The following is a 110826-nucleotide window of genomic DNA, read 5'->3' on the forward strand; positions in this document are numbered from 1 at the left end:
GAAATATCCTCAATTTCTCATCTGTAGACGTTGGCAGGCTATAACCAAAAGTAGGCTACTGCTCCGCATAACAAAGTTTGAATTCACGTTATTTTGAAAATAATAAATTGGTTTGCGGCTGCAGATTTTTTTAAATGGCGGTTGAAATAAAACGCTGCGAGTACTCGACCAATCAGAAATGTTCAGCGCTTGCGCCCCACCCCTAAAGTTCCTGTACTTCGAAAGTACTACCCCCTGAGCAGGGACTTTTTTGGGGGTAAAATAAAGTCCCCAGAACTTATTACAGAATTTAGACCCTGGTTCCTGCGGTGGACACGCACTGAGTTCCTCAAAAGGTTCCTAGTTCCTGGGGAAAGTTCCTGTGGTGGAAACGCGGCTTTAATCTATATCCTGCACCTTTGGCCCTGTTCACACCTGGCATTAAAATGCGTCTTGGGTGATCCGATCACAAGTGGACAGCGCTAACTACAGGTGTGAACGCACCCAAGACGCATTGAGATCCGATCACTCAGACCACATTCGTAGGTGGTCTGGGTCACATATGGCCACATTCTTTTAGCAGTGTGAACACAAATGCGGCCTGTGCCACATTGAAGGACCGCCTAGTCAACTGACATCCTCTGCCTAAGCGGAAGTACGTACTCATTTGCGTGCCAGCAGCGTCATATTAAAGTATGAAACAACAAGAAGCCACACTGAATAAAAAATTATACCATGTCATTCTACAGTCAATATCTGGGACTAAATATTGAATAAATATACAACCTTACCATTGGTTTTACTCGTAGAGTTGTCGCTTTTGAGACTGAGCGGTCATATATTGTCTTGGACAATCCGTTTGTGAAATATACAGGCATTTGTTATGCCTGGGTACCTTCCAAAATAGCTGTGCGTAATACCACACGTGTTGTTTATGGCGTTGTCGCCCTTTTTAGTACAGTCTGGCATGATTGACAATTCATTTATTCAGTAGGTGAGAGTATTAGCTTTCTAAAGAAGTATAACATGTCTAATTTTGCTTTTGGAATAGCGTATCATAGGTCAGTGTAACCGAAAATGTTCTTATCGCATTCACTTATGCATTCACTCTGTGGTACTAGCAGTAAAAGACGCTGCACCTAAAGAAACGTCGTCAAAGATTTTTCGTAATTTCTTGGAAAATACTATTATTATTATGGGCATAGCTAAGATATATGTTTGCTGATAGACCTATCTGATATTGTTTTCTGGAGCAAAACAAGCGGATAGAACTGTATAATTTAGGTTGGTTCTCAAATCGCGAAGCTGGCTTTGTCCACGACGTTTGGAAATTTTGAAAAGCGCATAGAGACATATTACGAGTGCGTCAAACATCTTGAGCGATTTGGTTTGCCTGGAACACGCCAAGGAATAGACCCAGTCTTTTTTTGTTTTGATTTTGCCCACGCGCTAAGGTCTTTGCAAACTTCTTCTTTTAATTTCTGGCAGACTAGGCACAGGTAGTGCATTGCTGCAATAGACTGTATAAAAATATACCGGTTAAAAGCATATATATATATTTTTAACCTCCCGCATTTGATCTTTGCAAACGGAAATGATGTACGTGTTTATTTGCATATTGACCGGGGAAGTGAGATCCGATCACAACTGACATCCGTCTCAACTGAATCTGGACACAATCTGGATATATCCGGATACAAAGTACAGGTGTGAACAGGGCCCTAGAATCTGGGTCGTTCCATTTCAATAAAAAAAAAAAACACTTTATTTACAGTGCTTTTAAAGAAATTAATAGGATCCCCTGGTATGCTCCAGCTATAGACCATTTTCAATTTTGAATTGTGACAAAGCTATTTGCAAAAGTACTCACTAGTATACTAGATAAATATATTTCCCATCTTGTGCATCCCAAACAGTCTGGTTTTGTCAAAGGTTGTGTGGCCTCAGACAATATCAGATGTCACATCATTGGCATTGCTCCAAATTACCCATGCTCTTGTGTCGTATTCTCATTAGATGCAGAGAAGGCTTTCGAATGGTTTGCGCACGCTATGAGAGTCATCCAGGAGCGTCAGAGTTTGTACTGACCACGTCTACTAGACAAGGCTGCCCTCGTTCTCCAGGGCTTTTGGCCTTTTTCCTTGAACCTCTTCCATAAGCAAACAGGCTAAATCAGTCAGTATCTCCAATCATGAATGAATGAATCTTAGCATTCTTATAGCACTTTGCCAGATGCTCAAAGTGCTTTACAGTGATGAGGGGGACCTCACTTCACCCAGCACCAATGTGTAGCACCCACCTCTGTGATGCCTGGCAGCCTTTTTGCACCAGAACACTCACCACATATTAGCTAAAGTGGAGAGGGAGAGAACAATTTCTAGCCAATAAAAAAAGGGGATGATTAGGTGGCTGGTTGAGAGAGTCATGTTTGGAATTTAGCCAGGACATTGGGGATCCCTCTACTCTCTACGATTGTCATGGGGTCTTTAATGACACAGGACCTCGGCTTAATGTCTCATCTGAAAGACGGCATCTCCTTACAGCACAGTATGTCCCTCACTGTACTAGGGCATTGGGGTTTATTCTACCAGAGGAAGATTTCCCCCTGCTAGCCCACCTACACCTCTTCCAGCAGCAACTTAGCTTTTCCAGGTGGTCTCGCATCCAATTACTAACCAAGCCGACACTTGCTTAGCTTCAGCCATTTGGCAGAAGCAGGGTGCATGGTGATATGGCTGCTGGCATCATCAAAGACACATCAAATTTCACTATATGCTGATGATATCTTGCTGTATATCACAGATTTTTTCCAATTCATTGCCTCACCTTTTAACCCCTTAGTGCAAATTCCAAATATGCCTAATCCTTGCCCATTTAGGGGGTACCTTATTTAAAGCTTTGTAACTCCAGTTGGGAGCATCACAGAGACTTGAGAAATGCCTTGAATGAAGCTGGACATTTGTACCATTTACAATACTAACTTAGGTTTCTTTATATTCATAATTTAGGAAGAAATAAAGTGCCAGAAATGCAATTATCTAGGCAAAAAAGCAAAAATGAATTTGCTATTTGAATGTGTCCCTTATGAAGGTTTAAGATGAAACATTGATATCAGATTAAAAAATAATGCAAAAACATTATCACACAATGTAGTACAGTACCTAAATGTGTAATGTTTTCCTGTATGGGGATAGGACGACATTAAAACAATCAATATTCAACCGCGTTTTGGCAATGCATCCGATGCATGAAACAAATCCTACTCGGCTAACGACTTAGCTACCAACGAACGCTTACGTTACAGTGTGAAATATCCTCATTCTAAAATATCACTAACCTATTTAAAGACGCTCAGTTTCAAAAATTACATATATAACCGAAATATTTTGAGCAGTAGCACTTACATATGGACAATGAAATCTTATCTGTGTTCAGTAGAGAGATGGGGACAGAAAAATCAATGCTGACTTTCTCCTCTTCTGACAGTCCAGAAAACAGTATATCAGCTAGGTCTATCAGCAGCGTTCAGAAGTTTTAAAGAATAATCATATTTTCCATGAAATGAGGAAACTCATCGATAAAGTTTCCCCAGGTGCAGTGTCTTTTACTGCTACCAGAGTGAATGTGTAAGGAGGCGATGATGAGAGCAAACTTTAGATTAGCTATAAAACTCTAAAACTCTATTCCAAAAGTAAAATTAGACATGTTATACATCGTTAGAAAGCTTGTTCTGTCACCAATTGGATATATTAATTGTCAATCAAGCCAGATTGTACTACAAAGGGTGACAACACCGTAAACAATACGTGTGGTATTACGCACAGAAAGGGTACCCAGGTGTCACAACGGATTGTCCAAGACAATATATGACCACTCAGTTTCGAAATTGACATCTCTGCATTGAAGTAATGGTAAGGTTGTATATTTATTTCAAATTTAGTCCCAGATATTGACAGTAAAATGACATGGTATAATTTTAGAAAAAATTGATTGTTTCGTTATTCAGTGAGCTACGTTTTCACTGCCAAATTGGCATATCTTAGGGATATTGTTGGGTTTATCTTGTTGCTATGATGGAACACAAATTTTTAGTGGTGAAAGAATATTTTTATAAATACACTGGACAATAGTGTCTGTCGTGGTTGGGGGGTGTAGTTGCAGATGAGACTGCAGGGAGGGGGTGCTTGGTAAATGGACGACCAGCGTGACAATCGTGACTCTTCAATTCAGTTTATTGTCATTATACCATTCCAGTATAACAAAAAGTCTTGTTTGCCAGTCTCTCTGGTAATGTAAAAGTTATATATAAAGAGTTCAAGTTGTCATTGGTAGCATAAGTCATGGGTAGTATTACATAGTCATCATCGAAAGTATTGCACAGTGCCATTAATAATTCCCATTATTGCACAACCCGTGTCCATCGTTAGGCTTAGTAATCAGTGGGTGGGGGTGGGGGTGGGGGTCACTAGCTTTACAGCTTTTGGAAAAAAACTGTTCTTCAGTCTGCTGGTCCGTGACTGTATGGTCCGGTATCTCCTACCAGATGGCAGGGGGTCAAACAGGTGGTGGCTGGGGTGTGATGGGTCCCTGGTGATGCAAGGGGTCTCCTCAGACATCTCTTGTCAAAGATGTCCTGTATGGATGGTAGTGCAGTTCCTGTGATACGCTGGGCTGTTTTTATCACTCGCTGGAGAGCCTTGCGGTCAGCCACAGTGGAGCTGCTATGCCAGACTGTGATGCAGCTGGTCAGTATGCTCTCCACTGTGCATCTGTAAAAGTTAGTGAGGATCTGAGGGTGCATTGGTGAGCCTTTTTGATGAGAGAGGAGATGTGGAGGGACCATGATAAGTCTTGGGTTATGTGGACTCCCAAGAATTTAACACTCTCGACTCTCTCAACAGCAGATCCATAAATGTAGATAGGCGTGTGGTTTGTGTTGTATCTCCTAAAATCCACAATCAACTCCTTTGTTTTTTTGATGTTGAGGCAGAGGTTGTTCTTGGTACACCAGCCTGCTAGGAGCTCCACCTCCTTCCTGTATGCTGCCTTATTGTTGTTATGGATCAAACCCACCACTGTAGTGTCGTCTGCAAATTTAATGATGGAGTTTGTGTTATGCCTGGCGACACAGTCGTGGGTAAACGGGCTGAGGACACAGCCCTGCGGGAGCGCCTGTGTTCAGGATGAGTGTAGTGGAGGTGTGGTCTCCCATCCTTACAGACTGAGGTCTGCCAGTGAGGAAATCCAGGATCCAGTTGCATGTGGAGTTGAGAAACTCCATATTCGGTATAGTCCAAAATCATCTACTAATAAAGCCCAAACAGAGTTTGTGTTTTTTAACTCATAGTTTGGTTGCAGGAGCACTGAAAGTATGGGTTGAAAAATCTCAGGATGCCAGCGTCATGACCACTCGGGGGTTTATGCCAACAAGGTAAAGTAAATCAATTAATTTTGTTTGATTTCTGGTTATTGGGATGGGAGGTATGCCTTCCCGCGAAGTTATTCCTTGGCGGGGTGGCATGCCCCATACCCATACACTGAGAGTTTGGCACATTTCATGGTTCCCTACAGAAATAACCACATTGTCTCAGCCCTTAAAAACATTCATTTGTGTTAGTAAGGACTGTGAATCAAAGAGCCCCCCCCCCCCCCCAGTCTCCATCTGCCCCCCGAATCACAGCAGTCTAGATCTGGGACTGGCTACAATGTATGTGCGTTTGCATGCATGTGTAGGCATACCTCTCATAACCTACATTTATATGCATTACTGTTCACATTTACTCACAACAAACACAGTACAAAAAGAAATGATATCTGTAGAAAAACATGTATTCAACGTACAAAAATGCCAAGTTACTCACACATTGTAAATCATTAACACTTGCAAAATCTAGGCCTTCCATTAAAAGTACTGATATCAAAATTAGGCCAAGTTCCAAGAAACAATATTGGCTATCTTAGCTCACACAAATTAAACATGCCATATTCCAAAGCAATGCTGCTACTCAATTTCCTAAATTATTTAAACTATCTTGACCCTGTGTTTTTAAGTCTTACCATCTCAATGTGCAAATCCAGACCAGATTAAAAAGGCTAGTGTCCAAAGTTTATAACACTGTTCTCTCACAATATCAAGCCTCTTACTCTAATGAATTAATGGGAATGTGACTTTCAGGGCTGTGTCTGAATGGGATTGGAGTCAAATCTGGAATGATATATTTTCATCTTTCAAGAATCTTGCACACCAAGCCATTCATTTCAAATTTTCTCGTAGAACATATTTCATACCTGACCACAGACAAACTAATCTGCAATGATATATGTGATAAGCGAGCGCTTCTGCTGTAGGAAATGCCCCTCATATGTTTTGGTTCTGTGATACTGTGAAACATGAATGGACATTTGTGGCTGAGCTGTTGAGGGAATTTCTCTCTAAATCTTTACCTTTCTGTCCACTTATATACAACGGGTTACCAACAATGACTATATATGGTTACTTTTGTATTTATTGATTTTCATATATCCTCTCAAACACATTTATTATGTTTTTATGCGAACATTCGCTTTCATGTCTTGACATCCGAAGCGACAGAATGCATTCACATTTATATGTATAACTGGCAACAACAGCAGAAAACATGCACACGTTGTAAACAATTTGCTGTTTGATTACTTTCTCGTCGTCAATTCCATATAGGCTAATCGCAAAATGACAAGAATAGAACGAAAACTCGGACTTGCGTGAAAATTTAAATTAGTAGTGGTACAGCCACCGTTTGCTTTCCTTCGAAGTTACTGCTAGCCGAGCAGCGAAGTGTGCCCTCCAGATGCGAACCATGCACCATAAATTAGTCCATAGTCTTCCTGGTCTTTTCGTGGAATTGAAAAATGGCAGTAAAATTGAGTAAAATTACGGCAGTCTGAAAAAGCTAAAGGGACGATTACTAGAATTAACCTGTTATTTTACCCTGACAAAAAGTGCGGAAGGTGATTTCCAGTTTGCTTGTACTGTATCACCAATGTTAATTACGCAGAACTACCGCATACCTCACATAACTGTATCAAACGTTTTGAGTCAATTACAACGGGCTAACAAAGAAAATCCGGAAGAAAATATTCAGCAACCGAATTAATCCGTTTGAATGTTTTGGTAGCCTACGTAATATGCTGTCCCAGCACGAATGCTTAGCATTTTATAAAACGAATACTAAAGCAAGAAAAGAACAGAAGAGCACACATTATAATTCCAAGACGTTGGCAGGCTATAACCAAAACTAGGCTACTGCGCCGCATAACATACAAGTTTGATTTTCATATTTTCAAACATGGCGGGTAATGGCGGAAAATAAATACAAAAAAATGCTGCGAGTACTCGACCAATCAGAAATGTTCAGCGCTGCAAGCTCCACCCAAAAGGTTCCTGTACTTTCGGAAAGTACTACCCCCCGAGCAGGAACCTTTTTGGGGGTAAAATAAAGCCCCAGGAACTAAATTTAGACCCTAGTTTCTCAAAAGGTTCCTAGTTCCGGGGTAAAGTTCCTGCGGTGGAAACGCGGCTTAAGTGACTTTGATAGAGGGTTCATTACGGGGGCATGGATGGCAGGAGCTTCAGTCACAAAGACTGCTCAAGTGGCTAGTGTTTCAATAGGAACAGTAACTAATGTGACATTTGCATTTACAGTTGAGGCCAAAAAGTTTACATACACCTAGACATTCAAACTCAATTTTTCATAACTCCACACAATTCATGTTACCATACATTTCCTGCGTTAAGTCCATTATGGTATCTACTTTATTTCCGTAAGAGGTCATTTCAAAATAGCAGCTAAGAGACAGATTTATTTCAGCTTTTATGTACTATATCAGATTTTCAGTGGGTCAAAAGTTTACATACACTTTGTTAGTATTTGGTGGCATTGCCTTTTAATTGCTTAACAAGAATCAAATGCTTGGGGTAGCCTTCCACAAGCTTCTCACAATACTTTCCTGGAATTTTTGCCCATTCCTCCTGACAGAACTGGTGTGACTCAGTCAGGTTTGTGGACCTCCTTTTCGAGGTATGCTTAGGATCATTGTCCTGCTGGAAGACCCAGTTGCAACCACGTTTTAAATTTCTAGCTGATGTCTTGCAGTGTTGCTTCAGTATTTATAGATAATTCTCCTTCCTCATGATTCCGTCTATTTTCTGAAGTGCACCAGTCCCTTTTCCAGCAAAACACCCCCACGACATAATGCTGCCACCCCCATGCTTCCCTGTTGGGATGGTGTTCCTGGGATTAAAAGCCTCACCCTTTTTCATCCATACATAGCACTAATCATTATGGCCAAAAAGTTCGATTTTTGTTTCATCTGACCAGAGAACCCTCCTCCAAAAGCTTAGGTCTTCATCCTGGTGATCACCTGCAAACTTCATTCATTTTATGCCGGTCTTGGAGTAGGGGCTTCTTCCTTGCACGACAGCCTTTCAGGCCATGGCGATGTAGGGTTCTCTTAATGGTGGATGTAGATACTTTGGTACCTGATGTCTCTAACTCTTTCACCAGTTGCTTTGTTCTTGTCTTGGGGTTCAGTTGAACCTTTCGTCCCTGGGAGTTCACTTTTGCCTGCTGCCTGAATGATGCAGTGTTTGTGTGGTCCCAAGATTTTTATATTTGCATACAGTTGTTTGTACAGATTCTCATGGTGCCTTCATTTGTTTGGAAATTGCTCCTAAGGAGGAACCGCACTTGTGGAGGTCCACAATTTTTGGCTGAGTTGCTTAGATTTTCCCATGGTATCAAGGGCAAAAAGGCAGTGGCTCTAAAAGTAGACCCTTAAATACAGCCACAGGTGCCAATCAACTCCTAATTATGACAATTGGCTTATCAGAAGCTTCTAAAAAGTAATTATATCAATTTCTGGAATCTTCCAGACTGTTTAAAGAGACAGTATACTTAGTGTATGTAAAATTTTGACCCACTTGAATTCTGATATAGTGAATTAAAGCTGAAATAAATCTGTCTGTAATCGATTGTTTTAAAATTACCTCTGATGTCAACAAAGTAGATGCCCTAATTGACTGGCCAAAATAAATGTATGGTAACATGAAATGTGTGGAGTTGTGAAAAACTGAGTTCGAATACCTTTAGCCTTGGTGTATGTAAACTTTTGGCCACAATTGTAGATCTATGAGAAAGACATTAAGGTAAATATCAGTAAATAAGGTCATAAAATTGAGGTTGAAAGTGCACATTCGATGACCATGATGCTCATACATTTCTGTGATATGTAAGGAAAAGCAGAGGAGCAACTCTTCCACAGGTGCCTGAGAATGTCAATGCAGGATGTGATCAGCAGGAACAGTCCACTGCGTAGAGATGGATATTATTGTTGGGTAGCAGTGCATAATACCCTCATTGCAAAGACGAATGCACATTTGAGAGTTCGTGGTGCAAAAACTATAGGAAATGGTCTAAAGAGATGTGGTGAAAAAAAAGTGATATGATCAGATGAGCCATCCTTCACCATATTCTCAAAAAGTGGGCGAGTGCATGCGTGGCGTACACCAAGAGAACGGTATAGGTCTGAATCCTTAACCCCTGCAGTGAGGGGGTCCCTGACTCTGTTATGTAGTGGGGGCATTTTCCAGGCATGGTTTGGGTCCACTTGTCCCCTTAGAGGAAAGGGTCACTGCAAATCAATACAAAGTCATTTTGAGTCATCACCTTTATACTATAGTGAAAAATTTCTATCCTGATGGGAGTGGTGTCTACCAGGATGACAATGCTCTCATCCACAGGGCACGAAGGGTCACTGAATAGTTTGATGAGTGTGAAAATGATGTGAATCATACGCCATGGCCTTCGCAGCCACCAGATCTCAAACCAATTGAACACGTATGGGAGATTTTGGACCGACATGTTAGGCAGCGTTCTCCACCACCATCATCAAAGCACCAAATAAGTAATATCTTTTGGAAGAATGATATTCATCCATCTTTCCAGTAGAGTTCCAGAGATTTGTAGAATGTATGTGAAGGCGCATTGAAACTATTCTGGCGGCTCGCGGCCGCCCAACACCTTACTAAGACACTTTATGTCTGTTTTTTCCTTTAATTTGTCACCTGTCAGTATATATTTAAAAAAAACCTATTTTAAAAAGACAGGACAAAAGTGACATCACATCTTGTGACTACTTGAGTCCAGCAAGCAGTCAGTCAGTTGTCCCCAGCACATTAATCAGTGCTCTTCACTGCACCAAGATCTGCCCTGAGCATCATATTATGCTTTTATATTTGCTTAGTAGACGCTCTTTCTCGGAACAGCATGACCTTTACATGTTGTCCATTTGCACAGCTGGCTATTAACTAAAGAAATTCAGCAGGCTAATGGTAGTGCCTCCCCTGGGCTTTTAACCGGCACGCCCTCTGGTCTGCAACACTACTACTACTGCAACTACTGTCATGCTCAATTTGGCTAAGCTAAAATGCTCCATGGTTGCCATCTGGTGTATCTGCTATTGTAAACTCTCATCCATCTCTGTCTCTTTCTCTGTTTTACTTTCTTTTGCATTACCTTCCCTTGCTGTCTCCTCCTTTGTAATATGTGCCAGGTTGGGTGTTGGTTTCACCCTTGATGTGTTTATTTTGTGTCCTGCGTACGCTGGACAAATTAATTTTGTTGAATTTAGTTTTTGGGCAAGCCAAAGTGGCTTTATGGCTGGTGTGCGTACAAATAAACTGAGGCGTGCTGGGGTTACTGGTCCTGTTGTAATGTTGAGAGTGATGGTTTCTGCACCGCATTTATGAATGATTTGTAGGAGGTTTAAGAATGTTTGGGGCTTGGGAGGGGTTGTTTGTGCAGTTGAGGACAGTCAAAGTCTTGTTTTGAATTATTTATTTTTTTGGTGTTACGTAAAGTGTTTTGTATTTCTCGTGTCATTCATTTTTGTATTAAATTTTTTTTTTTCAAGGTCCTGGTTAGGGATGGGAATTGATAAGATTTTATTGATACCAATTCCATTACCGATTCTGCTTATTGATCCAATTCTTTATCAATTCCTTTATTGATACCCGATACATTTTCTGGGTGTAAAAAGCGTAGGCCTACATACAAGTTTTCAGCGTCAACTTACTTTATTTTCCAGCCTGAAATGCGATCATATTAGTAAATGGCTACACATGTCATCTAACATGCAAGTAAATCTCCCTGGATATGAATGAAATGTTTTTAACAGAAAATAAAATAATTAATGCGATTTTATCCACATAAATAGCTATACAAAAAGGCAAAATAAATGTTGTGGTCACGATCGCCGTCGTAGAAAACTTCAGTTAAATGAATTTGCATAATAAAATTTACCAAGCACAGGCTTACATTTCTTGAACCTCGTTGATATAGTGGTGTAAGCAGACTGTTTAACAATTAGCTATCTTCTAGCGCTAACCAGAGGTACGCTTCTATCAACACACCGCACACAGAACTCATAATATGTTGATATGCACTTATAGCTAGCCACCGCTACAGCATTTTCAGTATTATGGGAGCATGCAGCTGAAATCCTCTATGGAAAGCATCCTCACAGCAATCTTATCTACAATCAGTAGGCAGTTTTTTTTTTTGTCAGTGACATTTCCTTCTGACATCTACAACGGCAGTCGCAACCACAAAATTTATTTTGCCTTTTTTATATAGCTATTTCCATGGATAAAATCGCATTTATTATTATTATTATTATTTATTGGTAAAAGCATTTACTTCATATCCAGGGAGACAGCCAACTACTTGCACGTTGCATTACATGTGTAGCCATTTAGTAATACGATCACATTTCAGGCTAGAAAATAACCCGTTAATCCAGAGAAATTGCTGAGTTGTCTTACATTCTGTTGCAATAAAGATTCTATCAAGGCAGTGTCTGCATAGCAACGGATGCTGTAATGAAATTTTAAGTACGTCACAATGGGTATAACAGCTGTTTTAGAATGTCAGTACATCACCCGGATCATTTTTTCTGCCCAGATCAAATTTGTTGTGACAGCTGCCGTCCAAAAAAAAACACCTGAGACACCTGCATACCTGCGTGCCTGCCTCCCCCAAGGCGTTACATCATTGTTTTGCAATGCGCAGCTGTCGTAAAAACATGCTGGCATCGATAAGCGGAATCGATAAGCTTGGAGGCATACAATTCCCTATGAATAGGACAACTTGGAACCAGTTCTCAACGGGAACCCATCCCTAGTCCTGGTTGTGCGTGGGTGCAGGTGTGCCTGTGTGGGTGCATGTGTGGGTGAGTGTGTGTGTGTGCCCATCCATGGGTATGTGTGTGGTCCAAGTTCTGGGTGATGGGTCCTTTCTGGGTCTTTTTTTGACTTGTTATTGTAACTAGATGTTTCATTAAACCCTTCACGCACATGCCAAATCTTCCCAATCCTTGCCCATTTAGGGGGTACCTCATTTCAAGCTTTATAACTCCAGATGTGAGCATCACAGACACTTTAAAAATGGCTTAAATGAAGCAAGTCATTTGTACCATTTACAATACTAACAATACTTACATTAGTTTATATTGATAATTTAGGAAGAAATAAAGTGCCACAAATGCGTTGTCTAGGCAACACATCAAAAATGTATTTGCTCTTTTTTAGTTTGCAATGAAATACTGAGAGATCCCATATGTAAAACAGGTTAAACTATACATGTCCTGGATCAAAAACTCCTTATCCCACAAGTGCATAAAATCTAAGGGTAGATATGCAGAACTACTAAAGATTTATGAAGTAAAATAGTAAGCAGTGCACCCAGTGTCTCCCAAGTCTATCCAAAATGTCTAAATTATGCATTGCTGTAAATCACAACATAATCATGTATTTCACTACAAATCAAGTGTTTTGACTCAACTCACTTTTGCATAATTTGCAAGTGGGAATTACAAGCTTTTCATCGGTACAGTGGTCTAAAATATCTAGGGGTCCAGAAACATATCCAAAATCTCTCCTAAAATACTTTTTGTCCATTATAAAGCATATAAATGTGCCCCTTATGAAGGTTTAAGATGAAACATTGATATCAGATTTATAAATAATGCAAAAACATTATCACACAATGTGGTACAGTACCTAAATGTTAACTCTCGCATGTTTTTCTGTACTCTACAGTATTTAATGTTTTTTTTGTATGGGGATGGGATGACATTAAAACAATTTTCAACCGTCCACCACATTTTGGAAATGTTCCAGCTCACATCACATCCGGTGCATGAAACTCAAACCCTGCTGAAGCTACCAACGAACGCTTACGTTACAGTGTGAAATATCCTCATTATAAAAAAACCACTAACCTATTTAAAGTCACTCAATTTAAAAAATAATGTATATAACTGAAATAGGTTGAGCAGAAACACATATCAACGCAGAAATCTTATCTGTGCTCAGTAGTGTAGGTACACTCAGTCAGTCTTTGGTGTCCATATAACAATAATGACTCTCTTTAAGCTCATCTGGCACGCATCTGATGACATCATCTGTGCACGCAGCATTCTAGATCCCTGTCACACACCAACGGTGTGAAGATTTTCCCCCCACCAGGTATAAATGTGAGGGATAGCTATCGCTAGCTCTTTTCCTGCATGGTCTCTTCCTGCCCCTTTCACCCACTGTCCTTTGAGTTTTCACATACTGTGGAACTCCTATGGGCCTAACTCGAGTTCTCACAACTCTGTAGAACTAATTCAAAGGCTTGTAGAATGCCTAAGATTGCTGCTGTACAAATAAAGTTGCTGTACGCAGTAACCAGGCTCTTCAGACTTAGCTTGCCTGCTGCGACTAAACGCTGTTTTATACTTCTGCATAGTCTGCATAGTTTGCGCAGTTTGCGTTGTGTGCGGCGCTCACGAACGGACAGATCATTTATACTTGTGCGGCATGTTGTACATGGTGTGCAGGCCACGTAATTAGATTTTATTACTGACCGTTATAGTTCTAAATAAAATACCTTCATTCATATTTCCAAACCTTCTAAATACTGCACCAATGACTACAAAAATGCTCAGCTGGATGTAACTTGTTGCAACGAAGACATTCACCTGACAAAAGCACGTTGCCTAAAGGTTTTGTGAATCAACTGTTATAATGCCAGTGACCTCACGTCGGCAGTCAACCAATCATATTCTTTACGGCATATGCGGGCACTGGTTGCTAACTGCGCGCTTTTAAATTCTTGAGGAGGTACTCGGCCTCAACGCGTGGTCTGCAACCGTTGCACATGCCGCACATTCTGCACATCCCCTACGCAGACCTATTTTTACATGTACTACGCAGAAGTATAAAACAGCCTTAAGCCTAGCCCATCCGGCATGGAAACCAGTGCACACCTAGTGCTGCGCCAGCTAACCACCACAAAGAACCTTTCCGACGATTGACTGGGGGGATGAACAGTATCGCCACTGCTAAAGAACAAGGACTCGGCTTGCGCGCCACACACCTGGAAACCTCCACAATTTCACAACGCCAAGACTGTTCTCTCCAGGACCCCACAGCGACCACCGGAGGCCACTACCTGTGTGAATGAACGGACAGTAAGACTGAGCAAACTTTCCAGGCAAACAGAAGTTTAGCTTAGTCTGTATTGAGTTTAATGTGATATTGTGTGTTTCCATTCTGTCTTTTAAAATAATTTGCGCTGGCAATGTAATAGAACACAACCACACACGTGGTCTTCCTCTCTACCTCTTTCTCCCCGACCAACTTTCCAACCCTAACGACACCACACTCACAATATAGTCAATAGTGAAGAATAACTAGCTTTGTTGCGTGTATCGCTTAAGGCCTGAAGCTACACTTCGCTCTCCGGCACTACCGGGAGCAATACTCCTTTGTAGCTGAGCTAAGTTATTAGTCATGCCAGTAACACTATACATATTGACACTACACATACGCGCCTAATCCGCCATTTGTATGTGGCTATTATTGTAGCAGAATTATTTGCAAATGCGTAATCAGATTTGTGCACAGATCTGTAAATGCGTACATAAATCTGTAAATGCGTAGGCTACTCAGATCTGTAAATGTGTACATAGATCTGTAAATGTCTGTATCATCAGTTACAACGCAGGCAGGCCTCTCAATTGGCTGTCTTTTTACACATGATTTTTGCTACATTTCTGCCGTGGTAGAGATCTGCAAATGCGTGTCGCGATTTGCAAATGTGTGTGCTGTGTGGAGATTTCTAGGTTAACTACGACTCCCATGGTGCACTTCGATATGAAACATCCAATCGCCGAGTTTAATTAAAATTCTGCGTATTTACAAATCTGATTACGTATTTGCAAATAATTCTGCTACAATAATAGCCTCATACGTTTGTCCTTCCCCCTTTCGTCCACAAAGGGAAACTTTCACTCACGTACCCGAACACACACGCACCCCTACCTTCCTGTATCTAGCATAGCCTAGTTTTCCCCATTTAGATTAGTTTGTGTATGCTCTGCTTGTACTTTTGTTTAATAAATAATTTTATTAAGCTTCTGTCTGTTTTGATGTTGCTAGAACATGAGAATCTGCATCAAAATAGCCTATCCAGAAGTATATCCTTCAGGTAATCATAAATCTTTGATATAATTATTTGATCATTAATATTTGTAATATTGATTATTAAGTTCCAAATTTATGGTTGGATAGTCTAGATAACCGTAATTTTATGAGACTGATTTTTAATTGTTATATCGCTTTGCGTGGGAATACAGAAGTATAATCCCAACGTAAGTGGTGCCCCATGTAAGGCTATATTGTCATTTCCCCAACAGTAGATAGAAACAGAGAGAGAGAATCAATGCTGTCGTTCTCTTCTGACTTGGTCCAGAAAATAGTATCAGCTGAGTCTATCATATGCCCTAGCCATGCTCAGAAGTTCTCAAGAATAATAATATTTTCCAAGAAATGACGAAAATCATTAATAACGTTTCGCTGGATGCAGTGTCTTTTACTGCTCCCACAGAGTGAATGCGTAAGGGGGCGATGATGATTCACAACTTTCAGTTACACAGTGCTATAAAATGCTATTCCGAAAATAAAATGAGTTATATTATACATCGCCAGAAAGCTTATTCGGTCACCTACTGGATAGATTAATTCTCAATCAAGCCAGGTTGTACTAAAAATACTGTAAACAACGTGTGGTATTACGCACAGCTATTTTGGAAGGTACCCAGGTGTCACAAATTAATGTATATTTCACAAACGGATTGTTGAAGACAATAAATGACCACAGGACCTTGAATGGAGCATGTGTAAACCAAATGTGAGTATATTTGTTCTATATTTAGTCACAGATATTGATAATAGACTGCCATAATTTTATTCTACTATTATTCATCTTGTTAATTTCTGTGTTCAGTGAGTAGCATTTTTCACATCTGTACTGGGATACCTTCGGCTATTGTTGGCTTTATCTCGTTGCTATGACGAAATACAAATTTTTAGTGGTGAAAGAATGTTTTTCTGAATGCCTAGATAGACACTATTGTCCAGTGGGTGGGAGGTGGGGGGTGTAGGTGCAGATGAGACTGCAGGGAGGGGGTGCTTGTTAAATGGAGGACAGGCGTGACAACGCTGGCACTTAGAAACTCAGCAAAGTTGTTTTCAGCATAGTTGTCCTGAATCGTCTACTAATAAAGCTAGAACACAGTGTTGGTGTTTTCAACTCATAGTTTGGTTGCAGGAGCACTGAAAGTATGAGTTGAACAATCTTATGACGCCGGCACCATGGCCACTAGGGGATTGCGGCAACAAGTTAAAGAACATTAAAAGTCCTTTTTTCGTTCTCTTTTCCTCTCTCTTCCTCTCCTTTTCTCCTAATTAAATTCTCCGATGAGCAAGACTGTATTTGTGTTGTTTATAGAGGAAAGTCCATTTCCTCTATGGTCTCTTCTCCTCCCTCTCATCTCCAGTTACACATAAATGCAATTTGAAGGGTGTGACCTCATTAGCCTCGTCTGTCCATTTATTGCCTCCAGCGATCATCTCTGTCTTTCTTTCTCTGTTTTCCTCTGTCTGTCTTTGTGCCTGCCCATATTCTAACACAAACTGAAACTTCTTCAGATTGCACCAAGGCTTCCCCTGACTCCCTATAAGTAACCTTTCTATTTCTTTATTTGGATTTCCTTTTGAATACTGTTGTAGTTAGAGCTTTGTAAAGATTTACAAAGCTCTGTCTAGTTGTACTTTATTTAGTTGCAATACAAATTGCAATACAAACTTTTTGAAAGAACAGTTTAAGTTACATTACACTTATTTATTAATAATGGGCATCTGTGTCTTGGTTATACTGCATTTCTGTATTCCTGAGAGTAACACTCATGTTTTCCACTTCTGTGAGTTGCTTTGGATTAGAGCGTCTGCTTAATAATTGTAATGCAATGTCTGTCTGTCATTTGTTTTGGTTTCCTTTTTTTGGTTTTTTGGTTCTCTCTTGCCCTGGGTGTCTGTGTCAATAATTTCTGCCCATAAATGTTGTCTTTACTGAGTAAAATATTTGGAGAGTAAAGATACTTCAGGCATTGAGTGAACTGTGTAGATGCTTGAGAGATGTTGCATTTGAGAGAGTAACCTATGTGTATACTGCCATAGTTTCTCAACATAAGTGGAGTGTTCCTGAGCTGTCAGTGTTGTGGGGAAGGCACCCATTATTGGCGCTATTCTCTACCCACCCCTCCCCTCATGAGGTGGCAAGAAGAGGTGAGGACCATGTGCCTGTGGCTCATCGCGACTGACCAGGGCACCCACCGGGTCTGCACTAAGAGTCCTTACTAATGTACACACAGGCAGGGACCGGTGTGAATGCAAGCAAGACTGAAATCCTGCTCTGACCTTTAGTGCAGCTTAATAGGGTAGAGTGGAGTGCATTCTGGGTTCTTGTTTGTGTGAGATTGCATGGGCGCATGCGTGCTGTATGCTAATGAGTCAGATTACAAAAAACAAACTGGTTTGTTCCACTGTGTTAGACAATAGTATAGCGCTTTAGCTGAGTGTGCAAGTACATTCCATTTCATAAGGAATAAGAGTTGATAAGTGAAGCAGGTATGAACTAAACAATAAGGGAAGGGACAGGGTCCCCTGTGTGGCCTCCTAGTTTAGTGACTAGTTATTAAGGTGCATGACGGTCATGCCTCTTCCCTGTGCTGCCATCAGTAGTAGAATGAGCTTCATACAGTGATCAGGACAGCAGAGACACTGGGCATCTTTCTATTCACACTGATCTTTTATCTTTCTATTATCACCTTCCACACCCCTTCCAGTCCCCACCCTCCTCACCCCAACTCAAGCATTGCCACCTTTTTACTGCTGCATCTCTAATGTGCTGTTGTTACAGCACTGTACTCTGATGGGGCGGGGGGGGGGGGGGGGGGGGTGGTGGTGGTCATTTTAAGTTGATAATTATTACAGTGTTGTACAGTGTTGATTATTTTTATTTTATTTTTGATAAGCTGTACTGCTCCTGGCTGTGAGTGCTCCTACCATGGCTTCTCTGCGCCCCGGTTCACGCAAGTACTCTTGTTGACTGCACTAATATTTTCCATGTTGTGAGTCACTTTGGATGAGAGTGTCTGCCAAGTGACAGTGTCATATGTCTCGTCATGTAATGTCATGTAATGCAGTGGAAATGATGAACTCCTGTTGCCCTGTCCAGCCCCTTCCCCCAATCCCTTGCAGCCCCAGAGATATGTGTACAGGAAGAAGGGGGAAGTCATCCTGATAAGGAGATACAGAGATAGAAAACTCTAGGGAAAAGGAGGGGGAAATTGAGATGATTCATGAGAGATAGAGAGATGTAGAGATTGGTAGAGTGGGAATTGTGGTGAGAAGGAGAGAGCTAGGAAGTGAGGGGAGGGACTAGTAATAGAGGTAATGTGTGTGTGAGAGAGAGAGATAGAGAGAGAGGGAAGGAGGGAGAGAATGTGCGTCAACAGGTGAAAAGACAAAACGGCTGTGGAGCACCAACCGTTTCCAAAGTTTTCCTTTAACCGTCTACAGAGGAGTAGGGAGCTACAGACAAAAAAACACCCAGACCAAAAATTTCACATTCACAGGCACACACTCGCACATGCACCAAGAGAGACAGGCAACACGCACACAGTCACTTAGTACAGAGTTCTTGTAAAGATGATTGGTTGTGTTCGAGATTTCTTCACTTACGAAACCACCAAGTCTGTGGTAGTGAAGAGCTCAACCATTGGCATCTTCAACCGCGTCGTTCAGCTGCTTATCATAGCCTACTTTGTGGGGTCAGTACCAAGAGTGTGTGTCTGTGTGTGAGTATGAAAGGCTGTGTGTTTGCGGGTGTGTGTGCGCCTCAGCATGTGCCTGTGTATTTCTGAGAACATCTGTTTGTGTGTGCCAGCATGTGTCCAAGTGTGTGCATATGTGCGTGTCCTTTTTGGCTTTAACTGCATTGCAGTCACCTGTATGTAAAATTGTGTGTGGTAGAGGTTTTTTACTCCTGTATGTAGAATGAGTGCTACAGGTTGTTAGCGCTGTATGTAAAATGAGTGTGTGTGCTGCTGGTTGTTAGCGCTGTATGTAAAATGAATGTGTGTGGTACCGGTTGTTAGCGCTGTATGCAAAATTTATGTGTGTGGTACCAGTTGTTAGCGCTGTATGTAAAATCAGTGTGTGTGGTACCGGTTGTTAGCGCTGTATGCAAAATTTATGTGTGTGCTGCTGGTTGTTAGCGCTGTATGTAAAATGAGTGTGTGTGCTGCTGGTTGTTAGCGCTGTATGTAAAATTAATGTGTGTGGTACCGGTTGTTAGCGCTGTATGCAAAATTTATGTGTGTGGTACCAGTTGTTAGCGCTGTGTGTAAAATGAGTATGTGTGCTACAGGTTGTTAGTGCTGTATGTAAAATGAATGTGTGTGGTACCTGTTATTAGCGCTGTACACAAGATGAAAGTGTCTGGTACTGGTTGTTGGCACTGTATGTAAAAGGAGTGTGTATGGGTACAGGTGGTCAGCCTTGTATATGAATGCAGCACATGTGAAATCAGTGTGAACAGAAAAGTCCATATATTAAAGAATGAACAGAATTGAACTAGAATTGGGAAATTGAATAAAATGAAATCAGCTGTGGAGTTTTTCTCTCTCTTTTCTCTTTGTTCCTTTCACCAGGTGGGTCTTTCTGCATGAGAAGGCCTATCAGGTGCGAGACACGTCCATCGAGTCCACGGTCATCACCAAGGTGAAGGGCTTGGGTCTGTATAACAACAGAGTCATGGATGTAGCGGATTATGTCACCCCTGCTCAGGTCAGCAATGCAACAGTAACTACAAATATTAACACCGCACTGGAGACTAAAGAGGCAAAGTGTTGCTGACAGTGTTGCTGGAGTTTGTTGCTGGTCTGGTGTAATTTATGTTTTTTTCCAGGGTGCCTCTATGTTCTGCATAATCACCAAACTCATCAGCACAGAAGACCAGATTCAGAGCAACTGTGCAGAGGTGAGACACTCTCACAGCCAAGGTTTTATATTTATGATTTTACCCCTCCAATATGGACTGTCCAATTAGTTTATGTTAATGCATACCACAGTACTGTCAATTAGCAAATACATAGACAAGCGTGCACTCTTCTCTGAAAAGTGGGATGTCAGCCTCACATTTTATTGATCATGCAGTCCACAAGTTAATCTCATACAGATATAGGGCTGAGTCGGAGAAGAAGGCTTCATGTGCAGATTATGCAGACAGACTGTTAGGTGCCCAATTCACTACAGGGAGTTTCTGATGCGTTAGAGGGGGTTGCTGGTAGGGATGGGCATTTGGATGATTTTTAGTGCTTTTAGTATCTGGGGAGAGTTTGGATAGAGTATTCGTGTGCGCATTTACTCCAGTGATTATTGCTATTTTGGCAGTTCCATTACTTTCCCCATTTTTACCATTTCCACGATTTCCTCACTTTTCTATGCTTTCTGTGGCTTTTTGGCAGTTTTTGATGGGAACTGTCAACCTTAACATAGCCTACAGTGTTATTTGTAGCCTATGGGCTAGGCCAGTGGCACCAGAACTAGCTTTGAAGTGGGGGGGCAGCACATGGGCAAGTAGCAGTGACGTCATGATTAACAACAAGGTCTCACACTTCGGTGTGGATGAAATTATTAGTAAGCCAATGTGTTGTATTGTGGAAATAACTAAGGGTTTTCGTATTTTGTTTAATTCTAAAAATATTACTAGAGAAAAGCTAATGTTACTGCTGGACATAGTGTTGGTGGGATGAGTCATTTTTATATACAAACAGTCTACATCCCTTGTCTGCACTTTTTCCTGGCTAGCAATCTCAGCAAGCTAGCATGCTACAGTTGAGGCCAAAAGTTTACTTACTGCTAGTGTAAAGATATTCAAACTCAGTTTTTCACAAGTCCGCACATTTTATGTCACCATACATTTATTTTGGCAAGTCAATTAGGGCATCTACTTTGTTCACATCAGGGGTAATTTCAAAACAATCAATTAGAGACAGATTTATTTCAGCTTTAATTCACTATATCAGAATTCCAGTGGGTCAAAGGTTTACATACACCAAGTTGACTGTCTCTTTAAACACTCTGGAAGATTCCATAAATTGATGTAATGACTTTGTAGAAGCTTCTGATTGGCCAATTGTCATAATTAGAAGTTAATTGGCACCTGTGGCTGTATTTAAGGGCCTACCTTTAGAGCCACTGCCTGTTTGCCCTTGATACCTTGTGAAAATCCAAGCAACTCAGCCAAGACCTCAGAAAAAAAATTGTGGACCTCCACAAGTCTGGTTCCTCCTTTCTAAATTGAAGGTACCATGAGCATCTGTACAAATATAAAAATCTTGGGACCACACAGACACTGCATCGTTCAGGAAGGAGGCACAAATGAACTCCCAGGGCTGAACGAACCTTGGTCCGAAAAGTTCAACTGAACCCAAAGACAACAACAAAGGAACTGGAGTTGGAGGCATCAGGTACCAAAGTATCTACATCCACCATTAAGAGAATCCTACATCGCAATGGCCTGAAAGGCTGTTGCGCAAGGAAGAAGTCCCTACTCGAAGACCGGCATAAAAGAGCCAGAATGAAGTTTCACCAGGATCACCAGGATGAAGACCTAGCCTTTTGCAGGAGTGTTCTCTGGTCAGATGAAACAAAAATTGAACTTTTTGGCCATAATGATCAGCGCTATGTATGGAGGAGAAAGGGTGAGGCTTTTAATCCGAAGAACACCATCCAAACTGTGAAGCATGAGGGTGGCAGCATCATGTTGTGGGGGTGTTTTGCTGTGTCCCTTTGACTGGTGCTCTTCAGAAAATAGATGGCATCATGAGGAAGGAGTATTATCTAGAAATACTGAAGCAACACCGCAAGACATTAGCTGGAAAGTTAAAACTTGGTCGCAGCTGGGTCTTCCACCAGAACAATGATCGTAAGCATACCTCCAAAGTTGTAACAAAATGGCTTAAAGACAACAAAGTGAAAGTATTGGAGTGGCCATCACAAAGCCCTGATCTGAATCCCATAGAAAATGTGTGGACTGAATTGAAAAAGCAGGTCTGAGCAAGGAGGCCCTCAAACCTTACCAAGTTACACCAGTTCTGTTAGGAGGAATGGGCAAAAATTCCGGCAAATTATTGTGAGAAGCTTGTGGAAGGCTACGCCAAGCGTTTTTGTTTAAGTTAAGAAATTAAAAGGCAATGCCAGGAAATACTAACAAAGTGTATGTAAACTTTTGACCCACTGAAAATCTGATATTGTACATAAAAACTGAAAGAAATCTGTCTCTTAGCTATTTTGAAATTACCTCTTATGGAACTAAAGTAGATACCCTAATTGACTTGAAATTAAATGTATGGTAACATGAAATGTGTGGAGTTGTGAAAAATTGAGTTTGAATGTCTTTAGCCTAGGCTAGTGTATATAAACGTTTGGCCTCACTTGTAAATGCAGATGTCACTTTAGTTACTGTTCCTATTAAAACACTAGCCAAAATATACCAAAACTTAGTCACTAAAAGACTGTTTACGATTACATACATTTGGATTCCTTGACACACACACGATATAATAGCTGAAAAATACTTCTGGTAAACAAATTCACTTGCATGTAGCCAAAACAGACTTGGCAATGTCTCCCGAAATATTTATTGAACTTTCCCACTGTTCGTTGGAGACAAAGAGATTGTAATTCTGCTTGTTTAACCTGAAATATGTCATTCAACCTCGATGCATCTGCCTAAAAGGTTTGTGATACATTTTACCCCATGTTAGGTTTTTCCCCGCTCTCCCCTACATTAAAGGTGTGCCGTTATCGTTGCTTTTGTGCAATCAAATCCGTGCTTGCTTGGCCCTGAGGTACAATCACACTTGAGTGAGTAGTTTTATACTTTGTTCACACATTTTACAGTAATGCTGTCTGTAACCCTGTGGCCTAGCCAGAAATCAATATTTGTGAGGGCCGTGAAAATATTGGGTGGACTAAGAACCAATGTACATGAGGTCTGAAGCATATGGCAAGCATACAACATAACTACACGCAGGCTTTTGACTGACATGGACATGAAAATTGATCAACAAAATGTAAGCCTACATAAAACCCAAAATATAAAAGATAATTATCTGCTGAACATTTCCATTTATGGCCATGTGAAGCCTAGCCTACTGTCAGCTCACTATTGAACTGTTGAGCTTAGGGAACTAACTTTCTCTTTGCTCAAACCTCCACAACAAGCTGATTTAGCCCAACAAAGTTATCCAGCTAACTAGCGAGGTCCTCACTTCAATGGCTAGCCTTGGTTGTTAGTTTCTGAATTTTGCTTGTAAATTTCTCCTCTGTTGCTAAGTGTTGTTTTTTCAGTTCAATTTACCAGCTCCAGCTGCAAAATGCATAATGTATGTACATACATACAAACACACTCGCACGTTATACTTACTTTCTCCTGATAAACGTGAATGTGCTCATTATGCAAGATTGGGGACAGCAAACACTGGCACACATGCTCGCCACCAACGTGATGACAACCAAAGCCACTTTTCTTACTTGAGTTTATTATTTATCTTATTGTTTCACCACTAGCTGTTTTCCCTTCTCATACCTACACAATGGTGCTCGCGGGCTAAGATTAAACACTTCATTTCATCCAGCTAACACTGCCTATCTGCTGTATTGTTGGTGCATTTTGATATACTTTGATTTGATTTAATCACTCTGCTATCTCCGGTTATTAGACTAGTTATTAAGAGGCAGAATATAGCTTACCTTTGTGCAAATGCAGCTTGCTGTATCTCTCTGCAGTATTGACCTGTACATGTCTAGGCATGAAGTGTCCAAGTTTTATCCACAATAGACACCAGGTTTCTCTTTAGCTATAATGTTGCAGACAACGTTGGAGCTAGATGTGGGAGGAAGTAGTATATAGCAACTGTCTCTCAGCAGGGATTGGTGGACTGGAGTGTTAATCATCCATTTTCAAAAGGTCTATATTTTTGCAGCATATAATCTACAAGGCTGAACTTCAGGACAGTCTCTCAGACCAGCCTTTCCTACAAATGTAAACAACTGAATCATGCTAGCGACCACTCTGCCTTGCCTGCCTGAAACCCACATTGCGTCTGTTGGCGCACGATGAAAGGTGACATTTGAAAACAACCACCAAAAGTGTGTATGTGTGGGGGTTTTTTTAATTGTATCCAACTCGATTAAGTTATGAATACGATAGAAACGGCTAATGACTACTGACATAACAATGTTGATTGAATTATTGTGCTAGGCTAAATATTTTCTGAGTAAATTAGCAAATTCCAAAAACTGTAACTCCTACAATGCGAGGTTCACTGATCATAGAACATTGTGACATCCCATTATCAAAAAGTTGGGGACCCCCCCCCCCCCACCTGGCACCTGTGAAACAAAGTGCAACAATTTTGATTCTACAATGTGCTGGGATCAAGATTCCAGTCCTTGGCAGTTGTTGTAATGAAATGTTTGATGCCCCCTGTCAACAAAGTTGCTGTTGACCTCTCCTTCCCCCGTTACGGTAACGTGTCAGTAACAATATGCTTCAAAAAAAGACTCAATCCTCGCAATGTATTGCCATCCCGCCAAGTTACAGTACTGAGAGTTTGGCACTTTTCAGGGTTTCCTACAGAACCAGACTCTCAGCCTTTAAAAACATTCATTTCTGTACCTTTGACCTCATGTCAACAGACAGAATTCACAGACAACTTCACACGTCCCCAAATAAAGCCCCAAACTTTTTGTATTTTTTGTTTTTTTCCTACCAATTACATCGTCACAAATGCTCCAGGCCCACAAAGAATATGTTTCCCCTTTGAACATTTAGGTACATCAACCAATAAAAACATTAGATACACACAAAATTGACTTATACATAAGTGCACATATTTAAAAGAACAAAACTTTGCAGCCATGATGTCTACTTATCTTGTAGCTCACTGGGTAGCATACTTGCCTACGGAGGTTTTTGGATGAGTGAGAGACTCGGGTTCAAATCCCCCTTTGGACTCAAGTGAACCTCTAACTCATTACACTGGCTTACCTTTGTACCTTCAACATATTGAGACCTTAAATCAATCTGGACTCTTACAAACCGATCCACGCATAGGTTTGCCCCATTAATATGCTGTATGCTTGTACACACAGGGCCAATTTACTTGAAATAGTTTAGGAAACATTGGGTAGCATTACTTTGGAATACAGCTTGTTTAATTTGTGTGAAGTAAGATAGCCAATATTGTTTCTTGTAACTTAGCATAATTTTGATATCAATACTATTATTGGCAGGCCTAGATTTTTATTGTTTGAATTAATGACTTATAGACAGTGCTTTTGTGTGAGTATATTGGCATTTTTGTACGTTGAAAACGTTTTTTTATTCAGATAACGTATCAAAACAAACTTTTAAGCAATAAATGGACACACGGTAGCTCAACCATGTTTTATTATTTTAGAAGGTCTAATGCAATTTGAGCATGATGTGTTTCATGCTCTAGTGAAAGTAACAAAGCGTGCTTTCTTTCCATGATGGACCAAAGTGATTAAATATGCTCTATCAATCGATGCATTTTACTGGTATTTGTACAGCAGCAACTCCCCGCTGATTTTTATCTATTTTTTTCACGCGCCTGTTACTGTTGCCGCAGTTGCGTATGTAATCTTGGTTGTTTCGTGCATGAGTTCTATTAATGTAATGTATTTAAAACAATTTCACTTTTTCAGTTTTTCATGATTTTCAACAACTTTACCGCGACTACTGAATGACTAGCTAATATTTTCTGACAAACATCTAGCCTTAATTCTATTTTTACATTTTGTATGATATATACCACATTGTGGGTGGTGTTAAGAAATGTTTTTATTGTATATAGGCTATACAGTATAGAAGACAATAAAAACTGGAAAACGTATGTAGTGCCCTTGGAAGATGTTTGCCAATTTGATCTGATGTTTGCAATGTATTTTAATTAATTCATTAATTCTTGGATTTGGGTGGATGTTGTTCAGAGAGGCCAGTGTTTTTTTCTGTGCCATTCGTGTGGGGCTAGCTGCAGTTTATCCTATGCAACTGTGTGATTTAGATAATTGGTTCACGTGATAGAAGCTGATAAAACGAGAACTACTTTAGAAAGTTCACGGAGAGTGAAGGTCTAGTTAAACTTTTAGTGAACTCTCTGGCGCCTATTGCTGTGCTGATTAAAAGATATGTTGTCCAATCACGCTGCGTGATGGGGGGTTCGACAAGAGGTCAAGTGGGAACTAGTTAGGGGTTGCAGGAGAAGACTAACTGAAGAGAGAAGCAGATGTGCAGGAGAGATCGTAAAACTGTCTAGTGACATTTAGTTGAATGCACGTTTTGGAATTGATTATCGGTTTTCGCCATCGTCATTGAATTAAGTCGCGGTACGGGATGGGAAGGTGCGGACGTTTTGGTGTAAATTCCAGTTTTTCTTATTTTCTTCTCGACGAAGTGTTTTCTCTACTGTTTCGGGTAGCTAACCTGACGAGTGTGTTTGTGTCGGACCTGCATTCGGATCGCCAGTGACTTGTTTTCCTGTGTGTGTGAGTAAACCTCAACATTATTCTTGTGTGGATTCATATGAGCTCCAACATGCGCGCCAACGTATAAAGACAAACTGTGAACAAAACTGTGAAAGACAAACACGAACAGCCTAAAACCCCGGGTTATTTTCTTTAGTTTGTTATTTTGGTTTCGTGTTCATTTCTTTCATTTAATACTGTGACAGTTAAAGGGGCCATGCAGTATGTATGGGCTGCCTAACTTTGAATGGCGTCAAGTTGATGGCACTTTGGTGTTTTTTTTAATTTTTTTTAAATAAATGCCACTATTGTAGTTAATGATATATTCAGGACTGTGTATAGTGTTATTGCATATTTTTCTCTTGAAATTGATTAAGCCCATTATAATTTGGTGTATTTTGGTATTGTGGTTTTACTCCTTATACATGGAGTCAAATGTTATGCACAAGTAGAGCAACATTTTAGGTTAATAAAGTAACTGGTTCTTTGAGTGTGAGTGCTCAAAGTGGGGGCTCGTGAGTCAAAGTGTTTATGCATGGGAGTCATTGTTCACAAGCAGTAGGCTATAGCTACATACTAACATCTTTAAAGCTACCTGAGGCCTCCCAGTCTCCCAGGTGAGATCCCTAGACATAGAGTAAACTGGTGCATCCCATCACAGCTCCTCCCATGCATTTTAGTGTATTAGTGGAAGTTTCATAGGTTCCAGTATTACCTATGTATATTATGTAAATGAGCATTGTGGTGGGAGGGCTACACGTAGCAATAGAAAGGATTACAAAATTTCTGCAAATCAATAAAAACCTTAAATGTATTGTAGACTGAAAAATCCTTACGTTTTAATGTGATACATTTTTTTTTACTTTAAACACATTTTAACATATTTTCAAAGCAACTCAAGATTGTTTAGAATCATTGACAGGGGTCATCATACAATGTTGTTGATTGGGCTTGTATCCTTTATGAGGCCTACAATGCAGCAAACTGCAACGTTTTAAAGTCACAATACCTGCTGAAATAACTACATTAGGATTTCTGAAGCTAACATCATTACCTATAAAACAACCCACTGCTAAAGCTGCCATGTAAAAGAATGAAACCAAACATGTTAGTTCATGTGAATTTATTTCAAGTAATATTCAAGTATCAAGTAATTTTTTATTTCAAGTTCATTTTTCCCAAGTACTGTATAGTGCTCGAGCAGTCCTCGTCTTTTGAGTACTCAAGATGGGGTTGCTGGTGTGCTAGAAGGGGATGCTGGTGCACTAGAGGGGGTTACTGGTATGCTGGGGGGGTGCTGGTGTGCTTGAAGGGATTGTTGGTGTGCTAGACAGGGGTGATGGTGAGGTAGAGAGGGGAGCTAGGATGCAGAACCTCCTGCTGACTGAATCCTTCTCTCTCGGGAATTATGGGTGGCCCTACGGGGCAGCTGGCCACAGTCAGCACTGAATAGTGCCAGAACACTGGGTCCATCCACACACTGGCAATCATTGCATTTTGGTGTGTAAGTTTGTTTTTGTTTTTATTTTGTTTAGTGGTCCTTCCAATGTCCTTGTGATGAGCTGTAGTATTGTGATATTTGACTTTACAAATGGAAAAATAATGTGCTGCTCCACTGCAGGTCTAGCAGCAAGAGCTTCTAACCCCAAATTTATCCCTGCTGTCCTTGCACAGAGTGAGGTTAAGAAAGCCAAATGTACCAACAACAGCAACTGCACGGAAGGTGCATCCGCACCTAACGGTGAGTCGTGGCACCTAACGGTGAGTTTCTCCTTGCCCATAATAGCATATATTTTCTCACACCTACCCATCGTAGTGTCGTTAATGCACAAGGCAAGCCTCCATCTTCCTTTTGCTTCTGTTCATTTATGAGTGGCTGACGCAAAACTCTATGAATGAAGTTAGCTTATTACATCAGTGCTGTTCCGGTTCATTTGTGGAATGGTGTGTGTCTTGATGCAGCCTCTCTGTCTTTCTCTCTTTCAGTCTCTCACTCCCAGTTTGCTGGTCTGGCATGAAAATTTAATTATTTTATTGGCAAAGCCAAATAAGCACACACAACCAGTAGAATACACAGTGAGCCCCGTATTGTTTGGGACAAAGCCATATTCTTTTCTTGATTTCGCTCAGTACTCCATAATTTTAGATTTTCAATCAAACAACTCATACAGTTGAGGCCAAAAGTTAACATACACCTAGGCTACAGATATTCAAACTCAGTTTTTCACATCTCCGCACATTTCATGTTACCATACATTTCCTTTGGCAAGTCAATTAGGGCATCTACTTTGTTCACATCAGAGGTAATTTTAAAACAATCAATTAGAGACAGATTTATTTCAGCTTTAATTCACTGTCAGAATTCCAGTGGGTCAAAAGTTTACACACACCAAGTTGATTGGCCAATTGATTGGCCAATTGTCACAATTAGGAGTTAATTCTGAGTTAATTGGCACCTGTGGCTGTATTTAAGGGCCAGCCTTTAGAGCCACTGCCTTTTTTCCAAGCAACTCAGCCAAGACCTCAGAAAAAAGATTGTGGACCTCCACAAGTCTGGTTCCTCCTTAGAAGCAATTTCCAAACAACTGAAGGTACCATGAGCATCTGTACAAACAATTGTATGCAAATATAAAAATCTTGGGACCACACAGACACTGCATCATTCAGGAAGGAGGCACAAATGAACTCCCAGGGCTGAACGAACCTTAGTCCGAAAAGTTCAACTGAACCCAAAGACAACAACAAAGGAACTGGTGAAGGAGTTGGAGGCATCAGGTACCAAAGTATCTACATCCACCATTAAGAGAATCTTACATCGCAATGGCCTGAAGGGCTGCTGTGCAAGGAAGAAGCCCGTACTCGAAGACCGGCATAAAAAAGCCAGAATGAAGTTTCCAGGTGATCACCAGGATGAAGACCTAGCCTTTTGTGGGAGTGTTCTCTGGTCAGATGAAACAAAAATTGAACTTTTTGGCCATAATGATCAGCGCTATGTATGGAGGAAAAAGGGTGAGGCTTTTAATCCGAAGAACACCATTCAAACTGTGAAGCATGGGGGTGGCAGCATCATATTGTGGGGGTGTTTTGCTGTGTCCCATTGACTGGTGCACTTCAGAAAATAGATGGCATCATGAGGAAGGAGTATTATCTAGAAATACTGAAGCAACACCTCAAGACATCAGCTAGAAAGTTAAAACTTGGTTGCAATGCAGAACAATGATCCTAACCATACCTCCAAAGTGGTAACAAAATGGCTTGAAGACAACAAAATGAAAGTATTGTAGTGTCCATCACAAAGCCCTGACCTGAATCCCACAGAAAATTTGTGGACTGAACTGAAAGAGCATGTCTGAGAAAGGAGGCCCACAAACCTGACTGAGTTACACCAGTTCTGTCAGGAGGAATGGGCAAACATTCCAGCAAAGTATTGTGAGAAGCTTGTGGAGGGCTACCCCATGCATTTGATTCAAGTTAAGAAATTAAAAGGCAATGCCACCAAATACTAACATGTATGTAAAATACTGAAGTGTATGTAAACTTTTGACACACTGAAAATCTGATATAGTACATAAAAGCTGAAATAAATTTGTCTCTTAGCTATCATTTTGAAATTACCTCTTATGGAAATAAAGTAGATACCCTAACTGACTTAACACAGGAAATGTACAGTAGCATGAAATGTGTGCAGTTGTAAAAAATTGAGTTTGAATGTCTTTAGCCTAGGTGTATGTAAACTTTTGGTCTCAACTGTATGTGGTTAAAGTTTGTTTTCTCAGATTTTATTTAAGGCTATTTTAGTGCATTTTGGGTTCACCATGTAGAAATAACACTTTTTATATATAGCCCTCCCTGTTTCTGGGCATCACAATGTTTGGGACAAATGGCTTCACGGGTGTTTCTGATTATTTCCCATATTTCTGAGCCTCTTAATGACTTCCTTGACTTTCATTGGCACAACTCTGGTCCAAATGTTGACAAACACCAATAACAGATTCCAAAAGGCAATCTAAAGCCTAGAATCAAGAGTATTGAGCTAAATCAAGAAAAATAAATATTGCTTTGTCCCAAACATTATGGCACTCACTGTATCTCCACAAATGGATTATAATTGCATTATAAATAGCCTGCTTGGAACAACATCTCTCTGTCTCAGGTATAATGACTGGCAGATGTGTGGACTTTGACAACTCCTCAAAGACCTGTGAGATTCGAGGCTGGTGTCCTGCTGAGATTGACAGCTTAAAGATGTGAGGCGCTGTCCGTGGTGCTATCTGCGCAATTGCACACACCCTCACCCTGCCAATCATCCACCTGCCAATCATGCCCCCGCAGTCAATCACTGAAACATCTCTCCCATTCTGGACTCAGCCACCTGTAAATCTCTCTCCATCTCTCTCTCTCTCATTCACTCTCCCCCCTTTCTTTTTCCCTCCTTCTCTCTTTCATTCTCTCAGTGAGCCCATGATGGAGGTGGAGAACTTCACCATCTTTATTAAGAACAGCATTCGCTTCCCCCTCTTCAACTTTACCAAGTGAGTCCGACCATGATCATTCCGGCCATGTTGAATCTGACCACAATCATTCCGACCCTGATGAATCTGACCAAGAGCATTCCGACTGTAATAAGTCTGACTGCAATGAGTCAGACCACGATAAGTCTGACTCTGATAAGTCTGTCCCTGACCAGTGACCGCGATGAGGGACCAGGATGAGTCTGACCATGATGGGTTTGATTGTGATGAGTCTGACCATGATGAGTCTGTGCATGATGAGTGATTGAGTCACCCTTACTCATCCTTTATCTTTGTCCTCAATTGCCTTCCTTCCCTTTGGACATGTCTCAGCAGGGTTTCAGCAATCCCTAAAAATTCTTAAAAACTTGTGTATGAGGGTATATGTGAGTGTGCATAAGAGTTTACGTGCTCATATATCTACAGTAAGTTTGTACCATGATTGCAGCATGGTTGAAATTGTCTATAGGGCTCTGAGTGACCACAGGAGTCACTACTGCATCATGCAGGGCATACCCTGATGATTAAATCTCCTCCCCAAGTGATGCTATGACCAATCAAACAGCTCCCAGTGGTTGCGATAGCTCATTGAATGCTACACCTTTGGAACACAGGACATTTCAAAATCTGTGTTTTGTACTATTTCACTTGTATTCTGATAAAAATAACTTTGCCATAAAATGCCTAATTGCAATAATAGCACAATAGATGTTTGTCCTTTATAATTTTATGACACGTAACACAAGCAGGATGAAATAAGCTATAAAATAACACTTTGGCGTTGCGTAGAAAGAAATAGGAAATAGGCGGAAATATGTTTTTGGGCCAGCCTGTGAAAAAGTGGGTTGACTTGGTGGGTTTTTCAGAATACATTTTCCACATGTCTCCAGTGCTCCTTATAGTTATCTTATAACAAACTAACGGCAGTGCAGTCATCATCCTAACTGTTCCAACTCACCTTTGGGTGTTACAAAACATACAGTTACATAAATACATTTTTCTTTTTAACCCCTTAAGTGTAGGGCTCCCTTTTTTAACACAAGCCTGGAAATGACACATCCAAAAAAAATGGTTACTATTCTTGAACCCTTTTGACTGCAGACGTAATCCTGGTGTTTTCTGAAAGGCAACAATTGGAGTTTTTTTTTCAAGGGTCAGAATTACTCAGAATTAGTAACATAAGCTCAAACACAGTGGAGGCGGAAGTTTTTTTTTCTCACTTCAAATATTTTTATTTTAAGTGGATACAGATGTGTGTGGCTGTGTCTGGTGGACTTTGAAACACAATGCAGCCCCAGCCACAACGCTGGACAAATCCTGGTTCAAATTTGATGACAATACCACCAAACATTAGCATTCTGCAATGTTTTCTTCTGAGCTAGGTCTCGGCATGTTTCCAAAAAGGCCATTAAAACCACCTACCTAATATTGTGTAGGTCCCCCTCATGCCGCCAAAACAGCTCTGATCCGTTGAGACATGGACTTCACCTCTGAAGGTGTCCTCGGGTATATTTGGATTTCTGTATATATTTGGATTTACTGTATATTTGTATCTGATATTTTGTATCTACTGTAAATTTGTATCTGTGTTATTTTGTTGTCTTTGATGCTGCAACAGTGCAAATTCCCCCCGGGGATAAATAAAGTACATTACTACTACTACTAATTACATTATTAGTTTTTATTACATAAAAAATTTGAAATGGATTACATTATCGGGAGTTATTACACTATTGGTAGTTTATTACACTATTAGTTGCTACAGGGCTATAAGAAGCTAAGATATTGTTAGAGGGTGAATTATTTCCACATGATTTTAAAAACTCTCGATAGGTCAGAGCTGTTTTGATGGCACGAGGGGGACCTACACAATATTAGGCAGGTGGTTTTAATGTTGTGGCTGATCGGTGTATATCTTAAGAACAACATCGTACAAACATGTTTTCAACGTACAAAAATACCAAGTTACTCACACATAGAAACCACTAAAAGTCATTAACACTTCTAGGCCTGCCATTAAAAGAACTGATATCAAAATTACGCCAAATTACAATAAATGGCTGTACTCCAAAGCAATGCTGCTATCCAATGCTTCCTAAATTATTTCAAGTAACTTTGCCTGGTGTTTTTTCATCTTACCATGTGAACACGTTGTGGCCATTCAAAGTATATGTGTCGTATCTAAGTGTGAAATGGAAATCATTTATACCGGGAATAATCTTGCTGAATAATCTGAGAGAACACAGGGCCAAGTTACTTGAAATAATTTAGGAAGCATTAGGTAGCACCATTTCTTTGGAATACAGCATGTTTAATTTGTGTTAGGTAAGATTGTTAGGCCAATATTGTTTATTGTAACTTGGCGTAATTTTGATAGCAGTACTTTTAATGGCAGGCCTAGGTTTTTCAAGTGGTAATGTCTTATAATGGTTTGTATGTGTGAGTAACTTGGCATTTTTGTACATTGAAAATGTATTTTTCTTAAGATTCTTAATGTATCTTTGTAATGAGAAACTGATAAGACTAATTCACATACATGTAGACTATGAGAATTATGCGTACACATACATACATACATGCAAACATGCATACATCGTAGCCAGTCCCTGATGTAAACTGGTGTGATTGGGTGGCAGAACGAGATTTTGGGGAGGGAAGGTTTATCACATAATTTGTGATGAGTAGCGCAGCGGACCTGGGTGTAAAAATGCAAAGTAACCCTTTAAGAAACGCTTGTGGATGACTGTAATCCTTGTATGAATTTGTACAGTCTGATCAGTATTTACCGTTTAGCAGTGGCACTTTGCTATATACTGTATATATAAAATAAAGGCTATGTCATATGGCACGATGGCGCAATTCAAAATATAACAGGCTGGCACCGTCAGGAACGCAACAGAAATCCCCCTAGTTTATGGCCATCCAACGAGTGTTCATTTACAAAATTCGCAGCTCTTGAGCTGGAAAGTTGTGTACGCTTATGTCCTGCTTCGTTTTCTGTTTTTGTTCTGCGATGCAGTTTTTGTGTTTGTATGGTTTATAAGGCATTTTCATATGCTGAGTTGTATAGGTAGGACTCCTGTGTGCTGTCTTCCTCAGCTAGATCACTGACAACGTGACAATGTGAGAAGCAAAACTTGGTAACAGTTCTGAGAAATTGAAACTTGACATTGGACAATAGCATGCACAGACATATTTCCCAGCAATCTTTGCATATCAGAAAATAATAGTAGTACTAAAGAAATGAACACGAATGATTGAATAGTTAAGACAATATGTTTTCTGCAGAATGCGCATTTAGGTAAAGTTTGATATGATCACAGACTATTGTACAAAGAAAATATACAAACCGTGACTGAGATGAGTGGTCCTTATTGAACGGTATATAAAACAGGTGATTTGAAATGATCATATATGCAGTTGTTCAAGGAATGCATGAAATAGTCTTTAAAAACTGTTGTACAAATGTTGTTTTTTCACATAGACTAGTAGTAGTTATAATTGTGAATGCGTCATGTTTTAAAATGGAATGTTTTAAATGGGCGTTGTTGACACTACAGACGTTGTAATAGTTTGTATGTCGGTAGATAGAGAACAGCGCAAGGTAACATGAATTTAGAAACCTGGTGTTTGCTGATAATAACATTTTCCACAGTAGCCAAGTAAAAAAGTACGCCACAGTGGTAAGCTGTTGTAACTTAGTATGAAAAGCAAGAAATGTGTCATTAAATGCTTATGGCTGCCCATGTGTGAGTTTTGCTATTCAAGATTTTGATATAACTGAAAAAGCAAAAGCAATAGTTTAAAAGCAATAGGAAATGATTAGTTGGCAAATAAGTGTGTATAACAAATTAAAGATTTACATGAGCCTTAGGTTGGATTTTATCCTCTGACTTTGAGATTTCAAGGCAACAACATTACCAGTGAGCCACCAACAAAGTAGCTGTCCAACGCATTCATTTTCTAGGTGAAATATGTAAATTTTGCATGTGCATGTGAAACGTATGCATTGAACATTCCGATAGAATGTGAATGGAAATATTACATAAGGGAATGAAGTTATAAACACATACTTGGGCACGAACGGCTTTGCAATAAGAAGAGGTTGTTTCATGCCATCATGCTCATGGTTTTAAATAAGCCAGGTCAGTAAGCACAACTCTGGTGCGGTTTTATTCCATATGGCCTGGCTATATTCTAGCCGGCTAGAAAACGTTAACATTGAAAGCAAATGTAGCCGGTTAACTGAATGTATAGATGGTATGTCACAATACAGTGTATACGTTTGGTGAAAGACCAGCTAGATTTGGTGCAGAAGAATTATACAGTTGTAAAAGCAATAGTTGAAAAATAATAGACAATCATTAGTGAGCAAATAGCGTGCATAAGAAATGAAAGATTTGGTGAAGGATTCAATCCTGCGGCTCAGCGGTCCAAAGGCCACAACGTTAACAGTGAGCCACCAACTAACTGTACTGAGTTGGAATTTTCTTGGAGAAAAAGATAAGTCCATTTTGCACTTTATTGTGTGGACTTGTGAAGTTGTTTGTGAATTCCGTAAGTTGACATGAGATCAGAAGGTACAGAAATTAATGTTTTTAAGGGCTGAGAGTCTGTGGTCATTGTAGTTATATCTGTTGGAAACTCTAAAAAGCGGCAAACTCTCGGTGCTGTATAGGTATGGGGCAGGCCATCCCAATACATCCCAATTTATTATAAATACGTAGGCTTACTGAATAATAAGTGTACTGAATAATAATACAAATATTTTGAGAATGTATTTAAATGCACGCCGATATAAAATGTAATTAAGTCCTTTGCTGAACTTCTGCAATCTATGCCCTCTGCTGTACATTCCAAGCTGTTTTCACTGCCCTCGGAAATATTTGGACGAGTGATTTTCTCCAAGGCCTCCAAACACGGAGTGTTCTGTCTTGACTTAGCAATTGAAAGATAAATTTGTTGTAAAACAACATTTGTAGGCATAAAGTCTCAGGAATGTTGAGACTAATGCACAACATTTGTAGCATGTACACTGAAAAAGGTATGGTTTGTTTCACAGGAGAAATAATGCATGTCTTTTTATGCAAGCATAATAACCGATACACCGTTAGAAACAAAATTACAAAAATTGTATAAAATGCTTCTCAATCATCACTACTGACAGTGTACCGGGCACAAGTTACACTGTCCATGTTGTGTCGTTGCATGTCCTATGGGCTATATTGAGGGACTGCTTGGCCAGGGCTGGTCAGAGCTTATAGGTGGGCTCGTTTTGCCCTTGAGAATCTATACAAACTGGAGATAACAACATTATTTTGTACACAATATTTTCAGCCTGTATGCTACAGCAAAACAGACGGCAATGATAATTCCTCCTGAGAATTTCTAAGTAAGCAATGGACATTTTATTGAAGTTATGGATTTTGTTTGCTGGAATTCTTGCGGTGACAAGCATATAGACTTTTGTGATTTGTGTTGTCTGGAATACCAAAACGCAAAGGTGAGGGCCCCCAAACTTGTTCTGCCACCCCACATGTTAAAAAATAAGGAACCATGGTCACTAAAACATTGGCATGGAAAAACAGTTTATATAGGTACAACAGTGAGTTTTTCACCACTTTAAAATGGTGTATCATGTGCCCAGATTAATTGAAAATATCACTGACAAACACGCCTGCCACAGGCCACCGAAGTGGCTTTCCTTGGGGCCCTCCAGCACAGAGACACAGGGAGATGATGTTCAAGCAGTCCACATTTATTTACGAGGGTTTGGCAAGATGTTATAGCCAAGTGAGCAGATCTTAAACACTCATGACAGAGAAGCTCCCTTGTGTGGGTGGGGATGGCAGATTTAACCTGTGCGCAGTGATTACCTCACTACACACAGGTGCAGCCACTCCTGTTCCTGGGTCCAATTAGCCTGGCCAATTATCTAATTCTTAACCAATTATCCAATTGGCCAGGTCTAATTAGCTTGACCCAGGGCAGGTGTGGCTGCTTAAACCAGCCATCCCCACACCACAATCACTTAAAAAACTGAATGAGAAAACTGAATGTGAGAAAAGAGCAAAAACCGAGCAAGAGCATGAACCAAGTAAAAACCAGGCCTGAAGCCCCAAAATAGCAAACACATGAGGTAGAAAATTCCCAGTGGGGAGAAAAACCTTCAAACAGAGGCAAGAAAAAACTAGCCCATCTTCCACTGGCTAGCCTGGTGTAAAGTAGAAGTAGAATGGATATAACAGAAATGTAATAAGGGACCAATCACAGCAAATAAAATGGGTTCAATAGGTTACAGGTAATAAACTAACTGGAGTAGTAGAAGTCCAGATTGTATAATTCAGGATAGTGGAGTTTAGAGGGGCATGGTAATACATCTGGAGCTCCAGGCTGCATCAAGGCATGGGCATGAAGCAGGGCTGCATTTGTCCACGGCCAAGGAATGAGGGACAGGGCTGGAGCGATCCTGTGAACTCAGGGCGAGGGAGGGGCAGGAGCCCCAGGGGAAAAGAAACAGAGAAGATGAGGTTAGTCACTATAAAAATTCTCTTTACACAAATGGTAGTCTCTGTGCCAAAAATCCTAGAATAAACACTTGGATAGAAGCTCCATCAAGCTACTTATACAATCCACAGTCACCAGTGAGCAACCTATGATGGCTATGGCTAAGGCAGCCACTACTGACAGTCCTACTGGAACACAAACCTGAGTGCAAATTATGTGGGAACCTTGCCGGGCTAACTCGGACCACAGAATGAATGTATTAGCCCTGCAAGGTTCGAACATAAATGGCTGATAAGCCAACATCTTGTCCTGCTTAATCAATCAAATCAATTTTACAGCAAGACTAAGTGCACAAGGAGAGCACAGGCTTCACATAAACCCAGACCAACAATGCAACACCCCTCCCTGTAAAGTGTGTCCCCCCTCATGACAAGCACAACATATTAGTCCTAATTATGAGGAAAAATAGAATTAGACGGCTGACATGGCCTACACAAGAAAGTTGAGGGATAAACAAGAGGTTAAACAACAAAATTAAACCCATGGATCAATCTATGCAGTTGTAATCAATCCAGACCATGTATATAGCATATAATGCTGGGTTAATGATTCAGCACCTGAAATGAAGCATAAGGCACTTTGGTAAACTGTGTCCAGGACATGTGAAGTAGAGGAAGCATGTATGTAAAGTATGTCTCTATAGTCTAAAATGGGTAAAGAAAATGTAGCTATACTGAGTTTCTGCATGATTTTATTACTAAAACAAGATTTATTCCTGACTAGAAGCCTAAATTTCTTCTAAAATAAGCTCTTTAAAAATAAGCTCAACATCAAGCCTAAAAAAGGGCAGCACAGTGTTTTTTATTGTCAAGGGCTTGTACTGTCATTAATTAGGGCAGAGGCTGCTTTAATTGTACTACGACCAGACCTGAAACCTGGACTGCACATTACTAAGTATAGTGTTGTCATGTAAGAACTGCTTGATCTGAGTATTAACCAGGGATTTCAAAATGTTTGCCAGAATAGGGAGTTTTTAAACGGGGTGGTAACTATTTAGATCAGAGGGATTCTCACTTTTAAACAAGGGGAGCACATAGGGTGCCATCCAATCATTGGGAAGAGTGTGAGTCAAAAGAGACTGATTAAAAATGAAAGAGGATCGGCAATAAGATGTGCAGCTAGCTTCAGAAGCCTAGGGCTCAGGACAGCCTAATGGATCAGGACAGTGATTTTCTAGGATCTATATTCCTTAATGGTTCAAGAACATGAGCAGAAGAAATAGGACTAGAAGCAGTGTGTAGCACAGTGGGTAAGGAACTAGACTTGTAACCGAAAGGTCGCAGGTTCGATTCCCGGGTAAGGACACTGCCGTTGTACCCTTGAGCAAGGTACTTAACCTGCATTGCTTCAGTATATATCCAGCTGTATAAATGGATACAATGTAAAGTGCTATGTAAAAAAGTTGTGTAAGTCGCTCTGGATAAGAGCGTCTGCTAAATTCCTGTAATGTAATAATGTAATGTAAGCAAGTGGCTCAGTTATAACTGAAGGTGGTGAAATTTCAGGCCTAATAATTTCTGATGACCCTGTATTATGATTATTAAAGATGTAAAATGTTTGTTAAAAAGATTGACAATATCATCCTTGTTAGTTATTGGCTGAATATCCAACATGATACAATTGTATATAAAAAATAAATGTTTCTTTTGAATAAAGTGTCTTTAAGTTAAGTATTTGACCCGGGGGTGTGCTACTCTCTCCTCACTCTTTTCCTCTCCCTCTTTCCCTGCAGGGGCACCCTGCTGCCCAGCATCACAGTAGATGAAATAAAGAACTGCAACTTTAACATGAGCAACATCTACTGCCCCATCTTCAGGGTGGGGGACATCCTCAGCTTCGCCCATCAGGATTTCTACAGCATCGCCAACGAGGTGAGGAATTCCCTTTACCTAAACCACCGCCCCCAACTCTGCCCCAAATCCATTCTTATAGCGCTCATCACCTATTTTGATAACCCTCTGGTGAGCGAGAAGTGAAGAACTGCAGTTTGCAGAGCGATGAACACTAAGTATTAAAGGAAGCCTGGGGCAAGAATCATTATTACATGTCTGTAATATTGTTATTATCCAATTCACCGGTGTATTTGTGTACCACTTGTATCAAGATAGAACCTAAATTGGATGTAAATAAATTGCATTTTCTTTGCTAGGTACAGGTGTGACATGCTCATTTATCTCTGATGAATGCACTAGGACCAACAACAGCATATAAATAATAATATAAATTAGAAATAACAATAAAAAATACAAATATAGCTTCAAGCTGTGATACACGCTGTGATACTGTCAATATTATGCCACTATGGCAAAGATCTCATGGCCTAAGGGGTGTATGATGTACCACTCGCACTGCAAGCTTCAGAGGTTTCCATGTGGTTAGGCCAAAACCAGGAACAGAGGAAAATGGCTAAAAGAGCAGGGGGAATCCTAATTCCCAAGGAGAAAGAGTCCTTAGTTTTAAGCCATTATCGAACCATATCCCTCCTGAATGTAGAAGGTAAGATTTTCTTTAGTATAGTGGCACAGAGGCTAGCAAACTATTTAGAAAGGAATAGTTTAATAGATACTACAGTGCAGAAAGCAGGAATCCCAGGTTTTGCAGGGTGCATAGAACACACTAGCATGATATGGCACCAGATTCAGGCAGGCAAGATAGAGAAAAGAGATTTACATGTGGTATTTTTAGATCTGGCAAATGTGTTTGGTTCAGTACCGCCTTATTTGGAGTGCTTTTGATTTCTTTAGAGTGCCAGGGATGATTGTAAACTTGATGAAAGCATACTTCCAAGATATTAGAATGTGTTTTAGTACTACAGATTTTACAACAGCATGGCAGAGACTAGAGATAGGTATTATGGCAGGGTGTACTATTTCCCCACTAGCATTCACAATGGCGATGGAAGTCATTATTAGAGCATCAAAGTGGGTGGTAGGTGGGGAGAGACGGCAGGGCGGGCTGCGCCTCCCACCAATTAGGGCTGATATGGATGACATGACACTGGTGACCATGACAGTGCCTTGTACAAAAAGGTTACTAAAGAAGTTAAATGAGAATCTTAAATGGGCTAGGATGAAGATTAAGCTTAGTAAGTCGAGAAGCATTTCATTGACCAGAGGGAAGGTAATAGAGAGAAAGTTTTACGTAGATAAGGAAGAAATTCCATCTATAAGGGACAAGCCAGTGAAAAGTTTGGGTAGATGGTATAATGGGGAGTTGAATGACAGTGAACAGATAGAACAACTTAGGAAAGACGTTGTAGAGGGGATAGGAAAGATAGAGAAGTCAGGGCTTCCAGGCAAGTTCAAATTATGGTGCTTGCAGTTTGGTTTATTCCCTAAGTTGATGTGGCCATTGTCATTATATGAAGTGCCAATATCAAAGGTGGAAAGGCTTCAGAGGTTGATTAATTTGTATATTAGGAAATGGCTAGGAGTTCCTCTGTGTATTAGTAGTGTGGCATTGTATGGGAAAGGCATTATCCAGCTACCAGTAACTAGTCTAACAGAGGAGTTTAAGTGCACGAAGGTGAGAACAGTGTTGTTGCTATTAGGAAGCAACGATACAGTAGTTAGTAACTTGGTCCCAAATCCAACTAGAGGGAGGAAATGGAACCCAAAACAGGCAGTACAGGAAGCAAAGGCAGCTCTTAGGCATACAGACATTGTAGGTAAGGTGCAACAAGGCTGGGGGGGCTTAGGGCTCAGCTCAGGGAAACCAGTATGGAGCAAAGTAGGTCCCACAGAAAGGAGGAAGCTGGTAGTAGAGCAGGTGCGTCGACAAGAGGAAGTAGTGAGTTGTACAAAGGCTGTGGCCCAGGCTAAGCAGGGACAGTGGATGAACTGGGAAAGTATAGAGAAGAGGAAGCTTAGCTGGAGGGAACTGTGGAGGATGGAGGAATATTGTATAAAATTCCTGATAGGGGCTACTTATGATGTGCTGCCATCACCACAGAACCTAAAACAGTGGGCAGATGGGGACCCGTTGTGTCCACTGTGTTCAAAGATGGCAACTTTGACACATATTCTGTCAGGCTGTAAGACTAGTCTTTCTCAAGGTCGGTATACATGGCGACATAACCAAGTTTTGAAAAGCTTAGCGGCAGGAATTGAAAGTAAAAGAGTACAGGTGAATTCAGGATGTAATCGGGTAGAGAGTGCAGCCATTCTATTTGTCTGTGAGGGAGAGAAATGTAGAGGAGGTAGGTTTTTAGGCAGGCATGAGTCAGGCCACCTAATGGGAGCTAATGTGATTGGGAGATGCAGGGAGATTTAGGAGGAAAACTCGTTGTACCAGGAGAGATAGTTAGCACTAACTTGAGGCCTGACCTAGTGCTATGGTCTGTGAGTCAGCGGATAGTCTATTTCATAGAATTGACAGTGCCCTGGGAGGATTCAGTGGAGGAGGCTTATGAAAGGAAAAGGCTTAGATATGCAGATGTGGCAGCAGAAACTGAACAGCAAGGATGGAAAGCTAGGGGTTGTCCGGTAGAAGTGGGATGCAGAGGGTTTATAGCTCGATCGACTATATCATTATTGGGAGAGTTGGAGATTCGTGGGCAGAGTTTGCGAAAGGCGGCAAATTACATGTCGGCAGAAGCATTGAAAGGAAGTCAGTGGATTTGGTTGAGGAGAAATAATGTCAGCTGGGGGCCAAAGTAAACAAAGGGTAAGAGTATTCCTTTTCTTCTCTGTTTCTGCTTCATGTGTGATATTGTTATCAGGACTAGTTCTGTTTTCGACATAAGGATAGGATAACACAAGGAAGTTCTGCATGTGGGTACCATGGACAATGAGAGCTAGCATGGAGGGGGTGGTTCTGGGACGCTGGAACTAACTGTTGAGCCTTCCCGAGGTGTCGTGGGCCTAACTTGACAAAACACCGGTGAAGGGAGGTGCCCACTTGATAACCCTGGTGATAGGCTGGCTCGCACTGCCTATGTATCTACACGTTGGGTTGTGGTGGCCAATGGGGGGCCATGTGGTAGAGTATGTAGCATCCACATTGTCAATACCTGGAGCTCGCATCAATGGAGTACGGGTCTGTTGAAGTTGGCAATGCTGTTTGGGGCCCGCTATGGGCCATGTAATACATTCGTAATGTATAGTCCCATAGTATTGGGATGGCAGGTATGCCATCCCGCCAAGTTATGCCTTGGCGGGGGCATGCCCCATACCTATACAGCACCGAGAGTTTGGCACTTTTCAGGGTTCCCCACAGAAATAACCACAACAGCCACAGACACTCAGCCCTTAAAAACATTAAATTCTGTACATTCTAACCCCATTTCAACAAACAGATTTCATAAACAACTTCACATGTCCACACAATAAAGCCCCAAACTAAGGGGATTTTGCGTTTTCTCCTTCTTCTTCTTCTTCTCATTCTTATTTTTCCTGCCGCCTATCCCACTAATAACATGTCTCCCCATTGGACATTTTACCGACACCCGCCAAATCTTCACCTACACGACCCAATGAAAAACTTGCATACACACGCAAAATACCCATACCTTTTTACTCGGAAACATTTTCAGTACAAACAGCTAGTCCGCCTGTGGCCTAGTGGGTAAGGTTACAGTCTTGGGAACACAGGGTCCTAGGTTCAAGCCCAGCTAGGAACACCTTTCTTTAAAGGAGTTACCATGGTGATTTTCACACTTTTTGGGTTTTATGTGCTATTTGCACAAGAGGCATTGAAGAAACACAATGAGTAAAGTATTAAATATGTCCGTTCTGTATTTTTGGAGAAATATGGGTTTTAAATTTATTGTCCTATTTTCAACCGGTTGAGAAAGTTGTCAACTTGGTGCGTCACAAACACAGTAACCACTCCCCTTTCCACGCCCCGTAAACCCATGGATAACTCGAGACCCATAGTTTGCGCCGCTGGCTTACAGGCAAGACAATGCAAATATTTGACTAATGTTAGGTTCACTTAAATTAGAGTGCCTTTTAAGGACTATTAGATTATTTCTTGTTATATTCATTTAGCTAGCTAACTAACGTTAGCTAGCTAGGTAGTTTGCTTTCATAAGGCAATGTTATCGATAACGTTAGCTAGCTAGTTTGCTTTTATGAGGACGTTATAGTTGTGCTTTTATCTTAACTTGGCTAGCTAGATAGCAAAAATTATAATTGGATATAAGTCAACGTCCTTACCTTAGCTATCTATCGATACTTCATATACTACTAAGCTAGCTAGCTTGTGAAAAGTCTCCCAAAAAGAGCACGTATCATGGGGGTAGCTATGGTAACGGGGCACGGTCTGTCAATCATAGCTAACTGACAGTTCTCACTACCACGCCCAGACGGTTCGGGTGAACTTTTATAGTGGGAAATTTAGGCTTAGAAAAATACGTTGTAAAGTACATTGAAATGACTGAATAATAAAAAAATTATACACATTTGTTTTGTTGTTGCCTAAAGACAACTGGGAAGTGTCACGTTCAACCACCATGTTACTCCTTTAACCTGCTTTTACCCTCACTAATAATTGTCTACTACTTCTCAATTATTGCTTTTGCACCATATCTACCAGCCATTCCCCGAACGTATACACTGTATTATGACATACCGTCTGCACGTTCAATTGTTAACCGGCTACAATATTGCAAAGCCATATGGATTCAACGGGAGCTCTTCTGCGCTTACTCGCCTGTGTTCTTCTTTAAAACCACGGACAGGTTTGCTAATGATATTTCACGCATTGCACAGCTATGTCATGGTGCTGCCCTAACAAAGTGACAGACTGGTAAACCTCCGGTTGAACGATTGAATCCCGCCTTGTCCTCAGGCAGATAATTTCCTCTTTTACACTAACGTTCTCATACGCTTATATTTGCTTTACCAAAACTCACTCATGGCCACCCATATGCATTTCATGACGGCAAATGTATTTCTTTTATTAAAAAGTTACACCACTTCACTGCTGTGCCATTTCTACTAACTACATTTCTTCACTTGGCTACCATACAAAACCTTCTTATCAGCAAATGCCACGTTTCTACATTCATGTTACCTCGCCCAGGGCCAAGTGACTTGAAAGAACTGAGGAAATATTGGGTAGCATTGCTTTGAAATACATCTTATGTCATTTCGGTCATTTCGGTGAGGCAAGATAGCCTATATTGTTTGTAGTACCGTAACTTGGCCTCATTTTGATATCAATACTTTTGAGTAACTTGGCATTTTTGTATGTTGAAAACGTGTTTTTTATGAAATAAATATTCACAGGCATGTTAGACGTTCTTTTGGCAATGGCATTGGGTTTCTTCATTGAGCACTTTTCCTTAGGGCACAAGTATCTTGTGTTTATTTATTTTTTGAAAAAGGCAACAGTGATTTTTCATGAATTTATTAATTAAAAAATATATATGTATTGGGCCCTTTAGCACCATCATGCCATTCAATTGGGCCAATATTTTAGGGTTCGTCTAGGAGGAGATGACTTTTAAAGTTTTCAACTAATTCAAAACAACAGAAACCTAAAAATGCTGGATATTATGTGTCAGGATGAGGCAGGATTAAAATCTCTACCTCAAAAGGGGAGGGAATTGCAACTGTTAGAATATTGGAAATTAAAATGACAGTTACACCGATCAGCCACAACATTAAAACCACCTGTCTAATATTGTGCAGGTCCCCCTCGTGCCGCTAAAACAGCTCTGACCCGTCGAGAGTTTTTAAAATCATGTGGAAATAATTCACCCTCTAACAATATCTTAGCTTATTATAGCCCTGTAGCAACTAATAGTGTAATAAACTACCAATAGTGTAATAACTCCCAATAATGTAATCCATTTCAAATTTTTTATGTAATAAAAACCAATAATGTAATAAGTAATAGTAGTAGTAGTAGTAGTGTACTTTATTGATCCCTGGGGGGAATTTGCACTGTTGCAACATCAAAGACAACAAAGTAACACAATCAGATACAAATTTACAGTAGATACAAAATATCAGATACAAATTTACAGTAGATACAAAATATCAGATACAAATATACAGTAGATGCAAATATATACAGAAAACCAAATATACCAGAGGACGCCTTCAGAGGTGGAGTCCATGCCTCGAAAGGTCAGAGCTGTTATGGCGGCACGATGGGGACCTACACAATATTAGGTAGGTGGTTTTAATGTTGCGGCTGATCGGTGTATGATGCCGTCAAGTGTCACGGCCAAAATCATGAGTTGCCATAGAGAGGTACTCTCTACTAATAATCAAAGTTTTCAGGTCTCAGAGGAACCAAGGAAAATTAATAATATCATTGTCAAAATGGCGGCTATCCCTAATGTCGGTGACCACTGATGTACGAATATATGTTCCAGCATCAGGTTGAGAATTTATTTGTGGCAGTCAACTCCGTGTGAGTGTTTGGGGCAGGGGGGTTCGGGATTGGTTGCGGAAGGATTGTTTTTACTGTTTACTAAACTGCATTGTTACAATTAAGAGGTTATTAAATTTGGATGTGCAGACAGTTTTGTTTTGGGCATTTTATTTAGTGTTAGGGCAATTTAGTGTAGTTAATTTTATTTCAGATGAAAATTAAATCTGTATGGCACTTTTGCTTCAAGTTGTACTGGCAACAGAGAGAATGAACAGAATGCAAAAGGAATCCAAACTATAACAACTTCTTCAGTAATGGTCTCAGTTACAGACAAACTGTTATGCTATCAGAATGCTTTGGAGGATAATATCGTATACAAGTTCTAATCATAAGTTTAATGGCTTTAAAGTCATTGGTGTCTGATATCCTAAATGACCTCATTTCTAAGCACAATGATTTTCATCAATTTCAATGAAAGAAAGTAGGCCTAACTGTTAACCATGATTGTTACTATATCAGTAATGTGAATGCAAATTATCTGTGGTGCGGTTCCTCCCTCCTTCTCTATCCTTCTTTTTTCAAAAAGGAATTTTTCGATACTCATCTGTCAAAAGTGAAAAGTTAATGTTTTCATTATCTATCTAAGCTGCAATAATGTTAGCTGGGTGAACACTGATGCTTGCTAAATGCTAGCTAACATTAATCCAAATAATGTTGATACGTTGCAGTCTTGGTCAGGGCAGAGGACATGTTCTTTTAAAGAAATGATGCAGTACAACAGATAAATTTTACTGATTTTGAAAAACTTTAAATATTTTGTTACCTGGCACAGATATGGTCACATGACTGTCCTTCTAATTATGTTCGTGTTTAGGCACTGTCCTCCTTGCTCTGCACTGCATGCGCTGGCTGGGAGAGGGAAACTAAATGAGCTCACACAGTGAAACAAGAGTCGGCTGTATGTCACTTTGACATTAAAAAAAAAAAAATAAGGAACAGTAGTAAGGAAATGTATAGTGTGTTGCTTATGGAAATTAACAACTAAATACCAGAAAAACTTTTTGGGCAGGGGTAAATCTACAGTAATTAGACAGGCTGTTGTTTGGAAAACGCTGTATTACAGATAAGGAAATTGAGCAAGTTTTTAATGTCTAAAAGACAACAGTTAATTTTCATGAATTTAAAAAATGTACAGTGTGCTCTATACTGCACCACCATGAGACTCAATTTGGCCAATACGTTTGCCTGGGCTTTAGATGTACAGTAAGTCCCTATATACAGTGCCTTTGGAAAGTATTCAGACCCCTTCACCTTTCCACATCTCGTTACGTTACAGCCTTATTATAAAATGGATTAAATTCATTTTTATTCTCATCAATCTATACACAATACCCCATAACGACAAAGTGAAAACAGGTTTTTAGAAATTTTTACAAATTGATTAAAAATAAAAAACTGAAATATCACATTTACATAAGTATTCAGACCCTTTACTCAGTACTTTGAGGCACCTTTGGCAGCGATTACAGCCTCGAGTTTTCTTGGGTATGACACTACAAGCTTGGCACACCTGTATTTGGGGTATTCCTCCCATTCTTTTCAGCAGATCCTCTCAAGCTCTGTGAGGTTGGATGGTGCACAGCTATTTTCCAGATATGTTTGATCGGGTTCAGGTCCGGGCTCTGGCTGGACTACTCAAGGACATTCACAGACTTGTCCCGAAGCCACTCCTGCATTGCCTTGGCTGTGTGCTTAGGGTCATTGTCCTGTTGGAAGGTGAACATTGGCCCCAGTCTGAGGTCCTGAGTGCTCTGGCAAAGGTTTTCATCAAGGCTCTCTCTGCACTTTGCTCAATCATCTTTCCCTTGATCCTGACTAGTCTCCCAGTTCCTGCCGCTGAAAGCCATCCCCACAGCATGATGCTGCCACCACCATGCTTCACCGTAGGGATGGTATTAGCCAGGTGATGAACATGTGCCTGGTTTCCTCCAGATGTGACGCTTGTCATTGTGGCCAATGAGTTCAATCTTGGTTTCATAAGACCAGAGAATATTGTTTCTCATGGTCTGAGAGTCCATTAGGTGCCTCCTGGAAAACTCCAAGGGGGCTGTCATGTGCCTTTTACTGAGGAGTGGCTTCCATCTGGCCACTCTACCATAAAGGCCTGATTGGTGGAGTGCTGCGGAGATGATTGTCCTTCTGGAAGGTTCTCCCATCTCCACAGAGGAACTCTGGAGCTCTGTCAGAGTGGAAATTGGGTTCTTGGTCACCTCCCTGACTAAGGCCCTTCTCCCCTGATTGCTCAGTTTGGCTGGGCGGCCAGCTCTAGGAAGAGTCCTAGTGGTTCAAAACTTCTTCCACTTAAGAATGATGGAGGTCACTGTTCTTTTGGGACGTTCAATGCTGCAGAATTCTTTTTGTACACTTCCCCAGATCTGTACCTTGCACAATCCTGTCTCGAAGGTCTACGGACAATTCCTTTGACTTCATGGCTTGGTTTTTGCTCTGACAGGCACTGTCAACTGTGGGACCTTATATAGACTGGTGTGTGGCTGTGTGCCTTTCCAAATCTTGTCCAATCAGTTGAATTTACCATAGGTGGACCCCAATCAAGTTGTAGAAACATCTCAAGTAGGATCAATAGGCCTTTATCACACTTCCTATTTCCGGGAGGTTGGAATTCAGTGAAGCAGTGTATCTGTACTTCCGGTTTCGAGAAGCAATGGCCGAATCCTCTCACCGGTGTTATTGCAGCGCACCTGGCTGCTCTAACTCAAAACAGAGTCATCCTTACCTTAGTTTTCACGATTTCCCGAAAGACAAAGAAATGCGGAGCACCTGGGTGAAGTTAATAGGAGGGACGAAGGTCCTTCTTTTAACATAATCTGTGGGAGCACGTTCATATGTGGCATGCACAGCTTACTGACAACTGATAACTTACAACTTAGCCTGCTAAAAAGTTAGTTTTACTGACAGCTGATAACATGAAATGAGTGTCTAATGTTGTGTTATGTGTGCGTCTGAGAGGCCGCCAGGCCACAAATTCTCCAACTGTCAGTGATTTGATGGTATATACTTGCAGATTGGGTCTTGTATGTGTGAACATGGCTTCCATTCTGCCTGGAAAGTAATTTTTTTCAGTGTCCAAGTTTTGTGAAAAATTGGAAATTGGCGGGAAAACGATCCAGACGAGAAATCACATCATAGTGTCCATGGAACAGAGAATCAGAGAAAAATAATTTGTGCAAATCGGACAAAATTGGAGTTATAAGCCGAAATGTGCATCCTTCAGTTATAGCACCCCCAGTGGTTGACATGGTCATTATTTTTGTCTGAGGTGGGGGGCCGAGCCTTCAAATGAGCATGTAAATGTGCCATTGCTATCATGTACGTTTTTTCCAGGCAGTCACTTTTAGCCCAGAATAGTCCAAATGTCTACTTTGCTGTGCTATAGTGGGTTAGACAGCCCAGCACACCCACATTTCTCCACTGGGCTTCCTTTTTTTAGTATATATTTACACATGGGGTCTGGCTACATGTGAGTATATGCGTTCCATGGTGCCCTTCGGATAAATATTTTTACAGTGTCCAAGTTTCAGCAAATAAATAGTGCCACCAACTGGCCGTTTGGTGCATTTTTAATATGCACCATATGACAAAAAGTATGTGGACACCCTTTGGTCTGGGGCTGTTATTCATGGTTTGGGCTAGGCCCTTAGTTCCAGTGAAGGCAAATCTTAATGCAATGACATTCTGCTTGTTTCTGTGGTTCCAATTAGTTGAAACTTCAGTTTTTCTTTCCTGTTTCAGCATGACAATGCCCCTGGGCACACAGCAAGGTCTATATAGAAATGGTTTTGTCAAGATCGATTTCAAAGAACTTGAGTGGCCTGCACACAGAGCCCTGACCTCATCCCCATCCAACATTTTTGGGATCAACTGGAAAGCCTGCTGCGAGCGATCAATTGGAAACTGCGAGCCTGGCCTAATTGCCCAATTAGTGCCCAACCTTACTAATGCTCTTCTGGCTGAATGGAAGCAAATGCCTGCAACAGTAAATGGTAAATGGACTGCATTTATATAGCGCTTTTATCCAAAGCGCTTTACAATTGATGCCTCTCATTCACCAGAGCAGTTAGGGGTTAGGTGTCTTGCTCAGGGACACTTCGACACGCCCAGGGCGGGGATCGAACCAGCAACCCTCCAACTGCCAGACAACCGCTCTTACCTCCTGAGCTAGGTCGCCCCTAGTGCTCCAACATCTAGTATAAAGCTTTCCCAGAAGAGTGGAGGTTGTTATAGCAGCAAAGGGCAGACCAACTCCATATTAATGCCCATAATTTTGGAAGAGCTGTTTGATGTCAGCTTTTGGCCATGTTGTTAGATCTTAATGGCCCGCATCTTTAGCAGTCCAACCAGTTATCACCAGTCCAAATGCACGTAATAAGCCGTTAAGCCAAAACCTGTGAGAATATATGTATATATATATATATATATATATATATCAGTGGCGGCTGGTGACTCAAAAAATTGGGGAGGATAGGAAGAAAACCAACCCACGGCGTCATGTTATTTTACACTAGTTGGCTACTTATCTCTACTTTATTATGTTCAAATTATGTTATTTTCTTATGTTCAAATGTAGCAGTAATCCAACTAGCAACTCTGAAAGAAAACCTCCTCTTAGGTTCGATGGGTTAGTCAGCGATGTAAGAAGAAAGACTAGAAACTATGATTTCTTCTAATACTCTTTTACTTTCTTCTTATCTTTTTATTTCACATAGGCCTATGGGAGGTCTCCAGTACCATAAAGACACACAGAGAGCTCTCCGAATTACGTTTTAGATCCTTTTTTATACAATCAGATCTCCCTCTACCATGATGTATCTTCCCTCTAAAACAACCAATCCCAGCCTAGGTCACACTTATGTTTCACCAGCTAGTTTAACAATAACTGATAACTATTATATAATTTTCAATTTCAATAAATGACAGATATTTCACGCATATACATACACTTTCAGAGGTATGTATATGCGTGACTTGAATAACAAGTATTTGTTCTCATGATTAACAATTGTTTACTCTTCCAGTTCCAATGTACATGCACTTTAAATGCATTCAAAACATGCTGTAATCCAAATGAAATATTCAACTCATATACAAACACACCAGCATGTTCTAACTGAATATGTGTATATTATTACTGTTGCTGTTATTAATGTGATTTTCATTTATTCATTTTAATAGAGTATAATCTATACAATAACAGATATAGCAAAACAGTTCTTTCTAGCTCGGTGTGCCCTTTCTCTTTTCTTGCAACTCAAAGGTCTTCTGCACAAGACTGTTTCCCAACATAAGTTACTTACAAAATTCCAATAAGTAAACGTTTACAATTTTCCTCCTGAAACTGGGATTCAAAGATTCTCTAGATCGTATGCATCAGCCTTTCCATAGTTACAAATTCTTAGACATAACATAGAACACCTGCTGTTCTTCATCGACCTTCACATAATCACATACATTAAATTATATTCTTGATCAATACAATCTTTAATAAGAACTTTTAAAAACATTAAAAGCTTATAGGAGAAGCATACTTCCACACAACCTAATGCAAACTTACTATACAACTAAGGTGAGGTAATGCACACAAAGTTTATCCCCATCTTCCATAAGGAACAAATATCGTATTATCATTTATACAACGGCTTGGCTGAATACTCAATTCTGATTGGTTATTGTTCTCAGGTTGTCCGTCCGTCCGTCCCGATTCTCGTGCACGCGATATCTCAGGAACGCCTTGAGGGAATTTCTTCAAATTTGGCATAAACGTCCACTTGGACTCAAGGATGAACTGATTAGATTTTGGTGGTCAAATGTAGGGTTGGCTCGATTTCCGGTTTTGCCGGTCCAATCCGGAGTATGAGCTTAAACTGGTTTGATTTTATGCGAACCGACTAAACCGGCATTTGTCATTATGAGACGTTCTGGCAAATTAAAAAGTAGCCTACATCTGCAACCTGTGCCGACGGCACTAAATCCAACTTGTTGTTCTATTTCTAAAATCAATGCGCTACAAAATCAGGATTCTAAAGTAGTTTAAACAGCAAAATTATTCTTTCGCTTTTGAACTGTTGTTACATCCCCTCCCCTTTTAAATGTCCAATTTCACAATTGATGGCAACATTGAATCACATTTTTTACTGCTGCTTGCTTACGGTTGCCAACCATCCCGCAAATCTTAATCGTCCCTTATTTGGACAGTAGAATAGGCGTTCCGCATTTAACTCATGGCTACGGGACGCATTTTCATCCGTATGTTTGTGAACGACTGCGTTTATAGTAACTGCTGTTTTCAATACAGTTCAATAGTTAGCTAGCTAGCTAGCCAGGATAACAAGCATGCCGTGAGACCATTCTTACCTAAAATCAATCGTATTGGCTAGGTGACAATAATGTAATAACAAAAATGACCAAATTGGTGCTAATTGTATGGTATAAAATGAGAAGGAACTATTTTCTCTTGATAGAATCTTTGTTTTCATTGAATTAAGGAGGTTTTTGCTTAACAACGGTGCAAATAGAACTACCAGAGAGAACCAGAGTTTTGCTTGACAATGGTAAAATAATATGCCCACACGTATGGAGTGAATTTAGTGCCAAAGATGTTTTTGAAGCTCACTTCCTGGTTTTGTTGAGAGACGTCCACGGTCCACCTGTGCGAAGTCAGAAAATGCAGACATCCCATTTCGTAGTGATTTCATTATGGCGTTCGCTATTTACAGCTACACTGATCGACCATAAAATAATCCTCCTCCTAAGTTTTGTCGGTAGCCAAGTCATTTTTACTTTTTCCTTTAGCCTACTTAACCAAATAATTAGTTGGCAGAAAGCGTAATCAGCTAACGCTTATTTGCTATATTGGGTAGTCCAGTATGCTAAAACAGTTCGCAACTTCGGCTACCAAGCCATTTGACTAGCAAGCTACCTATCTAACCCTATCCGGCAAATATTCAGTTTGTCAAACGTGTTTGACGGCTTGTCAGTCGTGTAGCCTACATTCCGTAAACCTGGGTCATGCTTCACGGATGTGACAAAGCTACTATAATCCCGATTTGGGATAAATTGCAGAATTTTCAGTTTCACGAAGCGAATTAAGAGTCTTAAGCCAGGTTTATGATTTAATTTGTTGGATAACATACAACACACGGTGAAATCACACACACAGAATTTAATGCAATTAACCATTATTGTAAGACTGGCATTTAGAAAGGAACATGTTTTTAGCATTTAAGAGACCGACAAGAGCATTTAAGCCAGTGGTTCTCAGAATCGGTCCTGGGGGCTCCTTGCGTATGTTGACTTTTCTCCATTGGTTTTGATGATCTACAAGAAAAAAACAAATAATTAGAAATTCAATGTACATTATTTTTGTCTTCATGCACCAGGTGGAAAACGTTCTCTACAAATTGCGTTGTCATATTTACACGCCTCCAGATCAGTTATTAAAATACTTGGTAGATTTGTTAATTACCGCTGATAGTGTTAATTTTTATTCGTTTAAAAGTGACTTGCAAATGATCGGTCAGCTAGCGTCACCCAGAAAGTGAATACCACAAACGGCGGTGGGGTAACATGGCTCATTAACTGACTCTGGCGAAAACCTATGGTGATAACTTGCTCGGTTAACAGCAGGTCTACCAGACAGTTATATGAAAATGAGCCTAGTCAAAAATCACCAGTGATTTTGCATTTGTTTGAATCCAAATTGTATTTGTTTGCAAATATAGTTTAATAAATTCCATCTTCTATTGTATACTACTTTTTTCCCTTTCTTTTTTTCACGTACTGGTCCATCTTTCCTGAACATCCCTCTGAATGACCTAGGGAAAGGTGACTTCCGCATTAAAACTTTAACTTATTACTGCAGTCATTAGGAAACAAGTTATGAGTTTTGCCCAATTTTAAAATGTATCTGACCTAACCTTGACATCTCTTCCTGCACTGATCTACTGCCACTAGCTTTCTGCCTGCGTGCACTATCCTGGACAGTTGGTAGAGCTTCCCTGGGCATAATTGGCCCTGCTGCAGGAGGTGGTCTCTGGGTCTCCTCCAGTGTGCGGGCAATAACAGAGACGATCCTCTGACTACTTCTCTCACCTGGGAATTCTGTTTAGAGCATGTTGAAAAAAACTGTAATGGGTAGTTATCTCTAGTGTTCAGAGTAAGAATACATTGTCCATCCACAGAAATAGCTAATCAAAGATGTTTAAAATTGATCTTCATGACAATATTAAACTATATTTGCAAAAAAATGTAATTTGGAATCATACTGCTATAGACAAGACACTCCAAATAAGTAGACGCTAATGTTTAATCATATCCATGCTCCATATTATTTTTAGCTACAAGCAATTAAAAGCCGACTAAGTCAATAACTATTTTAGCTTAATGTATATACAACAATAAGCTTATATATGCTACTTACATAGCAGTTTTCAAAACAAGGTTACAAAGTGCTTTAAGGATGCTTCATGGAAGTATGTTAACGTTAATGTTAAGCTTGTTGTTGTCTGCCTTTCATATCAAATCATAGTTAAAGTAATAATCTCGAAGATTTTCATTAAAATAAATCTCTTAAGTCACTATCTATCGCTGCATTAGGTAACACAATGGTGATTGAGCCTATTTTTATATGAATTTATAGTATTATTATTATCATAATTCATGATTAAAAAACTTGGTGTCTGTGGCGACATTCGCGGGAAAAAATCACAAGCGGCGCACAGTTAGTGATGCATTTTTCATCACCCATCAGTGGTTGGTCCGCCAGAGAGGGTAGGCGGAACTAACGCAACAGGCTAGCTCTTCATCTCACTTGTGTGTGAGCGGCGTACTGTTTTTTTCGGTGTCTGCATACGTTACAATAACAGAGAAAGGGGGGGTTGGGGGAGTTATGGAACCCTAAAAAGTTTTTGTGTAACATGAGAGATCATATTATTTGTTGATGTAGATTTCGTATTACATTTACTGACAATGTAACTTTACTAAATTACATAGCTATTTGCACAGCTAACGCTAGCTACCGGACCATGTCAAGAAAGACAACGTTGCGCACAGTATCCATCTCTCATATCAGGTAACGTTGCGTTAGCTAGCTAGCTAATGTAATTAACACAATCTAATGTCAGCTAACAATTAGAAAAAAATGCTAGCTAACGCTACCGACCGGTACCAACCTCGCAAACCGTCTCTCAAGTGCAATGCTACCTTGTTGCAACGTTGCAGTGTAGCTAAATTAAGGCCAGTTCAGATCAATGATTCGCAACGAGACTTGGTGCAACTTGCAAAATTCCAAGACGTCTGATTGTAAACGTTATAAAACTGCACTTGGCTATTTGGGACAGTCTTTTAAAACCTCAGGGCAGGCAACGGCTCTGCTACTAGCCAGTTCACACCGCTGCAATTTTCTCTGCAACATTCTAAAACCGTTTCGCCTCGTTGCGAATCATTCTGAAATGGCCTTAACGTTACCGTTATTTACATTGCCATCGAGTTCATCAATATATTATAATGATCAGAATAAATCCGGGGTATGTGGAGCAGAGCCGGGTCTGATTTCTGAAGACGTCATGCAGGAGAAAACTAAATAAAAGAATACGGCAGTATGGATTAGCATTGTTATTTTATCACGCGTCCCCATATGTTCCTTCAGCCTTTATGCCCTTTTTGATGAAATCTCCTTTGTTTTTGTTTTATTCTTCTTGTTCTGATTGCTAATTTAACACCCAGCTCAGCTTTATTCTCGAACAGTTTAGCTAGCAAAACCAGAAACACCAGGGGTAACATTTTGCAAGGCAGCTGTTTCAAAAATACCACACAACAATCATTCACGAAAAAGACTGCTTATTGTGCACGAGATACATAATTGCACGAGCTACAGCAAATCCCGCAAATTCTTCTCTGCAGTGTAAAGATGTTCATACCGGGCAAAAGGTGGATAAAGAACGTTTGCAGAAATTGATCATCACTAATTCTACCCCAGGTTTGCTACGGCATTTTAACCCGGCTCGGCAGTGTAAAGACATTTTGAGTTAGCCTAATGTTAGACAACAAATGAGTATGTACATAACGTTACTTTTATAACAACCGTTTTTTATTCAGTAAATAGTAAGTGTTATAGTTGGCTTGCCAACTGACTGACGTCACACAGGCGACACTGGTTGGATCCGGTTGGATCTATGGGAAGTGAGGTCCAAAAACACACCTGCAATTACCGCTTCTCGCCATTGGCACCGCCATAGAGAACGAAACTGAAATCTTCGAGATTAACGTTAGCTAGCATAAAGTTGGTCCTAGACGAGCTGACAATTCTCAACCAACAATTACCCATTGAAAAGTTATCTTTATGCAAGTGACTAATCAAATATGTTTAAGTTTGATCATTATATTCAGTATGAATACATTTTAATTAGATATTAGCTACTCACCTGAGCATCCGCCATGCTTCATCAGCTCCCGTCCTCTCCAAGTATGGGCCGCAAAAGGCTATTCCTTGCTGCTCACTGATTGGTTGTGAGCTCCTCTTCCTCTGATTGGCTGTAGGTACCATAACTCTGATTGGTGCATACACGTGTGTATTTTTTTCCCATCACTACAAGGAAAAATAGTGCCAAAATGATTTGTATTTTTGTGTCTCCACAGCTTGAGATTTTTATTTTGCAATTTGTAGTCATACATTATTTTCCAATAACGGGACAGTCGTGGTTTATTCCTTATATCATATTACAACACAAAGGATGAATATAAAAAAGGGGCCAGGTGAACGAGAGGGAAAGACACATCTAATCACTGCAGGCTCTGAATGGGAATGAACCTCGTGTGTGCGTAATGTGTCACTAGAATTAGCATTTTTGATCATGGTTATCCGTGGAGTTAGTCGTCCAGCAGTCTTGATCCTCACCTTTGCTGCGTAGTCCAAACTGTGGAATGGCTGTGACAACAAATATTCCACAAGATGTTCTTCCCCATCCCACTCCCTGCGTCTGCGTCCATGCCTCATTGTGACCCCCACACTCACGATGCCGTTAATTGCCTCGTTAGCAATAGCAGCACCACTCTCCTCCAAATCCATTCTCGTCGTTAGTTTAACAGTCCTTCAGGGCTGCTACAACAAGCTAACTGTTGCGTTGGCTAACGCAAGTAGCTAGCTACTGCTCGATAAAAAAAGGAAACGTAAATCTGAAAAAAGGAAATTTGGACAACCTTCTCTGCCTCTATGGACCAGCCTCCTCTGAAAAGGCATAAATAAAATGTAATTTTTTTAGTGATGTGTTTTAAAAGTAGTTCGCAATTTGCACGTTATACTAAAATACAGTGGTAGAGAATTGAAGATGAAATTTGGAAATTATCATTGGACCAAAGCGATGTCAATATTGTATTCTGGTTGTTGATTGGTTAGGGAGGACGTCCTCCGTTGGAGCATCATTTTACGTGTTTTGGCCAATAACAGATTAGCATGAAAAAAAATGAAGTACATTAAATTGATAGAAGTGATCTCGCCCTAAGGAGGACAGCAGGGGCCCGTCCTCCTCTGCCCCCCACCACCACTTCACACAGACTGCCCTTTCCCCTCTTGCCTGCCCTGCAGGTGTTGCTGTTGAAGCATTTTAATCAAAATTTCAGTAATGGATTTTTTCCAAAGAAGAGAAAATATTTTATAAATGATACTGAGATTTGGTAATGGTTTATTTCAACGAATTACTCTTTTTTATATTTTAATCTCCCTCTTGCCTCTCAAAAATAGAGGAGGAGCAACCTCCTCTGCCTCTATGGACCAGCCTCCTCTGATATATATATATATTATATATATACATACATACATATACATATGTACAGTTAAGGCCAAAAGTTTACATACACCTTGGCTAAAGACATTCAAAACTCATTTTCACAACTCCACACATTTCATGATACCATACATTTCCTGTGTTAAGTCAATTAGGGTATCTACTTTATTTTTATGAAAGGACGGAGTGTGGCACAGTGGGTAAGGAACTGCGCTTGTAACCGAAAGGTCGCAGGTTCGATTCCCGGGTAAGGACACTGCCGTTGTACCCTTGAGCAAGGTACTTAACCTGCATTGCTTCAGTATATATCCAGCTGTATAAATGGATACAATGTAAAGTGCTATGTAAAAAAGTTGTGTAAGTCGCTCTGGATAAGAGCGTCTGCTAAATGCCTGTAATGTAATGTAATGTAATTTCAAAAGGTAATTTCAAAGTAATTGCTAAGAGACAGATATATTTCTTATTAAATCTGTCTCTTAGCTTTATTGCTTTTATGTCCTATATCAGATTTTCAGTGGGTCAAAAGTTTACATACACTTTGTTAGCATTTGGTGGCATTGTTATTTCATTGCTTGACTTGAATCAAACATTACATCACATTTATTTAGCAGAAGCTTTTATCCAAAGCGACGTACAAAAAGTGCATATTGTGGTCATTGGACAACTACAAAACACAGGTTCAATAAGGTACAATACTAATTTCATACAGCTACTTATAGCCAAGAACACAGTTCAGTTCACGCAGTGAACATTATTTTGACCTAACTTATGCGAAGCCAAACTAGGGAGAAGAACAAGCTACAATATTAGGACAAATACAAATTACAAAAAGTGCTGTAATGGGGTACATGTAACATTAGTGTCATGAAAGGGGGATTTAAAGTGACATGATACTTGGGGTAAACACTTGGGGTAACCTCCCACAAGCTGCTCACAATACTTCGCTGGAATTTTTGCTCATTCCTCCTGACAGAACTGGTGTAACTCAGTCATGTTTGTGGGCCTTGTTGCTTTTTCAGTTCAGTCCACAAATGTTCTATGGGATTCAGGTTAGGGCTTTGTGATGGGCACTTCAATACTTTCAATTTGTTGTCTTTAAGCCATTTTGTTACAACTTTGGAGGTATGCCTAGGATCATTGTCCTGCTGGAAGACCCAGTTGCGACCAAGTTTTAACTTTCTAGATGTCTTGAGGTGTTGCTTCAGTATTTCTAGATAATCCTTCTTCCTCATGGTGCCATCTATTTTATGAAGTGCACCAGTCCCTCCTGCAGCAAAGCACCCCCACAACATGATGCTGGTGTTCTTCGGCTTGCAAGCCTCACCCTTTTTCCTCCAAACATAACGATGTTCATTATGGCTAAACAGTTCAACTTTTGTTTCATCAGACCAGAGGACATTTCTCCAAAAAGTAAGATCTTTGTCCCCATGTGCAGTTGCAAACTCTAGTCTGGCTTTTTTATGGCAATTTTGGAGTAGTGGCTTCTTCCTTGCTGAGCAGCCTTTCAGGCTATGTCGATATAGGACTCGTTTTACTGTGGATATAGATACTTTTGTACCTGTTCCCTCCAGCATTTTCACAAGGTCCTTTGCTGTTGTTCTGGGATTGATTTGCACTTTTCGCACCAAAGCACGTTCATCTCTATGAGACAGAACGCGTCTCCTTCCTGAGTCGTATGATGACTGCATGGTCCCATGGTGTTTATACTTGCGTACTGTTGTTTGTACAGACGAACGTGGTACCTTCAGGTGTATGGAAATTGCTCCCAAGGGTGAACCAGACTTGTGGAGGTCCACAATTTTCTTTCTGAGGTCTTGGCTGATTTCTTTTGATTTTCCCATTATGTCAAGCAAACAGGGACTGAGTTTGAAGGTAGGCCTTAAAATACATCCACAGGTACACCTCCAGTTGACTCAAATAATGACAATTAGCCAATCAGAAGTTTCTAAAGCCATGACATAATTTTCTGGAATTTTCCAAGCTGTTTAAAGGCGCAGTCAACTTAGTGTATATAAACTTCTGACCGACTGGAATTGTGATATAGTGAATTAAAAGTGGAATAATCTGTCTGTAAACAATTGTTGGAAAAATTAATTGTGTCATGCACAAAGTAGATGTCCTAACTGACTTGCCAACACTATAGTTTGCTTACATGAAATCTGTGGAGTGGTTAAAAAAGACTTCAACCTAAGTGTATGTAAACTTACGACTTCAACTGTGTATATATGTGTGTGTGTTTGTGTGTGTGTGTGTGTGTGTGTATAAATCCCACTAATATATAAAACTCACTGACAAATGTTTAGATCTTAATCAGTTATTATTTTTGTATATTTAAAGACATTTAAAACCTTTTTACATAAAACCGTGGTTGTAAAACATTTGTACAACAACATTTTTACGTGCATGTCTTCACCAAGATCGTGTTTACAGTGTGGTATAAAGCATTTTAGTTTTACAAAGGAGTGTTTTTTTAATTACAGTGAAAAGGAGACGTGCTTTTTCGATTCAGGTTCCCAACCTACTGCCAGTATGCAATGATTTGTATCTCTCCAATGAGAGTGATTACACAGCACAGGGAAGTGGCTAATTTTTAAAATAATATTAAAACAAACAGCCGTTATTTTTTGGCAAATTAGTGATTTATATGGTGTTATTTGATCATACTGTAGCATTTAAGACATTATACATTAAAAATAAACAAAATTACCAGATGCATAGACACATTTGAATGCTGGTTAGACTGACCACTCTCCTAAAGTATGCCAGCCGATACCAGCCCAATATTAGCTGGGATTTTCTTTTTCCAAATAAGAATGATATCTCCAAATAACAGAGCTAAAAGTGTTCCTCATGAGATGGTGAGTCACCCTGAAATGCTACACGATGTGACATTAACTACAACTTCTCAATACATAATGAAGGAAACTGTGCTAATGAGGAAAAATTGCACTCTGCTGCCCTCTACTGTCGGAACCCAACAAGTATTTCCAGGGTTCGTACGGTCATGAAAAACCTGGAAAAGTCATTGAAATTTAAAATGCAATTTCCAGGCCCTGGAAAAGTTATGGAAAATAATATTTTTTGAAAAGTTTTGGAAAAGTAATGGAAATATAGCTAAAGTTGCATCAAATATAATTACTAATTAATCCAATCATAAAAATAGTATGTATAGTAATAAAACGTAAATTGGCACGTAACCTTCGCGGTATTTTGGTGGTGTGAGAAGTTAATTCGGTCCGGCTCAGTCTGTTTACAGGCACGCCTCTGCTGATGTAGCAGTTAGTAAACGTAGGCCCTACTGTGCCGACAATATGCCAGGGAAGTGCAGCTTCAATAATATATCAGGGCTCGAAATTAACTTTTTTACTTCAAAAACTTAGGAACACCCACCGAAATGTAAGGAGCACCAACAATATATGCAATAGATTTTTTTATTGATAAAAAACGACAATATAACAGTACGGTTTACAAGTAACAGTTAAACTGTCACGCATAAAATGTGTCGACTCTTCAAGGAATTGCGTGTTATGCATTCAAACGACAAAGCGCTTCTCGTCACATTAATACCGCTAATTAAATCAACCGCCAGTGAACTGCATTGGAGAAATTAGCTGTTCCAACCGGGTCGCTACACAAAACGTCCGCTTCAACTTACGCGTTAGCTCTCTGTGTCGCGTGACAGCGGAGTGCAGCGAAAGGGAGTGATTGAAGGCTAATATTAACCAATTTAAAATCAGCATTAAAGGTAAGAATGTCAAGCTCGTGATTGGTTAGAAGGGTCACCGTCAGCCCACAAGGGACATGCTGAGTGTACTAACTAGCGAATGTACAGAGAAAGAGACGTTCGACTGGAAAAAGAAAAAAAAAAAAGTCGCACCAGAACAATTATTTGCACTCGCACAAATGCTCCCAATTATATTTTGAGGTCGCACAGATTAAATTTCGGGAGCATATGCAATTTCGAGCCCTGTTTGAGACATTGACAAAAATGTTAAACTATTCGAATTAAAATGTGAGAGAACGTATCTAAGTGTGTCTGTCTGGTGTTTATTTGTTTTAGAGAGGCACCATATGTTTCAGATGCAGACCTAATTTTACTTAGTGGTATTTATTTATTTATTGACCTTTCAGCATTATTACAGGTTCATAAAGACAGTTGTCATTAAAAACACTTAATTATTTTGCTGTTACAATAAAACATCAATACTGAGTAGACAAAAAACATTGCAATTTTCTAAGCTGAGATCTAATCTCGTATCCCAAATTTAAATTTAAAATCTGCTGTCATTTAGGAGTCTGCACATATAGGGGATTGGTGATGTCGTGTATCTCTCAGTTCGACATCTTGGGATGGCCAGTTTGTTTGAGTTCCTTGTCTGACGACCTGTGAGCTCCTCCCTGAGGGGGGGTAGCCAGTCACTGAAGTTGGACTTTAGCAGCTTTCTGGCAAAGCCAAGACACAGTTGAGTGCGTCTCTCTGATAGAGTGCACAATCCGAGAGTGCAGAGAGCCTCTGGGTACCCTGAGTACCTGTGGCCAAGTATGATTTTACAAGCCCGTTTCTGCGTGCTTTCCAGCCTTTTAGCCTGGTCTGTAGTCAGGGAACTGTGCCAGACGGGGACTGCATACTCCAGCACCGGGCGTACGTAGCCTGTGTAGATGGAAACCAGTTCTGGGTCTTGGACACCAAATTTCTTCAGGCGACGCAGAGCAAAAAGCTTCCTGTTCGCTGAGGTCAGCATGTGGTCCACCTGACTGTCCGAACGCAAATTACTCTGGATGGTGACCCCCAGGACCTTGACAGTGTCACAGACTTCCAGGATGTTCTGGTCAATGGAGAGAGTCGGCAGGGCGGGTGGATGCCTCATGTGGGTGACATGTAATACTTTACATTTCTTTGGGTTGAGTTTCATTTTGTGCTCCTCTACCCAGATATCAAGACCATTCAGGGTCTGTTGGAGGGTACAGGGTAGTTGGAGCTGTTACAATAAATAATTTTTGTTAATTTTAATAAATCGTGAGATAAAGTCATTTGTTTTGGTCATGGAAATTCAGTTAAAGGTTGTGGAGAAGTCATGGAAAAGTCATTGAAAATCATTGGTGAAAAGGTGTATGAACCCTGTATTTCCCTCTAGCCAGCAGAACCTCTGCCTTGGAAGCAATTCATAAAATGAAAGCATAAACCACTGTAAATGTCCAAAAGACATCAGTTATAATTCATAAAATAATGCATTTTTAAAATTATGCCCTGTAGCACCACCATGTGACTCAATTGGGCCAATACTTTAGGGGTGAACTCCAGCTGTCAGTGCAAATATTGCTGCCAAATTTAATACATTTTTGAGAGTTATTCACATTTTTGTGATAAGCCCTGCCCACAGCCATTTAAATTGGCTTACTGCAGCCAGGTTGTTTTTAGTATTAACTTTATGATAAATTTTTAAAAAGTTTCATAGGTCTCAGCCATGTGGTTAAACCAAAACAGAATACAGAGGAAAATGGGTCATAGCATTTCCGAAATGGTGGTAATCCAAGATGGCAACAACAAAAGAGGTACAGATTTATGTTCCAGGTGAGGAAGTTGATCGGTACAGCAAGTTTTAAAAGTCTAAAAGACAGCAGTGATTTTTCAGGAATTTATGGATTTTTAAAAAACATTGTGCTCTATAGCACCACCATGTGACTCAATTGGGACAATGTTGTAGGGCTGAGCTCAAGCTTAGGAGTGCCAATGTAGCTGGCAAGGTGGTGCAGTGGGTAGCACTGTTGCCTCACAGCAAGAAGGGTTTGAATCCGGTCTGGGCCTTTCTGTGTGCATGTTCTCCTCATGTCTCTGCGTGGGTTTCCTCTGGGTACTCTGGTTTCCTCCCATAGTCCAAAGACATGTAGGTAGGAAAGCACGTAGGAGACTCTAAATTGCCCATAAGTATGAGTGTGTGAGTGAATGGTGTGCGTGCACTGTGATAGATTAGCGGCCTGTCCAGGGTGTAGCTCCAGCACCCCCCGAAACCCTGCCCAGGATAAGCAGGTATAAGCGGGGATTCATGGATAGATAATAATAATAATAATAATAATAATTAGAACACTAAGACAATAGGGTTCCAGCAGCTTCACCGCTTCAACCCATAATAATCAGAACAAAAACAATAGGGACCTGCAGATTTGCTGTTCGGACCCCTAATAAAAATTTAAATCAGAACAAAAACAATAGGGTTCCAGCAGCTTTGCTGTTGTCAGAAATATGGGAAATGTACTGTGGATTCAGCCCAGTTCTGAACCCAGAACCTTCTAAGTGTCTGTTTTTCATACATTTTCAAGCTTTGATCAGAAATACATTACACAAACATAGAAAGGGTGTAGTGAATCTGTGATACCTATCATTTAGTCTGTAGTGTACTTGCTGTCCTGTGGTGATTGAATTTGCATGTCTGTTGACTTGAGTATCTCCTATTCTCTCACTCCCGCCCGCTGTACGACTGTTAATCAATGTGTATAACTGTATTGTATAATATTAAGAGAATGTGTGGCCAGCAGACATAATGGCATCAGAGAAAGATATTTCTTACTAATTGTACAGGTATAACTATTCAATTATTTGATTATTATATATAAAAGTAACTGAACTCTCTCACTGTCTCTTTGTCTCTCTCTTAGGGGGGTGTGATCGGTGTAAAGATTAACTGGGTCTGTGATTTGGACAGATCAGCAGAGGAATGCAAGCCTGCTTTTTCCTTCACCCGCCTGGATGCTGTCTCCCGGAGCAACACAGTGTCAAAAGGGTACAACTTCAGGTACTTAGCACAGCCGAACACCTGATCACTTGCTCAACCTGTAGAATACCTTACCAGTGACTCAATACTCCATTCAGCCAAGAATGACATTCCATCATTTCTCTCAAGTTTGACTGCTGATGTGTTTTATTCGTGGAAAAGGAAAAATAGAGAAAATACAATGCAAAATACACCTGGACTCTCTCTCTCCCTGTCCTCACTCATCCATCTGTCCACAAAAACCAAACTCACCATGGTTCCTGTAGATAAGTGTTTCTGACTCCAAGCAGAAAATCTCTATGCAAGTAACTTATTCCCCCTCTCCCCCTTCTCTCTGAAATTATGTTTTTATTGACACTTTTATGTGTTGCGGAACTGTGACAATAAAGGTGGTTTTAAATTCTCTCTCTCTCTCTCTCTCTCTCTCTCTCTGATTATGTTTTGCTTTTTTTTTATCACCAATTGCATATGTTATCTCCCTGTCTCCGTCTTCCACCTTTCCGTCACACACAGGTTTGCCAAGTACTATAAATCACAGAACGGGACAGAATACCGCACACTCATCAAGGCATTCGGCATCAGATTTGATATAATAGTCTCTGGCACAGTGAGTCTCCACTGCTGATTTTGCTTCTCATTCTTTTACTGTTTAGCATGAAAGTGAGTGCCTGGTTTCTGTTATGTGGACCTTTAAAGAGCATAATTGTGCATGTGCTATACTCTGTGATTATATGCTATACTTGGTCTTCAGCATACCGGAAATGTCAAATGTTTCCATTTTAAATGCAAGAAATGTAGTAGTATGATATAACAGCCAGATGTTGACCCTCACGCTCATTCCATGTTCAGTGTTCCTGAACTACAGGAGCTCTTGGTTAGTAATGGAAGATTTCAAGCGGCAGCTTAGCCAGCTATACCTGTATAGAACTAGGTGGGGGTGGAACATTTCTACCATGCTTTGAAAGATTAGATATTGGGGGGGGGGGGGGGGAATTGTGATTGCACAATTGCTAGTCAGCCAGGATATTAGGTGGGTGTGGGCCACCCTGGCCCCCCATACCTAAGCCAGTGGCTCCGGTGCTGCATTTGCTTTTGGAAAAGCTTGGAATCTAGAATGTTCCAGCTTTCAGGGGAAGGGTTAAGAACCCAGAGTCAACCTTCTGGTTTGTCTATAGTAATATCTGAAGTAATATCTGTGATATTAGACTATATTTTACACACATTCCATAAATGATGTCATCAGATTGTGTGTGTGTGTGTGTGTTAACAGGCACGGAAGTTCAGTGTGATACCAACTCTCATCAATGTTGTGGCTGCCTTCACCACCATTGGAGTGGTAAGGGTTCATACCATTTCATTCAGAACTGAAATGGTCCTAGCTTAAAAAGTTATGTTGAAATGCACATTTTAAGAATCTGAAGCCTTTAAGTGATTGAGATCATTACTTGACATTTTTACAGTGACATTATTTTTTTAAAAAGAGGTAATGAACGCAAATCTGACCAAGATAACAGGTGGAGGTATGAAGACTGACAGACTTCATTGTATATACTGTAGGTAATAGGTTGTAGGTAAAAACATTGTTGGCACCATTATATTTGTTTTGAGATCATGTCATGTCAGTGTGATTATTCCTTTTTCCTACAAACTTTAGTTTAAATTCATAAAAGGATGGACAGGCTACTAGCCACAGTCTGCACTCAGGATTTTATCCCAGACTGATGGACCCATCCATACCCAAAACAAGAACAGTGCCTGAACAGGATGAGCCACTCAGCAGCCCCTGTCTCTTATTTTCCTTTTTAAATTATGTGTAAAATGGTTGGTCTGGTAACAGAGGGGAAAGACACCCAAGACAGCTGACAAAATAGAGAAAAAATCTATTTGAACTCAACACACTTTACAAAAGGAAATAAGGAAATGTGTAGGTCAGGAGCTTTAGTCTGAGGGAGACCGCTGTACAGGGGTTCTGACTTTCATGCTTTTTATCTCTCTTTCAGGGTACGGTCCTTTGTGACATCATCCTTCTCAACTTCCTGAAGGGCGGTGACAAATACAAGGCTATTAAATTCGAAGAGGTGCATGCCAAGCCAGGCTGGCCTAATTGTCTTTTTTCACATTTTAGATTCTGCCAATGAAAAATTATTTCGTTGGTGTTTTTTTTCATTGCTTGAATGTGAATTCTCTGACTTGTGTATGTGAGTGTGTGCACATTTGTGTGTGTTTGTGTGTGCATGTGCCAGTGTTGCCACATTTCATTTTGGCTTTTTCGTCAGAAAAAGACCAAAAGAAGCAGAACAGCAGTTGGGGAAGCAGGGGTAGAGGGGGCTGGGGAGAGCGATTGTGAACCGGGGGCTCAAACGATATCTACACTTGCAAATTACATTTAAAGGGTAATTAAACCCTAGATCACTTTTTTTAGCTGTAAACATTTGTATGTCTACTTTATAATTAAACATTTTAATCCATGCTGTTATTTCTGAAATAATATCATTTGGCAGAAAAATAAATGGTAGAAAACATTTTGGTGCTGCCTTCTAATGTTTGAAAAATGCTTTTTGCATTCTGCACTGGCGGCCCCGCCCCAGTCATGACACTAGAGTATCCGTTTGGAGGTACTAGCACGTCATGTAGATGTCAATCAAAATATCCAGCCGGAAAATTGCTGCCACCCACAAATTTGTCTGTTTACTTTTTAATACAACGGAATACTGCCGAGTAGAGGAACTGATTTTGGCCCAACATTTTTCAAACCAGAGAAACCTGGCTGTCTATTCATAAACTTCCTCATATTCCATTTAAACAGTCCACTAAAATATATTTCTGAAAACATTTGAGGCAAGTAGAAGGCCATGTAATTGCTGAATCTTGGTTCATATATAATATGCAACACCTAGCTTGGTGAGTGGCACAGTGGTCGGTAGCACTATTGCCGCACAGCAAGGTCCATGGTTCGAATCCCAGCCGGGATGTCCAGGGTGTGTTCCTGCTTCTCGCCCAATGCATGCTGGGATAGGCTCCAGCACCTACTTGTGACCCTGACCAGCAATAAGTGGTTATAGATAATGGATGGATGAACACCCAGTTTGGCAGTTTGATCTGAGATTCATGAGCCAGGCACAACTACATTGTACAAATTAATTTGCACCATGAATATGAAAAAAGGGGTCCCTTGTTACACTTTAAAATAAGCAGCCAGAAGAAGCCCAAAGTCACATTTTTTAAGCAGACTTGGCAACTATGGCATGTGCCTTCCTCTTTGCTGTATCTCTGAATTTTCTGTTTCTTATCCCTCTTCCCCTCTCCATCCAGGTCTCAGAGGTTACAGACTCTCTCTCCAACAGCAACGAGCTCTATCAGGGAAGTTCCACCCAGCTGTCAGTCCAGCAGTTAGGGAAACACTCTGAGGACTCAGGGGCTTACTCCATTGGACAGCATGGCTGATAGACAGTAGCTCCCAGCCAATGGGAAAAGTCAGAGCTGCGGAACAGGGTTGGGTGTATCCAATCCCATAAGTTCCTACGATTGCACTCTTTTGCATGGCCATGCCTGCGTTCACAAATAATCAACAGACTAAACTCTCAACCTCTGACCCGTCATCAAAAAATGCTATTCGAAACCTGCCTTTCACTTGGTTTTACTTTCATCTTATGATTGTATTTATTTTATGATCTGTAACTTCTATGTGTATCTGTAAGTGCCACCCTGTTGGGTGTTGCACAAAGAAACACTTCTGAATGAGACACACATTTCTCCCCCCTCTCTACATCTGTGTACATAGTTTATTTTGTTTTTTTCCTCACACTTTGAATTTGGCTGTCAATACTGTGCAGATGATAACATGTAATGGCACTGAGTGAGATGGTCATATGAAATTTGTGCTTTGAACCCAGGGCATGTTAATGTGCCTTGGTGACTAAGAAAGTGTAAATAAACTGCTTCATATCTCAATCTTTCACTCTCTTTGAGTGCTTGTCCGTGTCATGCGTACACATGAGAAAGCAGAGGTGTGCATGTATGCATGTGTGTAAGTGTGTGTGAACGTGTGTCTGTGTCTGTATGAGCAAATGTGTGTGCATGTATGTGGTATTATTGAATAAAGAGGTGGACTATGTCATTCTCTTTCTTCATTAATACTAGAAAGGTCAGAGCTGACACCATTGAGGGTTTTGACTTTAAAATGCGAATTACTCCAACACAGCAAATGACTCCTTCCAAGACTTTTCCTAAATATCTGGACTTAAAATAACTGTGTTGTTAGAATAAAAAACAACTCATTAAAGAAATACAGGCATTTTGTACCATTTTCTCCACAAAACCTTCCTGCCAGGTAATAGGTAAAGCGGTGCTTATACTAAGGTGTGAATGGGTTGCTGTCTCCTCTGGCACGCTCTCAGTAACTGAATGACCGACACATTGATACGAATTGCTGGGTCAAGCGCTTTTGGAAGTAATTTCATATACATATAATCAAACATAATAAATTCACTGCAATCGTTTGATGAAGTTGATTTATTTTTATTATTGACTTCAGCATGGGGATCAATTGTGTGCATTGTAGTCACAGAAATGATGGGTTTATAAACTGGATAGACAACAGGATGCAACATTACTCAAGCGAAAGGGACCAGAGGAAGCTCTGGAATTACTAATAAATGATTTATTCTTGTACCTGACATGTGAGCTGCGTGAAAATTACAAGAAGTCGAAGAGAAGCAGCAGCTGCCAAAACAGCCACGCTAGCAGCATTATCTTGCACACCCATCACTCCTGGGAAGAAAACACAGTGCCAAGTAAGCAAATGCAGTTGGAATAAGGCTAAAGACAACTGCATGAAAAGCAATCAATTTGTGTGCAACCCGTGCTCTCAAAGTCAACCAAAGATGTGTGTTGTTCTCTGTTGAATTGATGAGTAAGAGGAGAGAGACAGTACATATGTAAAAGCTTAAAGGGGAATTGCACTTTATAATGCTTAGGGGCTCATTTTCACACCTACCTGGAGTTTTGTGTGCATCCCAGACGGTTTTTAGGTTGCTTGCACTTACTTCAATATTTAGATTATTTTATTTGTAGATTTTTGATTCCTGTCTCCCCCCCCCAACCAATAGAAGCCCATTCAACATCAAACTCCACGTTAGACTCATTGTAAACACACGTCCCTGCTTCTCATGACTGGTATTGTCCTTCTAATGAATTCGTCGCCCTTCATTTTTCGATTAGTTACTTCATTTTAAATTTCTAACAGCAGAAACAAAGACCTGTTTTTTTTAGCGGAAGTCCACATAGCAGTACGGTTTCCCGTTTTTTCTTCTTCTTTGATTTTGTTTCACACCAAAATCGAGAAGAAGCAAAGCAAAACATTCTGTTAAGGCTCATGCAGATATTGGCAGACTATGTCATACAAGTTCTAGGCATCATTTCGATTGTCACTCTTGCTAACTTCTTTCATGTGTCAGAGATGTAACGTTACAGTCTTGTAGTTTATCGGATGCTCCAAGCCCTATACCTCTGTGTTCAAAACAGGATTTTACGGTAACGTTACTCTCAGCGAGACACATGCATAGACTATCACACATGAACACCAGTCGTCAAAACTAGGATTTCCATTAGCTAACGATAACTGACATTATTACGGTATATAGCCAACACACTTACATTTCCGAGAGAGTCCCGTTTGGACCATCCGGTGTGGAATGTCATTTCCAATTGATCCTTGGCATTCGGAACAAAGTCTCCAAGACTCCGGGGTTGGTGACAGCCGAGAAATCAGAGTGCCCTGTCGCTAGGGTTGCCACCCGTCCCGTATAATACGGGATCGTCCCGTATTGACTCAATACGGGACGCAGTTTGTCCCGTATTTTCGTGCATGTCGTTTCATATATAACACTAGGTCTTCAACGTGCTGAGAATAACATTCAAACCAGTTTTACAAGCGGAGTTGAGAAGTGTAATTTTACTCTGCGCGCTGCTGCGTGACGCCGGGCACCCACCGCACGCGTATCGACCGCGAGCGCACTACGCTCAACTGAAGCGTAGTTGAAGTACTGTTATTACAACGGCAGCGGGCGACATCGTCTCCACCAGATGCGAACGCGTCGCGTACCGGCTGCGAAGCTCGCGCGACACAAGCGAACTGAAGCGTAGTTTTTCGCTTCTGTTCTATTTTTTCGGCTTGTCGCGCGTCATGGTGGCGTGTTTATACACAGAAATATGCTCTAAAATGCTAGGTATACATGCTCTGATTTATATTTCATCCTTATATTACTGGGGGTGTGTCTCTAGTTACCTCCCAGATATTTTATAAGCAGCTAAAAAAATACAAACCTTTTCGTTTTGTAAAAATAAATAATTAAATAAATAATTGGAACCTGGGGAAAAGGCAAACTTAGTTTCGCTGTCTTATTTTGCGGAGGGGGTGGGGTAAATTTGAAAATACACCACAGAAAGACGTAGCCTATTGAATGACGTAGAAGTGAATGCACAGAGCAGCGGTTTGTTAGCTCGAGTGTTGAAAGGTAGTTTTTAACCAACCATTGCTCAGCCTATTTGACTTCTCCGATGTCTTCGTTCGCTGTGCTTTCAAAAAGGGCTTGTTAATAAAAATAAGATAATCCACAGAGCTTTAAAAAAATCAGATTATTTAGTGGTCTTGCCGATGAAAATGCACCTATTTTATAAATGAAGTTGTAAGCAAGCCTTTATTGCACTTGTACTTCAAAGCTTCTGGTGTTCATGGCGTTGTGGTGTTCATATCCATTCAAGATTAAACCGTTACTGTCTTTTTCATGATTAGCTGATTTTACTAAATATGATCATATAAATGTTTTGACGTGAATGACACGACAACACGGGAATTCCCAATGGTTGGTTACAAATTATTTATTATTATTATGATCATTACATATTCTTCATGAAATTGGCACGCTTGTTAACCAAGCAAATAAATTAATACCGTTTGAGATTGATTTTTATGCAGGCTACGTTGCGATTTAAGTTTATGGTAATTCTTGAAAGCGTTTACTTTCTCACGTATTTACGAGTTAACGAAATATTACCAAATTAACAAACTGAAAAAGGTCTCTCACCAAAGTATTCACTTAACCCATAATCAACAGTCGTGAACAAACGTGAAATACACGATGTAAGCCCACTGCAGACTGCGAGAGCTACTAGGAATAAAGAGCTTTAAGCAAGCCTTTGCGCGTCACAAACGGAACCAGTGGAGACACCCTACGCGTCGCGCCGTGCTGCTTCGCCCTGCTGCTTACGCGACGCTTACGCGACGCGTGCGGTGGGTGCCCGGCGTAAGGAGCACGGCGAAGCAGCACGGCGCGGCGCGTAGCGTGTCTCCACTGGTTCCGTTTGTGTCGCGCAAAGGCTTGCTTAAAGCTCTATATTCCTAGTAGCTCTGTAATCACGACTGTTGATTATGGGTAAGTGAATACTTGGTGAGAGACCTTTTTCAGTCTGTTAATATGGTAATATTTTTTAACACATGTAAATACGTGAGAAAGTAAATGTCATGCCCCCGTGTTTCGGTTGTCATGTGGATTTCCTTGTGTTCCTATTATTTCTGTTCCTTGTGCTTTTGTGTTCTTCACCATGTCTTTGCTTTTCCCCACAGGGTGGGCATGACCTTTCCCCATGCACTCCCTAATGACTTCCAGCCTTCAGCCATTTTCTCACTCGTTCAGGTCGCATTCCTCACACCCTCCCTTATTAGTTCTAATTAGTACCAGATTATAAAGTCACGCTTTTTGTTTCGCCCCTTGCCAGATCGTTGATTTGTTGCCTAGCTTCGCACCACGCAATCCGCGCATAACCCAAGCCTAGTTCTATTTTCCGTACCCCGTTTCTCTGCACCTTCTTCGTTTCCCTTTCCTTGCACTGTTCTCTTGGCCACTGAGTTTTGTTTATGCACTTTGTTTCAGTGTTCCCCTGTCTGTCGAACCTACGTGTTTGTCTTCGTCGCGTCTTGTTTCGTGTTCCCTTGTTCCCCCCAGTTTACCTCCCCAGCTCCAACCTCCCAGTCCAGCCCGTCCTTCGGGCGCCTCCCAGTCCCCAGCCCAGCTCCCTGTCACTGAGTCCTGCATTTGGGTCCAGGCCGAGCCCGGCTCCTAACAGTAAACGCTTTAAAGAATTACCATAAGCTTAAATCGCAACGTAGCCTACATAATAATCAATCTCAAACTGCATTAATTTGCTTGGTTAACAAGCGTACCAACTTTGTGAAGAATATGTAATGCTCATAATAATAATAATCCATAATCAACCATTGGGAATTCCGGTGTCTTGTTTTCACGTCGTCAAAAAGATAATAGCGTAACAGTTTAAACTTGAAGGGATATGAACACCACAACGTCATGAACACCGGAAGCTTTGAAGTACAAGTGCATTTAGGTGCATTTTCATCGGCAAGACCACTTTTTGAAAGCACGGCAAACGAAGACATCGGAAAAGTCATATAGGCTGAGCAATGGTTGGTTAAAAACTACCTTCCAACACTCGAGCTAACAAACCGCTGCTCGGTGCATTCACTTCTACATCAAATATAAATCAGAGCATGTATACCTAGCATTTTAGAGCATATTTATGTGTATAAACAGGCCATCGTGACGCGCGACAAGCCGAAAAACTAGAACAGAAGCGAAAAACTACGCTTCAGTTCGCTTGTGTCGCGCGAGCTTCGCAGCCGGTTCGCGACGCGTTCGCATCTGGTGGAGACGACGTCGCCCGCTGCCGTTGTAATAACAGTACTTCAACTACGCTTCAGTTACGCACGTAGTGCGCTCGCGGTCGATACGCGTGCGGTGGATGCCCCGCTTGAGAGTGCACGTTACGTCAGTGTCATCATCGCTGCCTCACTGATTGCCTGTAAGCTGACCAGATTTCTGAAATGAAAACCGGGGACATTTCCAGTTCGGCGGTCAATATATTAAAATATCCAATGTTATTATCTATGAAATAAAAAAGGGGGACAATTCCGGTTTCATTTATTTTGACCATGGTAACTGTTATACTGTAATAAACTATGGTACTGAAAAGACGTTTGTGGTGATGTGGATTCACTTGACAGTCATGCTAGCTTCTGGCTGAGTTTTTCCACAGCAGTTTTCTCTAAAACTAGCGTGAGCAAGTAGTTAGTAGAAGAAGAAGAGTGATATGCTGCTATAGCAAGCAGCCCCCTCTGTTAGCCAAAACAAGCACAACGCGATTGAGACGTCAACCGGTAAGATCTGCTGCCCAGTCTTTCTTGCCACGTAAAATATTATTTCACTTTGCGGTCTGTTTTTAACGCACAGTTTAAAACGGGGACAGCTCCATTCGGGGACAAGCCACCAAAAACGGGGGCTGTCCCTGTAAAAGGGGGGTGGTGTGGTCACCCTATAGGGAAGTGAAGTGGCTCGCTGTTTTTTATATTTTCACGATGTCTGCAAGTGCGCATCTGGTGAAAAAAAAATTTGCACCTTATATCAGCCTGCAAATTAGCCAGCTCTTCTTCTGTGTATTCCGGCTCGAATCGATAGGGAACAACAATCCCATGATCAAAAACAAAATCTCCTTTGTCTTCAGACATTTTCGGTTTCGCTAACTAGTAGTAATACAACACTACTTCTACGACCAACCTAGTTTTATTGTCTGCAGGTACGCCCACATCAGAAGTCGCACAATGATATGCATCCTTGAGTTCGACACTAAACTGCCTCCTGGAATCTACGTCCTTCCCGGGTGCTCACACGGGAATCAAAAAATCTACAAATATCTAAATATTGAAGCAAGCAACCTAAAAACCGTCTGGGATGCACTCCGGGTAGGTGTGAAAATGAGCCCAGAAGTGTTATAAAGTGCAATTCCCCTTTAATCAAAATAGGAAAGGAAGTTGTGATGTCCCTCACTCTCTGTCTGCCAGTGCTTGCTCCCTGTTCTGGTTTTCTCTTGCAGGTGCCTGGTGGGCGGAGTTGGGAGGGCCATCACTGTTAACCTGGAGCACCTGGGCATGGTGCTCTCAGGGCTTAAGAACGCCCCTACTCCAAACAGATCGAGCTCACTCTCTCCCCATGCACATTTGTTTGGTGTTTGTCTTTGGTTTTTCCATCCAACACCTCCGCACTACACCTTACACACATCCACTCACCTACACAACTGATCTTTACAGACACACACCATTGTAACTTTTTTTAATTAATCCTGTTCATTTGTCCTTATTTACAATAAATTGCGTTTTGTTTAATGTTATCCTCGTGTATCCCTCACTTTTGTCCCCCCTCTGAGCCGGGTCATGACAAAGGGAAGAGGGAGAGCGGAATTTGTTATAAAGAAATTACTTTTTTTAAATATTGCACGTTGTGTTTCTTTAACTACTTTCTCCATTTTGTGTTTTACTTGTTTTGCACATTTTAGCGCTTTCCTAAATGTGCCTGTAATATGCCTGAGTGGATTTTCCCTTACCTCTATATAACAAAACCGATATTATTTAGAAATAAAGATGTTGAAATTGCTGCAGCTGCACCCTTGATTTCAATATAATAGTTTTGCTACATAATATTTCATAATCTTTATGAAATTAGGTTGCTGTGGGTGCTGAAATCGATGCTGTAATGCTGGTGGTTTAAGGTAGTAAAAAATGCAGCCTTTGTGGTGTTAACTAAATCTGTTAACATCAGTTCTATCAATTAATCTGTTTACCACGCTATCTGTAGTTCTGTTCTACTGGTTCCATTCCAGTTCTCGTGCTATCAAGGTAATGTTACAGACCAGCTGGGTCATAAGGTAGCCCTGTCTTGGGAAATCTAGGCTACCGCTTGGCCACCTATCTGCAACATAAACAAAAAGACACAAATGCTGTTCTACGTGAATGCATTAGTGTGATCGTTAGTCCTAACAATGTGTAGTGCAATTAGCTTGGGGAGGACGCCACAGAGAGGTCACGTACTGTTGGTAATGGTTTTTCTCACTTAGCCCGGATGGTGTTTCATAGGAACAGCCCTTGCGTTTCGTTTTTTTTCAGAATTTTTTGTTTGGTGGTGGTGTTCCTGAAACAATATGGGTGGATTTCCCTAGTCCACACTGCCGGTCCGCCTTGAGCCTCCTTCTTTTTCCCTCCTTTCCCAGACACCTTTACACTATTCAAATGACTTGCCAGTCCGTGACGTCCAACTGGAAGTCAGTTCTGTCCGTAACCAAGTGAAATGGAGTTGAAGGACTGTATGACTATTCCTGGTTAGGTGTAGTAGTGTCACAGAGGGGTGCCGGTCAGGACACAAGGAAGGAAATGGACAGCTGAATCTTCTTTGCAATATTTATTTAGTTAACAGTGCACACCTGGCCTTTGTTTTATTGTCCATAGGAATTACTCATATGAATCTTGGTGTTAAGGCACATATAATAGTTGCATACGTGTGTGGTCTAAACGAGAAAGGAGAAAATAATAACAGAAATATTACAAATAAGTTCTCTCAAAGGGTTCACTTGTCACATTAGTGCAATGCCACTTTTTCCACAAGATGGCGATCTAACCATAAAGAAAGCTATAGGCCACTATCATCATAGCTGAATTACAGGAGGCGAGCATAGACACACCATCATAGGGAGCTAGCATACACGCAAATGGCGATAACTAAATTACTAACAGTGCACACAAAGTACAGCATTTAAAGAATAAACAGAAATTATTAATCTGAATAATTAACTCAACAATGAAATGCGCTCCGCTGATATATAGGAACTAGCGTGAGGCATATACATAGCCGATATAGACCGCACTGGCTTACATCGTTACGTTATCTGTTAACAAATAACAACGACTGTATAACAACAGAATAATGTAACTCACTTGTTTGTTAATTACGCACACTTAAATTAGATTATTAAGGGTAGTTTGTGACAATGAAGTCTCAAGGGAAAGGCAAACATCAGAACGTTCTCCACTAAACTTGTGATAGTGCTGGAAGCTATTGGCTACTCTGAAACACAAGCTAGTTGCACCCCAGAAACCTTCGCGGCCAGAATGGTTAACGGGACTGTCGTAAATCAACTGCAAATACACCGATACACTATAAATATACCGAACATATTCCAATACAATAACGAATAATACTGATAATATTCACCATGAACAACGATGGCTTTCTTACACCAATTGACAGGCTTATTTCCTAACAGTAACTATACTACATCCCTCCTTTTGTTCAAATTAAATTCTCCTGTAAACAATACAGTCACAAGTTCAAAATGAAAGCATCAAGTTTAAAACATTAATCTCTTTTTACAGAATACGAATCTCATAACAAATATTATGAGACAAAGAAATATTTATTTCTGTTCAATCACGTTTCAAGTATCAAAATGAAATCTCAGTACAAACAATCTTTTCCCTCACTACTCAGTACGTTCGATCTCATAAAAAACACTTTTCAACGTACAAAAATGCCAAGTTACTCAAAAGTATTGATATCAAAATGACGCCAAGTTACGGTACTACAAACAATATAGGCTATCTTGCCTCACCGAAATTAAATAAGATGTATTCCAAAGCAATGCTACCCAATATTGCCTCAGTTCTTTCAAGTCACTTGGCCCTGTGTTTTGTAATCTTACCATTTTACAATGTCATGCAAACTTTGTGTAGGATCAAAGAGTCAAATATTTCGAATTGCCTCATGGAACACATTGAAATTCATGTACAAAACTGCTGCTGAGTAACCACAGGAAGCATATTTCTCCAGAAAACATGTTTATACTTGCTTCTGAACTGAATTTGAGTACAAGTTATTGTATATTTGCTACGTACAATAAATACTGCATGTAAAATACATATTGTACGTACATACAGAACTTCTTTATCCCCATGGGGACATTTCCCTCGCAGCATGTTACATTCACATTTACGAACACACACTTATACCAAGACACATACTATCATTCACGCAACAGAAAGGTTGGGCAGCGAAATACATACATACCAATACAAATTGGACATATACACGCCTATTCAATCAATCTTGACTGTGAGATAGCCATCCACGTATATGTTTGGCCTGTCCATGTAGTCCATGCTTATACACACAGGGCCAAGTGACTTGAAAGAACTGAGGAAATATTGGGTAGCATTGCTTTGGAATACATCTTATTTAATTTCGGTGAGGCCTATATTGTTTGTAGTACCGTAACTTGGCGTCATTTTGATATCAATACTTTTGAGTAACTTGGCATTTTTGTACGTTGAAAACGTGTTTTTTATGAGATATAATTTCTTTTTACAAAGCGTTTTATTATGAGAGTGGGAAATGCGAAGTGACCCTGTAAGAAACGGTTGTGGATTATGGCTGTCCTTGTGTGAATTTGTACAGTCTGATGAGCGTCTACTGTTGAGCAGTTTCAGTTTGCTATATATGTAAAACAGTGGCTGTGACAAAGAAACGCAGGTGAAATATGGCATGTATGTACTCACGGATTTGACGGCCATCCAACAAGCCTTGATTGAGAAAAGAATCAGCAAGCACGTAGAATTAGAGCTGCCTAGGTCGCAACTTGTGTACCCTGCTTTCCTGCTCCGTTGTCTGTTATTTCGTGGAGGAGCACTTTTAGTGTTTGTAAGGTTTTTAAGGCATTTTGATAGGCTTATCTGCAGGTGGGAATCCTGTTTGCTGTTTTGCTAAACTAGAACCGGAAAACTTGATAGTGGAGAATAGGAGCAGACTGCCCCAGTAGGCTTTGCGTATGAGAAAATAACAACAGTGTGAGAGAAATTAGGATGAAATGATAAAATTGCGTAGTTGAAACAATATGTTTTTAGCAGAATGGGCATGTAGGTGAAGGTTGACACGATCACAGACTATAGTACAGAGTAAATGAAGTGACCATGGGCGTGCTTAGTTTCTTCACGGAATGGTATATATAACAGTCTGTATGAAGTATTAGCTGTTAAAGTGGAGGGTTACGTAACGTGTGACACTTACTGCACTAATGTGCTTTTTTCATGTTTAGTACTTGTAGTTATATTTATGAGTGAGTCATGGTTTTAAGTGTAATGATTTAATGGGGAGTTGTAGAACGTACATACGTAGTAATTGTTTGTATGTGGCTAGATAGAGAACAGGGCGAGGTAACATGAATGTAGAAACGTGGCGTTTGCTGATAAGAAGGTATGGTACGGTAGCCAAGTGAAGAAATATAGTTAGTAGAAATGGCACAGTGGTGAACTGGTGTAACTTTGTAATAAAAGGAATACATTTGCCGTCATGAAATGCATATGAATGGCCGTGATTGAGTTTTGGTAAAGAAAATATAAAAGTGTAAGAAAACGTTAGTGTAAAAGAGGAAATGATCTGCCTGAGGGCGAGACGGGATTCAATCCTTCAACCGGAGGTTTACCAGTCTGTGACTTTGTTAGTGCAGCACCATGACATAGCTATGCAATGCGTGAAATATCATTAGCAAACCTGTCCGTGGTTTTAAAGACGAACACAGGTCAGTAAGCACAGAAGAGCTCCCGTTGAATCCATATGGCTTTGCAATATTGTAGCCGGTTAATAAGTGAACGTGCAGACGGTACGTCATAATGCAGTGCAAAAGCAATAATTGAGAAGTAGTAGACAATTATTAGTGAGGGTAAAAGCAGGTTAAAGAAAGGTGTCCCTAGTTGGGCTTGAACCTACGACCCCATGCTCCCAAGACTGTAACCTTACCCACTAGGCCACAGGCAGATTAGCTGTTCAAACTGGCAATGTTTCAGAATAAAAAGGTATGGGTATTTTGCGTGTGTATGCAAGTTTTTGATTGGGTCGTGAGGGTGAGGCTTTGGCTGGTGTCAGTAAAATGTCCAATGGGGAGACATGTTGTTAGTGGGATAGGCGGCAGGAAAAATAAGAATGAGAAGAAGAAGAATGAGAAGAAGAAGAAGGAGAAAACGCAAAATCCCCTTAGTTTGGGGCTTGTGGACATGTGAAGTTGTTTATGAAATCTGTCTGTTGAAATGGGGTCAGAATGTACAGAATTTAATGTTTTTAAGGGCTGAGTGTCTGTGGCTGTTGTGGTTATTTCTGTGGGGAACCCTGAAAAGTGCCAAACTCTCAGTGCTGTATAGGTATGGGGCATGCCCCCGCCAAGGCGTAACTTGGCGGGATGGCATACCTGCCATCCCAACCCAATTTAATTTCTTTTAACAACATTAAGAGAAGCGTTTCAGTCCATTGTAATACAGTCAATGTTTAAGTGTCTCTGTAACGTACAGGTTTCTTATCAACTCTACAACTTCTAGTGGTTACTTTATTTTGACTAGTAACTACAGACTCTGGGTACACTCTGTAGTGCACTCAGTTGACCAAGGATACTGAGTCTCTTGTACATCTGTAGTTCCAGTGTTCATGGAGGTTTCTGGAACATCAAGCTACACTGGAGGTGTGTGTCGAAGATGTTTCATGTTTCTCAGAAGCTTGGTGCCATCTATTGACCAGTTCAAAAGAGTTTTCTCATGTGTTTTTGAGTACCGGTAATACATAGAGTGTCTCTTAACTTGGTATCCAATTTCCCATTGTCCATACCCGTAAATGAAAACAACATCACCAACGTTAGAGTTGCTTATGTTTCTCTGGTCTGCATACAGTTTCATTTTGTGTTTGTACTCCTCATAGTGGTTTTGAATGTTTTTTGGAATTTCTTTTTCCTTTTCCCCTTTCTTCTCCGTGTTTGGCAGCTTTGTTCGTATATCACGCCCAAATAGGAGTCTTGCAAGGGTTTCTCCTGACACAGTGAGGTGTAGATTGATAATCTAGGAGAATTGTTGGATGTTCCTCCTTCCATTTATTCCCTTCTCTTGCAGCAGCTCTGAAAGCTTTCTTCAGATATCTGTGAAATCATTAAATCTTAACATTACTCCTTGGATAGTAAAGTGATGGACGTATATGTTCGATTCCACATGCATTCAGAAATGATTCAAATATCTGGCCTACAAACTGCTTTCTGCTATCAGTAAAAGCAGTTGCTTCCAATGAGTAAACAGATCTAGCCAATGTCTTACTGAGCTCCCCAATGACTGTGGCTGTAGATGTTATTTATTTTTTATTTAACCAGGGTAGGTTCACTGAGCACGGATGCTCTTTCGCCGGAACGCCCTGCTTCACACTCATAGACATTCACGCCTGGGAGCTGCTGAGTACAACCACAATCCTCTATTGTTGGCCACTGAGCAGTCCCACTGGAGGGAGAGAACATTTTTTAGCCAATTAAATCAGGGGATGATTAGGTGGCAAGTTTTTGCAAGAGCCAGATCTGGGATTTTAGCCAGGACACCGGGGAACCCCCTACTCTTTGCGAATAGTGTCATGAGTTCTTTAATGACCCAGGACCTCGGTTTAACATCTCATCTGGAAGACGGCATCTCCTATAGCACAGTGTCTCCATCGCTGCACTGGGGCATTGGGGTTTATTTGACCAGAGGGAAGATTGCCCCCTGCTGGCCCACCAACACCACTTCCAGCAACAACTCAGTATTCTCAGGTGGTCTCCCATCCAAGTACTAACCAAGCCCACACCTGCTTAGCTTCCACCAGTCAGCAGGAGCAGAGTGAGTGGTGGTATGGCTGCTGGCAATGAATGAATGCAAATAGCATTCAGGAATATTTTCTCCCTTAGTATTTTGGGATCTAAAACCAACATTTCGGTCTTATCCGAGTTCAGGAGCAGAAAATAAGAAAGCATCCAAACCCTGATATCGACAATACAAACATCCAACCGTGAAAGCGGCAGTGCTTCACCAGGTTTCATTGAATTATATATCTGTGTATCATCCGCATAGCAGTAGAACTGCTGGTCATAGCACTGATCTTTGTGGAATACCATATTTCATTGTTGAGTAGCTAGACTCTTCTTCTTTTAATTTAACAAACTGTATCCTGTCACATAAGTATGATTTAAACCATGCGAGTGCCTACCCATGAAGTCTAACACAGGCCTGGAGTCTTCATGATCTATTGTATCAAAAGCTGCACTCAGATTGAAGAGTACAAGAACCAACATATAGTTATGGTCGGCTAACAATAGTAAATCATTAGTAACCTTGAAAAGCGCAGTTTCTGTGCTGTGGTTGGGTCTAAACCCTGATTTGAATATTTCAAGGATTACCGTTAGAGCTAAGGTATGAACTCAGTTGCTTAGCAACAGTTTTCTCCAATAATTTTGATAAAAATAGAAGATTTGAAATAGGTGTATAGTTTTCCATTTTGTCAGGTTCTAGATTTAGTTTCTTCAGTAAAGGCTTAATAATTGCCACTTTTATATCCTGTTGCTAGGGATGTGTTAATGATTTTTAGCATGTGCTGCCCTAGTACACGAAAAAGTTCTTTAACCAAATTGGACCGAATGAAGGAATGGGATCAAGCAGACGGGTAGTCGATTTTGAGGACATAACTAGTTTAGATAGCTCATCCATGCTAATGCGTGTAAAACAGTTCAGCGCCACTGTTTGTACATCTTCCTGTTGTAACCAAGCACTGGGCTGTTTATTTATACTAGCAGGAGTAATGTATGATGGAGGAGACAGTTTGGCAAACTGGTCTCTAATAGCCTCAATTTTCTGATCGAAAAAGTTAATAAAATCATTGCTGCTATGATCAGAAGGTAGGGAGGTCGAACGTTCTGCCTGCAATGTAATCACAATGGGAGTTCCACGTACAAACATAAAACATAATTGGCATCTGGGCTCACTTTAACAGGTCATTTAACAAGGAAATATACAAATCAGACTAGATAGAGCAATTGAATCTTTTCAAAAGTGCCCTGATAGTTCATCAATGTTACCTTTTTACTTTAGAAATCAGGAATTATTAGGCAAACCTGACTGTTTATGAACATTTCTGCCTGCACATAACGCTTCACCAAAAATGAGTGGTGAAAAAATCGAACCACATTGAAAGCATTATTACTCATTTCACCACAAGAAAAACTCACTGTCAAATGTTTAAAATGTTAATTGGTTATTAGTTATTGATACTTTCGTATGTTTAGGTGTCCTAAAAACGTTACAGCTGCCAGCGTCCTGAGGGACTTAGAATTCTACAGCCATTGCAGGGAGCGACATGGCACCAAAAAAAAAAAAAAAACCGGCGCAAAACTAGAAGAGTGCACTCAGTAGGGTGCAGATCTCCGCCTGGCGTGTTAGCTTTGCTGACGCAACAATAATGGCTACACAATCAATGCAACCAGACAAATACAATATTACAAGTTTTTTTTACCATGTGCCACTGAAAACCCCAAAAAACGCCGATTCAGTGAAGTAACGCTAAAGGTGGTGACATGTTAGCTAATTTCATTTATATCAGCCATGATGTGTTAGACAAAGCTAACGTGGATGTTATAGTCTGGAACTTTACAGTAGTTTCAAATCTGGACAGGAACAATTCCAAAAGACCAGCGATGTAAAATGTCAATTTCAACGTGAAAATTCCAACAGAATAATTGCCACAGATTCAAGCATTAATGTACCCTGTTAGTTGGCGGATTGTTTTGTTGGCATTTTCACGTTGAAATTGACATTTTACATCGCTGGTGTTTCATTCCAAACGGAAGCAGTTGTTGACCGCTTACAGCCCCTACCGGCCGATTAGGAGGAGTGAGGAGTTAGCACTCAATGTATTTCAAGGGACAATGATGGAAATTAATTCAAATAAAATACTTGTTGTTGACCGATTTGCAAAATATTCGAGAATTCAGGTCCTTGGCCTGCTGTCAGCATGCACAACAAGTATTAGGCTGATCGGCCTAGTAGTACGTGAGATTAGCTGCGGACAGATACACAAACACACACACACACACGCAACCAAACGCATAATCCCCTCCAGGCTCACGCCTGGCGGAGATAAAGATATAGTAGAGGAACTAAGGCCCCTAAAAGTTTAGATCCCCATACCCGAGGTAGAACAAAGCACAACCATGTTTTTTCATAACTTTAATATGTCTAGTTTTTTAAATGGATGGTTGTATAAAAATATTTTACTGCAAAATTACTGTTTTTTGGTTGATGTTTGGATCCTCCCCAAAACCGAATGTAGTGAAAATTTAAGCTTCTCCAAAAGGGACAGCGTCTGTATGTATCTCTGGGAATAATGATCAGAATATCACCAAATTTGGACTGGACATTCACAGACAGTTATTGCATACAATATAGCAAAGATTTCATCAATACCTTTGTCCATCTTTAAAATTTATACACTTAAACACACATGAATTATAGACAGAAATTGAATAGGAAATTAAAAATCCAAAAGGTATGTATAGGTATATATATATATGTCTGTCATTATTAAAGTAAGGAGACCAATCACCAAAAAATGTCATTTATATGTACCAAAGACTATTATCTTATCATTAAAGTGGGTTATTTGACTATTCACTTCACCCTCTGATGTCACCAGCCCCTAACAGGTAACTAGTGCAGCCAGCACTTCAAACAGACAAATACAATGGGGCCCTATTGGTGTAAATGTGTGAAGAGAAGGACACTAATCATAGATTAAGCCAAAAACTATATACATTTAATGCAAACAGGTTCAATGGACATTTCTTTATCATTATAAATACACTCTTTCTATAAATTTTATGTTTTCTTTGAATAACACTGACAATATACTGTATTATGATAATATGAGGAAACAGGCTGCATGACAAAATTATCCAAACGATTTAACTGAAAAATTTGACGGAATGAATTGGGAAAATCAAAGATGAATCATGAATTTGATCCTAAATGAATAATCAATTATATGCAGTATAGATATACAATGTGACCCAACATTTTAAGTTCTAGGGTGCATCTATGGCGTCATCCACAATTCTGTTAGGGCACTCTAGATAGTTACAGGTACAGAATTCAGTGCATGGCAAGCCAGCTGCAAAACAAGGACATTTCTTCTGTTGACTGCATTGTTTGTCCTTGCAGTAGAGATGTGTTAGATCTCGCACTTCTTGCGGTGCTGCTGACTTTTCATACATCACTGGTTCCATGACTCCTTCTGTCAACCTCCAGCCTTTCCCCACAGGACTCCAAAGCACTGAATTTTTGTGATGGCTGTGGCACCAAATAGTCTACTTGCCAGCAATGTGAACCCGGAAATGTTGTGTACCCCAAAGTTTTATGTTAGAAATGTACAGTATGGGTCCCCAGCATTTAGAAACTGCCGGATGCTAACTTGCATATGTTGGGCAATTTGCATAATTAGCATTAATTAGCATAATCTCCTATATGGACAATATTTCAGCAACCGCTTGGCCGATTTGGGCAAATTTTAGAGTGGTTATTGAGGATGCTGAATCCATTTCTGACATTTTAAACCAGAAGTGGCCATATTTCAAATCCCAGTGGGCCGATTTTGATGAAGTTTAAGTCAATTTAGAAGTTTTAGAGGACGCTGAATCGATTGGATTGGACAGATAACTTATGTATTTGAAATAATTGAAATAACTTCAACTCGGTTATAAATTGTAGGATATTTATGAACACAATTATCCAAACGATGCAGAACATGTACATTTTAATTCACAGACCATTACACTCAGAGGTGACTCACAATTGGGTATTGGAGGTAACAAAGGCAACTACCATACCAGAATAACTAGAATAATATGACTATGGCTGAATAATATCCTCAAAAAAGAGACTCCAGCATGCTAGTTACGTGGCCCTGAGCAACATAGGGGCAACATAGCTCAGGAGGTAAGAGCGTTTGTCTGGCAGTCGGAGGGTTGCCGGTTCAATCCCCCGCCCTGGGCATGTCGATGTGTCCCTGAGCAAGACACCTAACCCCTAATTGCTCCCAACGAGCTGATTGGTACCTTGCATGGCAACCTTTCACTGTTGGCGTGTGAGTATGTGTATGAATGGATGAATGAGAGGCATAAATGGTAAAGCACTATATAAATGCAGTCCATTTACCATTTACCAAAAAAAGAGAGCAGGGAATATAATACAAGTAAAAAATGTTTAACAGGTAGAACACGAGTCCTGGAACAGGTTTTAAAAGACAAGTATACCCAAAATTATCAGAGCAGAAAACTATGTGCACTAGTTAAACAACATGTTACAACTGGAAAACTTTCATAAAGCAAGAGCGCCTTGCACTTCTACTGCTCTTCACTGTTATAAACCATATCCTCATCATCAACCTCATCCTCATCGTCTGCTCTGTCTTCATCTTCTTCTCCAGACTCTACATTCTTGTCATCTTGCTCTTCTTGCTGTGAATGTTTGAGCGGGTTGCAACATGTACTATCATAGCCTTTGCAGAAGCAGTAGCTGGTACAGGCCAGGCCTGCAGCAGCGCAGCTGCACTTTGCTGTTGTACATGGCTTTAACCCAGCTTTGCAGCTACAACTGATAATGTTCAACAGGGCAGGAGAAGCAACGGGGCTTGCACCCAGGACAGGCATGATGACTTCTCTCCTTCCTTCTTGTCCCATCCAAACTTGGTGATGTCCACAGCTGGTGGATCAGGGCGGTCTGCTGCTTTCCAAAGCAGTAGCTGTAGATGGGCACGTCATCCATGGAGGTACGCGCTGTAGGAGGCAGTGTCTTCAGTGCTGGGGGGGATTTGTGCTTTCGGTAGATGTCATATCTGGCGACATTCAGAGATGCCAACTTCCTCTGGTTGTACAGAGCCAGGAAAAACCCCTCACTGCCTCTGTGATCTGCAAATCGGTAGCTCCCTCCTCTCCGATGAATTGAAGCAGGTCACCAGGTACTACTCTCATGGCCTTGAGCGTGGACACCTTCCCTTTCCCGGGGGGATAGGAGGTGGTGTCACACCCAGAGAAAGCGTGCATAGCCAGGATGGAGCGACACTGCTCATCCAGATTCTCTACTGTCGAATTGACGTTGAGAACAGTGCCATCCCATCTCTCCATCTACTGGTGACATGTGATACCCACCTTCCAGCACCAATAGACCATGAGCACAAACACATCAGGGTCGTCGCTGAGAATGTGGACAGTTGTAGCTCTGCCGCCTGGCTGCATCCAACATGTATGAGATGAGGGAGACGTCAGCCTCGTCATGAGTGACAATACGTTCTGCTCTGCTGACCATCTGAATGTGATCTCCTATGCTGTGTGTGCACAGGAGCTTGCCCAGCTTGTTTGTCTTGTTCTTCATCACTTTGTCGCGGCTAGGTAGAGGGGTTATCAGTGAGAGTTGGTACTCTGTTGAGCTCTCCCCGGCTCTTCTCTGCCTCTCATGGTCTTTGGCAGAGACTTGCTAATACCGGTCAAAGATGACAAATGTTTGGGTGATGTAGCGATTAAGCCGGCGCCCCATGCTGGCTGCGAGGTCAGCCACGGTGCTTGATGATGGCCACACCACGTGGTAGATGAGATGCAATGCATTAACGAGTACAACGTCTGGTGGGTGGGGATTGGGGACAAGGATTCCAAGACGCTGGACGATCACAGACTTGTTACCCTTTCTGAGGCATCCATACTCTGGTCTTGAAATGAGCTGCAGGTTAAGCTCAAGCTTGGCACCCTCGTTTCCTTGGCTGCCTATAAAAAAAAGATTTCAAAAATCTTAACTGTTAATTGCACCTGTTTTAATACTTAATCCGTCATGTCATGCTGGTTACATGTATGTATCTCTGTCATTCTGTTTGTGTATGTAAGAGATTCTGTCTCAATGGGACTCTCCTGGTAAAATAAAAGTTAAATAAATACTCGTCGATGATGGATGCAGGGACTGGGCCGAGCTCGTAGTCAAACAGGGCAGAGAGCTCGATTCTTCTCTTGCTCCCCACCACCAGCAGCCGAGCAAACAATGCTTCAAGGTCAGATCTGATCTTCCCATTGACCTTCACTCCTTTTGTCTTGAATTTCATTGTCACCACCTTATTTGAGATGGGCACATGAAATCCCCCTGGAAGCGATGAAAAGAAATGTCCTGTCCAATCTTCAGTGCATCTTGCACATTCACCTTTCCATCCGCCACCTGGCCGTTTATGATATGGTGGAGGGTAGAAGTCTCTGTGGTGAGTGGGTGGGAGTTTTCCCATAGCACTCTCAAGATTTTAGCCTGGTCCTCTGCGTCCAACTCCCGCCGTCCTTTACCCTCTTCTTTGTGTCTGTTGGGGTTCATTGTCTTATCCAATGCTTCAGCATTGTCTTACATCTCATCCAATGACTTGGAGAGATGGGAGCAGATGCCGAAAGATTGGATCCACACGGCGACCTGCTCAGGGTTGGTGGAGATGCCCTTCCTGCCTCCTACTCCCTTCCCTTGCTTGATGCATGTCTGCTCCCCAAACATATCTCCACTCATTGCAACTGCACCATCTGAGTGGTGGCACACATGGCTTCCGGCAAGGAGGTCATTCTTGGCAGTAGCAGAAAGGGGCTGCATGTCGCGCAGATGCCATGTGATCCATCTTAATTTTCGATGATGGTTTGTGGTAGTTTGTGGTGAAAACTTGTGATTGTTTGTGGTCAAAAAGCTGTTCTGTTTCCGTGTCTAACTAGGATTCTCTAACAGGTGCAGCGGCCTTCCACTAATTAAATAGACACTTCCTATTGCAGACACAGAATCGGTCGAAAGGGGGAGCTTTCTAGAGGTCAGTATACACTGGTAACCCAGGTAAGTAATACATTAATATTCAGATTCACACTTCCACAAACTACCGCAAACCATCATCGAAAATTATTGTCACAAACTGAAAGAAAGAATTTAGGATCAATATATTTTTTTTATCACATTGAAGAGCCACAGAGAATATTTTTGTTGAATGTTAATGCATAATATACGCCATTTTTGTTTGAATTCTAACTCTGGATCTCTGCATTTGCTCTATCTTGGATTGTGCATCATTAACCCCGCTCCAACTTGGACAGTTTCTATTTGAAAGGAGTCCTTTCTTTTTTTATTTAGTTATTATTTTGTTAAAAGAAGCCACTATATATCAAGTAAAAAAGCTACATAAAAAGGATTTACAAACGACTCCACGAACGCACACTGGAGACCGTTCATATCGGAACAACAGCACAGTGCCAGAGTCAAAGGATAATTCGCCAGTCGTGACTAACCACAACAAATTAATGAAAGAGCTGATCTGACTCTACAACTACTATGGTTTACTGTTGATATACCGTCAGATGGGAACCAACTAGCTCACTAATTAGCTTACTGTAAGTTGCTAATCAATGGGAACATTTTCCTTTTTCTGTGGTTTCCAATACTTAATAGCAGATCTTACCTTTTTTCTTATCTGGAAGGATTCCACCTTTTTTGTGAGTATGTCAATAAAGCAGACACACTTTTAGCAGTCTTACTCTTCTCAAATGTATGGGACACTGTAGACAGAGGTCACTGACACCAGCTAAACCTAAAGCCCTGTGTGTGCACATTAAATCATTCCCCAAGAACTGAAATTGTAACCTTTATGTTAATTGCATCCTACTTAGGATAGTCTGGAGAATATCACTTTATTTAATGTATCATATGGAGAAACTAGGTAAATATTAAAAGTAGGAATGATAAATAGTAGGCTAAATGTCATCTTTATATCACTGATTTGAATGGAACACAACATTAGGCTATATATAATATGGAGGACCCCAGTGTATTTCTATACTGTATATAGCCTAATTTATTATTAATTTATGATTATGATTAACTTAGATTTTTTACAATTCAGTCAGTCAAAATTTTCAATTAAATCATGTGAAAATATTGTGTCATGCAGCCTGTTGGCTCATAGTATCATATCATATGTTATTCAAAGAAAACATTAAAATATAAAGAAATAATGTATTTAGAATGATTTAAAAAAATGTTTATTATTATATATATTACAATATATAGTTATATTATATCTTGTTTTTTGGCTTAATCTGTGGTTTGTGTCCTTCTCTTCACACATTTACACCAATAGGGCCCTATTGTATTTGTCTGTTTGAAGTGCTGACTACACTAGTCACTTGTTAGGGGCTGGTGACATCAGAGGGTGAAGTAAATAGTCAAATAACCTACTTTTATGATAAGATAATAGTCTTTGGTACATATAAATGACATTTTTTGGTGATTGGTCTCCTTACTTTAATAATGACAGACATATATCAGGGCTGTAGTACTCGAGTCTTGGTCTCGTCTTGGACTCGTAGTTAATATGACTTGGTCTTGAATTGGTCTCGGGAGTGAGTATGACTCGATCTTGAATCGGTCTCGGGAGTGAATATGACTCAGTCTTGAATCGGTCTCGGATGAATTGGTCTCGGAAGACTCGTTCCAAGAGGGGACGAAAAGCTGCGTTCGAAATAGCATAGCTAACGTTACATAATATTATTGTTTTTAGTTGCGAAGCAACTCTACAGACACTTCTGTGTGTGTGTGTCTAGAAAAATTTTGACAACGCATTTCCATGAAAATGAAACTTAGCTTGCTGCAGTGAACTCAGACATTCAGTGCTACTGCAACCAAAGTATGAGTTAAAAACAGAAATACTTTTTTAGTTTCAGTTGTTTTAGTTTCATTAGTAGACGGTACACAACAACTATGCCGAATACGTAGTTTCGCAGTGCCACCATTGTCACTCTGGTCGGTCATTTAACACGCGCCCCTCCCTGCAGTCTCATCAAAGCATTTCTGTTTTTGGCTGGACCACAACAGCGGGGCCAGGCCTACAAACGCAAATGTCTGTGACTGACTGACTGAGTGAGTGATAGAGTTACACCGCGCACGTCTGTGACGTCGGCCGGTTCCAGGTTTTAACCTGGTTTCATTTTAGCTACCATTTAAACTGACTATGACAGGAAGATATCTAAATGAAGAGGAATAAACTAGTAGTTTAAATTGAATTGAGAAACGCATGAAAGAAGCTCAACGTAAGTCGTTTGGTACTACCGCCGTAAACAGCTTTTCTTTTGTGAGAAATAAATGGAAAGTTAGCCAGCTAACCGCATTTAACGACAAACATGTTATCGCTAACGTTAGCCTTTATCAAGATCACACATCGTTAAATTTCAGGTAAAAGTAGAGTGGGTAATTTACAGACTTTTTGTCCTGCTGTCCCTTTGTTTATTTATCTGTTTTCCTGTTGTGACTGATTAATTTTCGTGGCTTGCTAGCAAACTCTGCTCTGACTGCTACTGATCAGTGATGGATGTGAAGCCAGGGTTGCATAAAGTTCACGTTAGTCTATAGATCCCAAAGTAACGTTTCATTATTGCGAAATATTTCAAACTCGAATTTTGTGTTTTCTAAAGTGTTAGTCTAACTAGTTGGTTAGGTGGTGTAGTTAGTTGTCTGATGCTATCGTTAAGAGGACAAGAGGTCTAATTTACTGTTGAGATTAGCCCAGTTTAATTTAGCAGATGTTAACCTAATAGTTACAAGCATCGCTGTTTGCTTTGTATTAGTCATGATTTAGCTGTACACTTTCACCCAAAGTTAGTCTACAATAGACGAGTTTACGAATTAACTTGGCAAGAATTCCGCGATCTGCTTTACTCGAGTGTGTAGATTGGACGGCTGATCTATTTCTTTATGTAGACTATTTATTATATTGGAAAAGTACTTGCACTGAACTTTTTTTGTTGCCTGGACTGCAACAGCAGGGCCAGCCCTACAAACGCGAATGTCTGTGATGAAGTTACACCACTGGTCGGCCGAGTTATGAAGTTACACCATTACATTAGTCGGCCGGTCCAGCCATATACTAGGTTTTGACTTGGTCTTGTTAACTTTGGTTGCAGTAGCACTGAATGTCCGAGTTCAGCAATCTAGGGGCTTTGCACTAAGAGGTTAAGCTACTGTATGTGACCTAAACAAGACAGATCTCTATTTAGCAAAACTAGAATGGCTTACTCAAATATGAGTTCCAAAAGTACTTTGTCTTTTGTATTATGCATAAATTTTAATCTAAATACAATTCTAGTGAAATAACTACATTATATGCATTATGGTCATTAAAGGTGTTTATTTATTCCGAGGTATTGGGATGACAGGTACGAAATCATGCCAAGTTACAGCTTGGTGGGGTGGCGTGCCCCATAGTTATACAGCACCGAGAGTTTGGCACATCTCAGGGTTCCCAACAGAAATAACTACAACAACCGCTGACTCTCAGCCCTTAAAAAGGAGTTACAAGTATTAGCCAAAACAGACCCTTCACCAACCTGTCCTCTCTTAATCTGTCAATGATCGCTCAATTATTAATTTCAATACGGCGCCCATTTATAAACCCAAATATACCGTGGAAGAATGCTTTTTGTCCGTCTCTCCTCTCAAAGAGCTTTTCTAGCCCGTCTGTCCTCTTGTGTTAGGTTATCCGCAATCCTTATTAATGCTTCTGTAATGAATGCCGATGACGTCGGCGGTTGATTGCGCAGCCTAGGCGCAGCCTAATTAAGGCAAATTAATGTCACCTGGGGGGGTCCGTGGAGGTTTTGATAAAACTGAGAGATGGCCGGGCGTGTGCTCTCTTGGTGCTCCTGTCCTGTGTTTTGGCGGCGTGCTGGTCCATTTGAGCAATGGCTCCATGTCTACTCCCTCTCTTGCTCTCCCTTTTAAAATGTGTTTCTTAATTATTTGAATTCAGGTTTCTATTATTGTCTGCACTCTATCTATATTGTGTTCTCCCTGGTTGACCCATAGTCTATTCACGTGTGCTGTGTATTTGTGTGCTGTATTTATGCCAGCTAATTAGGGGTCCAAGCAGCGAAGCTGGTGGAACCCTATTGTATCTGTTAGGATTATTATTATTATTATTATTATTATTTTTCTCCGCTAAAAGTGTCTGAGGCTCAGCAACCATAAGTCCTAGAGCAACCAAATTTGGCAGGTGGGTTCCTATGGCCCCCCACTACTCAGGCACTAAAAATCACCTATGTCGGCCAGATGGTGGCGCTATAACAAAGGGTCATGCGTAAAAGGCCATAACTCCCACACCATAAGTTAGATACACACAAAACTTCATCGACCTATGCATTTGAACGTGCTCTACAACTTTGTCATTGGCACCACCTATGTCCGCCATATTGTTTGCCTGCCATTTTGACTTTTTCATTGGGGCGTGGAAGCTTTCTCCACTAAAATGTCTGAGGCTCAGCAACCATAAGTTGTAGACCAACCACATTTGGTAGGTGGGTTCCTATGGCCCCCCACTACTCTGGCACTACAAATCACCTATGTCGGCCAGATGGTGGCGCTATAACAAAGGGTCATGTTTAAAAGGTCATAACTCCCACACCGTAGATCAACACAAAACTTCATCGACCGATGCATCTGAATGTGCTCTACAACTTTGCTATTGGGACTACCTATGTCCGCCATATTGTTTGCCCGCCATTTTGACTTTTTTATTAGTTGGGGTGCGGAAGAGCTGGAGCTCCAAATCTAAGTGCTACGACATCTAGTAAACTTCTTTACAGCAAGCGACATCCATGGCGACGCAAGTAATCTGACACCGTAGGGTCCAGTTTTTATCAGTGAGGGGAGCGTCTGAACGTCGGGGAAGCAATGGAAGAAAAAAGTGTGTTACTAAAAGCTTTTTGACAGAATTAATAATTACTTTTCTTTGGCATGGGTCCTTTTGAAGACAATATCTGGTGAGTTCGTTTACTCTTTGAATCTGTCTGATTTATGCTGAGAAATAGCTAAACCATTTTATTGATAGTTATGTGTAAACGCGCCAAAACACGCTGGTATAATAAAACCCTGATGGTAATACATATGTAGTCCGCTTTGTTCCGTTGCTACCATAATATAAACTATCTTGTATCTACAGCTGCAGTTTCTCGTTGCAATTACTAATATTGAATATAAACAAAAGATGCAATTTATGCTGTACTCTGCCAATGTCTGAATAAATAATACGGTACTCTGCGCGTAGGTAGCATGGATGGCGAGTTGGTCTTTCATGTTTTGCTATTAAAAGTTTGTTAGTAAAAGCTTTGAGAAGATGAATCATTACTTTTCTTTGGCATGGATCCATTTGAAGACAATATCGGGTGAGTTCGTTTAGTGTTTAAATCCGTCATTATGCTGATAGAAATCGTATTCTCAATTTAATTTCTAAATTGACTGTAAGTTTAGGGTTGTAACTTGTTAGCTGTTTCGTAGGTGACTTAGTTAATGCACTCGTCTTAACTATTGCTTGCATTTTTGCATAGACTGCGTTGTTGCTGTTCTTGTTTGTGTTAGTGTTAATCAGTTTAACCTACAGGGTCCAAGTTGAACTATGAGGTTGTTCCCTGCACTTGGAACGGTAGGCTACTGCCCTCTAGGGTTTTCGACACACTTGTTCCTGGTTATGGTTATACACTTTGTTGTACGTCGCTCTGGATAGGAGCGTCTGCCAAATGCCTGTAATGTAATGTAATGCAATATTCCGTAGCAACAAGATAAACCAGACATTAGCCCTAAAATATGCCAATACAGCAGTGAAAACGCTGCTCACTGAATAACGAAATAAACGAGACAATTAAAAAAAAAAATTATACCATGTCATTCTACACTCAATATCTGGGACTACACATTTAATAAATATACAATCTTACCATTGGTTTTACGCGTAGATGTCCCTTTTGTGAATGAGTGGTCATATATAGTCTTAGACAATCCGTTTGTGAAAAATACGCGCATCTGTGACGCCTGAGTCGGCTATCTTCATAAATAGCTGTGCGTAATACCACACTTGTTGCTTACGGCGTTGTCGCCCTTTTTAGTGCAATTTGGCTTGATTGACAAATCATTTATTCCGTAGGTGAGAGTATAAGCTTTCTAACGACGTATCACATGTCTGGTTTTGCTTTTGGAATAACGTTTTACAGGTCAGCATAACCGAAAATTCTCATCTGCCAATGTCTAAATAAATAAAACGGTAGGCTGCTCTGCAGCCAGCACGCAGGTCGCGAGTTGATATTTCGTCTTTTGTTTCGTTTTTTCTCAATGTCGTCTTTATTATTTGAAATGCGTATTTATGTGTTATTATTCTATCTGTCTCTGAGGCGCTCTGAAATGTGCATTCTCTGCTAAGCTGAGCAATGGATTGGAATATGTGTCTGACGTAGTGTTGCACCGTATACTGAAACTTCAGCACTTTTTCGGTCCTTAAAAAAGAAACTGTTCGATATTAGAATATTCCGACGTTCGGCAGTTTTGAGTCAAATGTAAAAGCCAGGGAAACTTGTCTCCCGCGTTACTGATTGAGAGGATGAAAAGTGTCATTTGTCAGAATCTTCGTTAGATAGCAGTAGCAACTAAGGTTGCCAAGTGAGGTGACGTGTGCTTGTGCCTTCACTTCGCTGATACAGCGCAGGCTTCGACTCAGTTGACTTCAGTAGCAATAGGTGTTCTAATTTGTCAATATTTAATTATAGGAAGATGCTGTATTGTTATTGAAATATGCTGTTTTTAGATCTATTTTAAAGTGAAAGACCTGTTTAAAGATAATTTACTTTACAATTGTTTAATTTTTGAAGTATATTTAATATAGTTTTCTATGGTTTAGTGTTGTAACACTATAGTCCTATGCTTATTGATATGTTGAACAGGCTTCAACTTAAATGTTGTTAATAAACCAGGTTTTTAATAAATTGTGAATTCGAAAATGAGATCAACCCTTGTGGACATTACGTTTCTGATCTATTAAGGTAATTTCAGTATCGTTAGGTACCGAGTATTGAATCAGTATCATTTCAGTATCAATTATCGTGATTCTAAACCTGGTATCGGTATCAAAGTCAAAATTTTGGTATCGTGACAACACTAGTGTGACACCTTTTTTAGTTGCGGCATGGAAGCGCTGCAGCTGTACATACACGCCGGGCCACATATGTGTTACGACATCCCATCTAAGTGTTACCACATCCCATCTAAGCGTTACGACATAGTAAAGGCCTTTACGGGAAGCGGCCAGGACACATCTATGGCGACGCAACCAAGTCATCTGGCAGCGTCTCTTAGCACAAAATTAGGCCATAAGTCATTAATCTTTTATACAATCATCATGATATTCAGTAGATATGTTGGGTGAAGGCATATGATCACGAGGAAAAAGCCATTTTAAAATCGCTCCATAGGGGGCGCGACGGTGCCAATGCTTGGACCCCTCCCAACGCCGCTTGCGGCTTTAATTATTATTGCAGTGCTGTCATCCTCACTTGTGTACTACTTGTATTGCAACTATTTATGATTGTAGTGCTGTAATCCTCACTTGTGTATTAGTAGTGCAATCTCACGTGTGTGTGCGTGCCCAGACGTAGGTTACTGGGGAGATACCAATCCACTACATCCCATGACTAGCTCTTTTTAATAATAGCCTAAATAAAATATATAAATTGCCATACGTTTTTCTTCAGTCATTGTTTTCCCCCCTTCCGGACCTTACCGGATAAACAAAGGTGGTGGCAGCAAGCGTTACCCGTTGTATGTTGTAAATCTGAGGTCCGCTACACTGGTGGCAGTGGTGGGATCATTTCCAGTCATAATTATATCTGCTGGGGGTTGAAATCATGACTGACGAAAACAATGTGCCCCCCGTCGCTCCTGAACGTAACCATAGGCAGCGCCCAATATTCATGCCTAAAGTTTTTACCGGTGAAGGCTGTGATTGGAGTGATTGGCTTGATCAATTTGAAGCAGCCGCTGACGTTAATTGTTGGAATGATGCAAACAAATTGAAATTCATGACTTTATTACTATCCCGCAGGGCACGCAAGATTTATCGAGGACTTCCTGCAGTAGTACAAACGACTTTTGATGAACTTAAAGAGGTTAAGGGTAGATATCTTAATAATTCTAGTACCGAGTCACACAGAGTTGATTTTGGCAATAGGAGAAGACTGTGTAAAGAATCCGTGCGTGACTTTGGTAATGCTGTTCGCAGGTTGGCCGAAAAAGCATACTCTAACTTGATGCCAATACGCAAGACATTTTAGCACTAGATCATTTCACTATGCATGTAGGCGAGGGGGATCTCCGCATTCAACTATGTAGCGCCAAACCATCCAATTTGGAACAAGCTATTAATTTAGCAGCTGAATTAGAGTTAATTTGGGACTTTGAAAAAAAAAACCAGCTAATTGACTCCCCTGTAAGGGGTGTGGAATTAGGTCGTGTCCCCCCTGGGGTAAATGCACATGGGCAAGAAATTTTAGATATGGTTCAAGCATTAAAACAGGAAGTACAACAGTTGAGGGATACCATTAATGCAACCCCAAGGTTTTACAGTCAAAACAGGGAGAGAAGCTCAAGTTATAGTGGGGGACCGAGTGGAGACAGGGCTACTTGGTCTAGAATAAATGATGGGGCTAGAGGGAGGAGGTCAAGTCATAGTGGAGAGCAGACGAGGAGCAGAGCAGAAAATGCTAATTACGGGGCAGTTGACAACCTTGGTGGTAATACTCACAGGGCGTGCTGGGAATGTGGGTGTGATCGCCACCTACAGCGTGACTGCTCCTACCTGCAGGGAAACTAGAACAGGTGGGCAATGAGGGTCGGTTGCCTACCTGTGCTAGCTCTGATGAGAGACCTGATATATATTTGAAATTTTACAACTCAGGACATAGCATATATTTAGATGGGGAATTTAATGGGGAGAAATTATGTCTTTTGTTAGATACTGGAGCCCAGGCTAGCCTTCTTGATTTAAAGTTTTGGCAAAAACGCTGTGGCAAGACTGAAAGTTTGCAACCCTATACTAAAAGAATATTTACCGCTAACGGCAGGCAGCTTTATGTTGAAGGAAAATGGGCCAGTTCTTTTAAGCTGGATGGAATGTCCGTAGACATAGATTTTCTAGTGGTTAAGAACCTCAGCCAGTCTGCACTACTGGGTATTGATTTAATGAGAAAATAAAAAATGGAAATTCATCTGGTGGATAATTACTGCAAGGTTTTGGGGCGACAACTCCCCCTAGTGTCCAATCTGGCTGAGGACTCTGTCAGGCGAGTGATCGTTCAGGATGATGTAATTATTCAACCCCGCACTGAGACTATTGTTCAAGGGAAGGTTGAGGGTTTGCTGGACTCAGAGATAGAGGGTGTTGTCGAGCCAGCTAGTGGCCTTACTGAGAAATGCAATATCTTAGTAGCAAGGGTCCTTACTACTGTCAGGCAAGGGGTTACCCCTTTAAGGTTCATCAATCTCACTGTCAAGCCGCAGCTTTTGCGCAAGGGTACAAAGGTGGGGGAACTTAATGTTCAGACTACGGTGGTGAATGCATCACAATGCCTCAACAGCGAAGAGGTCCAGTATGGCAAAGTTATAGACTTGATGCAAAAGTTAGGGCTCCCCAATGGACAGCTTTCTACACCTGAATGTAAAGCAGTAGAGAAACTAATATATAACAATTATTCTGTTTTTAGCCAGGGTGACCATGACTTGGGAAAGACACCCTTGGTTTACCATAAAATTAACACTGGTTGTGATGTTCTGTGTAAGAACCCACACGCAGACCAGGGAAATCCAAAAAACGTTGTCTTTATTCAGTCCGAGGTTCGAAGCCAGGTAATCAGAGAGAGGACGGTGCCGAATCGAGTTTCCAAAAGAATAGTGAAAAAACAGGCAAAAAATCAAAAACCAGGAGATCAGAATGGCGAAGGTACAAAGGGACAGGCGAAAGAGAAGTCAAGGCAAAGCGAAGGTCAAACCAGAAGCAAACAAAACCAAAAGGGGCAGGCAAACTCGAAGTCGTACAAAGGGGTGTCGCAGGAATCTCGATAGACAAAGGCTTACTAACAATCGGCACAATGAATTCGATCAACGTTCTGACACTGAACAGGTGGAAAAGACTGACATTTATACACTGGGGAAGATAACAATCAAGGAGGGGTTAAGTGAGTGAGGGAGGAGTAACAAACAACATCCAGGTGAAGAACATTAGGAAAACTAATTAAATGACAGGGGACTGACAAAATGCGGACTGGAATCACATAGACCACAATGATAATAGACGGCCTGGGTTGAGCAGGTACAAACGCGTGCAGAGAGAGAGAGGTGCAGTCAGAGCAAGAGACAGGTGCAGGCAATTGCAGAACTCAGCGTTAGAGCAGGCTAGAAAGAAAAGGGGCGGAGCTACAGCGCAGCATGGAAAAGGGGAGACTGGTTAATGTATTAGTATAGTGATCTAAACTATCAAAAACCCAAAACTAGTGTGTGTTAGTCCATTAGTAATATTCACATGTTAGTATATTAATGAGGTTAGTACTTTACAATCTATAAGTTAGTAAGGATTAGTAGAAATTAGTAAAACTAGAAATAAGTAGGAAGTAAGTAAAAACGAGACTGGAAGGAAGGGGGGGAAACCACGAAAACCCGGAACCACCCGAATAGTGAAATCACACAAGTACAGGGGAGTGAAGCAGCTCAGGGAACACAGACACAGAGACAGAACTGGGGAGACAAGTGACCGGGAATTACAGACTACAACACTGGTTCTGCCCAAGATGTGCACTGGAACACAGAAAGTGCACTGTGTTCCAGTGCACTTTCAAGGGGAGGTTGCATCACACCTGCAAGGGATGGAAGAAAGTGGAGTCATCCAGAGGTCCCACAGCCCCTGAGGGGCGCCAGTGGTGCTCGTCAAATAGAGAGATGGTGGACTGAGGTTCTGCGTTGACTACCGGCGCCTAAATGAGGTGACTGTTAAAGACGCTTACCCCCTGCCCCATATAGATGACACATTAGACTCCCTAGCTTCAGCAAAGTGGTTCGCAACACTGGCTACTGGCAGGTCGAAGATGACCCAAAAGATCGTGAGAAAACCACTTTTGTAACATGCCAGGGGGTCTGGGAATTTACGGTTCTACCATATTGTAATGCACCTAGCATATTTCAGTGTCTCATGGAATTGGTGCTGGCTGACTTACAGTGGGTAACTTGTCTGGTATATCTTGATGACATTATAGTATTTGGGAAGACTTTTGACGAGCATCTCTACAGGCTTGATGGGGTCCTCCGGAAGCTGGGAGAGGCCAACTTAAAAGTGAAACCCTCCAAGTGCCATCTTTTTGCAGCAGAAGTCTAATACTTAGGACATGTCATCTCACATGAAGGTGTTGCAGTCGACCCAGCGAAGATTGAAGCTGTGGAGGCGTGGCCTACGCCGACTAATGTGACTGAGGTACGGAGTTTTTTAGGCCTTGCATCATACTACAGGCGCTTTGTAGCAGGATTTTTTGAGGTGGCCCGCCCACTCCACAAGTTGACAGAGAAGAGTGTGCGTTTTCAATGGACACAGGAGTGCCAAGATGCCTTCCAACAGCTGAAGGGCAGGCTGGTGAGTACCCCTATCCTGGGCTTTCCTAATCCAAGTGAAGTTTTTATTTTGGATACAGATGACAGTGATTTAGGCATTGGGGCAGTCCTTTCCAAAAAGATTGAGGGAGCAGAGCGTATCATCGCTTATGCCAGTCGAGCCCTGACCAGACAAGAACGTAACTATGCAACTACAAAGAAAGGACTGTTGGGCGTAGTGCATTTTACATCTTATTTTAAGCACTATTTGCTTGGTAGGAGATTCCTACTTAGGACTGACCATAGCTCATTGAGATGGCTGCACAACTTCAGTCAACCTGAGGGGCAATTAGCAAGGTGGCTTGAACAGCTAGCACAGTTCACATATGATACTGAACACAGACCTGGAATAAAGCACAATAATGCTGATGCTCTGTCTAGGAGGCCATTTCAGGCTGCAGAGGAACAAGGTGTGGCTGGCTCAACGGGGCCCCCACGAACTGCGGGACCACCAACCAATGGTGAAGGAATCTTTCCGACCTCGGATGCGGCAGGTGACCTGGACCCAAGAGCAGTGTTGAAGATTCAAGAGGCAGAGGAACTGAGCCCTGATGAGGAGCCCTGGGACCTGGCAGAGGCCCAAAGACAAGACCCTGAGGTGCAAGACATCATTCAGAGGAAACTGCGGGGAACTAAGGGGTGTAAATAAGCCGAAGGGTCAAGAACTCTGAACAGACTGTGGGAACTGTGGGACCAGCTGGAAGTGGACCAGGGTCTGCTTGTAAGGGCAGCCAAAGGACTTTTGGGAGTGGGAAAGCTTAAAGAAAAAGTCCAGGCGAGGTTCTTTTGGCCAGGGTGGTTCAGGGACCTTGAGCAGTGGTGTAAAGCTTGTGAGGTATGTGCGACCCATAAAACCACAGGGAAGACCCCAAGAGCTCCAATGATGCCCTCCACTGTATTATACCCATTTAGGCATGTTGCTTTAGATATTATTGACCCTTTACCTTCTACCCCTTCTAATAACAAATACATTGTGGTGATTGCTGACTATTTTTCAAAATGGGCAGAGCCTTTTCCCCTAGCTAACCAAGAAGCCATAACAGTTGCTAAGGTCCTAGTGGATTTCTTTTTAAGGTGGGGGGTACCTCATGTCATCCACACAGATCAGGGGAGAAATTTTGAATCTCTATTGTTCAATGAGCTTTGTAGGCTGCTGGATATTGACAAAACTCGTACATCACCATATCATCCACAGTCCTCCCCTTCTCGGCGTAAGACATGTATTCACCTCATTTAACTCCTTCTAGATTTTATCATTCACAACACGTTTGTATGCCAGAAGCTGTGCTTTCATTGTATATGGACTTTTACAGCTTTTGTTTTATATTTAGTGCAAACTTCTACAGATTATTACTCTTTTGACCAAGATCTGGCCGTTATTAGTTCTGCATATACTTCTTTTGTTAATAATATACTCCATCTTGGTGGTGATGGTTGGTGATCTTAAATGTGTTTCCTTCCCACATTCCCCCATTTGGAACTTCTAAGTTCCATGTCTATTGTGACTAACTGTAGGATAAGCTGTGCAGATATCACTGACATAGTGCAGGAACATAACTTGATATGCAGACTAAAATGACTAATACATAGCCTTAACCTCAATGCAGAGACCGCGGAGCACTCTTTTTGTGCCGCCTCCTGCACGACAGCCCATGTGGTTAGCCCTTGCGGCACACCCCATGCCTAGCCTAATCCTAATACACATCTTTATATTCCTGCACTAGGACTCTTGCGTTTCTTAGCATTCATTTAATATGTATTTGGTGTACGTTGATTAATATGTATTCATGTTACTACGTGTATAGATCACATTTGGCAAACTTTCCCCAAGATCTGTTATCAGATTCCGTCCGGTCTGACAGCAAAACACTATCTCATGACCTTAGCGATCACCAGGGGTCATCAACGTGTCCGTACACGGACAAACATGTCCGTGGCAAGACTTGTCTGTGTCCGTGGCAAAAAAAAAAAAAAATTGATTTGGAAAAAAGTACATTTTTCCCATGATAATATACATTGCAATCATTTTCTTGTCAAAATGTTGACAATCTAATGTTTTCTGAGACTAATAAATTAATTTGGCCACAGTGCGACTGTAACCTAGGTTACATCACGTTAACAGTGGGAACCATAGACATATGTCTATGGTTGGGACGACATGTGCGTTAATATGTAAATTAAACTCACCCAATTGCGCGCATTCTCCTACTATGAGTCGCTAACTAGACAGCTAGCTGCCCTAACATTACAGCCCCTAAAAATGACCAAACGCGCTTTTAATTCTTCATGGGAGAAAGACTTTTTTGTTTTTTTGAGAGATGATGGGTTGATGGAGTGTATAAAGTGTGGTCAGACAATGAAACAGCTAAAGTCAACAACAGCGAGGGACCACAGCAAGAAGTGGTGCAAGAAACGAACGAAAACGGATGGTAGCCTATGTCTTCTGTTGAAAAGGAGCAGTTTGCTAGCAAGCCCAAAGAGGCCAGGACGGGGCAAGTTAAGCTGATGAATAGCTTCGTCAGTCGAGAGAAAGTTGAACAGGAAAATGACCTCACTTTAGCTTTCGGACTTGCCAAAGCAAAATTACCTTTTACAGCGGGTGACATTTTCAAAGAAATTGCAAAAAACGTTGACCCGAAATCGTCTGCGTTCAGCAGTGCTAGCACTGTAGCCAGAAACACAGAAAAAATTGGGGAGAAGTTAGCAGCTGCCAGCCTAACTAGCGTAGGGGAAGCCCATTTCGTGCATGTAATGTGTGATGAAAGCACCGACTGTACTGATAAGACCCAGTTATTGATTTTCCAAAGATTTGTGGATATCAAGGCCAAAGAAATTAAGACCGAGTTTTTGAGCCTGCTCGAACTCACAGAGAAATGTAGTGCTGACAACATTTCTAAGGCCATCATTGACCATTTTGATCGTGAGAACTATCCAACCAAAAAGCTAGTCGGTTTTACATCGGATGGTGCCGCTGTAATGCTCGGATGCAGCCAGCAGGGAGAGGGCAATGTCGCAGCTAAGTTAAAGCAGCAATTTGGAGAGTTGTTTGTGCAGCATTGCATGACACACAGACAGGCGCTAATGTCTAGAGATGCAGAAAAAGAAATACCAGTCTTTGTAGAGGACACTATAAAAGCTACATTGTCAAATTTTAGTGGCCCAGCTAGAAGGAAGGAGTTCTCCCGCATCTGTGATTTAAATGATGAAGAATACAGCCACCTGGTCACTTATAAAAAAACTTGGTGGCTGAGCCTTGCAGCCTGTGTAGAGCGCTTTGTGGAACTTCGAGTCAGCCTCGTACAATATTTTGAGAGCACTGAAAATGGAAGCGAGGGTTCTGCTCACTATCAAGAAAGTTGCGGTACGGTGACAGAATCCCAAATTCATTCTGTACTTACTGTTTCTTAACTGGACTTTGCCACAGCTGGCTAGAATGAACGAGGCCCTACAAAAGGAGAACGTGAGTTTGTACTCTGCCTATAATAACATCCAGAAATACATGCGTATAATTCTGAACCCATTCCTGTTTAACAGAAACGATAACACCTTGTTTATTGATCCGAGACTTAAAAATTCCAAACGCGAGTTTGAACAAGTTTATTGACGAATGCAAACGTGAACACCATCTCTCAGATTGAGAGATACTGAACTTCAACATCACGTTAGTCAACTACGCAAAGAGGCTACAAAGTGCCTTCCGGACGAGATTCCCAGAAAGAGAATTGGTCAAACAAATGCTCTTTCTTGATCCCCTGAACCCCAAACCAACGGAGAGCGATGTGGCAAACATCGGTATAAGTATTCACAGTCTCCCACATTTGTTGTTTTTTTTCATCTGTACTTGGGTAACAGACCCACTAGTTCCTTTGCTACATTAAACTACCTATTTTGAAATGAAGATGTGCCTGCATTTATTTTTCTACTTACAAATGTACGGCGGAATAAATTGAACTCTTAAAAATTCCACATTAATCACAAATCCTTTCATAATCTGCCCGGTGAAATTATAACTTTTTAAATGTTTAATAAAAAGCTGGATTTTCTTAAAATTTACAGGCTTATACAGATTCATAAACTCCTATAGTAGTCCACATACTCAGATATTATGCATTGAGATATACAAATATATAATTTATCTCAATAAATTTGAGCCTAGGGAGCAGTTCTTCAAAGATCAAGAGTGAGGGAAATGCCAAATTAAAAATGTATAATTTATTTAAAAGATTAATAATGTGAATCAAACTGGCCTAACTGTGAATTTTACCATGCCATGACATCAGATTCATACAGTAAAAAACCATGGCAGTAATGGTATAACTACCTGGAAAAGTTGACGTTGGTGGAATTTTTCTGTGGAATTTACTAACTGAAATGGCGATTTTGGAGGAATTTTTCAAATCTGTTGCATGAATACCTGACAAGGTGGACTTCAAGAATCTGGTGGAGTTTGTAGAAAACAGTTTAATTTAATTATTTTATATAACTTTAAATAGCAGCATGTACAGAATTGAAAGGAAAATCTGGAGGATTTTGCCAACCTATAATTTCAATTTCCTTGTAGTAAAAATGCACAGAATATCTTGCATGAATTCCTGGGAACCTGCACTGAAGGAATGTTTTAGTTTGCTGAAAACAGTTTGTTTATATTATTTTATTGAATTTTAATAAGCACCACCTAAAGAATTTAATGGCTATTTTGGAGGAATTTGCCATCCCATAATTCCAAATTACTACAGTAAGAATGAATGCAATCCATTGCTTGTATACCTGGGAAAGTGGTCTTGAAAAATCTCATGCAGTTTTCTGAAAAAGAGTTTTTTGTTTATATTATTTTATTGAATTTTAAATGTGGCATGTATAAAATGGAATAGCCATTTTGGAGGAATTTACAATCCCATAATTCCAAATTCCTACAGTAAAAATACACAAACATCTTTGCATGAATACCTGGGAAGCAGAACATCAAGAATCTAATTGAGTTTTCTGAAAACAATTTAATGTGATTATTTTCAACCTGGTGTCATGACCCATTTGTATCTGTTCTATGATCCCTATCCCTCAAATTTGTTACTTATGTTACAAATGACATACTCCTCTCATCGCGTGATCTAATGAGTTTCTCCAAATCAATTCGGACCAGAATGACAATCTGCCATTTTTCTTTCATGGATCAATCAATAAAGGTAAGCTAACATCGATATTGAAATTCAAACACACATTTATAGAAAACCTGTCTTATTTTGTTATTGCATTTGGATTACAATATGATGAATCATTCTCTAGCTATTTTATCTAATCTATCCCAATTGTCTTCTATTACTTGGCTAACTATCCAGCTGTGTCTCGCATAGCTATCAATGTAGCTAGCCAGCTATATGTCAATTTAACTCAGTGAGGCTGCAGTATTATGAATAGTAATGGATTTTGCTTGTGAGCAAGCCATCAGAGTGTATAGATTTCAGTTCTTCTGAAACCTATAATGTAAGTAAATCAAGTAGATCTGTGTAATTAAAAATTCAGCCGGTCAGGTATCGAGTATCACTTTGATGTTTATGGCGGCAGCTATGACACTGTGGCCTGCAGGAACTGGACTTGAGTAGTGCTGCACTATTGTGTTATCCAGGGTGATGGAGGTCCTTGAGGAGTGCAGACTTGGTAGGGATGTATAGAAGCTCAGTCTTGGCCAGATTGAGCTTCAGGTATCAGCTGTTCAATCAGAATGAGATGTCACAAGGCAGGCTGGTGTGTGAGTAAACCTGTGTGTCTGAAGGGGTAAAGGAGAGAAACAGTTAAGTGTCACCAGTTGGGTCCAATGAACAAGTGAGCCAGCAGAAGTACTGAGACATCAGCATCTGCTGTAAAGGGAGAGAATACACAGAGAGATGCTAAATATTGAGAACTTCTGAGCATGGCACAGACATATGTTGCTGATAGACCTAGCTGATATTGTTTTCTGGAGTAGGTCAAAAGAGAACAGCATTGATTCTCTGGAGGAGAATGCTTATGATAACAGATAAGATTCCATCGTCCATATGTAAATAGTACTGCTCAAAATATTTTGGTTATATACATTATTTTTCAATTGAGTGTTTTAAATTGGTTAGCGCTATTTTCTAATTAGGGTATTTCACATAAGCATTCATTGGTAGCTCAGTTTTGTTTATGTTTCATGCATTGATTTTATGTGGAGCTGGAAGATTGGCAAATGTATTAGCTTTATAATAGACAAAAAGCATTTATTCATTTTTGGAAACATTTTGTATATGTTTTTAGATCCCTGGATATCTTAGACTCCCGCACTGATGGAAAGATAGTAAAATAATTGAAAAAGTGAGATACATGACTATGTTGTGATTTGCAGGAATGCACAATTTAGACATTTAGTCATAGTTATAGATGAGCCTGCAGGGAAGGGGTGCTGGTTAAAGGATGAATGACACAACAATGGTGGCACTTAGAAACCCTGTATTTGGCATACTTGTATCATCCCCAAAGCTCCTAGTCTAGTCTCTCATTCACAGAGAAAAAGGGGGTAGGGTTGGGGAACTTTTTGTGAATTGACTACATTACAAAGGTCTTTGCTCCATAGTTAGTGTTGGGGTTTCCGTTTTGTCTTTCCTTTCATGATGAAGATCCAGGCATGTAGAGAGGGCTGCTCCGCACTTTCAGGAGTGTTAAACTCAAATGGCTGGAGATCAGGCAAAAACACTGCGCGGCGCGCGTCTGCCCTCTTGTCTCCGATCTTCCTCTGAAAAATAGAGGTCTGGCTCATCACAACATTGCAGAGGAACTTACCGGTGGCTGTGCTTTAATTCACATAAATTTTAAACCGCAAACGCAACTGTTTATGTTTGTCAATACATAATGTGGTGTGGCGCCCAGGAGCACGTCCCCCTCTGGCCGCATCTGACACTCTGTTCCACTACACTGATGTCTTACCAGCCCAACCTGCAGCACCATGGACAGCACTGGTGGCATGAGGCCGGTTTTTAGCACCACCACTCCCTCAAACCTGAACAGCATTGCAAGGTCTCTGATTCAATCATTCAATCAGGTTGCCAGCAGCACGCCTATATATGCCTCGCGGCCTCACTCTCGAGGAGAGCTGGGCTTCCCTCTCGCAGAGACTAACGGTGTTAGTCTTACTCTCCCTACAGACTCGGAGGAGCCCTTCCTCATGGCCTGAACCCTTGTGGTATCATCGGACCCTTGCCTACCCTTGTACAGTCTTAAGTAGGCAGTATACTTCGTACGAAGTAAAACTTTTTGAGCAAAACGAAGCAATCAGAACAACTGACGAACAAAAAGACGCGGTGTTGTGTGTTCGTATGGTGCAGTGTACGACGGCCTCCAGGGAGAACTTTTCGAAAAGTTCTTTCTTGTTCTCCAACCTCCCCCTCTCAGCTATTGGTCCAAATATCACATAGTTGGTTACGTCACGGTTGAGTTCAGAGGGCTGAATTCACATGCTAATATACGGAGAGTCAACGCCCATTTCTCTTCTGTAGACTAGAGATGGGAATTCTGTGAGTTCCCGCATGTTTGATGAATGGTGCTACTCGTTTCAGCAAGTCATCAAAATGCCTAGCACACATTCGGAAATAAGAGAAAGTGGACCCCCTTGTCTAAACTCGCATTTGCCGAATGTACAGACAAAACTCTACATTCTCCGTCCTACTCTGATTTAGAGGGCGAACGTATCATCTTCTTCGCCTTTTTTTCTTCTTTTGCATAGCTAGATTAACTAAAGCCACTTTAAACACTTCAAACTTTTTGTTTTGTGTTGTGATCTCGCGTAGCCCTTCTCTTTATACAACCATGGGTATAGCCGCGAGACGGAGGTCTGGTTGGGATTCCAGCCCCGGTTACTGCCTCGTAATTATTCACGCCCCAGCGGCGTGGAGTGACTTTAAACGGTGCGGTGTTCTCACTGAGTATACCGACAACAGTGTTCATGGACATGTTCGCCGGTGGTTCTCAATCCTGAAGTTCTTTCTTCTTACTGAGTATACTGCCAGCTTTACTGCCCACTATTAACTTTTGAGTTTGCGGAAGCCTCATTTGCGTTATTTTCTAATCTCGCTTGTGTTTTCACAATAAAAGCCCCTTCACAGGCACTTTTTCCACCCTTTTTGCCTCATCTGTGCCACGTTCCTGTAGTAGTACACTACAGTAATTTGTTGTGAACTGGTTGTAAATTAAGGGTGGTGCAGTGGGTAGCACAGTCGCCTCACAGCAAGAAGGTTGTGGGTTCAATTCTCGGCTTGGGGCCCTTCTGTTTGGAGTTTGCATGTTCTCCCCCTTGGTTTCCTCCGGGTACTCCGGTTGCTTTCCACAGTCCAAAGACATGCAGGTAGGCTGATTGGAAACCCTAAATTGCCCATAGGTATGAGTGTGTGAGTGAATGCTGTGTGTGCCCTGTGATAGATTGGTGGCCTGTCTGTTATGTTTCTGTTGTCACTTCACTTTCTAGTTGATTATCTGTTTCTCTCCTACACGATCATTGTTTCGGTTTGTAGTATGGGCGTGGTTTCCTCTAACTCTCTCTCCCCTTAGCTGATCACTCTCACCTGTTCTGACCGCATTCTCATGCACTGGTTAATCACTCTCATTTCATTCACCTGTTCCCTGTTTGCATTTTCAAGCTGTGTTCAATTATCTCTCATTTCACTCACCTGGTTCACATAGTATATATTCTCTGTTCCCCTGCTCTTCAGTGCCAGAATGTGCCTCTGTTTACAGTGCCTTTCCAGCGATTTTCTCTTGTCAGTTTGTCTCGTGCTTGATCTTGCCTGTTTTCCCGACCAATAATTTTTGCCTGCTGTCTTTGCTTTGTTGATTTCCTGTTTTGACCTTTGCCTGTTTCTTGATTTTGATTTTGTCTTCTGTTTTTGTACTTTTGCCTCGGTGGATTTTCTGGTTTTGATCTTTTGCACGAACTGACTACGAGACTGCCTGCTGTATTGTGTTGCATTAAACATCTCCTACGGGAGTTTTGCCGCTTCGCTGTCTGCATTTGGGTCCACCCAACTTCGACCTGTGACACTGTCTAGGGTTTATTCCTGCTTCTCGCCCAATGCACACTGGGATATGCTCCAGCACCCCCCGCGACCCTGCTCGGGATAAGCGGGTATAGATAATGGATGGATGGATGGTTGTGAATTCGATTGTAGCTTTTTATACACATTTGATAGTGATCTCTTTTGATAGTATTTTATTTCAAATTGTTTTCACCAAGATAATTGCTTTCGTGGCACTCTCTTGCTTCATTTAAGCCATTTTCCAAGTTTGTGAGGCCCACATCCAAAGTTACAAGCCAGCACCCCCAAAATGGGTGAGGATTGGCCAGATTTGGTATCGTGCAAAGGGGTTACGACAATACATTTGATTTGTTTTCAGTGTGTGTCATCAGTGTACCTTGGCCGATTTAAACTATGGAACATCAAAAAAAGGTACTTTATGCAGTTACAAAACAAGGCTAGTATTGTAGTAAGGTTGTCAGTTGTACAAAAAGAAGTACATTCAAATTAGTATGTGTTATTTTACCTCCTCCGCAACAAGCCGTGAATTATACTCAAATTATATAGCTACTTTTTTTTACATTTTTCATTTTCCCATGGCAATGTGGCACATGGCACACTATAATGTGGTCATTAAATGTGTTGCGTTGTTTGTTAACAGGTTGTTAATGTTTGTCACTCGAGATGTCTTAAATTAAAAAAAAAATTATTTTATTGCCTTCTAAAGTTGTAGAGCTGATGATTTCCTGCCTGTGTGTGGGCATTCTGTGGTGTAGGATGCTTACTGGTATGGGTTTAAGTTTGTGGGTCTTGTTTCCCCCTCGACTTTCTCCCAATGCGTAGACTAAATCTTAGCTGTAAAATTTTAATTCAGTTATTTCCTCTCAATTGGGGCTAATATGTTGTGCTTGTCATGAGCAGACACACGCTTCAATGGGAGGGGTGTTGCGTTATTAGTTTGAGTTTATGTGAAGCCTGTGTGTACTTGCTCCTTGTTGTGTACTTAGGCTTGCTGTAACATTGATTCAAAAAAGGAAAAAAAACTTATTTATATAACTACAGTACCAGTCAAAAGTTTGGACACACCTGCTTAAACTAGTTTTTGATTGAAAAATGATTAAAAATGCTTTAAACTGTATAAACTTGTCTATAAACACTTAATATTTCTTTATATGATATCTGTACTTATATAAGCAGATAATCATAACTGAGTTGCATTTAAAAGTTTAATTTTTAAATGAAAATGGAAATGTTGTAAGCTCATTGGGAGGGGGGGGTGCATTGTTTTGTTATTTAAATATCTTGGTACGTACTGGTGTTCATGATTTCATGATGACGTCTATCTTAACAGGTGCTCCAGGACCTGTAGAACTTTTCATATTAAAAAAAAAATAAAGACCACCCGCCATATTTCAAAATGCATGGGATTTATTCCTACATCAGTTTCACCCTTCTACCCTCCATTGGAAATATATGGTACTGCA

General features: G+C 40.7%; 1 protein-coding gene and 1 long non-coding RNA gene across 3 annotated transcripts; one reads left to right on the forward strand and one right to left on the reverse strand.

The window, feature by feature from the left end:
- The first annotated feature begins 18411 nt into the window (after window positions 1–18411).
- On the forward strand, window positions 18412–69007 carry p2rx3a (purinergic receptor P2X, ligand-gated ion channel, 3a). Of its 2 annotated transcripts, none has more exons than XR_010331003.1 (12): window positions 18412–19236; window positions 20119–20254; window positions 20376–20447; window positions 28700–28766; window positions 31179–31272; window positions 31480–31557; window positions 39836–39974; window positions 64941–65077; window positions 65570–65663; window positions 66327–66613; window positions 67057–67134; window positions 68369–68398. XR_010331003.1 is itself a non-coding variant. In XM_064341930.1 (12 exons), exons 1-12 carry the CDS (start codon window positions 19115–19117, stop codon window positions 68498–68500), a joined length of 1215 nt encoding a protein of 404 aa, XP_064198000.1. In that variant the 5' UTR covers window positions 18415–19114; the 3' UTR covers window positions 68501–69007. The 2 variants fall into 2 exon arrangements, 1 of the variants encoding a protein (XP_064198000.1); XM_064341930.1 differs by having other exon boundaries at window positions 18415–19236; window positions 66327–66392; window positions 68369–69007.
- LOC135258498 (uncharacterized) lies at window positions 52895–78721 on the reverse strand. Its single transcript, XR_010331006.1, has 3 exons — window positions 78507–78721; window positions 56928–57091; window positions 52895–53823 (listed from the first exon to the last, which is right to left on the reverse strand). It is a non-coding gene; the product is annotated as an uncharacterized LOC135258498 (long non-coding RNA).
- Between the last annotated feature and the right edge of the window lie 32105 nt (window positions 78722–110826).

The sequence above is a fragment of the Anguilla rostrata genome, chromosome 7 (genome assembly GCF_018555375.3).
Source record: "Anguilla rostrata isolate EN2019 chromosome 7, ASM1855537v3, whole genome shotgun sequence".
NCBI lineage: Eukaryota > Metazoa > Chordata > Actinopteri > Anguilliformes > Anguillidae > Anguilla > Anguilla rostrata.

What these genes read in the sequence shown, in the direction of transcription:
- p2rx3a (XM_064341930.1), top strand. Translation starts at nt 19,115, where the DNA reads ATGATTGGTTGTGTTCGAGATTTCTTCACTTACGAAACCACCAAGTCT. An exon ending in CCTTCACCACCATTGGAGTG is followed by an intron (nt 66,393 to 67,056) that starts GTAAGGGTTCAT and finishes TCTCTCTTTCAG; the next exon opens with GGTACGGTCCTTTGTGACAT. An exon ending in AGGCTATTAAATTCGAAGAG is followed by an intron (nt 67,135 to 68,368) that starts GTGCATGCCAAG and finishes CTCTCCATCCAG; the next exon opens with GTCTCAGAGGTTACAGACTC.